The 144,179-nt window shown below is 37.4% G+C and overlaps 4 protein-coding genes and 1 pseudogene across 4 annotated transcripts; 3 read left to right on the top strand and 2 right to left on the bottom strand.

Moving 5' to 3' along the window:
• Positions 1–78,950: 78,950 nt before the first annotated feature.
• On the top strand, positions 78,951–83,722 carry LOC125809036 (30S ribosomal protein S1, chloroplastic-like). The gene is made up of 7 exons (XM_049488711.1): positions 78,951–79,278; positions 79,440–79,715; positions 79,844–79,924; positions 80,987–81,268; positions 81,350–81,460; positions 82,009–82,095; positions 83,488–83,722. Exons 1-7 carry the CDS (start codon positions 78,985–78,987, stop codon positions 83,590–83,592), a joined length of 1,236 nt encoding a protein of 411 aa, XP_049344668.1. The 5' UTR covers positions 78,951–78,984; the 3' UTR covers positions 83,593–83,722.
• Positions 83,723–88,992: 5,270 nt separating this feature from the next.
• On the bottom strand, positions 88,993–90,012 carry LOC125809062 (uncharacterized). The gene is made up of 2 exons (XM_049488733.1): positions 89,665–90,012; positions 88,993–89,610 (listed from the first exon to the last, which is right to left on the bottom strand). The coding sequence occupies exons 1-2, from the start codon at positions 90,010–90,012 to the stop codon at positions 88,993–88,995; spliced, it is 966 nt and encodes a 321-aa protein (XP_049344690.1).
• Positions 90,013–105,195: 15,183 nt separating this feature from the next.
• LOC125809049 (uncharacterized) lies at positions 105,196–138,914 on the bottom strand. Its single transcript, XM_049488722.1, has 14 exons — positions 138,763–138,914; positions 138,559–138,671; positions 136,443–136,539; positions 136,178–136,302; positions 135,112–135,652; positions 134,803–134,988; positions 131,327–131,620; positions 130,953–131,105; positions 128,340–128,494; positions 110,201–110,306; positions 109,195–110,115; positions 106,736–106,844; positions 105,624–105,986; positions 105,196–105,424 (listed from the first exon to the last, which is right to left on the bottom strand). The coding sequence occupies exons 1-14, from the start codon at positions 138,865–138,867 to the stop codon at positions 105,231–105,233; spliced, it is 3,462 nt and encodes a 1,153-aa protein (XP_049344679.1). The 5' UTR covers positions 138,868–138,914; the 3' UTR covers positions 105,196–105,230.
• Positions 115,832–116,718, top strand: LOC125809043 (uncharacterized). The gene is made up of 3 exons (XM_049488716.1): positions 115,832–115,963; positions 116,039–116,157; positions 116,239–116,718. Exons 1-3 carry the CDS (start codon positions 115,846–115,848, stop codon positions 116,686–116,688), a joined length of 687 nt encoding a protein of 228 aa, XP_049344673.1. The 5' UTR covers positions 115,832–115,845; the 3' UTR covers positions 116,689–116,718.
• Positions 138,915–141,681: 2,767 nt separating the features above from the next.
• LOC125809048 (uncharacterized) lies at positions 141,682–141,916 on the top strand (annotated as a pseudogene).
• Positions 141,917–144,179: the final 2,263 nt, after the last annotated feature.

Raw genomic sequence — 144,179 nt, 5'->3', positions numbered from 1 at the left:
TATTGTATTTTTATATACATCAGTTTATTATATTTTTACATACATTTCAGAGTTATGTTGTATCCTTGTATGTACACAAAGTTGACTTTATGTTTTTAAACATCTTTTCTTTATATTGCACTTATTTAAACTGCTTATTATTGAAATGAGTTCAGTAAGTATTCATGAGTTTAGAAGAGCCAAGGTAAGTGTTTCTTTCAGATTCCCTTTCAAGCTTATGTTTGTTAGCATTCCAACTCTCATACTTGTACATTCAATGTACTGATGCCAGTTGGCCTGCATCTTATTATGATGTAGACACAGGTAACTAGGATCATCATCCCAGCGCATCATTGATCCAGTGAGCAGTTCAGAGTCAGTCGGTGAGCCTCTTTGCATTCCAGAGGACTCTTTTTATTGTTTTCTAGTTAGTTCGTTAGGATGTTGTGGGGATTGTCCCAACATCCATCTCAGTTATTTTAGAGGCTTCATAGGCAGTCAAATGTTAGTCCTTTGAGTTTTTTCATTATCATGTCTTATTTTTAAGACTTGGGTTGCCACTTTTGTCCAAGTTGAATGTTTAATCTTTAAAACATTCTCAGTTATTTTATTTCAATTTAATTAAGTTCATTTATCATTATAGATATGAATATTGTCTTCCGCTGAGTTAAGTAAGCCAGGCCAAGGGTTCTCTTGAGGCCAGCAATAGTCTTTAAGTGTCAGTCCCACCTAGGGTGTAGGCTCGAGGCGTGACAGATGCATCGGGCACTGATGCCCAAATGGATGGAGCGACTGTGTAGACAGGACCCTCTCTTTACCTCCATATCTTGCCTTGATTTATTTCGACTTGTAAATGTTTTTATTTGTGGTTGGGTGAGGCCCATCTTTTGTGACTCCGTTTTGTTTATATATTTGGGTTGAAATATATAATTGTGTTGACACTGCTTTTGTGGATGCTTGAGCGTGTGGCTCCTTGCTTTTAATTGTAAATGGTTTTTGACCCTTTCGAAAAAAAATTGCCACCTCTTGTATGTGTTGAATGTGGCTGTTCTCTTTCAAATTTGAGTATCGGTTTTGGTTAATATCGATGACTTGAACAGTGCTCATAACCGAAAAAAAATGAATGCGCGGCAACAACGAGGTCAATTGAAGTTGCATAGACAATATGTGAACTCCTTGCATCTCATTGTGACTAGCCAAGTATCGAATTGAGTCTCTTGTGATGATCATTTCACACTAGCGAAAGTGTGAAGTCTTGTTTGACTTTGGTGACAATGCCTTGTGTGATGAGCTTACAGTAAACCATGTGTGATGACACCTAGAATTTTCCCCGTTGGTCCGGTTGACTAAGTTATGCAATTTCTTGAGATGATCTTAGGAAAATTTTAAAGATTGTAAACTAATAAATTATACCTCTTTTGTGGCTTACCTTGTGAGTGTGTGAACCTCTTTTGAGCACCCTTTAAGCCTAAACCTTTTCTTGGAACAAACTTGATAACTTTTCTACCTTTTATTGACCCATTACCCATAATGCTCATGATTAGTGGTTTGTTTGAATAGCCAACTTAGGCCAAAAGCCTAAGTTGGGGGTCTGGTGAAAAGAGAAGGCAAATCAAGTAAATGCAAAGAAGTCCCTTGTGCCTATGTTTTAAGAAAAATGGAACCCTTCCATATAAAAAAAAAAGAGAAAAAGAAGAAGAGATTGAAAAAGAAAAAGAAAAAGAAAGAAAAAGTTATGAAATAAAGTTGTGGAAATAGAAAGAAAATAGGGTTCTCAATGACTCATGGAAGACGAATAAGAGGTGACTTTTGAGCTTGAATGAAAATGATAAAGAGAAGGAAAGAAGGTGTTGTTCACATCACAATTCATGAGGATTTTAAGCCTATATGCCTAAATGATCATACCGATACACTCAGCCCCATTACAGGCCTTGAAAAGACCTTTTTGATCTTGAATAAGCTGAAGCAAAAGTCGATTGGAAAATAAGGGCAAAATCATGCATTGTGCTTATCTTTGTGAGTGTGACTGTTGATCTTGATTCCGAAACTTTAATCGATTGAACCATTGAGTGAATATGGAATCATTCTTTTTGTGAGGGCATTTGAATACCTTTGTTGAGCTTGAACTTGCATTTGAAGCAAGTATAGTGAGCTTGAGATTCTTTGATAATGGTGAGTCACAACTTGAAACTTTGAGTGCACAATTGAACCTTGCATGAGTAAGTTGAGACTTTTGTGTGCATTCATGATTGAGTCTTGTGTAGAATTGTTTTAGACATCCTTTTTGAACAGCTGAACTTGAGTTTTACTTGAGGACAAACAAAAGTTTAAGTTGGGGGTATTGATGAGTCCACGATTTGGACTCTTTTAGGGATTTATTTTGATAGATTTAGTGTCCTCAAATACATATTTTGTCTCAATAACTGATAAAAATCCTTTAGTTTCAAGTATTTTGAGTTAGAGACTAAGCATGGACACTATTAGGCAAAAAGAAACAAGGCAACTGAAAAGACGAAGAAAAGACAGCCTGAGGATCGCCTAAACTATTAGGAGAGTCGCCGAATGGCTATGGTCTCGCCTAATGTTCCAGTGTATCAAGCTTTGAAGGAGAAAATCAAATATGCGATAGAAAAGAGCAGTCGACGAGTCGCCGAACAATTCCGCGATGCATTACTCCATCGCCCAATATTACAGAACTTGAATTTGCTGAAGGACAATGCAAAAAGGCGATGAACCAGACCAAAGGGTGGATCACCGAATGAATCGGCGATCCCGACTAACTGCGCCAAGTGATCCTTCGCAACACACTGTTTGACAACTATAAATACATGTTTGAATTTTTAGTCTATTATCAAATTTTACATTTCAGAACTCAGTTTTAGAACTTAGTTTTTGGAGACTATTTTCCTTAGCTTTGAAGAGTTGAAGATTTCCATTTTCTAAGCGATTGGAAGTGGGTATTTAAGATTCTTCATCCTTGACGTGTGTAAAGACAATATTTATCATACCCATTTGATGGAAACACTTTCGGTATTGATTTCTATCTCTTTACTATGTCTAGCTAAAACCCCAATTCTTGGGGTGTGAATATGGGCTGAATTTACTGCTGGTTATTGTTAATTGATTATTTATTCGATGTTTAGAGATGATTTCATTCAGTAGTTCTGTTTGAATTAAATGGGGTTGTAGTTGCAAATACAATTTTCTCTTCGTGTTTTTGACTTGCTCAAGAGAGAAGTTTTAAAACCAAAACTACTGAATCGATAGTCTGTGGTTATTGGGTTGTCGTGGGTTCAGCTCGAGAGAGTGAATCCTAAACCCTCTCCCACACATTCAGCTCAAGAGAGTGAATGCACTAAGGTGAAGGTTGTGCTTCATTGCCGTTTATCGGTGTTCGAGAGAAACTGATTTGATCCGGGGTAAATTGTTCAAGAGAAAATTTACGCCCACTAAAGTCTAACCTAGTTACAAATTTTCAGCGAGTTACTATCAATAGCATTTACCCGGTTGTATATTTTAACCCATATTCCTATCACATCCCAAGAATCCCATCTCCATATTTGTATTTTTGTTTTAGTTGTCATTTTAGTTGATAATTGGTTACAAAACCCCCTTTGATAATTGACACTTGTGTCACCCTTTAATTTATCATGATTTTCTTCGTAAATGTTTATAGCTATGATTAACTTGAACACATTTTAGCTTTTCTATTGATTATCACTTACAAACCACTCCCTTGGGACTCGATCCCAACTCACTAGTTGGGTTATATTACTATTGAACGACCGTGGACGCTTAGTTTTGGATGAAGCGCCCGAATACGTTAAGTCAACGTTGTATCATCACATAGCTCATAATGATGGTTGTCAGTTAGAGAATCTCTCAAATATTATTTATTTTTGTATTCTTATATACAACTGAGATATTATTGTAAATTCCAATACTTTGAGATGTTATCTACTATTTTAAATGCTAATTATAATATGCATCTTTATTGTTGTTTTATTTCTGCAATTGAGTTGAGTATCCATGAGTTGAGTAAAGCTGAGGTAAGTATTTCTTTTAGATTCCAGTCAAGCTTACGTTTTGTTTAGAATTACCCTCACATGCTCGTACATTCAATGTACTGGTGCCATTTAGCCTGCATCATTGTATGATGCAGATACAAGTAACCAGGATTAGCATACAGCGCTTCGTTGATCCAGTTGAGCATTTCAGAGTCATTTGGTGAGCCTCATTTCTTTTCGGAGGACCCCTTTTTATATCGTTTATTATTTCAGTTGTTAGAATTATTGGGGGTCTTGTCCCGACATCCCTCATAGTATTAAAGGCTTCATAGAAAGATAGCTATAGTTCTTTAGTCTTTGCATTTCAATTATTTTGTTATAAGACTTGAGTTTCCACTGTGGCTAGTTGAATGTTCATTTCTACGACATTGTAAGTCATTTTGAGACACTTGAGTAAAGTTGCACTTGATTTCGTTTATTAATGGTTAAAGTCTTCAACTGAGAGTCTAACTAGGCCAAGGGTTTGCTTGGGGTCAGTAATGGTTCTCGAGTGCCAGTCCCCCTCTAGGTTTTGTATATTCTTTGTCAATCATTCAACTATCTTTGCCAAGTTTGCAAGTTGTTCCTCTATGAATGAATCATCAGTTACAATTGCTTGCTTGATCATTTGGGACATTGGGGAGTAGCATAGATTATCTTGCAAGTCAATCTTCAAAGGGTAGAAATCATGGTATGCATGTGTAGAGGATTCAATGGCTGAATTATAGTTCTTATTTGTAGAAGATTTCTTGGAATTGGAGAGCTTAAGTGGATCTAGAGTCTTCTTAATCTTTTGGGCAACACTGTTTCTTCCTTGTGAATATTTTCTAAAGGACCCTTGCTTCCTTTGGCTTGACGACCCAAAATAGGATATTGATGTGGATGACACTTGAAGTGTTTTCTGTCCCAGCATAGTGGCATACTCCTTGTAAAAGCTCTGAAACTTCCAAAGGTAACACTAAGGACACATTTGCTTTAGCAGAGAACATAGAGTCCACATGCTTAGAAGCGTTAGAGGAAGTTTATAAGGAGTTGATCTTCTTGGAAGCCATTTTGATGTTCTATAATTTTGAATAGTTGATATGAGAGGTATAGATTGTCCCACTAGGCCTGCCAAAACTTTTAGACAGTAAAATTTGTTTTGAGAGAATAATAATCAAGACAAATATATCTCAGCAATTGTATTTGTTTGATTTCAATTATAAGCTTTACAATCTGTATCAACCTCCAATTAGTGTTTTTAATATATATTTAAGGGTTTGTAAGTTTAATCATGAATATTGAATATGTTCTTGGACTCAAGGGCCTTTCAGCTTGATCTTTAATATTGATGAACTTGATCCTGACTTGTTTTACCAAGAGCGTTTGAGCTTGTTCTTGAAAATGGTAGTCTTGATATTGATTTGTTCTTGAACTTAAATGCCTGGGTGTTTGTATTCTTGAACTTGTAACTTGTAGAGAAATATGTTTTGTTCAATCCATGAGCTCTCTCTGGCTTCTCATTGCATCCTAGTGTGACTTATGAGTTATGAGCACACTATTTGAAGTTGTAGAATAGAGATACAATGAAAGCAAACTTCCCTTCACCCCATCAGATTTAACTAAAATGGCATATTCAATTTTAACTAAGTTTGCTCTTCAATTGTAGCCCAAATCGAAGGACTACTCCAACGAAATTGAAATGTAGTTAAATCCATATTTTTTGGAGTTAAATAATTAATCTAACAATATTAATTCATAATATGTATTTGGACTGATATATATTGAATTTAATTTAATTTAAATGATTTCATAAACTTATATTTAATAATTTTTAAATGATTACAATGAAATTACAAAATCATATACTAATTATGTAAGTATTAAATGTATGTAAGCTAAAAATAATTTTAATTAAGAACCGTAGAATATAATTCAATAGGTTTATAACTTGAGATACCCCACTTAATGTTTGCTGAAATACATGAAATCTTGAAGAAATAAAAAAAAATATTTGCAATTCACCCTCATCAATATTTTTTAACTAACGATTATAATTTTAGATTAAAATATTATAAAGACTACTCTCTAGGAAATTTAATTTTACTGGTGTATTTTAACTTTTTAGAGCTTTCCTATAGCAAATCAAAGTCATTTATGACTTGTTGGGACTGACAATTTTTTCACCTAGTCACTCTTTTGTTTTTTATCAAGTTAGTTGTATTTCAGAGCCTTTGAAAATTGAATGGTTAACTTTGATGAAAACATCAGATTATTGAACTTTGAATATAATTATGATGGATCCTTTAGCTCTGAAACATAAATTTGGCATTGAAGGACATTTTGTTTAGGTCCCAAGGCTTTTCGACTCATTTTAAACAATCTTATTGTTTTGGGATAAAACAAATTTGGTGTGGGAGCCACTTTTACCGCAATGACCTCCATTAGATATTTAAAAACCTTTATTGTGTCTGGAATGTATGTCAGAATAATTTGTTTATGTAATACCTCTAGAATCAAAAAATTTGTTTGGAAGGAAAATATGCAAACATTGTACTGATGTCAGTTTCTATGAGTCGTCCTATGGGTTGTAAGAAAGTTGTTTTAGGAACTCGGATGGATTTGAAATAATGTCAAGTACACGAGAATCTACTCAAAACAACTCTCAAACTCATAAAATTTATCTGTAGAACGCATCAAACTCATCGTAACCGATTTAAGAACGGAAGTTTCAACAAAACACATCAAGAACTTAAATTATTCAACCTCAAGAACTAAATTACGGATAAAATCACATGATGGGCGTGTGGGTGAACGAGCCCAACACTATGAGAACTCACACACCTCTTAGGGATCAAAAACCCTTTGGTGAAATTTCTCGACAAACCTCAAGAATCTTGACGAACTCCATAAACCTCTCCTCTTTTATCCTCTTGAACTCCTCTAAAAAACCTCATTGTATTTAGGATTGTGAAAACTGACCCAAATCAGTTTAGACCCCTAAAATATTACTAAAAATATTTAAAGTTGATGGGGTAAGGAAATGACCACAATACCCCTCATTAATTCGGGTAAATTTCCTTAACTGGACAAGCTAACTTCAAACGACCATTTCTCCCTCATACGAACTCAAAATTTAGCAAACTCGGTAGCGTTGGAAAGAGTATTTAAAGATCTTTCATTTGATATCTTATGAGCCACCTAAATAATCATCTTGTACTGAAAGTTATGGTCGTTTGAAGTTGACCCAAAACTCACAACTTAAGCATAACCTGCCAAATTCCCAATTTGGCTCTTTCCAAATTAGTTCTTTCTAAATTTAACCCTTTCTAATACCGAGGTGTTTCAATGAAGTACCAACCCATCTCAAACCACTTAGCGAAGCGTTCAAAGAGTTCTCTTATCTTTCGGCTCGTATAGCCGATAATCTCAAATAATCTAGTCAATTTATATGATGTCTTATGTTGTCACTTCATATTACATTACATGGATGACTTCTTGTTATAAATTTAAATATATATATAATATTTTGTATCTTATTGCGCAATATAATTTTTGATGAAAGTCATTCAATTCAACATTATATATGTGTTACCTAAAAATATGTATGGGGCTGAGCGACTAACCATACTTGAAGACGTAAAGTGAAATTTCAATCAACACTTAAAATCTAAACCAACTTCATATGTAATTTTAAAATCTATTTTTCAAATATTTTAGATAAAAAATTATTACTTAAACTCTCCAGGCGATAACATTTTTTTTCATATTCATATTTATATCCACTGCAACAATTTTTGGGACGGACATTCGTGAAAAATGAAAAAAGCCCTTTATCGGATTGGAAGCGATGACTTAAGGCTCTTTCTTCTTCTTATAGGGGGTTTAAAGAGCCCGATTCTTTAATTTAATTAAGTTCCAGTTTGGAAAATTTATAATAGATTTATTTGAAAAAAATCTATTATCAATTTAACGTTAGATTTTATAAATTTCAATTTTGAGAGCATCCTTTTACGAATGAAAACAATATATGCATTGTTAACGTAATTCTATAAGTAATACGTTGAAAAATTTAGTTTAAAATAATTTTAATTAAGAACCGTAGAATAAAATTCAATAGGTTTATAACTTGAGATACTCCACTTAAGGTTTGCTGAGATACATGAAATCTTGAAGAAATAAAAAAAAAATTGCAATTCACCCTCATCAATATTTTTTAACTATTGATTATTATATTAGATTAAAAAATTATAATGACTCTCTAGAAAATTTACTTTAATAGGTGTATTTTAACTTTTTAGAGCTTTTCTATAGCAAATCAAAGCCATTTATGACTTGCTGGGACTGACAAATTTTTCACTTAGTCACTCTTTTGTTTTTTATCAAGTTAATTGTATTTCAGAGCCTTTGAAAATTGAATGGTTAACTTTGATGAAAACATAAGATAATTGAACTTTGAATATAATTATGATGGATCCTTTAGCTCTGAAACATAAAGTTTGGCCTTGAAGGACCTTTTGTTTGGGTCCCAAGGCTTTTCGACTCATTTTAAACAATCTTATTGTTTTGGGATAAACAGATTTGGTGTGGGAGCCACTTTTACCGCAATGACCTCCATTAGATATTTAAAAACCTTTATTGTGTCCGGAATGTATGTCAAAATAATTTGTTTATGTAATACCTCTAGAATCAAAAAAATTGTTTGGAAGGAAAATATGCAAAAATTGTACTGATGTCAGTTTCTATGAGTCGTCCTATGGGTTGTAAGAAAGTTGTTTTAGGAACTCGGATGGATTTGAAATAATGTCAAGTACACGAGAATCTACTAAAAACAACTCTCAAACTCATAAAATTTATCTCTAGAATTTATCAAACTCATCGTAAACGATTTAAGAACGGAAGTTTCAACAAAACTCATCAAGAACTCAAATTATTCAACCACAAGAACTAAATTACGGATAAAATCACAAGACTGGCGTGTGGGTGAACGATCCAACACTATGAGAACTCACACACCTCTTAGGGATCAAAACCCTCGGTGAAATTCATCGACAAACCTCAAGAATTTTGACGAACGCCTTAAACCTCTCCTCTTTTCTCCTCTTGAATTCCTCTAAAATACCTAATTGTATTTAGGATTGTTAAAACTGACCCAAATCAGTTTAGACCCCTAAAATATTACTAAAAATGTTTAAAGCTGATGGGGTAAGGAAATGACCACAATACCCCTCATTAAATCAGGTAAATTTCCTTAACTGGACAAGCTTACTTCAAACGACCATTTCTCCCTCATACGAACTCAAAATTTAGCAAACACGATACCGTTGGAAGAGGATTTAAAGATCTTTCATTTGATATCTTATGAGCCACCTAAATGATCATCTTGTACTGAAAGTTATTGCCATTTGAAATTGACCCAAAACTCCCAACTTAAGCATAACTTGCCAAATTCCCAATTTGGCTCTTTCCAAATTAGTTCTTTCTAAATTTAACCCTTTCTAATACCGAGGTGTTTCAATGAAGTACCAACCCAGCTCAAACCACTCAACCAAGTGTTCCAAGAGTTCTCTTATCTTTCGGCTCGTATAACCGATAATCTCAAATAATCTAGTCAGTTTATATGATGTCTTATGTTGTCACTTCATATTACATTACATGGATGACTTCATGTTATAAATTTAAATATATATAGAATATTTTGTTTCTTAATGCGCAATGTAATATTTGATGAAAGTCATTCAATTCAACATTATATATGTGTTACCTAAAAATATGTATGGGGCTGAGCGACTAACCATCCTTGAAGACGTAAATTGAAATTTCAATCAACACTTGAAATCTAAACCAACTTCATATGTAATTTTAAAATCTATTTTTCAAATATTTTATATAAAAAATTATTACTTAAACTCTCCAGGCGATAACATTTTTTTTCATATTCATATTTATATCCACTGCAACAATTTTTGGGACGGACATTCGTGAAAAATGAAAAAAGCCCTTTATCGGATTGGAAGCGATGACTTAAGCCTCTTTCTTCTTCTTATATGGCGTTTAAAGAGCCCGATTCTTTAGTTTATTTAAGTTCCAGTTTGGAAAATTTATAATAGATTTCTTTGAAAAACATCAATTATCAATTTAACGTAAGATTTTATCAATTTCAATTTTGAGAGCATCCTTTTACGGATTAAAACAATATATGCATTGTTAACATTCTATAAGTAATACGTTGAAAAATTTAGTTAAAAATAATTTTAATTAAGAACCGTAGAATATAATTCAATAGGTTTATAACTTGAGATACCCCACTTAATGCTTGCTCAGATACATGAAATCTTGAAGAAATAAAAAAAAAAATTTGCAATTCACCCTCATCAATATTTTTTAACTATTGATTATTATATTAGATTAAAAAATTATAATGACTCTCTAGGAAATTTACTTTTATAGGTGTATTTTAACTTTTTAGAGCTTTCCTATAGCAAACCAAAGTTATTTATGACTTGCTGGGACTAACAAATTTTTCACCTAGTCACTCTTTTGTTTTTTATCAAGTTAATTGTATTTCAGAGCCTTTGAAAATTGAATGGTTAACTTTGATGAAAACATCAGATAATTGAACTTTGAGGATAATTATGATGGATCCTTTAGCTCTAAAACATTAAGTTTGGCCTTGAAGGACCTTTTGTTTAGGTCCCAAGGCTTTTCGACTCATTTTAAACAATCTTATTGTTTTGGGATAAAACAGATTTGGTGTGGGAGCCACTTTTACCGCAATGACCTCCATTAGATATTTAAAAACCTTTATTGTGTCCGGAATGTATGTCAGAATAATTTGTTTATGTAACTAGAATCAAAAAATTTGTTTGGAAGGAAAATATGCAAAAATTGTACTGATGTCAGTTTCTATGAGTCTTCCTACGGGTTGTAAGAAAGTTGTTTTAGGAACTCGGATGGATTTGAAATAATGTCAAGTACACGATAATCTACTCAAAACAACTCTCAAACTCATAAAATTTATCTCTAGAACTCATCAAACTCATCATAAACGATTTAAGAACGGAACTTTCAAGAAAACTCATCAAGAACTCAAATTATTCAACCTCAAGAACTAAATTACGAATAAAATCACATGACTGGCGTGTGGGTGAACGAGCCCAACACTATGAGAACTCACAAACCTCTTAGCGATCAAAACCCTTGGTGAAATTCTTCGACAAACCTCAAGAATCTTGACGAACGCCTTAAACCTCTCCTCTTTTCTCCTCTTGAACTCCTCTAGAAAACCTAATTGTTTTTAGCATTGCGAAAACTGTCCCAAATCAGTTTAGACCCCTAAAATATTACTAAAAATATTTAAAGCTGATGGGGGTAAGGAAATGACCACAATACCCCTCATTAATTCGGGTAAATTTACTTAACTGGACAAGCTTACTTCAAACGACCATTTCTCCTTCACACGAACTCAAAATTTAGCAAACTCGGTAGGGTTGGAAAGAGAATTTAAAGATCTTTCATTTGATATCTTATGAGCCACCTAAATGATCATCTTGTACTGAAAGTTATGGTCGTTTGAAGTTGACCCAAAACTCACAACTTAAGCATAACTTGCCAAATTCCCAGTTTGGCTCTTTCCAAATTAGTTCTTTCTAAATTTAACCTTTTCTAATACCGAGGTGTTTCAATGAAGTACCAACCCAGCTAAAACCACTCAACCAAGTGTTCCAAGAGTTCTCTTATCTTTTAGCTCGTATAGCCGATAATCTCAAATAATCTAGTCAGTTTATATGATGTCTTATGTTTCACTTCATATTACATTACCTGGATGACTTCATGTTCTAAATTTAAATATATATAAAATATTTTGTTTCTTATTGCGCAATGTAATTTTTGATGAAAGTCATTCAATTCACCATTATATATGTGTTACCTAAAAATATGTATGGGGCTGAGCGACTAACCATACTTGAAGACGTAAAGTGAAATTTCAATCAACACTTAAAATCTAAACCAACTTCATATGTAATTTTAAAATCTATTTTTAAAATGTTTTAGATAAAAAATTATTACTTGAACTCTCCAAGCGATAACCTTTTTTTTCATAATCATATTTATATCCACTGGAAAAAAATTTGGGACGGACATTCGTGAAAAATGAAAAAAGCCCTTTATCAGATTGGAAGCGATGACTTAAGCCTCTTTCTTCTCCTTATAGGGCATTTAAAGAGCCCGATTCTTTATTTTAATTAAGTTCCAGTTTGGAAAATTTATAATAGATTTCTTTGAAAAAAATCAATTATCAATTTAACGTAAAATTTTATCAATTTCAATTTTGAGAGCATCCTTTTACGAATGAAAACAATATATGCATTGTTAACATAATTCCATAAGTAATAAGTTGAAAAATTTGGATAAAAATAATTTTAATTAAGAACCGTAGAATATAATTCAATAGGTTTATAACTTGAGATACCCCACTTAATGTTTGCTGAGATACATGAAATCTTCAAGAAATAAAAAAAATATTTGCAATTCACCCTCATCAATATTTTTTAACTATTGATTATAATTTTAGATTAAATATTATAATGACTACTCTCTAGGAAATTTACTTTTATTGGTGTATTTTAACTTTTTAGAACTTTCCTATAGCAAATCAAAGTCATTTATGACTTGCTGGGACTGACAATTTTTTCACCTAGTTACTCTTTTGTTTTTTATCAAGTTAACCTAGTCACTCTTTTGTTTTTGATCAAGTTAATTGTATTTCAGAGCCTTTGAAAATTGAATGGTTAACTTTGATGAAAACATCAGATAATTGAACTTTGAATATAATTATGATGGATCCTTTAGCTCTGAAACATAAATTTTGGCCTTGAAGGACCTTTTTGTTTAAGTCCCAAGGCTTTTCAACTCATTTTAAACAACCTTATTGTTTTGGGATAAAAAAGATTCGGTGTGGGAGCTACTTTTACCATAATGACCTCCATTAGATGTTTAAAAACCTTTATTGTGTCTGGAATGTATGTCAGAATAATTTGTTTATGTAATACCTCTAGAATCAAAAAATTTGTTTGGAAGGAAAATATGCAAAAATTGTACTGATGTCAGTTTTTATGAGTCGTCCTACGGGTTGTAAGAAAGTTGTTTTACGAACTGGGATGGATTTGAAATAATGTCAAGTACACGAGAATCTACTCAAAACAACTCTCAAACTCATAAAATTTATCTCTAGAACTCATCAAACTCATCGTAAATGATTTAAGAATGGAACTTTCAAGAAAACTCATCAAGAACTCAAATTATTCAACCTCAAGAACTAAATTACGGATAAAATCACTTGACTGGCGTGTGGGTGAACAAGCCCAACACTATGAGAACTCACATACCTCTTAGGGATCAAAACCCTTAGTGAAATTCCTCGACAAACCCCAAGAATCTTGACGAACGCCTTAAACCTCTCCTCTTTTCTCCTCTTGAACTCCTCTAGAAAACCTAATCGTATTTAGGATTGTGAAAACTAACCCAAGTCAGTGTAGACTCCTAAAATATTACTAAAAATGTTTAAAACTGATGGGGTAAGGAAATGACCACAATACCCCTCATTAATTCGGGTAAATTTCCTTAACTGGATAAGCTGACTTCAAACGACCATACCTCCCTCATCCGAACTCAAAATTTAGCATACTCGGAAGCGTTGGTAAGAGGATTTAAATGTCTTTCATTTGATATCTTATGAGCCACCTAACTGATCATCCTGTACTGAAAGTTATGGTCGTTGGAAGTTGACCCAAAACTCACAACTTAAGCATAACTTGCCAAATTCTCAATTTGGCTCTTTCCAAATTAGTTCTTTCTAAATTTAACCCTTTCTTATACCAAGGTGTTACAATATCTCCCCCTTGGAAATATTCATCCTTGAATGAGGTTACTCTGTGTAGAACTAAGGGAAACAACATCTGACACCCAACATGCAATTTAACACACTTGGCATATCAATTTAAAGAGTACCAAGAAAAGAATTATTAATTTGATTTGGAATTTCTCCGAAATCAAAGAGATGTGGATATCTCTTCTTCATATCCTCCTCAGCCACACAAGTATCTTCCTCAATAAATTGATTCCTCCATAAAACCTTGGTTGATGCTACCTCCTTGGTCCTCAACTTGGAAACCTGACGATCTAGAATCTGAACGGGTACCTCCTCATAAGATAGGCTATCCTCAATTTCAATATTTTCAGTAGGTATAATAAGTGAAGGATTACCCATACACTTCTTCAACATTGATATGTACAATACCAGATGGACTGCTGCTAACTCTAGCAGTAGCTGAAACTCATAGGCTACATTGTCAATCCTCTTAGATATCCTGTAAGGACCAATATACCGGGGACCAAGTTTCCCCTTCTTAAAAAATCTCATAAAACCCTTCATGGGTGAAACCTTCAAGTAAACCCAATCGTCCACCTTAAACTCTAAGTCTTTTCTCCTAACATCGGTATAGGATTTCTGACGTCTTTGCGCTGTTTTCAATCTCTCTTAAATGATATTTACTTTCTTCGCAGCTTGATGAACTAAATTTGTTCCTATTAACCCAGTTTCACCAACCTCAAACCATCCAATAGGAGATCTACATCTTCTTCCATAAAGAGCCTCATAAGGAGCCATCTAGATCCTAGAGTGATAACTATTGTTGTAAGCAAACTCAATGAGAGGTAAGTGATCATCCAAATTTCCTTTGAAATCGATAACACACGCCCTCAACATATCCTCTAAAGTCTGAATCGTACGCTCTGCTTGGCCATCAGTCTGATGATGAAAAATAGTACTTAAGTTTACCTTCGATCCCAAACCTTTCTGGAAAGACTTCCATAATTGTGCGGTGAATTGTGCACCTCTATCTGAAATGATAGACACTGAAACTCCATGACGTCTGATTATCTCTTGAATATACAACCTGGCATAATCTTCTGCCGAAATGGTAGTCTTTAGCGGTAAGAAATGGGCTGATTTAGTCATCCGATCTACAATCATTCAAATCGAATCATGTTACCTGCGAGACCGCGGTAAATCAGTAATGAAATCCATATTGATCATATCCCACTTCCATTCTTAAAGGTCTATGTTCTGAGCCATACCACCATGCCTCTAGTGCTCTACCTTGACTTGTTGGCAATTCGGGCACTTAGAAACGAACTCTGCAATACACCTCTTCATGCTACTCCACCAATATACTTCTCTCAAGTCATGATACATCTTTGTGGAACTAGGATGGATAGAGTATCTAGAGCTTTGAGCTTCCTTCATGATTCTTTCTTGAAGTTCGTCCACCTTTGGTACATACAATCTACCTTGAAACCTCAATATACCATCTCTCCCTTGTTCAAAAGCCATCACTTTATGCTTACGAACATTTTCCTTCAATTCAGGCAAAACAGGGTCTTGGTCTTGTTTCCCTTACACTTCAGACACTAGTGATGATTCAACCCCATTCATCACCACCACTCCACCTTCATTGGAATCCATTAACCGGACTCCCAATCATGCAAGTCTGTGCACATCTTTAGCTAACACTTTCTTGCCTTTCTCAACATGTGTGGTACTACCCATAGACAACCTGCTCAAACCATGAGGAACAACATTAGCCTTTCCTGGGTGATATAGAATACTCATGTCAAAATCTTTGAGTAACTCCAACCACCTCCTCTGCCTAAGATTAAGCTCTTTCTAACTGAATACATACTGAAAACTCTTGTAATCGGTGAACACATCAACATGAACACCATAGATATATTAACATCATATTTTCAAAGCAAACACTACAATAGCCAACTCTAGATCATGGGTTGGGTGATTCCTATGATGAATCTTTAGTTGTCTGGAGGCATAAGTTATAACTTTGCCATTCTGAATTAATACACAACCCAGTCCAAATCTGGACGCATGATAATACACAACAAAGCCTTCTGTACCCTTCAGTAAGGTCAACACTGGGCAGTAGTTAACCGTGTTTTCAATTCTGGAAAGCTTTTATCACAAGCTTCAGACAATTGAAACTTTGATGTCTTATGAGTCAACTTAGTCAACGGGTTTGAAATAGATGAGAACCCCTCGACGAACCTTCTATAATAACTAGCCAATCACAAGAAACTCCTAATATCAGTTGGAGATCTGGGTCTAGGCTAGTTCTACAGTGCCTCGATCTTCTGAGTATCAACTCAAATCCTATCACCAGAAATAATGTGGCCTAAGAATGCCACAGACTCAAGACAAAACTCATATTTGGAAAATTTGGCATACAACTCCTTATCCTTTAGAGTTTGGAGAACTATTCTGAGATGAGTAGCATGATCTTTCTCATTCCTTGAATAAATTAGAATGTCATCAATGAATATGATAACAAACATATCAAGATAAGGCTTAAACACTCTGTTCATAAGATCCATAAACGATGCAGGAGCATTAGTCAAACTAAAAGACATGACTAGGAACTCATAATGACCATAGCGGGTCTTGAATGTTGTCTTAGGGATGTCACTTTCTCTTACTCTCAACTGATGATAGCTAGATCTGAGGTCTATCTTAGAAAAACAAGTGGCACCCTGAAGTTGATCAAATAGATCATCAATTCTCAGAAGGGGATACTTATTCGTTATAGTAACCTTGTTCAATTGGCGGTAATCAATACACATCCTAAGTGAACCATCTTTCTTCCTCACAAATAAGATCGGAGCACCCCAATGTGAGACACTTTGTCGAATGAAACTTTTAAAAAGAAGATCTTTCAACTATTCTTTCAACTCTTTCAACTCAACTGGAGCCATTCTATATGGCGGAATAGAGATAGGATGAGTATCATGAATAATATCTTTATCGAAGTCTATTTCTCTCTCAAGAGGAACTCCGGGAAAATTAACTGGAAAGATCTCTAGAAACTCACTCACAACTGGAACTGACTGAATAAGTGGTGTCTAAACACTAGAGTTATTAACTCGGACTAACTGATAGATGCAGCCCTTGGAGACTAACTTTCTGGTCTTAAGGTACGAAAAAAAACCACCCTTAGGCACTACTAAACTACTCCTCCACTCAGAAATTGGCTAATTAGGAAACTGGAACTTAACTACTCGAGTCCTACAATCAACTGAGACAAAACAAGCATGAAGCCAATCCATACCTAGAATAATATCAAAGTCCACCATATCTAGCTCACCTAAGTCAGCCATGGTGTTCTTGTGATTGATGGAAATAGTACAATCACGATAAACTCTCTCATTTAGAATAGACTCACTAATAGGTGTAGAAACACGGAAGGGCTCAAGAAGTTTCTCAGGAATAATATCGAACCTCATAGAAATATATGGAGTTACAAAAGATAGGCTCGCATCAGGATTAAGTAAAGCATAAACATAAAAAGTAAAGACTTTGATCATACCAGTGACAACATCTGCTAAATTCTCTTATTCTTGACGACTGGTGATAGCATACAGATGGTTTGCTCCTTTACCTATCCCTGAAGTAGCTCCTCTAGGTGCATCTTTGTCTGGCGGAGCCACTAAAGAATATTGGGCTCTATTTCCCCCATTACCACTACCCTGCCCATTCTTAGGACACTCACTCATGAAGTGACCATTCTGACCACACTTGAAGCAACCTGTGAAGCCATCACGGCACATTCCTGTTTGGTTCCTACCACACTTAGCAAATGCAGGGGTCCAATTACCTCCTTGTGCCACACTACCTTGAGATTACACAGGTCTATCTCTAAAGTTCTGAGAATTCAAGTTCTTGAACTCACCTCTGTTCTTTGGTACAGGTGCACTAGAAGATGATGGAATAGGTCCATTTGGCTTGTGTTGAAAGTATGACCGGTTCGCATTAATCTTTTGTTGCTCGGACTCATTTCCTGTTATCTTAGCCTTCTTGTTCCAAAACTCTTCTCCATCACTCAGCTTATCCTCTTCAACCTGTTGCACATGGATCATCAACCTTGTTATGTCCATGTCTCTTATCAGCATAGTTGTCTTGCCCTCATTGCTTGACAAGCGAGACAACCCAGATACAAATAGATTCATCATACTCCTCATGTCAACAACCATCTCCAGAGCATAGCGGGACAGTTGAGTGAACTTGAGGTTGTACTCATGTATACTCATCGATTCCTCCTTAAGAGGTAGAAATTCTCTTACCTTTGCCTCTCTTAGTTCACGGGACAAGAAATTGTCACGACCCAGGAGTACACCCTAGATGTAAAATGGCGTACTAGATCCCAAAAGGCCTAACCCAAGCCACTTAGTATATCATAACATAAAGAAAATAAAAATGATACAGAAATTTTAAAACTTTTTCCATACAATCGAAGTCTTTTATAAAAGCAAGCAGACGTCTAGACTTGTCTCAATATAACCATCTATTACAATGCTTGAATAAAATAGGGACACAACCCTTACAACATAGTACAAAAAGGAAATACAATGAGATAACATCCGTCCTCAAATCATGAGGACTCACCAACAAGAAAGGAGAATAGTCAAATCCAAGATTTAACTCCAATGATGACCGCCTTAAGAACCGGACCCTATGATTTAACGTTGCAAGCACATCTCATCCAATTCTAGGTGACAACGATCATAAATCAGTATAAAACCCAACTAAATGAGTTGGGGTCGAATCCCACAAGGAGCGGTACGTGTTTCAATTTCGATCAAGAAGTACAAATATGGTCAAATCAGCCATAGGAATAGAAATTGTCGATTAAAGACAATCAAATGAAAGGGGCGACATGAATGTCAGATGGGGGGATTTTGGTTTGAAATTGTCAACTACAAACAGTCACAAACACTAGGAATTAACAATAATAAGAAGGATTCTTGGGATGTGATCGATTATAGGCAAATATAGACATATGATCACACCCCAAGAATTGGGGTTTTATCTAGACATTATAAAAAGGTAAAAACAGTTACCAAATGGATTATCCATCATCTGGGTAAGAGTGATTTCGTCCTTACAATGCTCAAATTTGATGAATCTAAAAGACCCACTTCTAATTTATCAAAAGTGAATATCTTCAATCCTTCAAAGCTAAGGAAAAACTATAGAGAATAGTTCTAAGTTACCAAAAATCGATAAGATAAGTTCCCAGATATAAAATTCTCTACTCAAAAGATACTAAACTAAATGTTCAGAATGTTATTTATTGTTTCTGAAAATAAGCCACGAAGGGCCAATCGGTGAAGTAAGTCGGGCTCGCTGAACCACTCGACGAGCTACCCTTTGACCTCTTCCATTGCCTTTTTTCCTTGGCATTCAACATCGTCAAGGTCTGTAACTGTGGGTGGTCTAGATTTGCTTCCCGGAACTACTCGGCGATGTGCCGAATGCTCCCTTTTATCACCAATTTGGTTTCTTCCTTCAGGGCTTGGCACACTAGAACTTTAGGCGGTCTGATAAGCCACTCGGCGACATGCCGAGTGCTCTTGGCAATTCTCAGGCTCACCCTTCTTCATTTCTTCAGCTTGTTTTGTTCTTTTTTGTTTGTTAGTGTCCTTGCTTTGTTCCTCAATCCATATACCTGAAAATCAAGGATTTAACATTAGTTATTTGAACAAATTAAGCATTTGAGGACACTAAATCTGTATAAACAAAGACCTAAATGAGTCCAAATCCAGGACTCATCAACACCCCCAACTTAAACTTTTGCTTGTCTTCAAGTAGAACTCAAGTTTAGTAGTTCAAAAAGGATGTCTCAAGCAGTGCTACAAAAGACTCAACATGAATGCACACAATAAGACTTAACTACTCATGCAAAGATCAATTGTGCACTCAAAGATTCAACTTGTGACTCACCATTATCAAAGATGCTCAAGTTCACAATACTTGCTTCAAATGCATGTTCAAGATCAACAAAGGTACTCAAATGCCCTCACAACAGAGATGATTCCTTATTAACACACAATTCTTCAACAATTTATAGTTTTGGAATCACATACAACTTTCACACTCACAAAGATGAACACATGCACGACTTCACCCATAGGTTTGCCCTTATATTCCAATCAACACTCGTTTTAGCTCACTCAAGATCACAAAGGTCTTTTCAAGGCTTATAACGGGGCTGAGTGTAAAGGTATGGTCATTTAGGCTCAGTGGTTGCTACCCTCATAAAATGTGGTCTGATCATCACTTTATTCCTTTTCTTCAACATATTAATCATGCTCAAGATTTACCCCATTATTCAACTTCCAATGGACTACCGGACACCCCATTTCTTTTGCAATTTTCACAACTTTTTCATTCTTTTTCTTTTTCTTTCTTCTTTTCTTTCTCTTTTTTTATATGGAGGGGTTCCATCTTTTTCAAAACCATTGCAAAAAGGGATTTTTCACACTTTTTTATTTACCTTCTCTTTTCACCACACCCCCAACTTAAGCTTTTGGTCTAAGTTTGGTATTCCAAAAAACCACACTTCATGAGAGTTATGGGTGAATGGATAAAGAGGGATCACAATTGCTCAAGTTTCTTCCAAGAAAGGGGTAAGGCTCAAGGGGCGTTCAAGGTTCACACATCTCACAAGGTTGGCCACAAAAGAGGTATCTTGTCAAATTGTTTTCACTCTTCAAAATAGTTGCCTAAGATCATTTCTAGTGCTTGCATCATTTAGTCAACCGGACCAATGATGAGTCTGAGATTCGGACTCATTTAGGGATTTATTTGTATAGGTTTAGTGTCCTCAAATGCTTATTTTGTGCCAATAACTAATGTTAAATCTTTGATTTTCAGGATTTTGGATTGAGGAGAAAACCATGGACACTAAGTTGCAAAAAGGAACAAAGCAAGCTAAAAGAATGAAGAAAAGAGAACTTGATGATCGCCAAATCCATTTGGCGAGTCGCCGACTGGCCATTTGACCGCCTAAAGTTCCAATGTGCCAAGTTCTAAGGGAAGAAATCAAGTTGGCAAAAGAAAGGAACAGTCGGCGGATCGCCGAGTGGTTGCGCGATACAGAGTTAGATCGCCCTAAGTTACAGACCTTCAGGTTGTTGAAGGCCAAGGCAGAAGGGCGATGAAATGAGCAAAGGGAGGATCGCCGAGTGACTCAGGGATCTCGAATTACTTCACCAAGTGACTCTTCACAACATATTTTTGGTGACTATAATTACATTTTTGAACATTTAGTTTAGTATCATATCTGAATTCACATAATTTTTCATATCTTAGAGTTTAAGAGACAGTTTTCTCTAGTTTTTTTCTAAGCTTTGAAGAATTAAGTTTTTCACTTTTGAGAAATTAGAAGTGGGTCTTTGATATTCTTCGAATTGGAACATTGTAAAGACGAAATCAATCTTACCCAAATGATGGAAACTCAATTTGGTAATGATTTTTACCTTTCTATGATGACTAGTTAAAACCCTAATTCTTAGGGTCTGATTATATGATTATGGGTTGATTTAGCTTATGGGTGTTGCTAATTGGAAGTTTAATTGCTATTTAAAATTGAGTTCAATCATTTATTGTGGGTTAATTTAGGAATTGTAGTTGCAAATGCGATTCTACCATTGTGTTATTGGCTTGCTCGAGAGAGAGTGCATTCTAAACCCTTTTCCACACATTTAGCTCGAGAAAGTGAATGGACTAAGGTGTGGGTTGTTCTTATTTTGCATGCTTGTTGATGTTCAAAAGAAATCAACTTGATTCGGGGTAAATTGTTCGAGAGAAAGTTTATCTCCTCTATAGTCTAGCTTACTCATTGATATTTAGACATTCTCTAACAGTTGCAATTACCCATTTGTCTATAATAGTCTATAATCGAATCACATCCCAACAACCCGTCTCATTATTGTTATTTCATATTATTTGTTGTTGTTTGTAGTTGATATTTTCAAAACCAAAACCCCTATTTGACATTCGTGTCACCCCCTAATTTGAATGATGTTTTTAATCATAAATTTTTAATCCTATGACTGATTTGAACATATTCGTACTTCCCTATTAAATCTTAAACACGTACCGCTCCTTGTAGGATTCGACCCCAACTCATTTAGTTGGGTTTTATACTGATTAACGACCGTTGACACTTAGAATTGGATGAAGTGTCTTTGATAATGTTATTTTAATCAAAATGGTGCCGCTGCCGAGGAGTGATGTTGTTTTAGATTCTTTTAGTGAAATTGAATTTTAGTTGAATCTACTTATTTTTTGTTTTGGTTTGTGTATTTTTGTTTTAAGATAGAGGAAATGAGTGTCAACGGAACCAATGGTAGCCAAGTGGGCCACCAAGATGACATCAGCAACCTCAACGATGTCAATGAGCCGAATGTTAATGATCCTCATCTAGTAAGTGGAATTGGTGCCATTCGCTTGCCTCCAGCTGAAGGAAACGTTGTGTTCCACATTACAAGCACCATGTTGCAGTTCTTGCAATTTAAGGGGTTGTTTGGTAGATTGGCTCATGAGGATCCCTATGAGCATATAAGAAGCTTTTTTGATGTTTGCGACTCGTTCTTATTCAGAAACATATCCCAAGAGTCGGTTCGGTTTAGGTTGTTCCCATTTTCCTTAATGGGAGAAGTATGTAAGTAGTTGGTTGAATTGCCAAGAGACTCCATCCCTTCATGGGAAGAGCTTGTCACCATATTTCAAATATGATTTTTCCCTCCTTCGAAGATGATGAAACTTCGGAACAACATCCAAAGCTTCAAGCATTTGGAGGGTGAGCCAATTCATGAGACTTGGCTAAGATTTAAGAAGTTGGTGCTGCAATGCCCAACTCATGGTTTGCCCGACAATGTTTTGCTACAGTATTTTTATCAAAGCCTTGATTCGGTGAACAGGAGAGTAGCTGACCAACTTTATCTGGGAGCTTTGAAGCAACAACCTTACATTATAGCAGCCCAGCTCTTGGATGGTATGAAAAAAATTAACCGGGTGTGGTATACCCGTGAAGATCAGGCCTCCCCTCTCACGTTTAAATTGACAAAGGAGCAGCTTGAAAAGGATCACGAGAGGGACCAGAAAATGGCAAAGATAATGATCCAACTTGACATTTTATCCAAAAATGTCATGGGGGCTGGTGCTAGGAATGTCAATGTTGTGGGTGTGGGTTGTGTAAACCCCGATGAGGTCAACTTCGAAGCGTTGTACAACGAGGAAGTGAACTTTCTAGCCAACCAAGGAGGAGGTTATCGTGCAAACTACCCAAGGCAGGGTGGTAACCAAGGTTGGAACAGAGAAAGGGGCTGGAGAGACTGTGATAAAGAGTGGAGGGATCGCAACCCCACTTAGAAGGGAATGGATGGGGAGAAGGATAGGTATATTCCTCCCCACGAGCGTCAAAAGCCCAAGGATTCTGAGGGTGGTTGGTCTGAGGATATGCTCTCTCGTATTCTCAACAAGGTTGAAGGGTCTGATAAAATTTTGAAGGAAATAAAGGAAGATGTATCGACCCTGAACCAGACAGTTACTTCTCATTCCGTCTCTATCAAGTAGTTAGAGACCCAAATGGGTCAAATTTCTTCTCATTTAAACCCTAGACAACAAGAGGGGTTGCCTAGTGATACTATGGCAAACCCCAAGAATGAAGTTTGAGCAAGGACTTGTGTCATGCCACGATGTTAACTAAGGCGTTGTTTGGGAGGCAACCCAAGTTCTTAATTGATTTCTTTTTTTGTTTTTGGAATAATCGTGTGTTGATTGTGCAGGTTGAAGTGTAGAATGTGTTTGAAAAGTGAACATTGGCAAGCCAAATGTCTAGTAGGCGACTCACCGAATAGGTGGGCGAGCCCAACTTGGACAGCCATTAGGCTCAGGAAATTATCAGGTTGGAGCCTGTGAAACTCGGCGCGCCCATGACAAGTCGGCGGATCGTCGAACAGGTCGGCGTGTCCAACCTTGTCCACCATTTGGACCCCCACATTAACTGGAGGTCTTGTAAAACTCAGCGAGGTCAACTAATATTGTTGTTGGGGCGAGAACTGGACGGTTTTAAAGGGCCAAAGGCTAAAATTTTCAAACTCTTTCACATTTCCTCACTTTTTAACTTAACAAAATCACACCCACACTATATTTCTCATATTTTCGCATTTTTACTACTTTCTAGTCATTGATTCATTGTTCGGAGTTGGAAATCTTTGTCGCCTAGCATTTCAAATCGTATATTCGGCATTAAAGGTTGATTTTCCAAACCCCAAAACTCTTAAATAACAGTTAAACTCTATTGAAATGTTATAAATTGTTTTGAAGTGTGTTGATCCTCTCTGAATCCGTATTTGTGTGCTTGTTTACCGATTTTAATTTCAGAATCATGTCTAAATTGCTTAATTGTTAATTTCCCAATTTTCATGCTTTAAAATTGATCTAAATTATTAGGTTGTGCTTAATTGTTATTGAGTCTAGTCGGGTGAAGTTTGAATAACCCATAATTGCGCTAAATGACGTGTTTTGCCCATGATGGAGCGTTTGATTTCATTCTGAAGGTCTAAAGTCATCAAATGGAAAATTTTGGCCAAACCGGGGGAAGTCTGAGTACCCCGGTGGCATGATTCTTATGGTTCTGAGCGTAATTAAGTATGTGTATGCTTTGATTTTGTTTTCGGGGGCTACGGGGTTGATTTTGGAAGTCAGGGTAGAAAGTAGGCACGTTGGGAAGTTTGGCGAGCTGAGTCGAGCTCGCCGAACCACTCGGCGGTTCACAAAATCCCCCTTTATAGCTTTTAAATTCGTGCAATTGTTAAGTTTTGGTTCTGTAACTTTCGGCGAGAAACCTGAGTTCGCCGAGTGCACTCGACGACTCACCAAAAGTCTTCTTTGATCGCCCTTTCTGCGCCCCTAACCCCTAAAATACACTGTAACTTTCAGCGGGCTTGTCTATGCTCACCGAAAGCTATCGGCGATTTGCAGAAAGGACCATCATTGGGGAGAAGAGGTTTTCTACTGATTGGGTGATAAACAGATACCCCGAGATATGGCACACAATAAAGTCCCATAATTTTAAGATCTTCACTAAACCCCAAGGTTCCTATATTCCCAGTTGGGTTCGGGAAATCTATACTGCATACGGAGTCTTGGTGCCACAGGGAAAGAAAAACATTGTTGCATTCAAGCCGATGGATTATGTGATCGTCCGGGGCAAGAAGGTGAAATGTGACAGCACTAATATAAATGTTGTGTTGGAATGCACTTACAACATTGCAGACGACTATCAGTACATGATAAACACAAAGTCACTGGAGAATCTGAAAGCGTGGTTGGCCCCTATGATATCTGATAGTTCCCCTCGGTGGTTGGAGGCTAGAATGCCCATAGAGAAGAAGGACCTCAACGTAGCAGTGAGGTACTAGTTTGGCTTTATCAACAGCACTATCATGCCATCCCAGACTGAATCTATTCTCCACCACACAAAGGCGGCATTTCTTGGGTCTATCCTTTCATGGAAGCGCACCAACTTGGGTGTGATCATTTCACAGGAGATGGCCAAGAGCGCCAAGCAGTGCCAAACCTCTCTACCTTTTTTGGTGTTGATCACCGAGTTGTGCAGACCAGCTCGGGTGCCTCAAGAGGAGAAGAAGAATGTTGAAGTGATTCCCACATCTTCTACCGATATTCGGAGGATAGAGGCGGAGTACTTGAAGGATGAGGCAAAAAAGAAAAAGGCAGCCCTGATGGACACATCCCCGGTTGTGGATACTGATGCATTACATGCAGAGGCACCTTTGCCTACTCCGGCCCCTAGGCCTTTAGGTGTATCTAGCACTGCCCCTCCCATGACGCCTAGTTCCCCGACAGCTCCCTTGCCTCCTAGGTCTGGTGCCTCTACTGATGCTACTTCCCGACCGCCACTCACCCAAGCTGCATTACTATGGATGGGGTAGCTAGCCCATTCTGCTGATAGGTGCTCTTCCGGGCTTGAGGTCACCATTCCTAGCATGATCGATAGGGCCCTTGTTGATGTTGTGACACCCCTGAGTTTGATTATTGATGCCCTTGCAGCAAGAATAGCGGTGTGCGAGCGCGGCCAAGGGACCATTTAGGAGGTGATGGCTCTAAAGGCCGTTATTGTTGAGCTGAGGAAGGATATGGACCAGCTAAAGTCCATTGACATGTCAATGATTTTTGGGACTGTGGAGATCCCCGATATGCCTGCTGATACAGATGTGTTTTCGGCTACCACCAGAGATGAGGTTCAAGTTGGGGAGGTAGATGTTGTAGATTCTAAGGCTGAGACTGATGAGGAGCAGTTTGGTGTTGATGAGGAGGCTTCTTATGAGGGCCTTACATAGATTGAGGAGGCCATGGTAGATTCAACTATGCAGATTTATTTGGCAGACACACCCATGGCTGACCCTAGTGGTGTTAGAAGTGCTGATGTGACATCGGGCACTGATACCCTGACAGATGAAGCGATTGTGTAGACAGGACCTCTTTTTACCTCCCTCTTTGTCGTTTTATTCACTTTTTAGTATTTTGTTGCATTTGAGGACAAATTGCTCTTATTTGTGGTGGGGTGAGGTATTTCCATACCTACCTCTTCTGATTACTTATATATATATATATATATATATTAGGTCTTTGTGCTGTAAATTATGTTTTGACATTGTTTTGTGGATGTTTGAGCTTATGGCTCCTTGTTTTAAATGTAAATGGTTTTTGACCCTTCTAAAAAAAATTGCCACCTCTTGTTGTGCTGATTGTGGCTGTTTTTGTGCAAATTTGAGTATTGATTATGATCAATACCGATGACTTGAGTAGTGCTCTTAATCGAACAAAACTGAATGTGCAGTTACGATGAGGCCAAATGAAGTTGCATAGACAATATGTGAACTTTTTGCATCTCGTTGTAACTAACCGATTATCGAATTGAGTCTTTTGTGATGAACATTGCACACTAGCGAAAGTGCGGAGTCTTGTTTGATATTAGTGCCAATGCCTTGTTTGATATTAGTGCCAATGCCTTGTGTGATGAGCTTACCATGAACCTTGTGTGATGACACCTAGAATTTTCCCCATAGGTCTGGTTGACTAAGTGATGCAAACTCTTGAAATGATCTTAGGCAACAATTTTGAAGAGTGAAACAGTTTGACAATATACCTCTTTTGTGGACAACCTTGTGAGTGTGTGAACTTTGTTGAACCCATTTGAGCCTTGCACTTTTCTTGGAAGAAACTTGAGCAAATGAGACCTCTCTTTATCCATTCACCCATAATCCTCATGAAATGTGGTGTGTTTGAATAGCCAACTTAGGCCAAAAGCATAAGTTAGGGGTGTGGTGAAAAGAGAAAGAAAATCAAAAAGTGCAAAGAAGTTCCCCTTTGACCCATGGACTTGAAAAACATGGAACCCCTCCATAAAAATAAAAAAAGAGAAAAGAAAAGAAGAAAGAAAATAAAAAGAATGAAAAAGTTGTGGAAAAAAGTTGTGAAAATTGCAAAAGAAATGGGGTGTCCGGTATTCCATGAGAAATGAATAATAGGGTGACTTTTGAGCATAAATGAAAATGTTGATGAAAATAAAGGAAAGTTGTTCATACCACATTTCATGAGGATAGCAGTCAGTGAGCCTAAATGACCATACCTTTACACTCAGCCCCATTACAAGCCTTGAAAAGACCTTTCTAATCTTGAGTGAGCTGAAACAAGTGTTGGCTAGAAAATAAGGGCAAACCTATGGATAAATTCATGCATGTGTTCATCTTTTTTATTGTGAGAGTTGTTTGTGAGTTCGGAGCTATTAAGTGTTAAACCATTGTGTGTGAATATGGAACCATCTTTTTGTAAGGGCATTTGAGTACCTTTGTTGAGCTTGAACTTGCATTTGAAGCAAATATTGTGAACTTGAGAGTCTTTGATAATGGTGAGTCACATCTTGAATCTTTGAGTGCACAATTGATCCTTGTATGAGTAAGTTGAGTCTTGTTGTTTGTATTCATGATTGAGTCTTTTGTAGCATCATTTGAGACATCCTTTGTGAACTGTTGAACTAGAGTTTTACTTGAGGACAAGCAAAAGTTTAAGTTGGGGGTGTTGATGAGTCTAAGATTTGGACTCATTTAGGGATTTATTTCTATAGGTTTAGTGTCCTCAAATGCTTATTTTGTGCCAATAACTGATGTTAAATCCTTAATTTTTAGGATTTTGGATTGAGGAGCAAAAAATGGACACTAAGTTGCAAAAAGGAACAAAGCGAGCTGAAAGAATGAAGAAAAGAGAGCCTGGTGATCGCCAAGTGCATTTGGCGAGTCGCCGAGTCGCCATCTGACCGCCTAAAGTTGGTGTGCCAATAACTGAGGGAAGAAATCAAGTTGATGAGAGAAAGGAATAGTTAGTGGATCGTCGAGTGGTTCCGCGATGCAGAGTTAGATCGCCCAAAGTTACAGACCTTGAGGTTGCTGAAGGCAAAGGCAGAAGGGTGATGAAATAACCAAAGGACAGATCGCTGAGTGGTTCGGCGAGCCCAACTTACTTCGCCGAGTGACTCTTCGCAGCACATTTTTGGCGACTATAAATACATTTTGAACATTTACTTTAGTATCTTGTCTGAATGCATATCATTTTTCAAATCTTAGAGTTTAAGAGACAGTTTTCTCTAGTTTTTCCTAAGCTTTGAAGAATTGATGTTTTTCACTTTTGAGAAATTAGAAGTGGGTCTTTGATATTCTTTGAATTCAAACATTGTAAAGATGAAATCAATCTTACCCAGTTGATGGAAACTCAATTTGATAACAATTTTTACCTTTTTATGATGACTAGCTAAAACCCCAATTTTTGGGGTATGATTATATGATTATGGGTTGCTTAAGCTTATAGGTGTTTCTAATTGTTAGTTTAATTGCTATTTAAAAGTGAGTTCAATCATTTATTGTGGGTTGATTTAGGAATTCCAGTAAAAATAATGTGATTCTACCTTTGTGTTCTTGGCTTGCTCGAGAGATAGGTTTTAGAACTAAGGTGTTTTATTGATGTTCTGAGGGTATTGGGTTGTCCTGGGTTCAGCTCGAGAGTGTGAATCCTGGCCTCTAGCCGGGAAGCCCGCACATCGGTAGAGTGGGCTAGGTGCCCTATATTGAGGAGCATAGCCTGAGTGATCCTAGTAGGCTGGGAGGCAGAAGAAGAACCTAAGGCTTAGGAAGGATTGGAAGTCGGTGTACCTGAAGGCCCAGAGGCCGGAGTAGGAAAAGATCCCTCTGAGGTATGGACTCAACATCAATCTCTGAGGAAGCATCCACTGGAGTTGCTCTTCTCTTATTTGTCTCATCATGTGTGTACTCAACCTCTATGCATCGGATATCTATGGATCATGTAGATGTGACCTCAATGTCCCTCGTCTCGTCACGAGAAACTCTAGCCCGTCAACATAGATCTGTGATTAGTACTGGGAATGGCAGGGATGCCTAGAGGTATTTGGCCCTCATGGCCATCTCCTGCTCTATAATTAGCCCAAAATTTATTCTCTTTTGGGCTATAAGTGATCCGCTACAAGCCGTCTTTGGGTGGTGTAGGATTGACTCATTTTGTGAAGGCATGATGGAGTTGCTAATGAACCCAAACCAATACCGAGCGGTGATGTTCAAGTCCTTCTTCTCAATCGAGCTCATGCCTCAATCCACCTCGGGGTGGTGTCTAAAATGAGGGGGGCAAGCCAGCCCTTTAGGTCATCCAGACTCTGTGATGTGGCCAAGCTCTCGTACTCATGCTCAAATCCTGAAGCTTTATCAAGAACGACATTGATATGATTGTTGTTTCATCCCACTTTTCTCTCCCGTACCACTACAGATGCCACTGGTCTGAAGGTGATGGCCTTTTTCTTTCCCTTGGGCACTAAATCACCATAGGCGATATAGAACTCTCTGACCCATGTAGGGATGTATGGGCCTCAGGGCCTGGTGAAAATGTCGAATCTGTGGAACCGTAGAGTGTCCCACACAAGAGGGTACATGTCCACTACACCGTCCGTGGACAATATCTTCTCTTCCAGAATGGTCCTCAGTCCCTCCGCCTTTAGCCTATTGAGTAGCCGGGGAGGACGACCCTGAACTGGTGGTGCTGGAACCATCATTTGTGCCGGAGCTGGCACTGTCTTATCAGTAGGTGGGGAAGACTCCGGGGTCCAAAATAGACCTTGACGAGCTTAGGCACGAATCTCTGTTCGTCGGGACTGTAGTGGTTGGTCATCATTAGGCTCGGAGAGTGATACCTAAGAAGTAAAGGAATCCCCATCACTTCCGTAGTTGTGCTCCGATCTCTTTAGAGGTGCTTTCTTTCCCTTTTTGTTGGAAGCAGCTGCTTCCTCATTCATTACGATAGTCGTGCTCATTTGCAGGGCGGCATTCCACTCTCTTCCCAGTTGGTCCTAGCCATATCTGCAAAACACATCGGGAAGAGTTAGAAAATACTAAAGAAAAATCCCAAAATTTAGGTGCAGAAAGACTCGCCGAACCAATCGGTGAGTCACCGAGTCACTTTGGTAAGCCAGATCGGGCTCGCCGAAAGTATTGGCTTGAATATTTCCCAGAAAAACTGATAGATCGGCGATATGCAGGACTTTTCGGTGAATCGCCGATATCACTCGGCGAGCTCAGACTAGCCCGTTGAAAGTTACAATGTATTTTAGGGGTTAGGGGAGCACAAAGGGCGATCAATGGAAACTTTTGGCGAGTCACCGAGTGAACACATCTAGCTCAGGCTTCCCGCCGAAAGTTAAAGACTATAATCTAGCCAAATCACGAAATTAAAAGCAATCAAGGGGGACGTTGGCGAACCGCTGAACAGTTCGGCGAGCTCGACCCAGCTTGTTGAATCGCCCAACGTGCCAAATTTCAACCACGTTTCCCAAATTCAAGTCTGCAACCCCCGAGATCAAAATCAAACCACACACTTATGCAATTAAGCAAAGACTCATAACACCCATGCTATCGGGGTACTCAGACTTCCCCTGATTTGGCCAAAATTGGTCATTTGACGACTTTTACCCTTAAGAATGACGTCAAACGCTCTATCATTGGGCAAAGTACATCATTTAGCGCAATTCGAGATAACTCAGACTTCACCCAACTAGACCCAACAAACATTTACCGCAACCCAAAATTTATGATTAATTTTAAAGCATAAAACTCAGGAAATCAACAATTTAGCACAAAGGCGCCATTTCAAAACTAAACACAGGCACAATAACATATTAAATACTATTCAACACAGGCCCAACACACATCCAGACAAAATTATCACATGCATTTCAGTTCAACTTTAAACTAAAGTTCGGGATTCGGAAAACCAACCTTTAATGTCGAATGAAGAATTTGTAATGCTAGGCAACAATGAAATCCAAATCCAAACACGAGATCAAGGAAAAAAAGTAACAAAAATAGGGAAAGTATGAAAAGTCTAGAGTTCGGGTGATAGAGTACGAGGCTAAAATGAGGGAATAGGAAAGATTTTTGAAAGTTTAAATCGTTTGACCTTTTAAAACCTTTTAGTTCGCATCCCTTTCGGCGGTATTAGTCGTCCTCACTAAACTACTCGACGTCCGTTGAGTGGTGACTTACCTCACCGAGTTTTGTAGGACCTCCAGTTAATTTGGGGGTCCAAAAGGCGGACAAAATCGAGTTCGTCGACCTTTTCGGTAAGTCGCTAATTCGTCCCTAGACCTACCGAGTTTTACAGACTCGCACCTGCTATTTTTGTGAGTCCAACGGCGGTCCAAGTTGGGCAAGCTGACCTCTTTGGCGAGTCGCCGACTAGACTCTTGGCTCGCCAACCTGTACTTTTCAATACATTCCACTTTTCAACCTGCACAATCAACACCCGTTATTCCAAAAGCAAACACAAAGCAATAAAAACTTGGCTTGCCTCCCAAAAAGCGTCTTAGTTAACGTCGTGGCTTGACTCAAGTACCCATTCAAGCTTCATTCTTGGGATTTGCCATAGTATCACTAGGCAATCCCCCTTGTTGTCTTAGGTTTAAATGCAATGAAAGCTGACCCACTTGATTTTCCAGCCGCTTGATAGCAATGGAATGAGAAGTCACCATCTGATGGAGAGTCGATACATCCTTTTTTATTTCTTTCCACACGTTGTTTGATTCTTCGACTTTACTGAGAATGTGTATGAGCATATTATCAGACCAGCAGCACTTAGAGTCCTTAGGTTTTTTACGCTCATGGGGAGGAACATACCTATCCTTCTCCCCTTCTCTACTCCATCATTTGTTATCTCCCAACCTTGAGGTTTTGGCATGATAATTTCCTCCTTGATTTGCTGGGAGGTGTACCTCCTTATTGTATAGCGCTTCAAATTCCATGACATTTTTGGCTAAGGCATCCAGTTGGGTCATCGTTTTGGCCAAGTTCTGGTCTCTCTCTTGATCCTTTATGACCAGTTCTTTTTTCAATTTACAAGCGAAAGGAGAAACTTGGCCTTCGCAAATGTGGCATGCCCTAGTTCTCTTGGTCAAGCAATCAAGGAGTTGGGACGCTAATGCATATGGTTGTTGCATTATTCCACCCAAAGAAAGTTGGTTAACCACTCCTCTGTTTACCAAATCAAGACCTCTATAGAAAACTTCCAGCAGAACCTTATCTGGAAGTCCATAGGTAGGGCACTGCAGCACCAGTTTCTTAAACCTCATCCACGTCTCATGGATTCGCTCACCCTTCAATCACTTGAAACTTTGAATATTATCCCTTAGTATTATCATCTATAATGGGGAAAAGAATCTCACTTGAAACATTGAGATCAGCTTCATCCAAGAAGTGATAGAATCTCTTGGAAACTCTCCCAACCACTTGCATTCTTCTCCAATTAGAGAAAATGGGAACAGCCTCAACCGAACCGATTCCTGAGATATGTTCTTAAAGGAGAATGGTCCACAAACATCAACAAAATTCCTTATATGCTCATGGGGATCCTCATGTGCCAGCCCACCAAACAAGCATTTCTGTTGTAAGAGCTGCAACATAGTGCTTGTAATGGGAAACTCAACGTTTCCTTCAGCCGGAGGTAAACGAATGGCACCAACTCCACCCACTAGATTTGGGTTATTGACATTTGGATCATTTACATCATTGAGATTCCCGATGTCTTCTTGGTGGCCCACTTGGCTATCATTACTCCCGTTGACGCTCATTTCCTCCTCTGTTTTAACACAAGCAATACAAAACCAAAACTAAAAGTAAGTAGATTCAACAATGGCTAAAAAGAACACAATTCAACTTCACCAAAAGAAATTTAAACAACACCACCCCCGGGAGCGGCGCCATTTTGATTTAACGTTTCAAACACACCTCATCCAATTTTAGGTGTCAACGATCGTAAATCAGTATAAAACCCAACTAAATGAGTTGGGGTCGAATCCCAAAAGGAGCAGTACGTGTTTCAAATTCGATCAAGAAGTACAAATGTGGTCAAATGAGCCATAGGAATAGAAATTGTAAATTAAAGACATAATAAAATGAAAGGGGTGACACGAATGTCAGATGGGGGGATTTTGGTTTGAAATTGTCAACTACAAACAGTCACAAACACTAGGAATTAATAATAATGAGAAGGATTCTTGGGATGGGATCGAGTATAGGCAAATATAAACATAAGATCACACCCCAAGAATTGGGGTTTTAGCTAGACATTATAAAAATATAAAAAAAATAGTTACCAAATTGATTATCCATCAACTGGATAAGAGTGATTTCATCCTTACAATGCTCCAATTTGATGAATCTCAAAGACCCACCTCCAATTTCACAAAAGTGAATCTCTTCAATCCTTCAAAGCTAAGGAAAAACAATAGAGAATAGTTCTAAGTTACCAAAAATCGATAAGATTATAAGTTCCCAAATATAAAATTTTCTAGTCAAAAGATACTAAACTAAATGTTCAAAATCTTATTTATAGTTACCAAAAATAAGCCACGAAGGGGCAGTCGGTAAAATAAGTCAGGCTCATCGAACCTCTTGGCGAGAATCACCTTTAACTTTGGGTGATCTAGCTTTACTTCACAGAACTGCTCAGCGATGCGCCGAATGCTCCCTTTCATCGCCAATTTGGTTTCTTCCTTTAGGGCTTGGCACACTGGAATTTTAGGCAGTCTGATAAGCCACTCGGCGACACGTCGAGTGGTCTTGGCGATCCTAAGGCTCACCTTTCTTCATTTCTTCAGCTTGTTTTGTTCCTTTTTGCATGTTAATGTCCTTGCTTTGTTCCTCAATCCATATACCTGAAAATCAAGGATTTAACATCAGTTATTTGAACAAATTAAATATTTGAGGACACTAAATCTATATAAACAAAGCCCTAAATGAGTCCAAATCCAAGACTCATTACCCTACACTTGGGAAAATGTAGGAAAAGCATGGGTTAGTACAAAAATGCACTAACTATGACAGCCATGCATAAAAACCTTGAAAACATGCTAAAAAGGGATATTTCATTATAAATCATGTTATATGCCAAGTTTGAACATAATCATAGAAATAGTTGGAAAACATAACTCAAAAACATAGCTCATATAGGTCATCATAGCATAAGAGAAACACTTCATACACACCCTCGAAGTCTACTTGTGCGATGCATGGATAAGACCTCATAAACCCCACCCATGGTAAGTAAACCCCTTTAGGTCATCATCAACATACTTACCATCTTATGGTCTCATCCTTAGCTTAATTCTCATAGACAAGGGAACCTTCACCTTTAGTCAACATATCATGGAAGGCAACTATAGTAGCAATCTATCAAAACATACATCACATAAGAGAAGCACTTCCTAGAAAACCTCAAGTCATACTTGTGCAATGCATGGACAAGACCCCATAATTATATCCATACTAAGTACCACTTAGGGTCAGCACATTCATACTTCTTGGTTGGGGACTAGTCCCCCTCTTGAAAGCTTGGAACACTAGGAGACACTTCATTAAGCATATCTTAGTTCCTCATTAATTCGAACCCTATGAGATACCTCCTTAAGCATGTCTAAGTTCATTATTATCTTGAGCACTATGAGATACTTCACTATGTACATCCTAGTTCATCATTGTTTTGAACTCTAGGAGATGTTTCTTCAAGCATGTCTTAGTCCATTAGGTTTGAACTCTATGAGATGCTTCTTCAAGCACATCTTAGTTAATTATGTTTGAACTCTAGGTGATGCTTTTTTAAGCACATATTAGTTCATTATAAATCATGTTGTAGTTGGGATATAGCCTTAACCGACATGAAAACATGGGAGCCATCACATGATCCCTCCCGGTGTTACCCACACGGCCAAGGGTTGGTCTACTTGCCTAAGTTAGAATTGGTTGGTTACCTTAGTTGGATACACTAGCTAACTATCCTACGGGGTACATAGTTATGGGATACGGAGATTGCTACTAGAAACCCAAACTCCACTAGGTGAAGGCTTCCATTTCATGAGACATACTTTTTGGAAAACCGGACTCTACTAGGTGAGAGTTCCCATTTTGGAAGCCCGAACTCAACTAGGTGGGAACCTCCATCTCATTTCAATATCCACTCGGTGCTAGGCCTAAATCCCATAAGATAGTTATTAAGTCTCTACTTTGACTCAATCTCCATGGAAAGATGTCCTTGACATTCAATCCAAGTTAATTCACTAGAATAACTCTACAGACCATGCGTGAGCAACTATCACCATCCATGATCACCTTCACTCTTATATTCAATTAGGTGAGAAAAGCCTTTTCAACCCTAGAACCATTACTATGTGAGATCAACCTTTCAATCAGCCGACAACAACAACCTAATCATAATGAACAACAGTTCACTCTCAAGGCATCATTAAAGCATTTACATAAATCTCACAATCATGCATACTTCACATACTTTACACTTCAAGGGTCAAAGATGTTATTCAATCAAAACATCTAGAATTCAAGCATTAGACATGGATTTAATCATAATTTCATGTGAATCTATCACCACATATATCAATTCATACAATTCACCTTTCACCAATAAAGACCCAATCATATCATCAACTTTGAGAAAATAAGGGAATTTCATGGGTTCTTGGGGAATTCATAATAAAAATATAGGAAATCATCAATTAATACTTAATATACTATAATTCAAACATTAGAATCATTTTTGAAGTAACCCGTGACTTTGGAATCAAACCCTAACTTTGGGGATTTTCTATCTTTGAAATTGGGTTTTTGAAGGGATTCCATGGATGAAGACTATCCATGGATGAAGAGCTACCATACCTTAGCTATCAATCTCCAAATAAATTAAGTAGAAAACCTTGCTCCTTCAAATCCCTAGTTTTTCTCCTTCTTCTTCTTCTTCTTCTTCTTCTTGGAACTTTCTAAAGAGAAAATCTTTTGGAGAAGATGAACATTTTGGGAATATAATTTGGGTCCTGGTATTTAATGAGATGAATGGGTTGGTTAAAGACTTAAAAAGGCTTATATAGGTGTATTAAAACTATACAAAACGACCTCACTTAATACTAACTTAAAAAATAGTTACCTAAAATAACCCCCACTTTAAGTGGGGTGCCTAGGCTTCACGACCTACCTCAGAACCGTCAAGGGCACCACGGCCCGTGAAGGTACCCGTGGTCCCTTGACCAGTAGCTATGCTACCTCTACATGACCCCCACAAGGTGAAGCCTTCCCACGAGTCGTGGTCTTCACCACTGGCCGTTAAGTGGCTCGTGAAGGGGAGCCAACCTTGGGGAAACCTTGGTGAGCTACTGCCTCACCACCACGGGTGGCACCACGAGCCATGAAGACTCTCGTGGTCTAGGGTAGTGCCTTGGTAGCTTGGAGCAGCCTTGGCTCTTGTCTTGTCCCTTGCCCCTTTGCCTTGGTTCATGCCCTCTATCCTTGACTTGTAGCCTTCTAACTTAGCCCTATTTGGCCTACTAAACTACGGGGTGTTACATTATCTTCCCCTTGGGAACATTCATCCTCGAATGACGATCTAGACACCTTACGGAAGTAAAGACTCAAGACTAGCAGCCCATCATGCACGCAACAACAAAATAATGCTCAAAATGAAAGAGGAAACATCAACTCCATCTCAAACATACTCAATGCATCACAAAGTAGTAGGAACTACATCTAACAACCCATTATGCATGAAACTTCAAATTTCTCATCTCTTTTAAGGAGGAACTTCCTTCTCCCAAGCTAAAAGCATGCTCAACACAATCTCATGTAGTCAATATGCAATTTATTCTCAAAAAGCATAACTAAAGCATGTTTGACAATTCATCTCATGAAGTCAATAGGCAACTCACTTTAAATGCACAACAACAAGAGGAAAATCAATCATATAACTCTTTTTTCTTTCAGAACATAAAATTTCATGAACATGCATAACTTAAGGAGATCATGGAAACACATAAAACACTCATGACTCCAAAACATAATACAAGCTAAGAGGAACTCTTTGTCTCAAGCTAGAGTAGGAGTAGAAGAAAGAGATGAGGATATCGGGACACTCCACAACCTTGCTATCTAAGCACACCATATCCCCCTTGGGAGGAAACCCCTACTAATTCTTTAAGTACCACTTCTTTCAAGTAACCCTGACCGACATGACTGAAAACTCACAATAACCATACCGGGTTCTAAAATCAATAAAGGTATAACAAAAATGCATCCAAACCCTACCAAGGATAACATCAAAGTCTAACAAGTAGCATCGGGATCTAGTAAACATTTACATCTATAAGGAACTATCTACTTACTGGTGTCTTCATCCGGAGAGCTCTCTTTTCATCTCTAGACCAGAGTGCATAAAAATGGTTTTTCTTGGGAGTATTGGAATCCGGACCACTAAGGGAAGCTTGCTTGGCCTCTCTCCCTTTAGCCCTAAGTATTGGGCAATCCCTCATCTTGTGACCATCATTACCACAACCATTCTTGCCGGCTAGGCACCTACCATAATGCTTCCTTCCACACTTAGTGCAAGTAGGCTTAAGCAACGAAGATTCACTACTACTCCCTCTTTGAGGCTTAGGGTTAGACGCCATCTCTTGGTTGTACCCATGAGTATTGGGGGAAACTTGATTGGAAAGATTTTGTTGGGTCCTAGGTTGTCCATATCTATTGGATATAGCATTAGAGAAATTCCCATCACTGGTTCTAGCTCTTTTCACCTCCCTATTCTTTCTTTTGAGCTTTGACTCCTCAATTTGTTGGCGTGCACCATAAGACGTTGGATATTCATATCACCAATAAGCATTTTCGTACCATATTCTTCCTCTACCAAGTCAGACACTCCCATTACAAACTTATGCATCTTAGCCCTTGAGTCCACCACTTAGTTGGAGCATACTTGGATAGTTGGGTGAACTTAAGAGCATAATCCTTCAAACTCATACCTCCTTGACGACACTTAATGAACTATTGCATCTTTCGTTCCGTCAACTCTAAGGGAAAGAATCTATCAAGAAATGCCTATTTAAATTATTCCCATTCTACCAGTTCTGCTCCTACGGATCTCTCACCCTTCCACTGATCATACCAAACTTGAGGAACACTTTTCAATTCGTAAGCGGCTAAATCCATTTTCTCTACCGAAGTCACCCCCATGATAGCAAGTATTTTGTAAACCTCATCCACAAATTCTTAAGGTCCTATTTGTAACACCTCGGAAATTCTATGACTTAAGTAGAGCCTCACCTTATGAATAATGACTTAAAAATAGTTAAAATGATGTTTCTAAACCTAATTTAAGCAATGGACTTGGTTTGGAAGAGTAAGAGTCTAAACGTTAAGAAACGACGATGACGTTCGGAAACTAGAGAAAAATGTGTTCTAGTGCGTCCTTAGATTTTGGGTAGGTTTGGGAGTGTCGTATGATGGTATAAACTTGTAAAAAGGTTTAAAATAGGTAAATATATGTTTAAAAGGTCAAAAAAATTGAATACGATGCCCGGGACCACCCTAAGGGTCCCCGAGGAGGACCCCAACCTTGACAAAGCAAGCTGCTAAGGCAGCTTGAAAATGTACATGGAGGGAGCATGTCCGCGTCGCAGACTAGCTCCACCATAGGCCAAAGTTTTGGTCCACGTCGCGGACTCTACTGTCTCAAATTTAATTTCTAGAATACTTGTGGGAACACCTCCGCGTCACGAACTTGTTTCATGAGGAAATCTGCGAAAATAAAACTCAAGTTTGACTTATTTAAAAAGGTCCAACTAAGTGAGGGGTAGTTTGGGTACTTTGGAGAATTATTATAAACGGTTATTCTACCTATTTTAGGGTATTTTAAGTTGGTTTAAACCCCAAATCCTAAAATTAGACCCCATTCTTCAAATTAACCCTTCCCTCTCAAAATAGATTCTCTCAAAAACTCTATTGAAGACCTTGATGAAGCTCAAGCTAGAAGATGAGTTTTCAATGGATTTCTTCTTCAATTTCATGGATCTTCAATAATTAAGGTATGGTGACTCTTGATTCTTGAATAACCTTTCATTCAAGGAGTTCTATCAAAGATTTTCAAAAGTGATTTAAAGACCAAAATTCCCAATTTTCAATCTAAACATGGGTTCCTTGTCAAATGATCTTCTAAATCATTCTATTGATGAACTAATGTGGAATTAATGTTTTTAAGACAATTTTCAAAGGAATTCTTGAAGAACCCATGATCCCCAAATTCTCAAAAATTGGCCTATGATGTGGGTCTTTGTGAATACGATCTCTATTGATAAAATTATGTTTAGATTAGATTTTATTGATGTTTCTTATGATTATATATACTTATTCATGTTGAATTGTTGGTATATTGATGAGTTGAGGATTATGGCCTTATGGGCAAAGTTATGGGTTGATCCCTTTGTTTATGGAATTGTACTTAGACTATGTTTATGATATTGAATTATATTGTTGATTCCTATCTATGCAAATGGATTATAAATTATTGAGGATTGATCCATGGTGATCATGGCTTGGAGAATTGGTAAGTTAACCTAACTTCTAGTCTTTAGTATGAGAATTGATGTGGGTGGTTTGATCCACTTATGGTGGAGGTGTTCACTTCTTGTCTATCTATGCATGTTGAGATCATGGCCTTGAAGGCAATAGATGTGAAGTGAATTGATGATTATGATGCATATGTTTATGAAGTTATGCTATGAAGGTTGTGTATGAAATCCTCAATGCTAGCATGATGTTTAAAGTATGTTGATGATGAGGAGTATAATGTGAATGATAATGTTAGGGATAAGGTGTGGTCTACATGATTGATTATGTTAAATACTATTGTGGAATGACCCCTACCTATATGACCCCTATATGAATGTTTGATCATATACATGTTAGGAGTACCTATTCAATGTTGAATGTGTCCTTGTCTCCTATGATGAAGTGTGGGTGTGTAGTCTAGAATCCTTAAGGGATTTATATGTGAATTACTCATGATTTGGGGACATTGTGAATGTGTGGTGATCCCTTGAAGGGAAGTGCACTCAATATCAATGTTGTTGCTAATAAGTCACTATGAGGACCAATATGCGCACACACACTCTACATGTATAACTATGAATATGATGTGTTATGGTGTCTATTGAAAGGTTAACTCTTATATGCACTCTTACATCTTATTATGCATGCAAAGTGTATGATTAGCAAGGTATGAATATGTGTTGTATAAAGGTGTTATGTGAAAGGCTTTCTCACATATGTACACACGCACACATGAATGAATGAATAAGGTTTATGATAATCTAGTGAAAGTGAGTCTTTTGAAAGGTTTCCTCAATTGTACCCTAAACTAGACTATGTTATGAATATGGTATAACTATGTGAAAGGTCATTCTCACATAATGTAGGTTCTATGATGAAAGGTTATTCTCATCTTAGAAATATTTGAGCTATATGAATGAGGTATTAAGTCCCTAAAGCCTATTTTATGAACTAATGTTAAATAAAGGCTTAAAGATGTTTAAAAGGGGAGTTGGAGCTTAGCACCGAGTGAATATGAAAAATGAGAGTGGGGGCTTCACGTTTAGCAAGTCCAGCTTCCCACAAGAGAACCTTCACGTTTAGCAAGTCCGGGTTCCCAAAATAGATGTCTCATGAGATGGAAACCTCCACACTTAGTAAGTCAAGGTTTTCTAGTAGCAATCTCCTTGTTCCAAAACTACGTGCCCCCGTAGGTATTAGCTTAGTGGATCCACTAGATAGCTATTATGTATGTAGGTCCTATTTTGGCAAGTGGTACTCTCTTTTTTCGATATGGGAGTAGAACACCGGATTCCATGTAGCTCACATGGTCTATGTCGGTTATGGCAATGTCTCCCGAAAGTTAAGAAATGAACTAAGATAAGAATATGAACTCTAGTCATGATTTCTTGAAGAGTTACTTAGTGTAGGTAGGACTATGGACCCTACTTATGCATTGCACAAGTGGACTCTAAGGGAGGTTATGATTAGGCTCTTTATGTAATGAAGACTATGGTTTATGTATGTTAATATGAAAGAATATTAAGGTTTACTTTACTTATGTCAAGACATGAAGTATGATTATGCATGTGAATTACACTTATGACTTCTTAATGGGTTTGCTTAGTATATGTGGGGGTATGGGACTCCATGTGTACATTGCATAAGTGAGATTGTGAAGAGGTTATGAGGGTGGTTTACCTATGATATGAACTAAATGGGTTATGACTAATGATGTAGTAAAGTAAAGGAATGAGTCCTTAGATGATGTTATGAAGTATGTTGGTCTTATGTCTAATGTTAAATGAAGATGTTATGACTTGTTGAATATGATGTGCCTAGTCTATGGTGGCTTCCTAGAACACTTGGTGTGAGTAGTATTATGGGATGCTACTTGCACATTGCACTAGTGTGACTTGGGGGTTGTCTTAGGTGATGGTTCCTATGTGAAGACTATGTCTTATGGTGTGCTTATGACTATATGAATATATGTGGTTGGATTGATGAAGGTTATATGTAAGTTCACATTTGGTAACCTTAAGGTGATACATTGCACCAAGTATTCCCTAAGGGTGGCTTGAGGAAAGGAGTTAAGATAAAGAGGAAGGTAATGTATTGTATGCATTGAATGTGCCTAAAATGTTATAAGTGGCTCTATGTGCTATTATGAATGGTTTCCATGTGTATGATGATGTATGTGGGTTATATTGTGCCTATTGTACTAAATGTTCATGAAGTTTCTCTAAAAAGGCATGATGCATAATTTCCAACAAAAAGTCCTTCTAAAAGCATGTTTTGCATGGTTATCATACTTAGTGCATTCTTGTACTAACACCATTCTTCATCATTTTACACCAAGTGTAGGTGATGGTGACTAAAGGTTCTTTCCTAGAAGTGAGGAGCTTGGCTTACTATTCCCAAGTTCGGGTGTGTCCTTAAAGATTCAAGGACCTTTATGTTAAAGAGTTTCCTTAAGTTCTATGTACTAGATAGTAGTTTCTTTTGTATTGTAAGGGTTGGGTCCCTCTTGTGTTGTAGTCATGTTTTAAGATGGCTACCTTGAGACGTAGTACTCCAATTTTGTATTAAAGGTTTAATGAGGTGACTTTTATGTCTTGTGTTATATTATGAAAAAGTTTTAAATTTTCCACTATTTTTCTATGATAAATGCCATGACGAATGCTAAGGGCTTGTATAAGACCTCCGAGAGGTCGAATACGCCGGTAATGGCTAGGGGGTGCTCTCGGGTCGTTACACTCTTCCACTTTGGAGCCATGAAACTCGGGAGGGTTCATTCTTGCAAAATCCCTCACTCTAGAAGCCCGCGGAATTCACATTAGTGTTCATAGGAGAAATCACCTATCTATTGGCTTGAGCCAACAATTGGATAGTATACCTAAACTCCGCATGGGTTACATTTTCAACCAAACGATCAACTGGAGCTTAAGGAGGAGCTTGGGGAGGAGCTTGGAGAGGAACCTCTTGCTCCTCATTGCCTTCCTCATTCCTCCTAGCATTTACCCTTGTATTAGCCATACCCTGAAAATCATAGGGCACGGATTAGGAGAAAGACCTAATAAAGCCAAACTGTATGGCACGACTTAGAGAATGAAGAAGTGGAGTTTCCTAAACATCCACTAGTCTTGTATTCATAAATGTGGCGCACTTCACATTTACGAACAAGACTCTACTAGACGTGGCTTATGAGACATCATCCTAGAATCATTCTAAACATTGTGCTCTACCAAGTTTGTCACGACCCAGGGGTACACCCTAGATGTAACATGGCGTACTAGACCCCAAAAGGCCTAACACAACTACTTAGCATATCATAACATAAAGTAATTAGAAATTATGCAAAAAATTTAAAACTTTTTCCATATAATCAAAGACTTTTATAAAGGTAAGCGGAAGTCTAGACATGTCTCAATATAGCCATCTAATACAATACTTGAATGAAATAGGGACACAACCCTTAAAACATAGTCCAAAAAGGAAATATAAGAAAGGAACTACAATGAGATAACATTCATCCTCGAATCATGAGGACTCACCAACAAGCAAGGAGAATAGTCAAATCCAAGCTTTAACTCCAATGATGACCGCCTTAAGAATCGGACCCTACACTTGGGGAAATGTAGGAAAAGCATGGGTTAGTACAAAAATGCACTAAATATGATAGACATGCATAAAAACCTTGAAAACATGCTAAAAAGGGATATTTCATAACAAATCATGCTATATGCAAAGTTTGAGCATCATCATAGGTCATCATAGCATAAGAGAATTACTTCATACACACCCTCGAAGTCTACTTGTGCAATGCATGGATAAGACCCCATAAACCCCACCCATGCTAAGTAAACCCCTTTAGGTCATCATCAACATACTTACCATCTTATGGTCTCATCCTTACCTTAATTCTCATAGACAAGGGAACCATCACCTTTAGTCAACATATCATGGAAGGCAACTATAGTAGCAATCCATCAGACATACATCACATTAGATAAGCACTTCCTAGACAACCTCAAGTCATACTTGTGCAATGCATGGAAAAGACCCCATAATCTCATCCATACTAAGTACCACTTAGGGTCATCACATTCATACTGCTTGGTTGGGACTAGTCCCCCTCTTGAAAGCTTGGAACAGTAGGAGACACTTCATTAAGCATTTCTTAGTTTCTCATTAATTCGAACCCTATGAGATACTTCCTTAAGAATGTTTAAGTTCATTATTATCTTGAGCACTATGAGATACTTCACTATGTACATCTTAGTTCATCAATGTTTTGAACTCTAAGAGATGCTTCTTCAAGAATGTCTTAGTCCATTAGGTTTGAACTCTAGGAGATGTTTCTTCAAGCACATCTTAGTTCATTATGTTTCAACTCTAGGAAATGATTTTTTAAGCACATCTTATTTCATTATAAATCTTGTTATAGTTGGGATATAGCCTTAACTGATATGAGAACATGTGAGCTATCACATGATCCCTCCCGGTGTTACCCACACCGTCAAGGGTTGGTCTATTTGCCTAAGGTAGAATCGGTTGGTTAGCTTAGTTGGATCCACTAGCTAGCTATCCTACGGGGCACATAGTTATGGGATACGGAGATTGCTACTAGAAATCCAAACTCCACTAGGTGAAGGCTTCCATCTCATGAGACATACTTTTAGAAAATGGGACTCTACTAGGTGAGAGTTCCCATTTAGGAAACTCGAACTCAACTAGGTGGGAACCTCCATCTCATTTCAATATCCACTCGGTGCTAGGCCTATATCTCACAAGATAGTTATTAAGTCTCTACTTTGACTCAAGCTCAATGGAAAGATGTAAATGACAATCAATCCATGTCAATTCACTAGAATAACTCTATAGACCTAGCGTGAGCAACTATCATGATCCATGATCACCTTCACTCTTAGATTCAATTAGGTGAGAAAATCCCTTTCAACACTAGAACCATTACTATGTGACATCAACCTTTCAATCATCCCACAACAACAACCTAATCATAATGAACAACACTTCACTCTCAAGGCATCATTAAAGCATTTACATAAATCTCACAATCATGCATACTTCTCATACTTTACCATTCAAGGGTCAAAGATCATATTCAATCAGCACATCTAGAATTCAAGCATTAGACATGGATTTAATCATAATTTCATGTGAATCTATCACCACATACATCAATTCATACAATTCATTTTTCACCAATAAAGACCCACATCATATCATCAACTTTGAGAAAACATGGGAATTTCATGGGTTCTTGGGGAATTCATCATAAAAACATATAAAAATCATCAATTAATACTTATTATACCATAATTCAAACATTAGAATCATTTTTTTAAGGAACCCATGACTTTGGAATCAAACCCTAACTTTGGGAATTTTCTATCTTTGATATTGGGGTTTTGAACGGACTCCATGGATAAAGACTATCCATGGATGAAGGGCTACCATACCTTAGCTATTAATCTTGAAAGAAATTGAGTAGAAAACCTTGTTCCTTCAAACCCCTAGCTTTTCTCCTTCTTCGTCTTCTTGGAACTTTCTAGAGAGAGAATCTTTTGGAGAAGATGAAATTTTCTGGAATATAATTTGGGTCTTGGGATTTAATGAGGTGAATGGGTTGGTTAAAGACATAAAAAGGCTTATATATGTGTATTAAAACTATGCAAAATGACCTCACTTAATACTAACCTAAAAAGGAATTACCTAAAATAAACCCCACTTTAAGTGTGGTGCCTAGGCTTCACGACCTACCTAACGAACCGTCAAGGGCACCACGGCCTGTGAAGGTTCCTGTTGTCCCTTTACCAGTATGTATGCTACCTCTACATGACCCTCACAAGGTGAAGGCAACCCCATATCCTTCCCACGAGTCGTGGTCTTCACCACTGGCCATGAAGTGACTCATAAAGGGAAGCCAACCTTGGGGCAGCCTTCATGAGCTACTGCCTCACCACCATGGGTGGCACCATGAGTCATGGTGGCCACCACGATCTGTGAAGGCTCTCATGGTCTAAGGCAGTGCTTGGCAGCTTAGGGCCGCCTTGGCTCTTGCCTTGGCCCTTGCCCATTTTCCTTGGTTCATGCCCTCTAGCCTTGACTTGTGGCCTTCTAACTTAGTTCTATTTGGCCTACTAAACTATGGGGTGTTGCAGAAATTCCCCATGAAGGCCTCTTCAAAGACAGCCTAACTCACAATCGGTTGCTCCCTCAACTCTACTCTTCTTCCATTGGTCATACCATACTCTAGCAACACCCTTTAGTTGGTATGCAGCTAGTTCCACACGTTCAGCATATACAACATGCATTATCTCAAATAGTTTCTACAACTCTTCCACAATGTTTTTTAGATCCTCGGTGACACTTGAACCGGTGAAGTATGGAGAATTCATCCTCAAAACTCATAGATCCTAGATGTACCAGCCACATCTTGTCAAACCCCTCTTGCCCATCTTGGTTGGTCACCACTTGACTCAACCTCCGAATAGCATCCCAGAACTCAGCATTAGCGACTTCTCCTTCACGTTACACTTCTAGTGCACTGGGAACCCCTTGATCCTGGGGATCAACATTCCTCCAAGCAGGACAACCTTGGACAACTCTTCGTGGAAGCATGATTTGAAAGATACACGCAAGAACGAATTAGAAATAAACTTTATGGAGATAAACTCTATCGCACGAATAGAGTATGAAAGAAGTGAGATAGTTCTTAAATGTTGTAGCCTCTTAATTGTATATGTGGCGCGCTTCACACTAATAACTAAGACTCGACAGACACGTCTTCATAGACACCCTAGGATTCTTGAACTTTGTGCTCTTATACCAAGTTTGTCACGCTCCAAACCTACACCATGGACTGGCTCAACTCTCAGCGGTAGACTTACTCACCAACATATGAACTCAAAAGTAAAACTTTACTCAATGTCTCAAAATAGAAACTCAGAATATTTTAAATAAAGCATTCACTGGCCAAAAAAGGCAACTCAAGTTTAGAACATTAACAGCTGAAATGAAACAAAATTCTCAACTACTACTGTCTATGAAGCCTTTCAGTACTAAGATGGATGTCGGGACTGTCACTCCCTGAGGCTACCCCTTGACGTAACACGGGACCTAGGATCACGAATGTCCCTAAGCTAACCCTGTGTCTAGCATATATCAAGCATACTAAGAATATTTGAATAAAACATGTACTATGTGGAAGCTAAAACAATGAATAACTGCGAGTGGGGAAAAACCCAACTAATCTGAATAGATAAAATATAAAGAAAGTCTAGTGATGACTGAAACACCACTTAACAACTCAAGCTGCATCTACTAATATGTCTGAAAATCCTCTAACTGAGTCGAGTTGCTAGGACATGCCCCCCAATTAACTCTAACAAACTGAAAACTGAATATAAAGACTAAAATGAAAAGCATGTCTATTGTCCTCGAATTATGAGGACTCACCACTGAAGCTGCTGAATGCGGATCAAGTATCGATCTAAGCGCGATCTAGATGCTGAGTACCTGAACCTACATCATGAAAGGATGTAGCGCAGAATATGCATCAATACTTGGAATGTACTGAGCCTACAAGATATTGTTACTAAGTTGAATAAATATATATATATATATATATATATATAAAACTGAAAAAGGCCTAAATAAGCAATGTCATAAACTGAGCAAGAATGTAAAAACTGAAACATAATTGAAAAGCTAAGTTGAATGCAAGACCAAGTACTAATCATGAACATGACATGCTAAACTGAGTGTTAAAATATATACTGAAAACCAGATCAAATGCACTAGGAGTCTGACTGTGGGAGCTACTATTAACCAACATAATCCACATGAGCTAAACGTGAAGTCCGATGTGTATGCTCCATCGAGAGGACCCAATATACCTTGATAGGATTGTAAAGGCATGACTGGCATGATCACTAAATCTGATGCCCAACATAGGGGACTTATACTTCTACGGGGGAACGTAGTTCTGGGACTATGGGTAATTAGTTCGATACTTGCATTTTACGTTTGATGTATGTAATTTTCTTCAAAATAGAGATTATGGGTAGTATGTATTTCCCTATTTCTGTATCAAAAGAGAGAATAGTGTAAGGTACAGGGTTGTTTAGTTATGCACAGAGATGATACCGAAAGGAGATTCTATGAACTAATGCTATGAGATCGAAAGAAGATTATTGCCATTGAAGATGACCCATCTTATCCATGAATATTCATCACTATAGAGCGCATAATTATCCCTATGTAACATTGAATTCCAATCCCCGCACCTCTTATTACATGTTCATTATTTGAATTTCTGAAATCTTAGTTTAATTGTGACTATTGACAACTGAACCCTTTTCATAAATTTGGTGGAATTATCCACCCAATTATTCTTATTTATATAAATGAATTGATTTAGTTTCCAAATTTCTTGGTAGAATTCATTTCCTGTGTTATTCGACCTCGACTCTTAGTTGGGTATTTTTATTGATTACGACCGGTTACTCTTTGGATTTATTTTTTAGAGTAGTTTGAGAATTATCAAAAATGGTGCCGCTGCTAGGGAATGATGGTTAAGAATTCCATTTGAGAAATTAGTTTGTAAATTTGTTTAGTTGTAGTAGATTGTTGATTTGGAAATCTAAAGCATGAGTGACCAAGGTAGTGATAGTGATACTCACTATGTTCAAAATGACAACATGGGTGATTTAAATGACATGCACATAAACGTCATTCAAACAATGGGAACCATTCTGTTACCTCTCACAGTTGGAAAGGCAATTTTTCATGTAACCGGAACAATGCTACAATTGCTACAACTAAGAGGAATGGTAGGGGATTTAACTCATGAAGACCCCCACGAACACCTCTGGAATTCCATGTATGTGTATGGGCCGTTTGTGTTCAAAAACCTCTCACAAGTGTCCATAAGGTTGAGGTTATTCATGTTGTCTTTGATGGGTTAAGCTACTAGGTAGATGATGGAGTTGTCAAATGATTTAATCACTTCTTTGGAGGAGTTAACTAAAGCCTTCTTGAAGAGATTCCCCCCCCCCCTTTGAAGATTGTTAAACTAAGAAACCAAATCCAAAATTTTAAAAGAATTGGAGGTGAACCTTTACATCAGGCATGGTTGCGGTTTCGGAGATTACTCTTGCAATGTCCAACACATGGTGTTCCGGACCATTTGTTGCTGCAATACTTCTATTGAAGCCTTGATTCAGTCAATAAAGGTGTGGCTAATCAACTTGCCCAAGGTGGATTAATGTGATAACCGTATGAAGTGGCAATATTATTTTTAGATAACCTAACCAAGGTTAACCGAGCATGGCATACTAGAGAAGACCAAGTGTCTACTTTACAACAGAGCATGAGCAAAGAAAAAATTGAGAAGGAACATGAGAAGATGAAAACATGGCCAAAATGATGACCCAACTCAATTTGTTATCTAAACATATCATGGGAAGTGGATTGAAATCAGTTAATGCGGTTGGAACAACTAGTGGGCAGTACCCGGAGGATGCGAAGTTTGAGGATTATACAATGAGGAAGTATAATATTTGGGAAACCAAATAAAGGGTTCTCACCCAAAATACCAACACGAGGTGGGAACCAAGGTTGGAACGAGGAAAGAGATAGTGGTTGGAAAGATTGGAGAAATGGAAATTGGACAGACTAGGAGGCTGAAAAATATAGGTATATTCCTCCCTATGATCGTCTACGACCAAAAGAACCAGCTGGTTTGGAAGGAAATAGAACCAAGGAAATGCTCACAAGGACCTTCAATAAGGTTGAAGGGTCTGACAAGGTATTAAAAGAATTAAAATGATTTTTTCACCTTATCTCAAACGGTGACCTCTCCTTCGGTGTCTATCAAACAGCTGGAAACTCAAATGTGACAAATCTCCCCCCCCCCCATCTCAATCCAAGGTAAAAGGGAATATTTCCTAGTGATACCATACTGAACCCCAAAAATAATTGTTGAGGAATTGAGAACTATGTCATGCCACAACATTAAACAAGTTGCTTCTTAGTAGGCAACCCAAGTTTTTTACTTCTGTTTTATTGCTTCAATAATGTGTGTTATGAGTTCAGGTTGAAATGAATTCAAAGTTTTACTAAGGAAATTTAGATGACGCCAAAACCATATCAGCGATCCACCGAAGGCATTATGCGGACTCAATCTTGTCCGCCTTTTGAGCAGGAAAAGGTGAAAAAGTGTACCGTCAAGTTTGCTGATCTGAGCTCTTAAGAGAGATCCACCAAAGTACACTATGCAGACTCCATCAAGTTCGTCGAATCAACCTTCAGGTTTGGTATCCATTCAGGCCTCTTCGATGAGCTTTAGCTCCTTCAACGATTCACCGAATGCATTCAGTGACGTTAGTCGCAAACCGCCGAACGTGCCTAACATAAAAAGGCCAAGGGTCTTTTCATTTTCAAAAAGAAACCCTTTACTATCTTTGAACTCTTTTTCTTCCTTAAGCTTTCAATACCGTATTTTAGTGTGAGAATGCCTCATGGGTGTGTTTTTGAGTACTTAGAGTGCATTTCGATTCCTTGCTTTGCAACCCAACCGTACATTCCCACTTTTCGTGTACGTTGTGTCTACTTGAGGTTGGTGTTCGATTCATATCTCATTGTGTGCTTAAAATTGTGTTCTTAGATATGGGATACAGGCCATTTAAAGTATACTGTTGGTTGATTTCATTGGGTAGTGATAAAAATATTGTATTGAAGTGTGCCCAAAAGTTAGATATTTGAATTTGTGCCTAAATTGTTAAAATTGATTCCTGATATGTACTTTGTCTTGGTTAAATTTGATGTGGGTGAAGTCTGATTAGCCCAATGTTGCTCAAATTTTATGATCTTGCACAATGATGAATGGAGTTACGATTTTTTTATGGGTTGATCATCAATTGGAGTAATAATTTGTGATAATTATGGGAAGACCGACTACCCGAGGGTAAAAAATGCATGTGGGTAGATTGTAAAGTAAAGAAGAATTAGGTATTAATGCGTATTGTAGTTTGTTTCATGAAAATAGGCATTGGGCTGAGCATTGCATGTTCGGGGGGCTTGTCTTAGCCCCCAAGGGCTCTAGGAAAATTTCTGAGTAAGACCAAGCTCACCTTTCTTGCTTGAATGTGTTGTAGGGGTACTTTTCCAGTCGGTGTACTTGTCTTAGTCTGTTGAGACCCACTCGGTGCATCGCCAAGTGGGATTGGACATCGTCCTTTATGCCTATTTCCTTTGATTTTGCATTGTCACTTTCGACGAAATTGTCTTAGCCCGCCGAAACGAATATGGCAAACCATCGAGTTGGAGTTGACTCCACCCATTGTGCCTGAGTTCTTTGAAATTATGTACTTTCAACTTCACTGAGCTCACCTGAGCTTGCCCAACCTGTTAGGCAGACATCCTTCATAGTAGAAGAGCCTCAGAACATTTTGAATTGTGTTTTGTTTTTTTATTTTGATTACAATTAACCCTCACCACATCTATGTTTGAATTATTGTGCTTTGAAGGTTATGGAAAAAACTAAGGGAAATTAGGTGGTGACTTCTAATACTGAGTCAGACAGACTTCTCTCCTCCTCCTCCTCCAAAAAGGCATAAGGGGATAGTTTTAGATGAGCCTTCTCAACAATGAAAAACTCCACGCTTTTCGATACATGAAAATAAGAAACCAAGAAAAGGAGTTGTTAGGAAAAGAACTAACATACGATCAAAGTTGGTGCAGCCTTTCCAGGATCAGGCACCCATTTCTAGATTTGTCCCAATCATAGTTCTAAGACTCCTAAATAGGCTCAAGGTTGCAGGAGAATGAACAATCTATGAGGACAGAAGACTCTCCGCAAATGGGGTGGTCAGTAAATACCCGATCATATGGGACATGATCAAATTTCATGGGTTTGAGAGGCTCACGAGACCTCGACCTCCCTATGTTCCAACATGGGTACGGGAGTTCTAAGAAGCCTACACAGAGGCACTACCAAAGAAGAGAAAGGGCACACTGTGGAAGCCCTCAGAAGAATTCAAGATCTGTGGGAAGATGGTGCAATGCCATGTAGGAAAAATCAATGCACTATTAGGTACAAAGGGTACAAGTAATGCTTTTCTTAGGCTCAGATTGAACAAAAGCTTTGGTAACCTGAAGGGTTAGTTGGCCCCTATCATTTTTGACATCTCCTCACCATGGATTGTTGAGGGAGAGAAGATTGAGAAATAAGATATGAATGTAGCCTCTAGATACTGGTTTGGGTTCATCATAAACAACATTATGCCATCCCAGAATGAGCCCATCCTTCGGCATCCAAAACTCATACTAGGTAGGAGCATTATGAATAAGACAAAGATTAGCGTTGGTGGGCTTATTGTTGAGGAGATGCAGTTGAGTGCTAAGCAGGTGTAGACGTCTCTTCCATTCCCGATATTGATCACATTGTGTGAAGATGATGGATTTCCCTTTTGGGGGAAGACAGATGTTAGGATCACCCCAACCTCCTCATATTACATACAGAGGATTGAGGCTGATTATCTACGGGATAATGCGGCTTGGAAAAAGTCACCACCACCAGGCATTATGCCCGTGGTTGATCCTGTCACACTTGTTGTTGATGTCACTATATTCGCCTTTTTATAAAGAAATCAGATATACCACATCCTTCCTCTATACCTTCTACTTTTACAGCTACTGTTGAATCTGCCCCCTCTCATATCTCCCGTCCCCCTTCACCAGGCCATGATTTATTAAATTGGCAATATTTCCTAGTCTTTGGATGTGAGGGTGCGAGGGTTGAAACGAACTTGCCCAAGATAATTAATAGGGCTATATGTTGTGTTAACTCCATTGAGGGTTAGATTGACTCAGTGTGAGGCCTCGATTGAGTCATATGGTGTGAGGTTGGATAATCTCAGCACTAGGCCAGAGGCCCGAGAGAAGGTTGAGGGTAGTTCGATCGTGCTATTTTTGATAAGGGGCCAGATAGATACTCTAAAGGCTGATGTAGACCAGCTGAGATCTGTGGATATATCAATATTGTGGAGCAAGTTTCCCATACCAGATGCGCCTATGTTTGTGCCCCTGGTCATGCCTAGTGGTGAGCTTTATTAGAGAGTGGTTGTTCAGCCAAGTGAGGGCGAGGTGGAGATTGTTGATATTGGTGATGCGAGAGAGGATGATAGGGATGATAATGATTTGGCCGAGGACACTAATGAGGAGGAATTTTGGAGAGAAGAGGCTGAATACAAGGTTGCATTGACACTGACTAAGTTACAGGACATTGTGGAGACGATGGTCCATGCAACATGGGAGACATCTTTTGAGGATACCTCCACAGTTGGCATCAGTAGAGTCCCTTTAGACTCCACCATTCCTCTTAGTTATATGTCGGGAACTGATGCCTCGATTGAGCCTACACTGCTACCTCTAGTGATCATATTGACGCGCACTGATGCCCAAGATGATTCCACTCCTTCCGAGATTTCTAATGAGATCACTCCATAACATAGATTGTCAAGGGGACTTTTTACCTCTCCTCACATACTCTTTTACTTATTTCACATTGAGGACACTGCTTTTACTAGTTTTGTTGGGTTATGGCACTTGTACAAATATTCCCCTTTTTTATTGTATTTTGTTACTTTCAATTTTTGGATGATTGTAGTATTTTGTTCTGTTTCTATTATAGTATTTTGATTGTTTTATCTCATTTTTTCTCTTTCTCTCAAACCCCATGATTTTGGAAATCATGAAATGCATGAGTTTTCATTGATAAAAATTTGAGGATCGATTGTCTTCAATATCAATGTCTTGAAGAGTACTCATAATGAGCATGGTGTTTTGCGTTTGTGTTGCAAGGAAGAAATCGACGTGGTAATAATTTTGAGTGATCTTTTTGAATCTTATGTTGACTAGCTGCATTTTGATGTGAGCCGTGAAATAAACATCGCATGTAAGCTTTTGATCTTTTCAGGTTGTGCTAAATGATTTTATTTGAAGTGCCATGATTGGTGAGGTTTCACTTGGAAGCATGCTTGTGGAATCCTAAAATTTGTCTTGTTAGTTCAAATTGTCTTTCCTTGGTAAGTGTAAGGAATGATCTTAGAAAGAAATTCTGAGATGGAACCCAAATTTCCATATCCTCTTATGACTACCTTGTGAGGGTGTGCATCCATTTTGGCACCATTTGAGCCTAAACTATTTTTTGACAATCATATTGAAACCTCTTGAACCAAATTACCCCTAACTTCTCACCTAAAATCCTTTTTGAAGCATTGATTTGTTTGAATATCCAACTTAGGCCAAAAGCCTAAGTTGAGGGTGTGGAAAGAAGGAGGAATGAAAGCCAGCTGAAATAAAAAGAAAGAAGAGATGAAACTCAACTTTGAAGTGTGTTATAAGAAAAAAGGAACTCCTCCTTATAATAATAATAAAAGATTGTGATGAACAACATTTAAGAAATTGTAATGACAAAGAGAGCTTGGTGAAATAAAAAGGGGTTTCCAATAAAATGATTAACAAGTCAAAGTTTGAGTTCTCAAATGAAAAAAAAATGAAAAGAACTTGAGAAGAGGTGAAGATGATTACAACAATAATTTGAAAAAGTGAAGTTACTGAGCCAACTTTGCCATACCTTAACCCTCAGCCCCATTACAAGCCTAAAACACCCTTGATATCTTGCATTAACTAGGTTGTGTAATGATTGGAAAATATGTGCAAACCTATGGGATAAAGCTTGCATCTATTTCTCTTTTGGGAGAGTGAGAGTTGTATTGATTTGTTACTTCTTTATTGACTTGCTTTGTGAGAGCATGGAATTGTTCTTGATGTGAGTGCACTTGAAAGCATTTATTGAATCATGGACTAGCATTAGAAAAGAAGTTATAGTGATCTTGAGCTTGGTTTGATACCGGCTAGTCATCATTTGAAACTTTATGGTCATGATTGAGTGTAGCATGTTATTGAGAGTAGTCTTGTAATGGCACTTGCATGTTAGCTCTCATTTAGAACTATTGTAGACACCCTTGTTGAACGAATTATGTTCCTGATTTACTTGAGGACAAATAAAAAATTTAAGTTGGGGGGTTGATGAGTGGTATATTTATACTCATTTGAGACCTATTTAGTTCAACATTTAGTGTCCTCAATGCCTAGTTATGTCCTTTTCTAATGATATTTTGGTAATTTGCAGCTATGAGGGCTAAGGGACAAGGCAGGGATTAATGTTTGTAAGAAGGGCCAAAAATATGAAAAGAAGTGTAAACTCCACATTGTTGATCACCTAACACGAAGGGTGGATCGCCTAAGTGGCATGACCTCGCCTAAATCAACATTTCTCAACAATTAAATCAATTGAGGTACGTCGGCGAACTTAAAGAGGAATGGCGACACGCTGAATGCAAAAGTAAAACTTGTTGACCATCACCGAAGGTGCCAGTACTTGGAGAAAAATTAAAGGTGAACAAATGTGGTACTCGGCAATCTGCCAAATTTGAAATGAAGACTCAAACGAGCTTGCCGACTGAGGTTCAAAAACCTGAAGCCTAAAGCAAGAGAAAAGCAAGTTAAAGAGCAATTGGCAATTTATTAAATATGCTCGGCAAGACCGACTAACGTCACTGAAAGGGTCACGCAATGAGTTTTGGGCCAAATTTTGGGAAATTATAAATAGCCTAAAGGAGAGAGAAAAAAGGGTTTGAAAAATATGAAACAGTTCTAAATCATTTAGAGAAAGACATTTTTAATTTGTGGAAAGCACTTTTAGTTTTGGGGTTTTTCAACATTGCCTCATGAAATTGAAAAAATGAAGTTGAAATCAAAGTGGGTATTACTTGTAATTGTTTAATTTCATGTTACCCATGGTTGCTTTCATGCAAGGTATAATTTCCATACACTTTGTGATGTGTGGTTGAAACCTTAAAGTTTAGGGATGTAATTATGGGTTGGGTGTTGATTTAATGTAGTTGGTATTGTGTATGCTCTATTTTGTTGTTGTTCATACATTGATTTGGGCTACTTAGCCTGATTTTAACTTATGGGTTAAGGTTTCAAACTCAATTCCTACTTCCGATCTCCGATTGATGCTCGAAAGAGATTGATTGGAGTGGGTAAGTAGTTTGATACTTGTAATTTAGGTTTGATGTCTGTAATTTGCTTGAATATAGAAATTATGGGTCGGATATATTTTCCCTCTTTTTGCATCGAAAGAGAGAATAGTGTAAGGTATTGGGTTTTTTATTTATGCACATAGATGAGACCGAAATAAGATTTTATGAATTGATGCTATGAGATCGAAAAAAGATTAGTGTCATTGAAGATGACGCAGCCTATCCAAGAATGTTCATCACTATAGAGCAACACAATTACCCCTATGTGATATTGAATTCCAATCCGCGCTCCCCTAGATTACTTGTTATTTATTTGAGTTTATGAAATCTTAGTTTAATTGTAACTAATGACAACCAAACCCTTTTCGTGAATTTGGTAGAATCATCCACCCAATTATTCTTATTGCTACAATGAATTAATTTACATTCCAAATTTCTTGGTAGAATCCCTTGCCTTGTATCATTCTCTGTGGGATTCAACCCCGACTCTTAGTTGGGTATTTTTATTTACTACGACCACTTACTCTTTGGATTTGTTTAAGAGAGTATTTTGAGCGTTATCAGAAAGTGGCTTGGAACTCGGCATGAGTCACTTGCTCGGCCAAAGGATAAACCAAAACTTAAGGAACCTCGGGCTCCACATTCTCACCCATATTCTTCTCACATAAGCTCTTCGAGGGGCCATATCCTAAGAGGCATCGGATAAGAGTTAGGAGAAGGGCTTTTATAGAGATGAACTCTATGACACGACTTTACAGTAGTGAAAGAAGTGAAGTTTCCTAAACGCTTTGTAGCCTCATATTCATAAATGTGGCACGCTTCACACTCATGATCAAGACTCTACACGATGTGGCTTGCCAGACATCCTACGATCTTTTCTAAAACCTTGTGCACTGAATACCAAGTTTGTGTCACGACTTGAGCCTACACCCTGGACGTGGCCAGCACTCAAGAATCATTATTGGATTCCAAGTGAACCCTCATCCTGGCTGACTACAACCGGAAGACTAACACAAGAATACATAAAAATAAAATTGAAATAAACATTTAAAAACAGTTTACTGAATCTCAAAACTTCGTTGGATATACGAAGTATGAAACATAAGTTTTAAATAAAAGCATCTGAAACTGAAAGACTCTCCAAAATTGTCTAACTATGAAGCCTCTAATGTATACAAGGATGACTGTTGGGACAAGACCTACGACTCATCAAGAGAACTACTTGTAACAACTCATAAAATTGGAGCCCTCCAGAAGCAAGGTCTCACTCATAAGCAGACGAGCAGATGAAATGATCTCAATAGACTATTGTTGAGGATCCTAATAACTCTTATCTATATAATTAAAATATGCAGGTCGAATAACATCAGTACATTGAATGTACGAGTGTGTAAAATAGTTGAATAACAAATAACTTAAAGAAAGGATTGCAATAGATAACAGTGTACTCAAGCTGAATGTAAAGAAATAAAATAGTCAAATCATTTAAAGCTTTATAAAATACTTTCTGATATCTTAACTCGACATAATAAGTGATATATAAAAATACACTTTAACTCTATTGGAGATTCTCTATCCGAAAACCATCATTATAAGCTTTGTGATGATACATCGAATCGCCCATGCTGCTAAAACTGTTTTTTACCTTGACGGGGTATAGAACACCTCAACTAAGTGGATCCACTAAGTTATGATTAAAAATCAATAAGAAATCATCTAAAAAGTATGACATTTTACCCATGTTGGCATTGTCACGACCCAAGCCTAGGGCCTAGACGTGACATGGCGAATAAGGAACCCAAAGGAACCCCAAACAAACCTCTCAAACCTGTCATCACACTTCATCGGTCGCGGAAGTACAATCAACATTAACTAACGGGAAATAGGGACTAAGGGCAAACCATTTCAAAATGACATCATAGAACAAGAGTCAAGCTCATTTACAAAATACTTGTCCAACGCACACCTCTACATACATAGATAGGACGGGGGCCATGACATACTACCGGCTCCCCTCATAGTCAAAATACAATTGCAAGCTAAAGTCTCAAAACATAGGAGTAGGAAACGTAACATAGCCCTCGAATCATTGAGGACTCACCAACAAACTCGGATAAGCACCATACTAGCCACGTGAATGGAGAGAAGGATCAAGAGTAGCTCCGGTCCCTACATGGTGACATCATGTAGGCAAAATATGCGTTAGTACTTGGAATGTACAAAGTATGCGGGGTGCAACACAATAATAGACAAGGACACAATCGAAATACAAGAAATAGTTTCATAGGCATTATGAATAACAATATGAGGATGCATGATCAAAGTGAAGTCAAAACATGTTTAAGTAAATCTATACTAATAATAGATATCATATGTGTATGCATGATCCAACCAATCTATAACCCCAACTTAGGATGGGGGATGTCGTTCACACCCGGACACCCTGGTGGCAAGGTATAAACCCCTCACATGGTTGATGTTGGTCACACCCCAAGCATCCTAGGTGGTGAGATATAAACCTCTCACATGGTTGATGTTGGTCACACCCCAAGCATCCTAGGTGGTGAGATATAAACCTCTCACATGGTTGTCCGGTTCTTTTCCCCCGGACCGGACATGGTCATGCAACACTTTATATAGGAAATTCCCATTAGGCTCTAATGCAATCTCACGTATGGAATGAACATATACACAAGCTTAGTTTGTCATCAACACATCTCTGGATTGCCATACATCTCATAACTCAAGTTTTAAAGCATCGATTCATCAATTCTCCATAGTTGGACATTTTGTCAAACACCTTGAAGGCATGTAATGGAATCAAAGAGCATGGAAAATAGGGTAGTAATTATGCAGCCAAACCAGTGAACAACCTACAACAACACCTTTTAACACCCACAATACCACATGAAAATCTCCACATCCATTCCAAATTTAGATTCAAGTTCTAGAGTCACAACATGCTCAAAACAATCACTTTTCATGTTTAAAATTCAATGTGCAGGAAATTATTACAAAGAACAAGACTAATTTATGAATTTTAACTTAAACCATGAATTAGTGAGTAGAATAGAGTCTAGGCACTATGGGTGGAAGGACCCATGAGTTCAACACCACATACCTTGAGTTCTTATGAAGGTCTTGAGAGTGTCTTCAGTGGAAGCTTGGAACTTGGAGCAAGAGTCTCTTCAATCTTGAGGAAGGTTTTGGATTAGGGTTCTTGAGAGAACTTGAGAGAAAATGTGTCTAAGTATGGGAGAGGTGTTTTGAGAAATGTTTTAGAGATGGGAATTGAACTAATGGTATATAGGAAATAACATATGCCCTTTGGAAAAATGGTCCAACACTTAGAAAAAAAAATGAGGCGGGTGAACAGTAAAAGCGCTCACTGGAAATTGCATTTCCTGCCGGACAGATTTTACGAAAATGGGCATAACTTCTTCGTCTGAACTCCGAATGAGGTGAAACGAAGTGCGTTAGGTAGCTAACTCCAAGGGCTTTCCATGAATATGTTATGGGCCACCCAATTATTTTTGTGCTAGGAGATATGACCCTCCAAAGTAGACCCTCGAAAAAGGCTTCACTTGGAAATTTCGGATTTTGATACGGTTGCTCTAAAATTTGGGTTAGACCCATTTCCCACTCAATTTGACCTCCTAAACAAGAATATGAAGTCGGATTTTCGAAAAACTAAATGGATTTTTTTGATATAGCAAAACAAGTTTCCGGTAACTTCCGAAGCACTAAGAACCTTTTGGGTCATTTCAATATCTCCCCCTTGGGAACATTCGTCCCCGAATGTGGAAGAGACGTACAAGGCAAGACTTAGTAAGAACATATCAGCCCCAACATGAATGTAAAAATTTTATTTAAACATCACTTCAAGATTTCAAAACTTAGTGTAAAGCATCCATAACTCATCAATTTAAACATATATGCACATTAATGATTCAGGGGGTGAAATGTAAGACTCAATGGAGTACAAAGGACTTGATTTAATACCTTAGGCTTGAGTGGAGTTGAATAGATAAGGATAACGTCTTTGCATGTCCGCTTCGGCCTCCCAAGTAGCACTCTCCACTTGTTGATTTCTCCAAAGCACCTTAACGGACACCACTTCTTTGTTCCTCAACCTTTTAACTTGTCTATCTAAGATCTGAACCGGGACTTCTTCATACGTCAAATTATCTTCTACAACATCCACAACCTCAAGAGGTACAATAGCGTTAGGATCACCAACACATTTCCTCAACATCGATACATGGAATACCGGATGAACTAATTTCATCTCCTTGGGCAACCCCAACTCATAGGCTACTTTACCAACCCTTCTTATTATCTCATAAGGACCGACATACCTAGGACTTAATTTCCCCTTCTTACCAAAATGAACCACACCTTTCATTGGAGAAACTTTCAAATAAACCCAATCACCCACTTTGAATTCAAGATCCCGTCTCCTCACATCGGCATAAGACTTTTGACGACTTTGGGCTGTTTTCAACCTCTCCCTAATCATCCTTACCTTCTCAAGAGCATCCATGACCAGATCCGGACCCAACAAGGCCACCTCTCCAACTTCAAACCACCCAACCGGTGACCTACACCGTCTACCATAAAGTGCCTCAAAAGGAGTCATACCGATACTAGAATGATAACTATTGTTGTATGCAAATTTCTTTCGGCTTGGCCATTCGTTTGAGGGTGGAAGGCCGTGCTAAGCTTTACCTTTGTACCAAGACCCCTTTGGAATGACCTCCAAAAGTGAGAAGTGAATTGGGCACCACGATCCGAGATGATAGACAAAGGAATCCCATGCAACCTTACCAATTCATGAATGTACAACTTGGCATACTCTTCAGCCCCGTAAGTAGTTTTAACCGGTAGGAAATGAGCCGACTTTGTCATCCGATCAACCACCACCCAAACCGAATCAAAGCCTCTTCTAGCCGTGGGTAAGCCCACTACAAATCCATGTTGATTTCTTCCCACTTCCAAGTAGGTATCTCAATGTCTTGAGTTAGGCCACCCGGCCTTTGATGTTCGGCCTTGACTTGTTGACAACTATGGCAACCCGAAACAAATTTTGCAATGTCCTTCTTCATACCGCCCCACCAATACACATCCCTCAAGTCTCTATACATCTTTTTTTACCCCGGATGAAGAGAATAAAAAGAATTATGAGCCTCATCAAGGATTCTTTCCCTCACACCATCCACACAAGGAACAAATAATCTACCTTGGTACCTAAGGGCACCATCTCCCCCTTGGGAGAAAACCTCCACCTTACCACTACTCACCGAAGCCTTTAATTCTACCAAAGAAGGATCAAGATCTTGCTTGACTATCACCTCATCAACCAAGGAAGACCTTGAACCATCAACAACAACTATTCCTCCACTATCCACCCCTTCTAACCTAACTCCCAATTTGGCCAACCGATGGACCTCCTTAGCCAACTCTTTACTACCTTCCTCCACATGAGCCAAGCTACCCATGGACACTCTACTCAATGCATCCGCCACCACATTAGCTTTCCCCGAATGATAGTGAACACTCATATCATAATCCTTAATGAATTCTAACCACCTCCTTTGTCTCAAGTTAAGATCTTTTTGCGTGAACACATATTGGAGATTCTTATGGTCGGTGAAGATATCAACATGCACCCCATACAAATAATGACGCCAAATCTTTAAAGCAAAAACCACGGCGGCCAATTCAAGATCATGGGTTGGGTAATTTTTTCATGAACCTTAAGTTGCCTAGAAGCATAGGCTATAACCTTACCACTTTGCATCAACCCAAACCAATGCGGGAAGCATCACAATAAACAACAAAACCTTCTAACCCATCCGGAAGTGACAAAATAGGAGCAGACACAAGCCTTTCTTTCAAAGTTTGGAAGCTTTCCTCACACTCATCCGACCACACAAATTTAGCCTTCTTTTGAGTCAACTTAGTCATAGGAGAAGCAAGAGAAGAAAACCCTTCCACAAATCTCCTATAATAACTCGCTAAACCCAAGAAACTCCTTATATCCGACGGGGTCAAAGGTCTAGGCCAATTCCTAATAACATCGGTCTTTTTAGGATCCACCTTAATACCATCCCCCGACACCACATGGCCTAGGAAAGCAACTTCCTTCAACAAAAACTCACACTTTTCATATTTAGCGTACAACTTCTCTTCCCTCAATCTTTGGAGTACAACCCTCAAGTGACCCTTGTGCTCTTCCTCACCCCGAGAATAGATCAAGATGTCATCTATAAACACCACCACAAAAGAATCAAGGTAGGGTTTGAAAACCCTATTCATCAAATCCATAAAGAGAGCCGGAGCATTAGTCAACCCGAAAGACATCACCACAAACTCATAGTGCCTATACCTAGTACGAAAGGCCGTCTTGAGAATATCACACTCCCTCACCTTCACTTGATGATACCCTGACTGAAGATCAATCTTAGAGAAGTGACTAGCCCCATGCAATTGGTCAAATAAATCGTCAATCCTTGGAAGAGGATACCTATTCTTGACGGTGACCCTATTAAGTTGTCGATAATCAATACACATTCTAAGAGACCCATCTTTCTTCCTCACAAACAAAACCGGAGCACCCCAGGGAGAATGACTAGGTCTAATAAACCCCTTCTCTAACAAATCTTTTAATTGCTCTTTCAACTCTTTCAACTCCGCCGGGGCCATACGGTAAGGGGGGATAGAAATAGGTTGAGTATCGGGAAGGAGGTCTATACCAAGATCTATCTCCCTTTCAGGAGGGACACCGGAAAGGTCTTCTGGGAAGACATCTAGAAACTCATTAACAACCGGAATAGACTCAATAGGAGGGACTTTAGACTCCACATCATTGACTCTCACAATATGGTACAAGCACCCTTTGGAAATCAACCTATGGGCTTTAATGCAAGAAATGAATTTCCCCTTCACCACAACATCCCAGCTCTCTCACTCAAGGACGGGTTCATTAGGAAATCGGAACTTGACTTTACGAGTCCTACAATCAATAGAAGCATAATATGCATGCAACCAATCCATCCCAAGAATAACATCAAAATCCACCATGTTCAACTCAACAAGATCACAAGGCAACAACTTATTTAATATGCAAACCGGACAATTTCTATACACTTTTCTAGCAACAATAGAGACACCAATGGTAGTGGATACTTCATATGACTCATGCAACAATTTCGACTCGACATGAAATTTTCTAGCAACTAAGGGGGTAACAAAGGAAAGGGTGTCACCCGGATCAATCAAAGTATAAACATCAAGATCAAAGATTTGCAACATACCGGTCACCACATCTGGAGTCTCATTAACACCTTGTCTACCATGCAAAGCATAAAATCGATTGTCCCTTGGGGCACCACTTTGAGAAGCACCTCTACCCAAAGGAGTAGTGTTAGCACTTCGGACCTTGTTGCGGATCTTAGGACATTCAAACCTCTTATGACCCATTTCTCCACATTCAAAGCAAGCACCTGAACCCTTCATGCAAGGACCACCATGCTTCCTCCCACACTTAGGGCATACATCCATAGAACCCACTTCACCTCCCCCTTGAGGTCTAGGAACATTGATAGCAAATCCCCGATTGACATGAGGGTTTCCTCGGCCTTGATGAAATCTAGCACCCTTAGGGAACCTATTCTCCAATCGGGCCCTCTTGGCCTCGTGCCCCCTTCTCTTCCTCAATTTCTCCTCCTCCATTTGCTCGGCATAAGTCATCAACCGAGACAAATCCATATCTCCAATGAGCATAGCGGACCGACACTCCTCGCTAACCAAGTCGGATACACCCATCACAAATTTGTTCATCCTCGACCTAGAGTCGGCCACCAAGTGAGGTGCATACTTGGAGAGTTGGACAAATTTGAGGGCATACTCCCTCACACTCATAGCTCATTGCTTCAAGTTCATGAACTCCACCAACTTTGCCTCCCTAAGCTCAAGAGGGAAGAACCTATTAAGGAAAGCAAGTTTAAACTCCTCCCACAACACCACATATCCATTACCTTTCTCACTCTTCCATTGATCAAACCAAATTTGAGCAACCCCCTTAAGTTGGTAGGCCGCCAATTCCGCCTTCTCACAAGCACCAACATCCATAATGGTCAAGATTTTGCATACCTCATCGATGAACTCTTGCGGGTCCTCATCCACCTTTGAACCATGGAAGACCGGAGGGTTCATCCTCATGAAATCTCTCACCCTTTCCCCCGGGGTGGTAGTTCGAGGAGCTTGGGCTCCTTGTTGCACTTGGTTAGCTACCACTTGTGCAAGCATGGTGAGTGCATCACGGAGCTCACCATTGGTGGGTGGCTCTTCCGGTGATCGGGCCCGTCTTCCCCTCCTGTTTGGCATGATAATCTAGCAATCCAAAGAACAAGCGTTAGGGAGGAATCACCTTATCGCACTCTAAGCACGACATAGAACATGAAGAAGGGAAACCTTTCCTAAAACGTTTGTAGCCTCTCATTCATAGTCGTGGCGCGCTTCACAATCATGATTAGGACTCTACTCAACGCGGTGTGTTGGACTCCGAGGATTTAACAACCTAGTGCTCTGATACCAAGTTTGTCACGACCCAAGCCTAGGGCCTAGACGTGACATGGCGAATGAGGAACCCGAAGGAACCCCAAACAAGCCTCTCAAACTTGTCATCACACTTCATCGGTCGCGGAAGTACAATCAACATTAATTAACGGGAAATAGGGACTAAGGGCAAACCATTTCAAAATGACATCATAGAACAAAAGTCAAGCTCATTTACAAAATACTTGTCCAACGCACACCTCTACATACATAGATAGGACGGGGGCCATGACATACTACCGGCTCCCCTCATAGTCAAAATACAATTGCAAGCTAAAGTCTCAAAACATAGGAGTAGGAAACGTAACATAGCCCTCGAATCATTGAGGACACACCAACAAACTCGGATAAGCACCATACTAGCCACGTGAATGGAGAGAAGGATCAAGAGTAGCTCCGGTCCCTACATGGTGACATCATGTAGGCAAAATATGCGTTAGTACTTGGAATGTACTAAGTATGCGGGGTGCAACACAACAATAGACAAGGACACAATCGAAATACAAGAAATAGTTTCATAGGCATTATGAATAACAATATGAGGATGCATGATCAAAGTGAAGTCAAAACATGTTTAAGTAAATCTATACTAATAGTAGATATCATATGTGTATGCATGATCCAACCAATCTATAACCCCAACTTAGGATGGGGGATGTCGTTCACACCCGGACACCCTGGTGGCAAGGTATAAACCCCTCACATGGTTGATGTTGGTCACACCCCAAGCATCCTAGGTGGTGAGATATAAACCTCTCACATGGTTGATGTTGGTCACACCCCAAGCATCCTAGGTGGTGAGATATAAACCTCTCACATGGTTGTCCGGTCCTTTTCCCCCGGACCGGGCATGGTCATGCAACACTTTATATAGGAAATTTCCATTAGGCTCTAATGCAATCTCACGTATGGAATGAACATATACACAAGCTTAGTTTGTCATCAATACATCTCTGGATTGCCATACATCTCATAACTCAAGCTTTAAAGCATCGATTCATCAATTCTCCATAGTTGGACATTTTGTCAAACACCTTGAAGGCATGTAATGGAATCAAAGAGCATGGAAAATAGGGTAGTAATTATGCAGCCAAACCAGTGAACAACCTACAACAACACCTTTTAACACCCACAATATCACATGTAAATCTCCACATCCATTCCAAATTTAGATTCAAGTTCTAGAGTCACAACATGCTCAAAACAATCACTTTTCATGTTTAAAATTCAATGTGCAAGAAATTATTACAAAGAACAAGACTAATTTATGAATCTTAACTTAAATCATGAATTAGTGAGTAGAATAGAGTCTAGGCACTATGGGTGGAAGGACCCATGAGTTCAACACCATATACCTTGAGTTCTTATGAAGGTCTTGAGAGTGTCTTCAATGGAAGCTTGGAACTTGGAGCAAGAGTCTCTTCAATCTTGAGGAAGGTTTTGGATTAGGGTTCTTGAGAGAACTTGAGAGAAAATGTGTCTAAGTATGGGAGAGGTGTTTTGGGAAATGTTTTAGAGATGGGAATTGAACTAATGGTATATAGGAAATAACATATGCCCTTTGGAAAAATGGTCCAACACTTAGAAAAAAAATGAGGCGGGTGAACAGTAAAAACGTTCACTGGAAATTGCATTTTCTGCCGGACAGATTTTACGAAAATGGGCATAACTTCTTCGTCCGAACTCTGAATGAGGTGAAACGAAGTGCGTTAGGTAGCTAACTCCAAGGGATTTCCATGAATATGTTATGGGCCACCCAATTATTTTTGTGCTAGGAGATATGACCCTCCAAAGTAGACCCTCGAAAAAGGCTTCACTTGAAAATTTCGGATTTTGATACGGTTGCTCTAAAATTTGGGTTAGACCCATTTCCCACTCAATTTGACCCCCTAAACAAGAATATGAAGTCGGATTTTCGAAAAACGAAACGGATTTTTTTGATATAGCTAAACAAGTTTCCGGTAACTTCCGAAGCACATTTTTAAGAACATTTTGGGTCATTTCAGGCATACATGGTTTATGAGGACTTTAAGTTGTCTGAAATCGTCCCCATATCGGTGCTCAATACTATTCCTAATAATATATACTCATGCTCATATGTTTAAAAGCATAACTCCTCCTCTGGTTTGAGATAATTTATCAAACACCTCATATGTTTAAGGACTCAAGTGTTGCCTTTAAAAAGTTTTTCAAAATTTACAACTCAAATCATAGGGTTCATGTGGAATTATGGACATGAACGAATCAACTCAGGTATCTTAATAGCAATAAGGAAACTCAGTACTCATAACTCAATGATATTTCTCCTCTCAAAAGTACTCAATTCATAGGGTTCATGCTGAAGTATATACTGAAGAATTTTAATGCATAATATATAGATTACAAATAGAATTTCAAAAATAAACAGGAACTCAAGAACTCATATCAACTTATCTCAAGAATACTCAAATCTAGGGATAGAATCCTAGATTACTCTTTTACTAATTTGAAAATAGATGTAGGGCATGAGGACGAACTAGTCCAACACTATGATAGACTTACTTACCTGGAAGAAAAAGGCTCTTGAAGAATCTTGAAGTAGCCTTGAAACTCTAGCTTGAAGAAGAAAAATCAAGAAAACCTTTCCAGAGATTTCTTGAATTAGTTTCTTGAAACTCTATGGCCAAGAATTATGATTTTCATTAGTGATTCATAATTATATAGAGAAATTTGATTTGGAAAGAATGAAATTCTTAGAGAAAGACTTACCTTGAAGTAGAATCTTGAAAAAGATTCAAAGAATCATGAATGGCTTCTACTTTGATATTTCCTTAGGGTTTTGTCTTAGGGTTTGAGAGAGAAGAGAATGATAGATTAAGAGATGAAAATCTGATTGTTTTGGGTCTCTAATTAGTCAAGAAATTTGTTTAGGGTTTTTTTAGAGGTAAAAAAACAAAAATAACACTTTTTAATGTTTTTCTGTCGGCAAATTTGTCACTATAATGTATCAGGTTACTAAAATGGTCATAACTTTTTACTCAAAACTTGGATTGTTGCGAAATTGGTGGCGTTGGAAAGAAGATTCAAATATCTTTAATGTTATCGTTTATGGGCCATGTAACTCTTTATATTCAAAGAGATATAGTCTTTTAAAGTTGACTTAAGTAAACTCTTACATCAAAACTTAATCGGTAAGGAAACTTTCAACTCAACTTTGTGCTAGGAGTTTTTAGTGACCTTAATTGATATCCAAAATCATTCCCATACTAAAGAACTTACCATTACAAATATGGGAAATTTAAGAATCGCCCGATATGACCCTACAAGTAAATGAAGAATGGTTCGGGTCTTAACTTAGAAATTTTTGGGGTGTTACAATATCTCCCCCTTGGGATCATTCGTCCTCAAATGATGGTCAAATTGAGCATGGAAGGGAAAAAAGTTACTCTTACTATCTCTTTTACTTTTAAACTTCCCTACTAACTAACCCTTATAAGAATTCCTCATTCTCTCTTCACTTCTACCAACTTAACTTTCATGCAGTATTACCAGGAATATGACTTATTACTCATCGTAAAACCTTATCTCCTTCTTCCTTCAAATTTGTAACCTTAGATGGAATAAACAAACCATCACTATCACAATAGGAAATATCAATCATTTTTTCTATCCTTCACACAACTACTATCAACAACACCACCCTCAACTAAAAGGGGTCACTGAGAGAGCTTTAGGGCAAAAGATCATAAGCACGATTCATTCGAGATATATGATAAAATAATATGCATGGCATAACATTATGTTGTTAGCGATTGAGAATAAATCATGAATTTGTGAGACTGAACATATTATGAGACTTGAATGCTTATATGAATTGGTTCATATCATGAGGCTGATATCCATAACTTTATGGATTAAGCTTGAGATTAATGGGCTAAATTCTTTGTCCCTCATTTTGAAAACTAAGAATAGAGGTGAATCTCTCTTAAGTGTATGAGCATAGGTCATGAACACAATTCTGATATAAGAAACATCATCATGATGTTGTAATGACTGAACTTTGAGGAATACATTAGAGTATGAATGGATTGATGTACCTCCTTAACTCTTTCCGAAGACATCATTATCTTATTCTCAACACTTGACTTGACTTCTCAACTTATCATCTCCCCCTTAGGTAGCTAACACTTGAAAGTTATGGATCTATTCCATTATCTCTAAACTGGTCTATTTCTCTTTACTCTAATACTTGGGAAAGGCTTATCTCATGGCTACGAAACTTTCCATAAGCAGGTACTAAGACTCCTTCTAAAACCTCTTTCTAAGATGCTTTTATTAACCTCTTCTCATTGTCTTATAACACCGTTTCATCTAACTCTTTAAGGGAAAAATAATACTTACTTCATCCTATTCCACATTGATAGCTCAATTATACTATCTAGGCACACATGGAAAATCATTAACTTAATTGGAACCTCGTCTGATTACGCACAATACTGATACACCTCTAAATGTTCTTGTTACTCTTATGACTTAGCCACCTTGATCACTATCCTTATCTAAAAGTAATAATACCACACTTTTACCACTCACATTCATTGTAACTAACCTCTTAATTCCTCACTTACTCTATGTCAAGTCTACCAAATCTAATCTCAAGAATAACATCATCACCCTCATGTTTCCATTCTTTTTATCCCGATACTCATCTTAAATTCAAGTTTAAAGTTTATTACTAAACCCGGATATCAATATGATTGCTCGCTTACTATACTAACTTACAACTACTAGATAAAAATTAAGAAACACTCGCCCACTAAAACTTCATGACAAGTTCTTAATCTTTATCTCTCAATCTTCGTACTTACAAATTACCATTACATTCAACTTCACAACTTAAGTACTATTTACTCATTCACTATACATCATTGCCTAATTAGTTCTATAATACTTTGAATATTATGGGCTCTCTCTTAAAATTCATAAGTATAGCTTAGACCTATTACCCCATGAATACTTTACTCTTGTATTCAACACCTACACTTGGTCGTTACTAACAGAATGGCACATCATCATAACCTCCTTTCTAGTTAAAGTATACTCTAACTCATCCTAACTATTAACTCTTACTCTACCTCCTATCATGAAATTTACACAAACTCATCACTTCTTAGTCTACTAATAAGGGAAAACTCCTCATTAATAACTTACTGGCAACATGACTACAACAACATAATTTGTCTCATCACTATCTCTCTTTCTTAGATTACTAAACCTCTTCATTCATTCTTCTAACTCTGGGCACTTTTACTACTAGTACTTATAATCTCATAACTCATACTATCTTTTAAGGTGCAATTACTACCCAAGCTCTAAAACACACTTCCTAATAGGGCTCTCAACTGAAACAAGGTTCAGAGAAAAAGAGTCTGGGAATACTCTTCGCTTTAAGCTCAAATGCACGATTCATATGACTAAAAGTGCATTCTTTCGAAGCTCAACACTTAACCCACTCACGCACTTCTCTCAAGCCCCTCTACAGTCTCATGACTTTCTCAAGATTTTTGCTAAGAGTTACTCATTGATAAAGATCTGACTTTACTTTTCAACCACCTTGAGTATGAGGGGTAGTCGAATGGATCTGAGAAACGCACGAGTTTTAATGAGTTCCTTATGACATAGTTCTATTGCACGATTTTGAGTATGAAAGAAAGGAAATTTTTATTAAATGTTCGTAGTCTATCATTTACAGAAGTGGGTCCCTCACAACCATAAATAAGATCCTACTTGACACGGCTTCATAGACACCCTAGGACACTTCAACTTTGTGCTATGATACTAAGTTTGTCACGACCCGAGCCTACACCCTGGACGTGGCCGGCACTCAAGAACCATTGTTGGTCCCAAGCGAACCCTCATCCTGGCTGACTACAAGTGGAAGACTAACTCAAGCATACATAAGCATCAAATTGAAAGAAACATTTAAAAACAGTTTACTAAATCTCAAAACTTCGCTGAGTACTGAGTATGAAACATAAGTTTTAAATAAAACATTTGAAATTGAAACTCTCCAAAACTTTCTATATATAAAGCCTCTAATGTATGCAAGGATGAGTGTTGGTACAAGACCCGCGACTCCTCAAGAGAACTACTAGTAACAACTTATAAAACTGGAACCCTCCAGAAGCAAGGAGGTCTCACTCATAAGCAGACGAGCAGATGAAGTGATCTCAATAGACTCTTGTTGGGGATCCTAATAACCTATATCTGCATGATTAAAAGATGCAGATCGAATGACATCAGTACATTGAATGTACGAGTATGTAATATAGCTAAATAACAAATAACTAAAAGAAAGGATTGGAATAGATAATAATGTACTCAAGCTGAATGTAAAGAAATAAAATATTTAATTCATTTAAAGCTTTACAAAATACTTTTTGATATCTGAACTCAACATAATAAGTGATATATAAAAATACATTGTAACTCTATTGGGAGATTCTCTAACCGACAACCAATACTATAAGGTACGTGATGATACAGCGTCTCTCCCATACTGACAGAACTGTCATATACCTTGTCGGGGTATAGAACACCTCAACTAAGTGCATCCACTAAGCTATTCTTAAAAAGCAATAAGGAATCATCTAAAATGTATGACCCTTTACCCATGTTGGCATACATGGTTTATGAGGACTTTGAGTTGTCTGAACTCGCCCCCATATCGGTGCTCAATACTACTCTCAATAATATATACTCATGCTCATATGTTTAAAAACATAACTCTTCCTCTAGTTTGAGATAATTTCTCAAACTACCCTCTTAAAAGAGGTAACTGCTCTTGAAATATCCTTTGAACTCATAACTCATTTAGAAATCTCAGTTTCTATTTTACCAATGTAAAAATTGATACCTCTAGGAATACATAGTCCTGTTATACTTTTACTCAATTCATACTTGAAAAATCTTTCTCAAAAACATATCAAAATCATATTTTAATATGATCATTGATGACTCGGGAAGTCATACTTCATAAACATTGGGGTATATCTAGATACCATACTGCTCATACATTGATAGCATACTCGATTGTCATTCTAATCATGTTTTAGAAACTTCTTTTCTCAAAACTTAGTTTAAGAACTCAAGTGTTGGCTTTAAAAAGCTTTTCAAAATTTGTAACTCAAACCATAGGGTTCATGTGGAATTATGAATATGAACGACTCAACTCATGTATCTTAATATAAATAAGGAAACTCAGTACTCAAGACTCAAGACTCAAGAACTCAAGAACTCAAGAACCTGAAACTCATAACTCAACGATATTTCTTCTCTCAAAAATACTCAATTCATAGGGTTCATGCAGAAATATAGACATGACTGAATCAACTCAAAAAATTTAATGCATAACATATAGAAATTCAATAATTATGAATAAAATTTTAAAAAGAAACAGGAACTCAAGAACTCAAATCAACTTATCTAAAGAATACTCTAATCTAGGGATAGAATCCTAGATTACTCTTTTACTAATTTGAAAGTAGATGCAGGGCATGAGGAAGAACTAGTTCAACACTATAATAGTCTTATATACCTGGAAGAACAAGGGTCTTGAAGAATCTTGAAGAAGAACTTGATAGAAGCCTTGAAACTATAGCTTGAAGGAGAAAAATCAAGAAAACCTTTCTTAAGATTTCTTGAATTAGTTTCTTGAAACTCTATGGCCAAGAATTATGATTTTCATTAGTGATTCATAATTGGATAGAGAAAGTTGAGTTGGAAAGTATGAAATTCTTGGAGAAAGACTTACCTTGAAGAAGAATCTTGAAAAAGATTGAAAGAATCTCTAATGGCTTCTACTTTGATTTTTCCTTAGGGTTTTGCCTTAGGGTTTGAGAGAGAAGAGAATAACGGATTAAGAGATGAAAATCTGATTTTTTGGGTCTCTAATTAGTCAAGAAATTCGTTTAGGGTTTTCTTAGAGGTAAAAGGACAAAAAAAACCCTTTTTCATGTTTTCCCATTGGCTAATTCGTCACAACAGTTTATCAAGTTACTAAAATGGTCATAACTTGTTACTCAAAACTTGGATTGTTGTGAAATTAGTGGAGTTAGAAAGAAGTTTCAAATATCTTTTATTTGATAGCTTATGGGCCATGTAACTCTTTATATTCTAAAAGATATGGTCATTTAAAGTTGACCCAAGTAAACTCTTACATCAAAACATAATCGGTAAGGAAACTTTCAACTCAACTTTGTGCTAGGAGTTTTTAGTGACCTTAATTGATATCCAAAATCATTCTCATACTAAAGAATTTACCTTTACAAATATTGACAACTTAAGAATCACCTGATATGACCCTACAAGTAAATGAAGAATTGTTCGAGTCTTAACTTACAAATTTTTTGGGTGTTACAGTTTGTCATGACCCAAAGTGCACCCTGACATTACATGATGTATAGGATCCCTAGAGGCCCTACACAAGCCACTTGACATACATACAACACAAAATAATAGTCGAACATAGAATTTTAGTATAAAGTCTCATATCATAGAAGAGTTTGATACAAAAGTGAAATTTTAATCATAGTCTTGACAAGCCAATCTAATACACCAAAAAATTGTTGGGATGTAACCAATACACCATATACAATCATCCGAAAAACTATTGATATAAATCATAGTATAGGTGACACGATCCTCGTAACATGAGGACTCACCAAGTCTTCAATGACGATCAAGCAACTAGACACGATTAAAAGTAAGAGAAGGGCCCGATCCTATATTATTAAACAATGTAGGCACAAGTATTCATTAGTATATTAAATGTACTAAGTATGAGGATATGCATAAAAACATGAAACATGAGCATATGAGAACGTTAGAAAATGATATGCATAACCAAGCTAAACCATATTAAAAACCTTTAAAGTGGCATAAGTTATAAACATGGTCAATGCATCTTAAAAACATAATGAAAGCTTCATGAAACCTTTGAAGTAACTAGATTTATTTTTGGGATGTTTACCATTAACCGGCATAGACCTTGTAAGCTATAACGTAAAATTCGGTATCTTGCTCTCACACCGAAAAGGGATGTCCTACATGCCAAGGTAAGGACCATAAACTTCTAACCTAGGTGGATCCATTAGCTATGTCGTTCTAACACAAATCCTACGGGGGCACGTAGTTAGGGACAAAGAGACTGATTCTAGAGATCCGACATGTACTAACGGGAAGGCCTCCATCTCAATGTCCTCTAGGTGCTAAGTTAAATCCCAAATGAATTAGTAATAATCATATTATCATACTTGGAAAGGTACCATTTAAACTACCAATCCAATCTTAAGGCATCATAGAGTAGCTCATTTAAACCATGATTCATGAATATGTGAGAAATCCTTTCACGAATCATGATTTGGTAAGTATGTGAGAAAATCTTTCAGAATTAAATGATGCTTATCTTAAAAGAAACCTTAGATCATGACCATCTTTCTCAAAAAAAAGATACATAAATTTCATAATTCATATTCATAACTTTATGGGATTTCTTCTTTAATTCATACTCAAAATTATGAATAATACGTGAAGTCTTACAGAAATCAAGTGGAATTCATGTAGTGTAATCAAAACATGCATAGGAATATTGAAGTTGAACAAGTATATCAACATCAAGTAATACCCATGGAGATCACATGAAACCCTAAGCCATTAAGGTGAAATTGAATTGAAAACATGGAAATATTTTAGGACTAAATGGATGAACGAAATCCATTGGTGAACTTCCATATACCTTGATAAACAAATCCCAAAAGCAATGGAGAAAAAGGAGACTTAAAGCTTGAAACCCTAGGTGTTCTTCCTTGAGCTTGAGAAAATTTGGAAAGGATGAATGTGGATGGGATTTGAGGATTTGAGAGAATGAGAGAGTTTGAGTAGATTTAGGAGTTGAAAGGTAGTTATAGGTCTTCAAGTTAGCGTCAAAATGTAACGACCCGTAAAATGAATAGGTGAAAACTAGAGCCCAGCTATTGTGTCTTTGAGTTGATGTGAGGTTTGAGGTGGTAAAATGTTGTCCCAAGCTTAGGTTGAGGTGTTTAGGGGTTAAACATCAAGGTACGACTCCCCAAGGACCACCCTAGGGGTCCTTGAGGAGGACCCTTAGCCTAACCCCCAAGACCCTAAAGAACTTGTGTTGCCAAAAACTTAGTGACCTACGAAAGGGGACCATGCCCCGTAGGTCCATCCGCGCCTCGTGGATGGCCTCTGTAGGTCATGGCCCCCAAAACCAAGCCCCAGCCACGAACCACGCTTGACCAGGATGGGGCATGACCCAGACCATGGTCTGTGGTTTGGAGTCGTGAGTCCCCACCTATTTGTTGTCTTGGTTCGGCCAAGGCAAAGGTGGTTTGGTAAACTCCTCCTTTAGTAAATTTAGTTCATGGACGGTTATTTTAGGTTAATTATGGTATTTTAAGAGTATTAAAACTATTAAACTCTATTTTTCAACTCATTATTCAAAATCACAAAATAGAACCCGCCTCTCTTCTCAAAAGTTCTCTCTAGAAACCTCCATTGGAGGTGAAGGATTCAAGCTTCCAAGGTCAAGACTTCAAGTTTTTCAAGGGATTTTCATGGATTTCTTCCATTAAAGGTATGGTAGTCTTCATCATTTACTTGTTTTCTTTCAAGGAGCCAATCTCAAAGGTGATTTCAAATCTCAATGTTTACCCAAAAATCCTAGTTTTCAATCTATGCATGGGTTCGATTCTAAACGCTTTCCAAAGGATTTATTGCATTGAATTATAAATGAATTGTGGATTTAAAGATGAATTAAGATGATTTCTTCCAAGAACCCATGTTTTCCTCCAAATTCTTAAGTTGTGAATTGTGATTGGGAATTGATTGATTATGCAAGTATGTTGAATTGTTGATGTTTATATTGAATTAGTGATTGAATCATGTCGATTTCCTTATCCATTGTAGTATCTTTGATTTATGGGTTGATGTTGGTTCATGACCCTTGAAGGGAAAGTTATGATCAAATTACATGTTGAAGTAGAATTGTGCTTGATCTATTGATCCACTCGAAAGGTGGAGGTGTTTACTTACTATGTATATTGTGGTATTGAATTGATGGATAACTTATTTTTACCTCTATATATGAAGGATATAGGTATGGTCATGATGTAAAGTATATGTGTGTGATCTTAATGAAAGTAATGTGATCATGTTTAGAATGTAACTGTGCTATTATTGAAAGGTGATTCTAAATTATGCACTCATGAATGGTGATGATAGAATGTGAAGGGTTTCTATAATGTAATGTTGTATCTTGAATGGGTAGGCTTAGGCATCCTCTTCTTGTGAAATGAATGTATCTTGACTTAATGAACATGAATCGGTAGACCTAATGGTGGTAGCCCTTTCAAGAGGAGTCTATGAATGAATGTATAAATGAATCGGTAGACCTAATGTAGGTAGCCCTTTCCTAAATGAATGATGAAGTATTCTAGGCTATGAAATGAACCGGTAGACCTAGTGTTGGTGGCCCTTCATAATGAGTTTAGAAACTAATGTGGTGATAAACCTTGAAGCAGTAGACCTAATGTTGGTGGCCCTTTCTTGTGTTAAATGGTGAACCTTGAAGTGGTAGACCTAATGTTGGTGGCCCTTTCTTGGAAAGTCAATGAGCTATCCTTAATGTACCTTGAATTAGTAGACCTAATGTTGGTTGCCATTTCATGTGTAATGTACCTTGGGTCGGTAGGCCTAATTTTGATGGCCCTCTCAAGTACAACAATGTAATGTGAATGAACTACTCTATGGGAATGGAGGCTAAGCACCGAGTGGATATGGTAAGATGGTGACTCTCCCAATGTTAGGTTAGAGTCCAATGAACATCTTTCTTATCCCAAAATTATGTGCCTACATAGGATGTTTACTAGTTCTACCCTAGGCTAGTAGAACACCTTCCTTCGGTGTAGGGTTATATGACACCAGATTCCATGATTTAGCTCTCATGGTCTATGTCGGTTAATGCATATTCCCATCATGTGAGATGTGCACTATGGTTTCTTGAGAAGTTCTATGAAGTGTGGGTGGTAGTATAGGATGCCATCCATGCATTGCACGAGTAGGCTTCAAGAGGGCTATAGTGAGTTCTCTAATGTCTTCATGACTAATGAATGAAAGTCCTCTAAATGAAGCTAATGAAGAATGTTGACTTAAGTGTCTAATGTAATGATGCATGCTTTACTTGGATTGTACTATGAGTTACTTCCTTGTCATGTCTTATGAAATGCTTATGTCTCTTATGTATGAGTATTGTGTGAAGGTGAAAAGGATGAATGGTAAGTTCACTTTTGGTGACCTTAAGGTGGTACTTTAGTGTGGATGGTGGTATGGGACGCTATCCATACATTGTACAAGGTATAGCATGAGGGTTACTTGAGGTGAAGGTTTAATGTGAAGGTACTGGATTATATGTTGACTATGTCACCAATGTGAAGCAATGACTTGTATGATGGTTATGTTTGTATATTATGCCTCTTATACTTACGTACATGAAGTTTTCTCAAATTGGCATAAAAGCATGACTTTCAAATAAAATATCCTTTTTAAGCATGTTTTTGCACGGCTATCATACTTAGTAGTTAATTGTGCTAACCCATATTCTTTTATGTTTACTACAAGTGTAGGTTCCAGCAAGTGAGTAGCTTTCTCTCTAGTTAAAGCTTGGGTTTTTTATTCTCCAAGACTAAGTGGTATGTCCTCATAGATCGAGGACAAGTGTTTAGATGTTTCATTTTCTTTTCATGTAATAGACTATTGTTAGACTTTTCGATTGTAAAGGGTTGTGACCCTACTTATGTTTCGAATATTGTGTTTAGATGGTCATGTGAGACAATAGACTTTCGATGTTTTAAATAAAGTTTTGATTGTATGGATTTAAATAAGTTTTAATTCTGTACCATTTTCCTTATATCGAATGTTATGAATGATAAGAGGCTTGTACGAGACCCTTTTGGGGTCAAGTACGTCGTGTCACGTCTAGGGGGTAGTCTCGGGTCGTGACACAAAACGACATTGTATAGGTATAATATGCATAGGAAAAGACTCAATTATCCTTAAGAAGTAACTACTAGAGTGACCTACGGGTTGGACCTACGCTCCGTAGAACTTTCTACGGCCCGTACTGGTCAACCATAGAATCAACTTCAGAAACCCAAAATTTCCTCAACTTCCCACAAGACCTTTCTAGGGTCTGTCATTCCCTCTACCGTCCGTAGATCTATTCCTTAGAACCCCAGTTCAAGTCTAAAATCTCATCAAGTCTGGATCCTTTCTACGGTGCTTCCTACTGCCCGTGAAACCAACTACAACCTATCAAACCAGTCTTTACACCTAAGGTCTTAAATCACATCTCTAAATCAACTTTACGAGTCACTCCTACGACCCGTCAAACTTCCTACGACTCATTGAAGTAGAACATAAGTTAACTCCCTTTGAGATCAATATTGAATCGATTGATATTATACGTATAATCGCACATGACCACTTGCTTTATAATAATCTGATTGTTGAGTGTAGATACTTAAAGATCCAAGGGAGACCTCATGTGTTCAGATATGAGAATAGAGTGGTTGGTGCAATGGCCAATGAAGGGGTTACAAATGGGGGAGAGTTGAACATAACGAATGTTTATATATATATATATATATATATATATATATATAAGAACCCTTTTGACCAAAAAAAATAATATGAAGTACAGAATCCCCAACAATTTGGGCACTAATTACATCCCATATGAAAGCTTCCAAATTACAATAGTCTTGGATTTTTCAAAACTCTCGTATATATTATTTCTTCGTTTGATACATAGCAAATGATACATAAGTTATGTATGAGATATGTAAGTTATGTATGAGATACATAACTATAAATCAGATTCATACTGATTTAGGTTTGAAGTAATTGTGGTTATGTATCAACAATAACATTTGTACCAAATACATTGTACACAGACAAAGTTATAATGTATTGATAGAGGTGAAGTGATGTATCCGGATGTCAAGAGAGAGAAGGAAATAGGGAATTTTTGTAATTAATTCAAATAATAGAAATTTAAGTCGTGCAATTACGTAGTTTTCCAAAAAATAAAAACCTTACCTACTCCCTTACCTAAGAAGCCCAAGTGTTGAGAAGCCCAGCTAAGAAAATTAAGTGGGACCTCTGTTTTTGTTTGTCTTCCTTTATCTTATCTATCTACTGGGCAAAGAAGGCATGGTGTGTAACTCAACGAAGTATTCATCTAGTGAGAGCGAAAAATGGCTTGTCTAACACAGCAATTCGTTGGGTTGAAGTGCCCACCAATTTCGACAACAAGGCTTGTGAATCCCAGTAATTATCATCATCAGAGTAAGCAGAAGCCAAGAATTGTAGTACAAGCTGCAGCAGTGGTTGCAAATGCACAAACAAGAGAAAGACTAAAACTTAAAGAGATGTTTGAGGATGCCTATGAGAGATGCCGCACTACACCTATGGAAGGTGTTGCCTTTACTGTTGATGATTTTCATTCTGCCCTTGAAAAATATGATTTTGACTCCGAAGTTGGTACTAAGGTTAGCTCTCATTTTTGCTTCTTTTTTGCTCAACTACAGTTGCTGTTAATTGAGTGCTGTTTTTTTAACTCATATTGTATACAATTGAAATCTGTGATTGACTGTTACTGTTTATTATTGGATTTTTGAGCTTAAAGTTACTATTTTGATTGTCTGTTTAGGTCAAAGGAACTGTTTTTTCTGTAGATGCAAATGGAGCTCTAGTTGACATTACTGCAAAATCATCTGCATACTTGCCTTTACGAGAAGCTTCACTTCACACCATCAGACATGTAGAGGAAGCCGGAATATTTCCTGGTTTGCGTGAGGAGTTTGTGGTAGTTGGAGAAAATGAAGCTGATGATAGTTTGGTTTTGAGTTTGCGATCAATTCAGTATGACCTTGCATGGGAGAGATGCAGGCAGCTTCAAGCTGAAGATGTTGTCATCAAAGGCAAGGTATGTGTTTGATGGTACACCTCTTCATGTCATGATTTTCGATCTTATTTATTTATTAGCCATATCCTTTTGCTCTCATCTTTGAATAGCACATTCATTCATTTCTATTTCTGTGGATGGTTTCGCAGGTGGTTGGTGCAAATAAAGGTGGAGTGGTCGCTCTGGTGGAGGGCCTTCGTGGTTTTGTTCCATTCTCCCAGATATCAACGGTTAGTTGTATATTCATCACATGAAGTATAACCTATTCGTGTACATCTTCTGTCATCCAGATCAAACATATTCATATTGTAAAAGAGAAGAAATGGGAGGAAAGAAACCTACTTGTTTCGCAGATTGAAACTCAATTCAGAATGGCTCATTTTATAAGAATGGTTATCCTAATCCTAATAAGGTAGTGTTTTACAAGATCCTATTAAAAATAATTAATCTCCTAAGTAATAAACAAACATCTGGAATATTCTACACGATTACTCTATCCCTTTACAATAGTTAAAGTACAAATGTTTTTGGTTTTTGGCTTTTTGGTTAAAAGTGAGACAGCTTTCATGTGGCAGAAAAAGATTTCTTTTCTGCAATGATATGGGATCTGCCCTGAAGAATGTTGGATCAATGAATTGAAGTTAAAGAAATGTAAACTGGCTCTAACAAACAATTAATTGTACTAACAAATATATCATAAAAAAAGATTAGCTATAACAAGTATCTGAATTCTAAATTAAAAGATCAACTGAAGTGGCATTATGAGGCCTAGGAGAAACATGTTAAGCATAAGGAAGGTGACAAAAAGAGGATATTGTATCTATGCCTTAGTAACCATAAAAATTCAAAATGGTTTGCAATAGTACTAATCTGAGGGATATCTTGGTGATTTGTAAGTCAAAAGGCAATAGAATATAGGCCTTTTAAGTGCAAACCCCAGCAAAACTCTAGTATTTAAGTAGAGAAGGGTAGAGGAGCAAATCCATCATCCAACGAGTTTCGAACCTTGCGCCATGGACCCTTGAGGATGTCGCGATTATATTTTAAAATAAGACACAATAGAGTATAGTTGTATACACCATAGGCTCTATTTTGCTATCCATTATCAACTCAGCTTTTTCACCTATGAATTTACATCTTGATTCAAAATCAAACTATGTTTATATAATTTGGTGGGTTGGAGCTTTGTCTTTCTGTGTTTCCAACAAAAAATTACTATGATTATTTGAAACTCATCTCAAGATCTCTCTTTCAGTGTGCCATATCCCAAAAACAATTTTTTGATGTTTCAGAAATCAACTGCGGAGGAGCTTTTGGAAAAGGAGCTTCCTCTGAAGTTTGTTGAGGTTGATGAAGAGCAATCCAGACTTGTTCTCAGCAATCGTAAGGCCATGGCTGATAGTCAGGCACAATTGGGCATAGGCTCAGTTGTTCTTGGAACTGTTCAGAGCTTGAAACCATATGGTGCCTTCATTGACATTGGTGGGATCAATGGCCTTCTTCATGTGAGCCAGATTAGTCATGATCGTGTCTCAGATATTGCAACAGTCCTCCAGCCTGGTGACACACTCAAGGTGTGTATAGAAATTTCTTAAGCTATGAATTATCTGTCCACTTTTGACGAAAATGTAATTATCTGCTCAATCTCGTTGTAGGTCATGATATTGAGCCATGACCGTGAGAGAGGTCGAGTGAGCCTTTCTACAAAGAAGCTAGAGCCTACACCTGGTGACATGATTCGCAATCCAAAGCTTGTCTTTGAGAAGGTAAGTATTTCCAAGTGTTATTTGTTAGTCTGTATTTATAACTACATCACCAATTCATAGTTGTACATTATGCCAATGTTTTCTTGAGTTCGGTTCTCATGATGCCAAAATAGTTTCTTTTGTCTACTATGGTTATGCTGTGCACCTGGATATTCTTCAGTATTTCTTTGCCTCTTGTCTCTTTTTCTGTTTCAATTAATCTTTCTTAGTGAAAATAATTTATTCTTTCGAAATACCAAAAGTTAAATCATCTCATTCCACTCTATCAAAATGATTCAGTTTGCATTTTCGTCAAAATTCCAGACATGTTCTGAAAATGCTTTAAGAAGTATAGGGCTTTCCTTTTTGTCAAAAATACAGGGTTAATTTAATATGTACTGTTGCCAGTGGCTTCTTGCTCCATCCATTTTCTTCTTCTTCTTTTTTTTTTTGTCAAAAGTACAGGATTATTTGGAATGGCCTTTCCAAATAAAAGTTTATTTCAATATTCGATAAAGTAAATTTAATATTTTAATTGTGAATTAAAACTTGCAATTTGGTTTTTATAGGCTGAAGAGATGGCCCAGACATTCAGGCAGAGAATTGCCCAAGCTGAAGCCATGGCCCGTGCAGATATGCTGAGGTTCCAGCCTGAGGTATTTTAATTACTAATGTGATAACTGCTTCATATTTAGGCATAACAAAAATTGAAAATATTATGATTTGAAAGCTTTCTCCCTTTAATCTTATATGAAGCATGTCAATATTTTGTATATCATGGAGAGGTCACAACAGGACACTTTTAGGGCAAGACCAGGCAATTCGACTATCATCACCACTTTAAGTGGGGTAAAATGGGCGGGAATAGAACAGGACACAGTTTGGCTACACCAAATCTATATTGTGGTTACCACAGCCTCTTCTTTGAACATGTCTTCTTTTTCCGGGTTATTACTTGCTTAGTGAAACCCAATACAAGAGATTTTGTAACATACGAAGTATTTAAATTCCAATAGCAAAGGACATAAGTAACTTTACATCAACTGTTGAAGCTATGTTGTAATAGAACTCTGCCAATTAAGTTCTTTCTATGTTTATGTGAATATATATAACCTCTGAAAGTAGAAAGAACAGGATATGGGGAAGAAGAAGGTGTCTTGTTCTCATTGGCTAGAGGATATAGAGATTAGTTGAAACATGCTTTAAAAATATGGAGAAGGGAGAGAAGAGGATGAAGACAAAGATTGGTTGGTGAACGTTTGACCCTTCGGGGTGGACCAGTGGTTTGGGCTTAGGACTTCAATGTTGGAGGTCTCAAGTTCAAAACCTCTTGCCAGCAAAAGCAAGGGGTTTGCCTTCTGGGTCGAGCTCTTCGCACCGGGCTTGCCTAGTGGGTGTTACCTCTCTTATGTGGTTTGCGAGCTATTGCATAGGAGTGAGAGTTTTACCCTGTGTGTACCCAAAGGATAGAGGCTGCGGATTTCCCTTGTCAAAAAAAAAACAAAGAGAGAAGGAAAGAGAAAAGAAGCAGCAAAGTTGAGGATCGTACTAGCCCCGAGAGTGAAAGAAGATTTGAAGACAATTACTGGAAGGCAGAAGTTAAAGAAGCTACTGAATTCTCTCTTCCTTTCTTTCCACATCAGGAAATGAGAATTGGGTGAGAAGAGAGAAGGAAGTGGGCATAGGAGAACAAAGAAACGAAGGAACACAAATACTTAAGTTCAACTTCTTAGGTTCTAGTGTTTTGGCTTAATCGTCTCCCTTTGTTCAGCTAACCAAATGTGGTTTAATTTAGAGATTGCTGATTGGTGGTACTTTCTCCTTACAAATTTCGGTAAGTATCACCTCTATCCTTGAAACATAATACTAGTGAAATGAAGTCAAATGTTATAGAACATCTCTAAACACAAAAGTATCATATAAATTAACTTGTATTCTGATGTGCTTAAAGTGAGAGTTAAAGTTATCGTCATTTTCTTTGCGTTGAAATACTTGCATGTGATTGAGAGTACTGACTTCTGTAACCCCTTTCTTTTGTAACTTCTCAGAGTGGATTGACCCTCAACTCTGACGGGATTTTAGGTCCGCTGACCTCTGAACTACCCGAGGATGGACTGGACTTGAGTGAGATTCCGCCGGCTGATGATTTATGAATTCTAAATCAAATCCTTTCTTTTTGACCCATTTGTTGCACAAGTTGTATAAATAAACATTGTTTGTAGGTTTAGGAACTATGAATTGCACCCGCAATCATTCTATTGTATTTTACCATATGATCCTCAACTACTTGACTTGCAGTTTTTTGCCAAGAGTGAAGCAGCGCTAACATCAGTAACTGTCAAAGCATGCTTTGGTTCTTTGTTACGATGTTTCCGATATCATGAATCGTCTTGATACTCTTAAACTAACTAGAGTAAAATGTATAGTTTTGGCCAAAAACATTCTTAAACTATACTCTAGCTTAAACTACATTCTTAAATTATCTTTCTTAACAAAAAAATTCCCTCCCTCAAGTATTTAAAACTTAACTTCCATCCAATTATTAAAATTTGTCAAAAAAACTAATCTAGTCGACACAAAAACATATTTAATGCTTTCTAATCTCAACAAGACTCCTTAAATCAGCTTTGACTAGTGTTGGTAAAATGAGCTCATATTTTTATGGGAAAATTTTCAAAATGTCAATATTTTAGCATTTAAAAGGATCTCTTAGCCACACTTTCAATATTTATTAAAAATGTCAAAATTTTAGTTTGTTATGTATCTGATTTATGTTTTTATTATTTATTTTTATTAAAAGAATACAATTGTTAAAAACAGAATGGAGAAATTTAGGGGAGAGAATATTTTTAAAAAAGAATTTATCCTTAGAGAATTTACTGTTCTACCATAACTTAATTATGTATATGCCATTGATCGTTCCAAACTCAGCCAAACCTTAAACAAATATTAAGACATCTACTGCTATTTAGGATGAAAGATATCAAAAGGATTTCAAATAAGGCAATTTTTAAATTTAATCCAACAAAGTTACCATAATTACTAATCATAATTTTGGTTTAACTTTAACTAGGCCTAGTTTTTTTTTTCACTACTCTTACGCTCTTTTCATATTTTACTTTTGGGATTAAATTTTGAAAAATCTCTTTCTTATTATACGTGTTTGGTTCCACAATTGACATGGCTTCTCTCTCCCTTATTCCTCAAATTTCCAATATTATTTTTTTAACACTCCATTAAAAATACTCAATTCATGTCGAATTGAAGTCGATTGATTTAAGATTTTTTGCTGGCAGTGAAGAAGATTTTAGAATGAATACAAAATAATAATAAAAAAAGAAATACAAAATTTGTTGGCATACAAAGTGAGATTGAAATACAAAGTGAGCACAAAAAATCTAAAACTTGTTAGCATACATTTAGAATTAATACAAAATAAAAAGAAGTACAAAATTGTTGGCATACAAAGTGAGATTGAAATACAAAATGATATTGAAATACAAGTGAGCACAAAAAATCTAAAACTTGTTGGCATACATTTAGAATTAATACAAAATAAAAAAGAAAAATCAAAATTTGTTGGCATACAAAGTGAGATTGAAATACAAAATGATATTGAAATACAAAGTGAGCACAAAAAAATACTAAACTTGTTGGCATATAGTTAGAATGAATACAAAAAATAAAAATAAAAAAATTGTAGGAAGCCTAATTTAGAATAGCATACAAAATTCTGTAAAACTATTTATCTATTGTCCTATAATATAATACAAAATTAAACATATACATAATTTGAAATGAATACCACCTACAAAATAAATACAAGTTACACCTAAAAAACTCAAATTTTAGCAAGATACCACATGAATTTTGTAATGAATTCAAAATGCAACAGACAATAAAAACAGTAAAGAATGCAATTTGATAGTTTAGATACAAAATGCAACATGTCATAAAGTTATTTTTCATCACTTTGATATTCAACAATTTCATAAACTTCCCAAATATTGACATTCGAAAATGACACTTCTTCACCCGACACTTCTTTCAGATCCAATTCAATACTTTTGAACGATTTATCCTAATATTGGCACTTCTTCACCTCGTAACTCTTCCAGATCCAGATCCAACATACAAGACATACAAAATACTTTTGTATCTCAATACTTCGACAAAGGTTGAAAATCTTTTGAATAATTTCTAAGATTTCTTAGAAAAATGGAGGATTTTGATTTTGAAAAGGCAAGGTTTAAGTTACTTGAGGATATAGAATAATGAAAGAAATCTTAAGAAAGAGAAATGATAGAATTTGGGTAAAAAATTTAGAGAGTGAAAAGTGGGTAATGGAGTCTTTTATTTTTTCATGGGCCCAATTTGAGAAATAAAAGGAAGATAAATGAATTATATTAGGATACACTTTATTTGTTAAAATATTGACATTTTGACATTTTTAATAATTATTTTAAAATATAGTTGTTTTTAATAATTATGTTAATAATTTTGACTAGTTAGCTAATTTTCCCTATTGCTATATTACTATGATTTTTTTGGCAATAATATGCAGATCTTTTTTAGTAGCAATTTTGTTTTCATTTATTCTTCATTTGATTTAATATCAAAGAATTACTAGTTGAAATGTTTTTTTCTCATTGAATCTCCAAGAAGTGGTGTCAACTTGAGACTTTTACTTTTAATAATGGAGAACGAAAAATGAAGTGTCGGATATGAAAATCAAAATCTTGATCACCTCAACTATCATATTGCCTCAAAAATTTATTGATCTAATTACATTTTAACTATGCATTTAGTGAAGATAGTGGTGAAATTACGCTCCAACTTCATTAGTTAGTAAAGGAGAAAAAAATTAGATCATGACTCTTGCAAGTTCACACCGTCGTAACTTTATTTCTTTCTAGCAAGCAAAGATCTCAGAAAATTTAATTATTTTTTTTTTTTGGGGGGGGGGGGGGAGTTTTTCCAATAATAATGAAATTATGAAGAAAAACTTTTGTTGGTAGTAGTGTGAACTGCATATGTATTTTTTGAGACAAGGGTAACTTTGTATTAACAAAAAACTCATCATCCAAGAAATGAAGAGGAAGAATCTTACACCCACCAAAAGTATGGAAAATCCTCGAAAAGGACTGCAAAAGTAGAAGAACTTTACAAGTTACCTATAAAGTCAACTAGTGCTACTATATCCCCCAATTCTTTTTTACACCAAAATACAATAAACTAAAACTCTGACTCTTTATCTTCTGAATGTTGCTACTCTTGCCTTCAAAACATCTGGTATTCTGTTCCTTCCATAGTGTCCACTAGATACATGCTGGAATGGCCATCCACCAGTTTTCCTTTGACCCTCTACTACCAATACCTTTCCAAATGCTAAGCAGCTCCATAGTGGACTTTGGCATCACCCAACTGACCCCAAGAATACTGAGGAACATGTCCCACAACTTTGTGGCTGCTTTACAATGAAGGAACAGATGGAAGTTGCTCTTCGCGTCTTGATCACACATAAAACATCTTGAACAAATTTGCATTCTTTTTCCTTGTAGGACTTCATGAGTTAGACATGCTCTTTTAATTGTCATCCATACGAAACAAGAGACTTTCTGAGGGCTTGTGACCTTCTAAATTTGCTTCCAAGGCCAGAAGCCCGCTGTGGATTGATTGTTATTCTTCTTCCAGTAGCAAGATTTAACTGTAAAAACCTTTTTTTTTTGTGAAGCAACCAAATAGGTTTATCAGTTCCATTAAGTATCCTAGGAAACGTACTCAACAATTGAAGGAATCTTGCAATCTCTGAAACTTCTCAGTCATTCATAGCTCGCCTGAAAACCAAATTCCATCCTTGGGGACTCTAAACTTGTGACACTAAAGCATTTTTTTGTGAACTTAAGACATATAGCTGAGGAAATAGAGTTATCAAATTGTTTTCCCCTAGCCAGGGTTCATTCCAAAAATCTATTCTTACTCCATCACCCATTTTAAAGGAGATGTTAGTATAGAATTGTGGCCACAACCTTCTGATGGAATTCCAGACACAACAACCAAAAGTTCCCAAAACCTCTTCAGTAGACCATTGGTTTAGTAAACCATATTTCTCAGCGATAAATATTCTCCATAGAGCTCTATCATCTGTGTAGAATCTCCAGAGTCACTTCTGCATTAAGGACTCATTCTGGATATTAAGGTTTTTGATCCCAAACTCCCCCCCCCCCGATTCTTGCTGAGTGTGAGGGTATCCGATTTAACCAGATTGTACCCTTTTTTCCCTTACTGCCTTGCCACAAGAAGGATCTCATTAACCTGTTAATCTTCTTCTCTATACTCTTGGGAATTGGGAACAAGCTCATCATATAAATAGGGAGGGCATCTATTACAGATTTGCTGAGTGTCAACCTACCTCCAAAAGATAGATATTGGCTTTTCCACCTTGATAATTTTTTTCCACTTCTCTCCAAGACTTCATTATATACCTCAATCTCTTTGTTTTTGGCTCCCAAAGGTAAACCAAGATATTTGGTTGGAAGGGGAGCCATCTGGCATCCAAGAGTATCTGCTAGCAGTTGCAAGTTGTCCACTTGATTGACTGGATGAATAAAGCTTTTATTCCAATTAACATTCAATCCAGAAATGCCTTCAAAAATAGTTAGGATAGCTCTAAGGTGTCTGATCTGGGATATATCTGCATCACCAAAAACTAGTTAGTCATTAGCATATAATAGGTAAGTGACTTCCATAGCAGCACTACCCCTGTTAGGTGAAGCAAAAACCCTTAATCCATCCATTGCTCTTTGCCATTCTGATCATGTGATTTAAACCCTCCATGGCTAAAATAAAAAGAAAAGGAGACATGGGATCTCCCTGTCTCAAGCCCCTTTGTGACCGAAAAAACCCTTCATTACTACCATTTATGATGAGGGAGAACTTCACAGTGGATATACAATAATTGATCCAATTTATCCATTTGGTACCAAAACCCATATCTTTAAAGACTTTGAGAATGAAAGACCAATTAACATGGTGATAAGCCTTCTCAATGTCTAACTTGCAAAAAATTATCGAGGTCTTCTGTCTCATCCTAGAATCCACCAACTCATTGGCTAGTAGAGTTGCGTCCATGATTTGTCTATCCTTCATAAAATCCATTTGATGTTCATCCACTAGCTTTCCCATGACAGCTTTTAACCTTTCAGTGATAAGCTTGGAGATAATCTTGTAGACTCCTCCTATTAGACTAATTGGCCTAAAATCTCTGAGCTCTTCTACTCTTGCCTTCTTTGGTATGAGTGCTATGAAAGTGGCATTTAATGACTTCTCGAAAACTTCCTTGTGATGGAAGTTCTGAATGGTATGCATTAAGTCCTCATTTACAAATCCCCAACACTCTTTAAAGAATTGCATAGTGAAGCCATCAGGTCCGGGTTATCGCCATTACACTGCTTTACAACTTAGAGCACTTCTAGTTCTGAAAAAGGTCTTTGCAGCCAATCTTGTGCCTCTTGGGTGATATTGGGACAGTCTATCATTTCAATGGATGGTCTCTAGGGTTCTGATTTTGTGTAAAGCTTGTTATAGAATTCAATCATAATCATTTTGACCTCTCCTAGTTCTTTAATTTCCACCCCATAAGACACAAGCCTATTAATGGTGTTGTATCTCCTATGTGCAAAAGTCATTCTCTGAAAAAATCTGGTGTTATTATCCCCATTTTTCAGCCACAGAATTCTAGATTTCTGCCTCCAAGTTGACTCTTCATTTTTAGCCAGCACCTCCAGTTCCACAAGAATTGTGGCTTTCACTACCATTTCGTCTTCAGTCAAGACCCTATTATCTTGAGCTAAGTCAAGCTCTGCCAGCTCTTGCAATAATGTGTTTCCTCTGTTAGTATGCTCCCCAAGAACGAATTTACTCCAGATTTTGAGCTTCTGTTTCAATACTTCTAGTTTAGCACAAAGCTTGAAATCTGGACAACCTTCGACCATTATGTCATTCCACCATCCTCTAACCAGGTCGTTGAACCCTTCCACCTTAAGCCACCAATTTTCAAATTTGAAACCAGATTTCTTCTTCTCCCAGTTTCCACATTCAAGTATGATAGGGCTATAGTCGGAAACAACTCTGGGAAGAGTTCTTTCTTTGATATTTCTGAAGGTCTCCTCCTACTCCATAGAGTACAAGAATCTATCCGGCCTAGCAGCACTCCTATTATTTACTCCCCTAAACCATGTGAACTTTCTTCCATTCAAAGGGGGATCATGGAGTTCCATGTTTTCAATCCGTCTAGAGAAATCTGACATTACATTTGTGATTCTGGTGCAACCCCTTCTTTCACCCATGTATCTAACAGTATTGAAATCACCGCAGCCAATCCATAGTCCCCAACATAGCTCCTTAATTGCTGCCAGTTCCTCCCAGCATTCAAGTTTCTCGCTTCTACTGTGCGGAGCATAAACTCCAGTGAGAAACCATGAGAAAAAGTTTTGAGCAGACTCTAATTTTAGGGTGATTGAGTAGTGTCCTATTTCAACCAAAATTCCATTCCAGACCCTGTTGTCCCACATGATCAGAATTCCCCCATGTTTCCTTCAGCTTTAATAAATCCACATCTCATCCACCTGCTTGGTCAAAGCATTCTAGCAACATCCTTTACATCTTTGTTTATTTTAGTTTCTTGAAAGCAATAACCATCTGCTTTCCACTTTTGTAATGAACTCTTAACAAGATTCTTGTTGGAATTGTTCTTAAGTCCCCTTACTTCCAGGTAATAAGATTTATATTCATTCAAAGATTAAAACTCAAGGCTCTCCCCCTATTTTTGACTCCATCCACTTCTTCATTAAGGCTAGATTGGAGTTTCTTTAGCTTGTTTTTTCCCGATTCCTTTGCTTCTTTGCGTTGTAACAACTTTCCCTTGTTCATTCTTATCCATAACAACCTTCCACTCATATATCCTCATAAGCAAGTCTAAAGTTTCTTTTTCGAACCCCTCAAAAGCCACCCCATATGTGTTGCTCAACTCCAAAATATGGGAGGCAACCCAATTAGAGGCCTTTGTTTCTGATTCTCTTTACCCCCCCACCGTTAAAGTGGCCACTGGTTCGGCATCGTGCACCTGTTGTAATTGCATGTTGTTCTCTATTATTTTCAACTGTGACGCCCTCCATAATTGCCTCTGTTCTCTGAATGATCAGCCTTATCTATGATTTCGATGGTCTGTGCATTCACCCTTGTTTGCATAGGAGGAATTTCAGCTATCACATTTTCTTTATTCATACTTGTAGTCGTTGCTTCTTTGTCCTCCAACTCCCAATCCCTTCATGCCTCTAGAAACTTAGATGCTAAAGCTTTGATCTCCATCAGACCTTTGGAGCTTCTCCCTAGATCATCGTATGATGTTTCTTTCTCATTAGAAGTACCTACATGATCCTTACTTGCCTTTAATGATTTAGTTGAAAGTTCAGGGATAACCACTGGGTCTTTCCCTTTAGCAGAATTGTTTTGGCTCCTACAGTTGTGAATACATTTAGAAGCACAAGCCCAAGTTCCTCTTAAAGGAGTGGAGCCCCTTGTCTCTCCATGTGTGGTTTCATTGTCACGTGGCCTTGATCCTGATGCAAAGCTATTTGAAATATGTTACCCCAACTCCTTTGGTTTTTTCCCGATGGACCTCTGGATATCCAGATTAGAGCAACTGGGAGTTTCAACCACCACTCTCACCAGAGAATCAGCCCAAATTTGGATAGAAAATAAGATTCTGTTGTTTACCACCGTCACTTCCTTAGGAATATCTCTTCCATCCCCACAAACTTTTATCCTCGCCCATTTAAGATGATTCCTAAGTTATGTTTCCTCTTCAGTCTCAACCCATCCCCCACATGTTTCTCCAATAGCTCTGAAGACTTTTTGGGACCAGAGGTGAAAGGGAAGTCCACAAATTCTCACCAAAGTTGTATTTGGTTTGTCCTTATCCTCGACAACCCCTATCACCGGGTTCCACCACTGTAATCTAAGGGGGAAATTTTTCCAGCACCAGTTACCTGCTCTGCCACGTTCCTGGAGGCAAACTCGAAAAGGAACATTTCACTGCCCATCTCGTAGATGTTTAGACCGTGAGACTGTTTCCAAGTGTTACTGGACCACCTTCTCATCTCTGCAAGAGTAAGGGGTACATTTACTTTGTTCTCGAATTTCCCCACCAAACTTCTTTTCAATACTTCATTCTGCAGGAATGAGTCATCATTAATGCATATTTTACGCCCCTCTTTCGTAAACATACTGGCCACATCTACATCATTTATTCCACCGCCAGACTTCTTCAACATAGAGTCTGTATTTATGGGATCTGCATTTATGAAACTTTTATCCCTGCTGGACCATTTACTGCTCCTAAGAGCTTCAGAATAAGGAATATTTTTGTTAGTCAATGATACGCTCAAATTACACCTCCCTAAAGAAGTATAAGCGATTGTTATCAAGTAAAGAACTCAACTTGTAGGTTGGGGTCGATCCCACGAGGAATATGAATTAGACTTAAACTTAACTCACTATTATATCTGTTTAGTCAAGTTATTTCCGAGACAATTAAGTAAATAGGGGTGGGGGTTTGTGTAACAAATAACTGATCGTTGTTTTGAAAGCAAGTGAGCAAGATTCAAACTTTAGTTGTTATTAATGAGAGAAAGAAACTAGGGTGTATGTGTTCCCCATAAGCTCATAACGCGGTAATCGTAGTAATAGTAATTCTTTCCTAATGTATCACATGCAAAGTGGTAAGTTATGTATCCCTAAGTCCTTGGTCCGGCAAATATGGAATTTCACCCCACACCTTGGTCCGGCTACGTGTGTATAATTTACTAACTCTTACCTTTACCTCATATTAGACATCACATCAATGTATGGCTTAGTTTTCACCCTCGCACCAATTGACATTAGACTACTAGATAGTATCACACTAAATCTATGTTGAAAATTCTTTTCTTATTAACTACCTCCTTGGTCCGGCAAGCAACAACAAGGCGAGTTCTAACGTTGGCCACCGTTAAAAAGACTTCTAAACAAAAGAATTATCAATGCATGCAATTACACTATTTAAGAATTACTTAGTTACTATTCATACTTTGTTAATTTCTCATGGTTCCCACAACCCTAGTTGTGGATTTAGTTACCCATGCTAGCAAGAACACAATTCATATTTTTAGAAGAAGAATTCATGAACTTATGTAATGAGTAGAAGAAACCTGAAATCTCCAATTGAAATCCAAAGCAAGAATCTTTATAAATCGAAATTAGGAAATCAAACTGCTAATATTTGCAAATTAATTTCCAAGAACGCAACAAGAACTAAATTTAAACAATAGTGGCTAACCCCTAAAAATGAGGCTTACATACCCTATTTATAGAAAACATAATCCCAAACAAAAAGGAAACTAAATAAGGAAATAAACTGTTGGACGCAGCTTCAATCGACGAGACTGACCTACGGACCATGGATCGACCTACGGTATGAACTTTTCCACAGAGGTTGGAACCTTCAACTTTCTGATGCAAATGACAGACCTGCAGAACGGACCATAGGTTGACCTACGATCCGTGGGTCCCCTCTCGTGGCTCCACACTTAGAACTTTTAATCATGTACTGGAACTCAGACTTTCAAACAAATGACGGACATGCAGGACTGCCCGTAGGTCGACCTACGGTCCGTCAATGGCCACTATGGTTCCACACTTGGTCAAGACTTCTCTGATGCTCCATCTACGCCACCAACCTACGGAGCGTGACTGGACCTACGGTCCATAGGTCACCTCCGTAGGTGACTCCTTCTGCAGAAATTCAGTTGATGTCTCTCTCAACCTCGTCCAAGCCTATTTCCTACAAATATAACACAAAAACATTAATTCTAATACAAAATGGCCCTAGACACACACAACTCTTAAGTGAAATGTATTAAAAATACCTTAAACTCACTGTATATCAACACCCTCAACGTAAATTCGTTGTTGTCCTCAAGCGACACGCTAAGACTCTAGACGACACTTGTGTAGAAGCATACTTTCAAGCTCAAGCAATCACATGGCTTTCTATCCCAACTCCCTTTTCTAGTGCAAATGCTTTCTCTTAGACTCTACAAGCTAACTCATGCGGATCAAAATAGGACAAAGATCGAACAATAGACTCACAACATACACTTTTTTCACAATCACAAAGGTACCAACTTTCTGACAATGTAACTAGTGCCCTCACTTCAAACTAAATCTTTTTTCACACAGAAGATATGAATTTTAGAGTTTTAGGATTCATTCAACACTCACGCTCAAAAGTGACTTCAAGTACAGTTAGTGCTCAATACCATAGGTTTGCCCTTATTTTCACTCCTTAGACTCTCCTAACTAGTTGTTAGGATCACAATAGGACTTTCTTAGCTTGTAATATAGGGTCGGGGTCAGGTGTGGTACATTTGGGTACCTTTTTGTGACTTTTTTCCCTCCTTGACATTACATTGGCTTTTTACCTCTTCCTTGACCTACTTTTGGTAACTTTTCATCCCATTTTCCTTCCCTTCTCTTTTCAACCCAGGATGGGACATTTGACTTTGTGATACTTGTTTATCTTTTCTTTTTCTCTTTCTTCTTTTTATTTCACTGTATTTTTCTTTATTTATTTTCACACTTTCACTTATCACATTCTTTTGCCTTTTTCGCACTTTCTTTCTTTTTCTCTTTTCAACACTAAACTATTTTCATACCCTTTTTTCCATTTGGTTTCCTCTTTCATAGCCACCCTCAACTTATGCATTTTGCATTAGTTGAGGTTCACAATGTCCGATGTTGGACCAGGGCCAAGATCCAGGTAACTTTTGGCTTAGCCACCCTCAACTTAGGCTTTTGGCCTAAGTCAAGGTGCACATATCCAAGGAGGGACTGGGGTCAAGACCATTGTTTTAAGGGAAGGTGAGTTAGGTGAATCAAAAGAAATGGTCGATTTTAGGCTCAAATATTTGGATCAAAAGGGAATAATGCTACTATTTGGTTAGATCATTTTAGGCTTAAGTGGACTAATTTGAACAATGGCCTATGATCACTTCCCAACTTCTAGCCTAGATTATCCTAGTAGGACCAATGGAGAAAGTTCTAGATTGGCACAAAACTGTCTGAACATTCAACTATCCTCAGACACTCTTGGCACCTTGTTTTATTATCAGATTATCAAATTACCCAATTCAAGTTTTTAGCTTAAGTCATGAGATCAAATTGGTTCTTTATCATGTCATACTCAGAGCCAACACATTCAACTCATTCTAGCCTACATATTTTAGTACATATCACAACTTTTGGACAGGACGGGTATCAATTTTTATTCATACTTATGCCATCATGCTTCATTCTTTCTCATGCTTCTACACATACAATCCTAACACATGCCGATTTAACAGAAATTAAAACAATCTTTTGGGGGAAAAGAACACATGCAAGAAAACCCCAAGAGAGGATTATGAGTTGGGTTACTCAGACTTCACCCTATCACTCACAATCCATTTACCCCACCCCCGACAAAATAGAGTGCAATTATCCCCAATGCACAAAAAGTAAAGAATAAAGGATCGGGTGAAGCAAACCTGTGGCGCGTAGCGCCGAAGACCTATCAACAAGCGGGTGGGACAAGTTTCCCGGAGCCCAATGGATCAACAATCAAGTCACCCTCAGTAGTGCCCGCATCAACTGTCCCAGTACCCTCAGTAGTGTTGCCATCAACTCTCACTGCACCATCAGTAGTGCGCACATCAACCCTCGTCGCACCATCAGTAGTGCTCATACTTCTAGAGGCACCAGCTCCTACCTCTCTAGCTCGTTGTTAGCGCGTCTCCTCATCAACTATGGATGCCATTTGGGCTGCCTCAATATTTTAGCACTCCCTCTTGCGAATTGTCCCAGCCTCAGTGTCATCAGAAGTCCGACTAGAGCGGGGAGCTTCCCAGCATGGCGAAAAGAAACAGGCAGCAGCATCTCATCTCCGAATAGTGCATCCACTATCGTATTATCAACAGGTGCCGTAGGGGCGGACTCGAGCTCAGTCTATGGAGGAACAAAAAGTCCAGTAATATCAGAACTGAGGCTCTCTACCTCCTTCCGGAGGGTGGCCACATCATTCGTCGGGGCCGGCCTCTCAAGGTCTTAAATCAAAAGCATCCAGGAGCTTATTAACGGCATGGACCTTCTGATCCATCATGTGCGTCGTACGCTGCTCCATCCTAGCCTCGAACTTTGATATAGCATGTTGCATCCATGGTCACATAAGCTGCAACAGGGTAACCATCTGTGTCTTGAGCTTTTGGACTCGAGCTAAGGGCACGGCAACAAACCCTGAAGAGTGAGTGGCTCTGGAGGCGCTAGGGGCCTGACTGGTGACCGGAGAATGGGAAGCCGGGGCTTTCTCAATAGGGGCAGGATCCTCACCCTCCATCTGCTCCACATCTGCAACTAAGTCTGCTCCCAGTGGTGGCACCTCAACCTGCGACTCTCTGCGCGGTGCAGCCACATTGGCCTCATCTCGAATCAGGCTTATATATAGGGTCTTGGTCGCCTGAATCAATTTATCACAATGCCAAACCGACACTCCAAAATCCCTGCACAGCTGAAAAATGAGGCATAGGAAGGGGTAGGTGGTGGTGGCCTTGAAGGCCTTCTCGTGAATCTCCGCAATAATCATGTGGGTAAAATCCATCTCAAACCCAGCAACTAGGGCTGCCACCATGACTGAGCGATCCCACGTAAGAACATTGTCTTCCTGCGTAGGAGACACCCTGTTTCGCACCAATAGCCAGAAAATTTTGTCCACAAAAGTCAAAGTGGCATTCCTAATGCCTACACTCAGGGTGCTAACCCACTCGGCGTGCTCTCCGTCTGTAGCCAGGTGACGGGCCAACCATCGTAATAAATTCTCCCTCTCCTCTACATTCCTCTAGAATGCCCCGCTCCTCACGATGTCTCATCGATAATCAAACTCGATCGTATTGATTGCTAGAGTGTGGCCTGGGCCGTAGAGGAATCAGCGTATAGTAGCCTCCAATATATCAACAGAGAACCCACGAACTAGTGTAGCCCTGAGTGGAGGCTGGGCTGCGGGCTTGGCCCGTCTGTCAATGGAACCTCAGAGGGTGGCTGCGCAGGAAGCATAGAACTCCTTCACTATCTCTTTGTTGTAAGTCTCTGGTCTACGAGCCATCCACTCACACCGATGCCTCTAGAATAGTTCATGGATGTCAGGCATAGTATGAAGACTGCCTGTGAGAGCCCGGCGCTCCTCGGTAATCAATCGAGCCATCCTCTCTTTCTCATTTATCATCCGGGCATCCCTGTATATTTGCCATTGACCACTTACACACCACCAGTTTGGCTCATCAGCAACTGCAGCAGGTTTGGTGTTAGGTGGTACGGGAATGTCCCCCGCACTAGTAGCCTCATCAGGCGAGGTAGTCCTCCCATGTGAACTAGAGCCAGAAACGGACTCAGAGCCGAAGCCAATAGCGGACTCAGAGCCGGAGCCAGTAGCGGACTCAGAGCCGAAAGTAGAACCAGTCGGTGAACCGATCGTTGTATCCCCATCATCAGACTGGGGGCAGTGACCACGTCAGAAGTCACCAATCGAGATTGATTCCGGCAGCGGCGCCAAAATTTTATACTCTCAAAATACACCACCCTAAAGAAGTATAAGTGATTGTTATCAAGTAAAGAACCCAACTTGTAGGTTGGGGTCGATCCCACAAGAAATATGGTTTAGACTTAAACTTAACTCACTATTATATTCGTTCAGTCAAGTTATTTTTGAGACAAGTAAGTAAAGGCGGGGGGGTTTGTGTAACAAATAACTGATCGTTGTTTAGAAAGCAAGTGAGCAAGATTCGAACTTTAGTTGTTATTAATGAGAGAAAGAAACTAGGGTGTATGTGTTCCCCATAAGCTCATAACGCGGTAATCGTAGTAATAGTAATCCTTTCCTAATGTATCACATGCAAAGTGGTAAGTTATGTATCCCTAAGTCCTTGGTCCGGCAAATAGAGAATTTCACCCCACACCTTGGTCCGGCTACGTGTGTATAATTTACTAACCCTTACATTTACCTCATATTAGACATCACATCAATGTATGGCTTAGTTTTCACCCTCACACTAATTGACATTATACTATTAGGTAGTATCACACTAAATCTATGTTGATAATTCTTTTCTTATTAACTACCTCATTGGTCCGACAAGTAGCAACAAGGCGAGTTCTAACGTTGGCCACTGTTAAAAAGACTTCTAAACGAAAGAATTATCAATGCATGCAATAACACTATTCAAGAATTACGTAGTTACTATTCAGACTTTGTTAATCGTTCATGGTTCCCACAACCCTAGTTGTGGATTTAGTTACCCATGCTAGCAAGAATACAATTCATATTCTTAGAAGAAGAACTCATGAACTTACATAATGAGTAGAAGAAACCCGAAATCTCCAATTGTAATTCAAAGCAAAAATCTTTATAAACCAAAATTAAGAAATCAAATTGCTAATGTTTGCAAATTAATTCCCAAGAACACACCAAGAACTAAAGTTAAACAATAGTGGCTAACCCCCAAAAACAAGGTTTACATACCCTATTTATAGAAAACATAATCCCAAACAAAAAGGAAACGAAATAAGGAAATAAACTACTGGACGCGGCTTCAATCGACGAGACTGACCTACGGACCGTAGATCGACCTACGGTCCGTAGGTCCTTTCCGTAGCTCAGGACTTAGAACTTTTCCACAGAGGTTGGAACCTTCAACTTTTTGATGCAAACGACAGACCTCCAGAACGGACCATAGGTTGACCTACGATCTGTGGGTCCCCTCTCGTGGCTCCACACTTAGAACTTTTAATCATGTACTGGAACTCAGACTTTCTGAAACAAATGACGGACATGCTGGAAGGCTCGTAGGTCGACCTACAGTCTGTCAATGGCCACCGTGGTTCCACACTTGGTCAAGACTTCATTGATGCTCCATCTACGCCACTAACCTACGGAGCGTGACTGGACCTACGGTCCATAGGTCACCTCCGTAGGTGACTCCTTCTACAGAAATTCAGTTGTTGTCTCTCTCAACCTCGTCCAAGCCTATTTCCTACAAATATAACACAAAAACATTAATTCTAATACAAAATGGCCATAGACACACACAACTCTTAAGTGAAATGTATTAAAAATACTGTAAACTCATGGTATATCAGTCAACCTATGCTCCATTGTGGGTAGCTCATTCTTTTGGGATTTTATGAACATATCCACCTATTCTGCTACAAAGGTCCATCCTGAGTTGAGTGTTAGCTCTGGGATAATCAACATCGATCTCCTCTTGCCTTTTAAGTTGATAATAATGATGGATCTACCATACTTGTTGAAATTTCTTGCGCAAAAGGTTTTAGAGAAACATTCTCTTATTTTCCATCTTCTCACTGAGCTTCTTTAGACAAGGAGGCTTCCTTCAGTCTTTGGACTATCCACATCATAGTTTTCCTGGTAAAGAGTTTATGTTTCTCTCAGTCCAGTCATACCAATCCCCAGCAGTCCATGAGAGTCTTGCAAGATCATAAGACTTGAAGCCCACAGCAAATAAATAGTGTTTTCCATAAAAAAAAATATAAGAAATGGGTCTCTATAGAAAGGGAAATGAGAGGGAGGAAGAAGAGAAGAAAGAGGGGTTGATTCCGGTGATCCTTCGGGAAGGAAGTTCCAGAGAAGACCCAGGTCATTACCTCGATGACTGTGCCTGGGAGAAAAAGGTTTTACTTTCTCTCTCTTACCTGCATATGTTTTTGTGAGAATTTCGTTAATTGTTGGACAAATTTTAATATAAAGATGAAAGTTGTTAAGTTTTATATATATGGGGATGTTTTTTTGTTAAAAAGAATAATGTAAGTATATAGTAATCCTGCATATGGCTAATTGTATAGGTTAGTGTGCAATCATCGCAATACTTATCAAAAATATATCAACTAGCATCAAGAATGCCCTCAAAACGTAAGGTACATGCAGATAAATTGTAGTAATTGGGCATATAAATATGCACAAAATTAAACATTAATAGTCAAGCATAGAAAAATGAGGTGTTTGTAACTTTAATTTACCTAAGAGTTAACGAAGTATGTATTTCAAAATGTAATATTCCCTCCATTTAAAAAAGAGTGGTCTAGTTTGACTTTGTATGGAGTTCAAAAAAATAAAAAGATTTTTTACTCTTGTGGTCCTAAATTAAAGTTAAGCCAAATGTTCAAAAAATTTCCTTCAATTTTGTGGGCTTAAACATGTCAAGTGGAAAAATGAAATTAAAGTATTGCTAAAACAAAGGGAGGGTGGGGGGAGGGGGGGGTCATTTTTTTTAAAAAAAAACTTAAAAAAGAAAAGTAAAATCATTCTTTTTAAAACGGAGGGAGTATGTTTTTTTAATTTTATTGATCATTTAGTGTTAAAAATGGAAGGTTTTATAGTTGAAACTTGGATTACAAATATACCCTTCAAAAGTTAAATGTACATTTTATTTACCAATTTTTGTATATTTACTAACTAGATAATTTACCCGCGCTTTGTGAAGTAATCTATGACCTCATTAAGATTATGAATGATCATTTTCTAATATCTGAATATTAGACATTTGGTATTGTCACATATACTAAGAACTTGAAAGATTGTAAAATCCTTACTCTTTAATGAATTTTATCTTTTACATATTTTCGATTATAATATTTGTACTTTGATATAATTGGTTTCTCAATATTGAATAATTTTTCATAGGTTAGTCAATTTTCACTTTGTGTATTATTTGGTACATGCGCATGCAAAGTATAAGTTACTCAATTTGGTGGCCTATTATTCATTATTTAGCCAGTAGCAGCTAGTTTTTCCTCGCCCTAGAGATGACAACCATAGTCGGAGCATACTTAGCCAATTGAGTGAACTTCAAAGCATATTCATTCACATTCATATTTCCTTGTCTAAGATTAATGAACTCAAGAACCTTTACTTCCCTCATCTCAAGTGAAAAAAATTGTTAAGAAACTCGCCTTTGAATTTCTCCCAATCAAGAGGACCCGCATCAATAGTCTTTGTTCCCTCCATTGTTTGAACCAAACTTGAGCAACACCCTTAAGTTGATAAGCATCCAATTCCACATTTTCCACTGGTAACACTCCCATAATATCTACTATCTTGTACACCTCATCAATAAACTTGTGAGGATCCTCATAAACTTTCGACCCGTGAAATTTCGGAGGATTCATCCTAGTGAAGTCTTATCCTTATTGTCATTGAACCCACATTTGGGTTCACGGGAGAATCGACTTCTCTATTTTCTTGGGTCGTCATAGCTTGAGCCAAGACTTGGAAAGCAGCTCAAAACTCGACATGATTCACTTGTTCGGCCAAAGGATCATTCAAAACTTGAGGAACCTCGGGCTCCACATTCTCACCGTACATTTTCTCACATAAACTCTTCAGGGGCCATATCCTGAAAAGCATCAGACAAGATTTAGGAGAAGGATCTTTATAGAGATAGATTCCATGACACGACTTTAGAGTAATGAATGAAGTGAAGTTTTCTAAACATTTTGTTGCCTCTTATTCATAAATATGTCGTGCTTCTCACTCATGAACAAGACTCTACTCAACGCGGCTTGTCAGATATCCTAGGACTTTTTCTAAAACCTTGACATATCCTGAAAAGTATCGGACAAGATTTAGGAGAAGGATCTTTATAGAGATAAGACTCTATGACACGACTTTAGAGTAATGAATGAAGTCAAGTTTCCTAAACGTTTTGTAGCCTCCTATTCATAAATGTGGCGTGCTTCACACTCATGAACAAGACTCTACTCGACGCGGCTTGTCGTATATCCTAGGATTTTTTCTAAAATCTTGTGCTCTGATATCAAGTTTTTCACGATCCAAAGTACACCCTAGACATGACATGATGTATAAGACTTTGATAGGCCCTACACAAGCTCTTGACATACATACAACACAGTACTATAGAAATTATGAGAAATTAAGCAAAATGTATCATATCATAAAAGAGTTTGACATAAGAGCGGGAGTCTACATATTGCCTTGACAAGCCAATCTAATACATCAAAAAAAGTGGTCAGGACATAACCCGTACACCACGTACAACATCTGAAAACTAAATACATAGGAAAAGCGTAGTAAAAATAAAACAGTCCTCAAAATATGAGGACTCACCAAGTCTTCACGATTTACCGATCAACTAGCCACAAGCGTGAGAAGAGAAAGTGTCGGACCTTACATTATGAGACAATGTAGGTACAAGTACGCATTAGTACATGAAATGGTATGAGTGATATGTATAAAACATGAGATATAATCATAAGGGGACATAAGAGGAAACATGATATGCATGACCAAACTAAAATATAGTAAAACCTTGAAAGAAGAATTGTAAGTCATGCACATGGTCAATGCATAAAAATCATTATGAAAGCTTCATAAGACCTTTGAAGTAACTTTAGTTCATTTTATGGGATATTAGCTTTAACGACAATAGACCATGTGAGCTATAACATGAAATCCGATGCAACTCCCACACAGAGAAGGGAGAGTCTACTTGTCAAGGTAGGACTCCATATCATTAATCCATATGTTATTTGTGGATCCACTAGCTAGGTCATTTAAGACAATCTACGGGGCCACGTAGTTTGGAACTAGAGGTTGTTAGTAGAGACTATCCTACTTGAGCCTCCACCTCAAAGTTCTCTCGGTGCTAAGTTAAATCCAACGAAATGGAGAAAGTCAATTATCAAAACATAACATTAGAAAATGCAATAATCATAATACCAATCCAAATCATAAAGTCTTATAAGAGTAACTCTTGTAAACCATGATCCATGCATATGTGAGAAATCCTTTCACCAATCATGATTATCTAAGTATGTGAGAAAACCTTTCACCAATCAATGATTATCTAAGTATGTGAGAAAACCTTTCACAATTTGATGATGTTTATCTCAAAAGCAACTTTAGATCATAAACATCTTTATCATAAAAAGATACATAACTATCATAATTCATATTCATAACTTCATGGGTTTCTTCGTAAATTCTTAGTCAAAATTTATAGAAATAATGTAGTTTAATCAATATATGCATAGGAAGATTGAAATTGAACAATTAAATCAACATCAATTAAGACTCATGTGGATCACATGAAACCCTAAGCAATTTAGGTGAAATTGAATTGGAAACCTAAGAATCCTTTGGACCCACTGGATGAATGAATTTCAATAGTGAAATTCCACATATCTTGATGATGCCCAAAAGCAATGGAGGAAAAAGGAGACTTGAAACTTGAACCCTAGTTTTCTTCCTTGAGACTTAAGGAAATTTGGAGAGGATGAATGTGGATGCAATTGGGGATTTGAGAGAATGAGAGGGTTTGGGTAAATTTAGGAGTTGAAGGGTAGTTATAGGTTTTGAATTAAAGGTTAAAATGACATAGTATCAGTATTAAATGCATAGGAAAAGACTCAATTATCCTTAATAATTAACTACTACGTACAATGACCTTCGGACTAGACCTACGGTCCATAGAACTTAATATGGCCCGTACTGATCATCTGTAGATTTAACCTCAAAAACCCAAAATTTGCTCAACTTCCCACGAGACCTTCCTACGGCCCATCAAAATTTCTATGGCTCGAAGAGCCAACATGTAGAACCCAAATTCCAGTCCAATATTTCACTTAGTCTAAGACCCCTCTACGAAACCCGTCTACGCCCCGTAGTCCTTGCGACAACCCGTCATGTTCACTCGTAGGTCAAACTTCAGAACTTTAAATTTTTCCTTAACTCAACCTCCCTCCTACGAGCACCATCTATGGCCCGTATGAGCTTCTACGAACCGTAAACTAATCTCATAAGACACAACCAATAGCCAAAACATGAAGTCCTTTCCTTTTTCAATTTCTGAGGTGTTACACGGATTTAAAGGTAAAAGTAAAATAGGGATAGAACACATAAAAGTACGAAGAAAATAAAAAATTAAATTCCTAAATTCTAAGGGCGCCACGTAGGCAGACTTGGGATTCTCTCTCTCTCTCTTTCTATATATATATATATATATGTTGTTTAATTTTGCCGGTAATTAAAGTTAAAACCAATAGCAAACCAAACCAAAAGTGTCAGATTTTTTCTTCAAGTTGATTCAATTTTTTATCTGGCTATTTTTTATTTATTTTTACTTGAACACCCTTAGTTGGCATGTCTCGATCCGAGAAATGACAAATAGACCGGGGTGAGGCGGCTGCGGAGCATATTCGCATAAACCCACAAAGATTTTAACCAGGAATAATTTGTTTACTTCAAGCTTCCCCACTCTGCCTCCCCCGCATAATTTGTTAAAAATAATATTTAAAAAAAAAAAAAAACAATAGAAAAGGTGTTCAACTTTTTATAAGATTTACGAGTGTTTTATGATTGAAATTAGAATCTTTTCTAGAATTTGTTTCACCACACTTATAAGGTTATACCGTTTCCTTTCTAGTTTAATTTTTTACCAAATTGAAAAATAGCGTTTACATCTGAGAAAAAAAAAGAAATCTATTCATTTCCATTCCAACTTATTCATGAAAACTCTTGTCCGTACCTATGACTATTTATTATATCTTGCAATGAAATTGTTTCTCTATTAATAAAACTTAGCACTCATATGACAAATGGGTTCAATATTGATATAGAGCTGATGTCATAAATTAGTGTATTCTTATGACAGGATTGGGACCAAAATAATTTGTAAAGTTTAATAACTACTTTGTTTGTAGCAACTCAGGGATTTGCTTTTATAAATTGAAAAGTGAAAAAAAAAAAAAACTAACTAGAAAAGAAGTGAAAAGAACATTTGCAGCAAACGAAGAAACATGAAAAGAGGTGAAAACGTAATTCAATCAGAAATTCCACCCGCACCCGCTAAATTTTACAAAAAAAAAATGGTCCACCCCACTCCCCACCTACATTGATTGAAACTCGCACCGCCCCACATTGTTCTAAATCCGCCCCGCTCCCATCCCACCCTATTGTCATCCCTAGACAGAAATCAAGAAAGATTTTTAAGAATGCATAAGACCTGCTTAGAAAAGTTAATTAATTTTTGAGTAATAGTTGAATATGTAATTTTATGTCAGACTTGAAGAATGAGCAAATTTGCAGCAAAAATTAACTAGAATGAGGGAGTTAATATGTTGCAAGAGATGTAACAATCAACTTACATCATCATCCAAACCATAATACAACTAGTGGGTGGGTTCTCAGAAAAACCCCACCCTGACATTAATATTTCATCTCATTATAGAAGCATTTCAGTTATTCCACTTGAGCCCGCAATCTGATTGATCAAAGCTTTTCATATTTTACATTAAGGCAGAATGATCTCCTTCTTAATGCAAATTTACTTAAGCTACCACTCATTAATCAAGTCAAAGCTTGAGCCAACTAGCGACAAAACAAGCTCAATGATCTAATCATTTACCATATTTTCATACAAAATTTGAGAGACGGAGTCCAACAAAAACGCCAAATAACATCATAGAAATCAGTTTGGTATGTCGCCTCTTTTGTGGTTATTTAGTAAAGGGAGAGGGGGGTAAGAAGCCATATATTTAGATGAAAATCAAACCTTCATCCTTACTTACATCGAATAAGGACAAATACCAACAGTGTCTCACTATTGCCATTGTATGGAGAGCTTTTCCTTGACTAGCTTTCTGCTTTTCTAGACTTCTTGCTTTTCTTTTGTTTTTGCTTCAGCTGAGTAAGGCCTGAAGAGGTGATTTTGACATTACCCATAATTGCAGCAACAAGCTCAGGATCTGTGCATGCCTTCATCAATTCCTTCTCTCTGCTCGTAGCCTCAGGCATGTGACTAAACAAATTCATGGCTGTCTTGGCCGCTGCCAAAGGAGAAAAATTGTCAAGAAAATAAAAGTCAAGGCAATTAAAAAATGGTTCTAGTGAAGCAGCATATAAATGAGAATATAAGCCAGAATCCTATGCATACTGCAGCAAAAGTATCACTTCAGTGTAACACCTTAACAGACACAAGTAAAATAAAAATATTTTCCAAAAACAGTGACAACATGAAAGATGTACCTTTTCCTCTCTTAACAGTGCCTGGCACCAATTTCACACGATATTTGTACGACTGTACCGCATTATAAGGGCCACAGACGGGCACGGCATATAATAGAATATCATTTGGCAATGGATTTCCAGTCAAGTAGTCCACATCATTTAATTTCTCTCTCTCTTCTTCACCAATCTCGTGGATATCCTCCTCCTCCATGACTATCCTGTCCCTGTCATTAGCAGCATTACCCACATTGGTTAAAGAATGGGTATCCCCTCCATTCGATGTACTTTGCAGACTCTCGTCTGCATTTTCTTGACAATCCCGAGAGAGATGACCCGCCTTTTTACACTTGTAACATATTTTTGCAGCATCTTCAATCCGTACTACCATATAAACAAAACAAAATCACAAACTCAAGAGTAAAAAAAACACTCACTACAAATGTTGCATTACTGTGTATTTATTTCAAGTCACCCTTATTATCAACCTGCTTCCCCCCCAATCAATAACCAAGAGCATACAATCTACAAGGTGCTTCCAAATAGGCAAGGTACAGATTGGGAAATTGAACCACTCTCATTTATGGAAGAAGTTTTGGCATTATCTGTTCTAAGATGCACCAAAATTCACAACAGATGTGAATAGCAATGAAAGTTACTTTCATTTGATGCACAACTAACACCCTCTTTTTTGTGCGGGAAATCAGATTTCTGAATTTAATGCCATGTGTCACTGAATAACTTCTATCAATTCCCAAAACGTGTTTGACAAGAGACAGACAGTACAGGCAAATAAATATTTTTGCTGCAATCAAACACAAACATAAGTCAAAATTTCGTACTGCAGTCAAATATAGAACAAGTGAGTGTAAGATCCCACTCGGTAGCAATGGTGGTGCAGTGATGGGACTATTCACCCTTAACCAGGGTCTCAGGTTCGAGCCCTAGGTATGGAGAAAATCTTGTTGGGAGAACCACTCGAATGGGCCCTGCAGTGCGCGATCTGAATTTAGTCGGGGCTCCAATGAGGGCTCCGGACACCGGGCGGGAAACCAAATATATATATATATATATATATATATCTTTGCAGAAAGCCAATACAACTTACCACTGCTTTTATTTTGCTACTCTACTTAAGCAGCCATAGAACTTACCAGGAGTTGCTTTTGCTCCCTTATCTGGCTCTGCATCAGCCTTTTCATTCTGGATTGTTTGATCAGCCTTTTCTACTTTTCCAGCAGACTGCAAATTCATTGGAACTGTAACTAATGCAAGCATTGCTGGATAATGAAAATGCAAAAATCTTGGAGAAGTTCATATATGTACTCATTGGTGAGTTCATACACTTCTGATAGAAACCCAAGCGTGACCAGAAAAAGTTATGGTAAATGATAAGAGGAAATAACACAAAAGTGAAAATAATGGATCATCTTTTCTTTTGAAGAGTAAGAAAAACAATAGATCATCAAATGCATGATATGCGTATCAAGTATGATAACAGGATCAGCGACTCCTAAGTAGAGCTACCAGTGTAATGGGAATGAAAGCATCTAATCATGGATTGATAATGGCCATTGATGAACTTGAACAAATAGTCATGTTGGAGAATTTTTTCTGGAAGTAGATTGTAGTTGTGCTGTGCAAACAGAAAAAATAAATTACCCAAGCTTTTTAGAAAACATAAGAAAATAAAAGCTAACAAATGATACTGTCACAAACTTCTTCGAAGAAGATTTATAGATCTGACACCAGGAAGAAAGTCTGGACAGGTAACAGGAAAGACCTTTGGAAAAGGAAAAAGAGGCAGTGTCAGGGCATAGCATCAATCAGTCCCAACCAGAGAGCAAACTCTCTTCGATGAGAGGAACACATACTAACCAGACTAGATCAAATAAATTTCAAACATCACAGTAAGGCTGGGCACCGGACCGGAACGAACCGGTACCGGACCAGAACGGGACGGTTTGACCGGGTTGTTGACCGGTACCGGGATGAACCGGACCGGAACTACCGGGATGGAGGCTCAGTTCCGTCCCGTCCCACTATATACCGGGACGGACCGGAACGGAACGGGATGGGATAAACGGGACGGCACATATAGCTATTTCAAAAAAAAAATATTTTTTTTGAGTTATTTTGAATTACGAAAATACGAATGTTTTTTTTATTTTTCTAAAGTTATATTCGTTTATAGTAATTAAGTTTTAAAATTTATAATAATTTTACTTAAGTTTATTTTAAAGATATTTTTTTTAATTTTTAAGTATATAAGTTTGTAAGTTAAGTTTAATAAAGTTTTTTTTTTAGTTTTTGAGCTTATGTAGTTATGTTATAAGTTTTAAAGATTTGAATCTTTTGAAGTTTATAAGTTATTAAGTTATACTTATAACTTGTAAGTTAAATAACTTAAGTTTGTAATTTTTTAAAAATTAAATAAACAAAAAATAAATGCTAATAAAAGTAAATAATGAAAAAAATATTATTTTTTATTTTAATTAAAAATGATTTACCGGGACCGGACCGGACCGGAACGGAACCGGAATGAACCGGTACCGGTATACCGGTACCAAATCATAGTACCGTTCCGTTCCGTGTACCGGTTCAACGTATCCCATCCCGTCCCGAATACTACCGGACCGGAACGAACCGGAATGGTACCGGTACAACCCGTTCCGGTGCCCAGCCTTACATCACAGTAACTTTTCAAAGTGGATCCAATAAAAAATCCAAGAACTGATGAACTATCAAGTGTTGTTGAACAGATTTGAAGAAAAAGATAAAGAGGAAAATACTTCAGACAGACAGACAATCTATCTTTTTTAGTTCATACATTTGTAGAAGGAAGTTTGAGGTTAATAACTCGACTTTCTTCCAGGCATTTATTGTTTGCATTACTTAAGCATCCTCATTTGTAAAACATCATAGAGTGTATAATAAACTCTGTGATGATCATGGAATACCTAGAGAGCAAAAAAAGCAATACTCGCTTGATGCAGGGCTCAATCCACATTCACCTCCACTATCGTCTTTTAGAAGAAATTTGAGGCAAGGAAGTAGTATTGGCCAGACTATATCAAATTAACTTCAGAAGCCACATAAAGTACTATTTGATGCAGGGTATCTATATTGCCCCCGCCACCCCCACGTCATACAAAGGAATTTCTTTATATACCTGATTCAGATTGTTCAGTTCACAAGACCCAAAGAACTGTATGAGGTGGATCCAGAGAACAGGATCAGAATGAGCATCTTTACTTTTGAAGTCTGACTTTTTCTTAGTTCACTCCAAACCCTATAACCCCCCACCCTACCCAAAAAATGACGGATATTAAGCACATGTTTATATCAATGCAACCTGTATGTGTCTCACTTGTATGATATCCACAACTTTAGGTCAGTCGGTAAAACAAGATACTCTTTATTTTACAAGGTACCAAGATACTCCAAGACAAAGCTTTTCAAGACAACAATGCAGGAAGCCAGAGACTAAAACCATTTAAGCCTATAAAAATGACGAGCAGAACAAAAGAAGGAAAACCAAACCACTAAAAATGAAACAATTATGAAAATACACACTGTTCATAATACTCACAGCCAGCAGCGCCATTCGAATACGACGCTCCTCCTCATCCTGATCTGCATATTTCTCTTTTATCTTCTTAAGTTTACCCTTTTGCCCACGACTGACTTTCCCGCCACCAGACTTTGCTTTGTTTACATCTCCCTCACACTGCTTCTGAGTCTTCTGATTTTCTTCTGACTGCTTTCCTCGCACAGTGGGTGCACCCTCAGAGCTATCACTGCCTTTCTTAAGCTTTCTTCTTTCAGTTTTTGTAATATAAGGCTTTTCTCTCTGTGTTACTTTTTTTTCTTCATCATTATGCTGCCCTGCAGATCCTAAGGGAGAAGGGACCCCATACTTCTTAGTAGATGCAGTAGAAGATCCAATTTCGAGAGCTCTATCAATAAGATCCTCCAGCTGTGATGCCCCAGAAGTAGCCATTATCCCCAAAGAATCTGATGTACCATCATTATTATTGCAATTAACTTCAACAGAAGAGTTGACTGAATTGCTAGCTTGATCATCAGAGATGCTCAAGACGATATTGGATTGAGCTTCAGAAGAAACACCCGGAACATTTGACCTATCCTTTGGCATATCTGTCATGCCTTGCATATCTACAACAGGTGTTTCCATGGACAACTCCTCCTCCGAGTCGGAATCAGGAATTGCTTTCGATGGCTCACCTTGTTCAGCATCATTTAATCCTTCCTCTTCACCTCTAACTCTCCTTTCATTCAAGTGAAACCCCAAAGAACTTTCATCCATGCGAAATAAAATTCCAAAGCCCATAACAAGAGGGTGTGGTGGAAGAAAATTCTTTTTACCACGGATCATGAAACTTCCGACTGTTAGATATTCACCTGTAGGAGCAGTTTTACTGACCTGATGAGGATAAACCCACCAAGCGCTAGTCACTATCTTTGAGTCCCAAGCCTGGCTTTGGCAAACCTACATTGCAAATTCAGTAAGTATTTGTGAGGTTGTTGCTTCCCACCTACAGCAGATACAATAATATGAAATCTGCACAACTTACAGTGTAGCATCCCGCTTGGTTCAATGTGAGAGGAGGTATTGGCATCTCAGGTTTGTGATTCTTGATCACAGTGCTGGAAGCTCCATGGAGATCTGCATGAATGTACCTATTTCAAGGAAAATATTTCTCATACAACAATCACATAAAAAGGAACAAATTCCCTACAAACTTAACCAGATTCACAAGACAGTTTTAGTATCTAATGTCATATAAAAACTAGACATACATTAATTGGAAATTGATAAATTAGGAACAGTGCACGTGCAGTTATTATTAAATTCAAAAAAGAATAAGAAAGAAGTCTGGTCAGTGTAAATGAATAGGTGGGGATAAAAGGTATTGTAGCACCAAAAGTTTGGATCACTATATTTTTATTTTTTTATGACAAGGGAAGCCCGCAGCTGCTACCCTTTTGGTGCACACAGGGTAAAACCCCCGCTCCTATGCAATAGCTTCCAAACCACATAGGAGAGATAACCCGCATTAGGCAAGCCCGGTGCGACGAAGTCGATCCAAAAGGCAAACCCCTTGCTTTCGCAAGCAAGGGGTTTTGAACTTGAGACCTCCAACATGGAAGTCCCAAGCCCAAACCACTGGGCCATCCCGAAGGGTAGTTTGGATCACTATATCCTGATACAGAATGCAAAGTTACCACATTCTATTACTCTAAATTGCTTATACTTGATAAAGTGTTAATTCAGTTACTCCATTCTAGAGAGTGGAATGTAATCCTTTCCTTTTTGGGTCATCATAAACTGATGTCTCTTTTCCAATGACTGAGTTTGAGGATAACACAACACAGCAAGTAACATCTCTAAACTCCATACACCCTATATTTATGTCAGTGCTTGACGGGGAACAGATTTTAAAATGTTAATTTGACTAGTTTATTATACATGGAGAAAACATTGAAGTAATGATTAAAAAGATAGTTTCATCAGACCGTAGGTTAAGATTTGAGTAGAAAAAGAAATCTTAAGTTCTTCAAGATTGTGAAAGTTATATAGAATAATATTATTTTAAAATGGTGCAAAACATTTTGGAACGGCTCAGAAATGAAAAGAGCATCATATATACTGAAATGGAAGGAACATAACTTTTCGGTGCATCAACATCTAAAAGAAAAAGGTAGCAGCCGCCCCAATACGATTTCCCAATGAATGTTTGATTAACCACACTTTTGACTGTCTTCTCAAATTTACATAAAGCATCTTAAGTGGTTCTTAATTCAAATTTACACTTTTGACTCTCTTCTCTGCCTTCTCTCTAGACTATTCTGTGAAATCCCAACGGTAACTTCTCGCCGGATTCTCTTGGCGGAGAAGCTGAGATGAGCATCACCATTGATCTCTTTGGTCCAGCAATAACACAGCCCCCAGACACCCCCGATCCAAACAAACACAATCCTTTTCTTCACAAACAACCCCAAATCCCCAATACAACGAACTCTCAATTTCCACAAGACTCCCTCCATGCTTCTACTAGCAATACTCCTGGCACCAACGCTCCTAGCGGTAGAGATAAAAGCGAGCAATTCTCTTACGCTGGAGTACTAACAACATCAGCTCACAAAAGGGGAAAAATATGTCTTCCCCATAGAAATTATGAGTTCGACAAGGGCAAACCGGTCATCGTATTCACTGAAGAGGAGAATGAGCTGCTGGCCAACACCTGCAAATGGACTATTATAGGTAAATTTGCCAAAACCAGACCTTCCATTGAAAAAATTAAGACTGAATTTGTGAAAATTGTACCTCTCAAAGGATCTGTGAAAATAGGGGTAAAAGATCTTAAACATGTGTTCATAGATGTGGAAAATGAAGAGGATTTCAAAACCATATATTCTAAGAACTTCATTAACCTGGACGAGGAGAATAGCATGAAAATCCAAAAGTGGTCGACCAAATTTAAACCCGAGGCAGATACTTTAGCTCCTGTTTGGATAAATCTTCCAAACCTCCCCTGGCATTATTATGAATGGGCAGCACTTTGTAGAATTGTTAGTCCTATTGGTAATCCCATTATTATGGACAAAGCTACTCAATCCAAAACCAGACCCACCATGGCCAAATTGAAAGTCAAAATTGATCTGCTGAAACCTCTTGTTCATGAAGTTGCTGTGGTCATCAAAAATCCTAAAGGGGAGATTGAAAAATTTGATCAAAAAATCGAATACGAGACAATCCCCGCCTTCTGTGCTCACTGCAAGATTCAGGGTCATACAGCTCTAAAATGTAGAATCCTCCACCCCGAGCTAGGATTCGATAATACAAATGAGAAAGAAAATGAGAACAATGAACAAGATCTGAGATAGGGGAGCATCCAAGGCAATCAACAGAACAAGAGAAGTAAGCCAAGGCAAAGAAATCCTAGTCATCAAGAGGTTACTGCCAAAGATTACAAAACCTCTGAAAAAACCAACTGTCTAAAGAGGTAGAGACAAATACGAAAGACAAGGACGAGGGATGGCAAAATGTGGATAGAAGGAAAAATAAAGGAGGGCATCAAGTCAAATCCAACAACGATAAAGGGAGCCATAACATCAACTCTCACGCGGCCAACAACGAAAGCCTCAATAGCTTTGTGCAGCTAATAAAGGATCTGATGAAATGGACACCACACGAGAACTGGCTTGTACTAAGGATAGCCAGAGCCAAAATAAACTCATGCATATGGCATTCAAGTACACGAGAGTGGATAAAGCCCTGGAGGAAAAGACAAAAGAAAGAACTGGAAAAAAAGCTGAGAAACAAGGAGTTAGACTTAATGTTCGAAGGAACAGTAACTCTTCAAATGCAAAGATTGATGATACCAAAGAACAACTTCATGAAGAAATTGCTAACATATTGGAAGTCAACAAGGAAGAACTCACTGCTATGGTCAACAAAAGGAAGAAGTTCCGCAAAAATGTTATGATCCCAATTGAAATGTTTCCCGAAAATGAAACTATCAACATTACTAATGGAGGATTGTTCAAGAATAATGAAGGGATATGAGTGTACCTACCCTATCGGAAGTGAGGGGATGGACCAATAAAAATTGGAGAGAGACTCATGGTTTGAATACTTATGAGATGGGGGGTGGAAAATTTTTGTTCGAGTTCGCGACAAGAGACACGGCAGAGCAAGTGATTACAGGGGATTGGGTGTGGAAAAACACTAGGGTTCAACTGGACTGGTGGTCGCCGACAATAGCGGCCATAAACAGAGAGATTGGACCCTCTTCGACATGGATCAGAATTGTGGGTCTCCCACTACATCTATGGTCGCATAAGACCAGTGTTATGAATGGCGAGCGCCATTCGCCAAAGGCGATATGGCGAGGCGAGGCGAGCCATTCTCGCCATTCTACACTGAGGCATGGCGACATCAAAAAGGCGACCTAAGGCAACCAGAAGGCGACGTAAATGGCGGCGCCATTTTGGATTTTTAATTTTTAAAAAGATTTGACTTAATAATATTAGTCAAAATTAGGGTTTTTTTTCTATTTTCAAACTTTCAGTCGCGTTCTCCTTGCGATCTCTTCTCCACCTTCAGTCGATCGAGTTGCTGCTCCTCTTCCCCTCGCGTCTCTTCTCCTCCTTCATCGCACAGTTGCTGCTCCTCTTCCCCTCGGCCTCACGTCTCTTCTCCTCCTTCATCGCAGGAGTTGCTGCCAGGTGACCTCTTTTTCTTCTTCTTCTTTTCAGTTCTTCTTCTTCTTGAGTTCTCTTCTTCAGTTCTTGTTCAGATTTCTTTTTCTCTGCTTTTTTCATATCGTTTCTGTTGCTTCTTTCTTTTTGAGATACAGCTGCCTTCACTGCTCTGTTTTTTACCTCTGTTTTTTTCCTCTGTTTTATTGTTCACATTTCACTCCTACTGCCTATAATTTTTTAAAAAAAAATTAATTCTTCTATAATTATTTATTCATTTGTCCATAAACAGTGAATTGACTGAATTCAATGGCGGATGCCAGCAAAAAGAGGGACATTGGATGAAATTATGGTACTCAAGGAGCAACGAAAGATTCGGTTAATTGTAACTTTTGTGGGAGTACTTTTAATGGTGGAATAACTCGACACAAGCAACATTTAGTGGGTGGTTTCAAGAATGTTAAACAATGTACAGCTTGTCCGTTGGCGATTAGAGAAGAAGTAAAGGCTTATATGCAAAATAAAATCGCTAATAATCCCAAATTTCAAGTGAGGCAGCCGGAAGAGTATATTGATATTGATGATGTTGATGATATGGATGAATATGCGGAAATGATGCCTCCCTCCAACACTCCAAAGATATCTTCTAGTGGAGGTGCATCATCCACCGCGCGGAATGTGACGAAAGGCCCTATGAATCTCTATTTTCCGCAGAAATCAACACAAAAAGGAGGCTTTGAAAAAGGAGGAGGAATTGATGAAACAAAAGAAATTCTAAGAGAGCGTGCGGTAAGTGCTTTCGCAATATGGATGTATGATGCGGGGCTCCCTTTTAATTGTGTCAATCACAAATCATTTGATAAATTTATTGAAACAGTAGGACAACATGGCCCCGGAATGAAGCCTCCTACATTCCATGAAGTTAGAGTTACTCACCTAAAAAAAGAGGTGGAGAAAGTGGAAAAAATTGTTGATGAGCATAAAGTGCAATGGACAAAGTTTGGATGTTCCATTATGATGGACAAATGGACGGCACGAAATGGTAAAATGATCATCAATATTTTGGTGAATTCTCCAATCGGTAGTGTATTTCTTGGTTCTATTGATGCTAGCAATGAATCTACCGACTCCACCAAAATGTACAAGTTGTTTGAAAGCACTATTGAAAGAATTGGACCGGAAAATGTTGTACAAATTGTCACTGATAATGCTAGTGAGAATATTAAAGCGGGAAGCATGATGATGGGTGCGTACCCACACATTTATTGGACTCCATGTGCCGCTCATTGCATCAACTTGATGTTTGGTGACATATTCAAGGTTAAGCCATATGCTTCCGATAATATCACTCTCCTATCCTCTAACTTTCTTTATAGTCAATATTTAATGCTTATTAGCTACTAATTACTATAATCTTACTTGAACAGTTTTTAAGAAGACCATCAGAATCCATTCTTACATTAGTCAAAGGCCATTGTTGTTAAACTTGATGAGAAAATTCACCAAGGAAAGAAATTTGGTGAAACCGGTCAAGACAAGATTTGCAACGGCCTTCTTAACTTTGAGAGCTATGTACATACAAAGAAAAAACTTGAGAACTTTAGTCCTCTCAACCGAAAGGACTTCAAGTAAATTTGCAAAGGAAACTTTGGGGAAAGAAGTTGCCAGTCTTATTATTTCTGCCCACTTTTGGGATGATGTTGTTCGAGCACTTACAGTTTGTGGCCCTTTGACAAAAGTGCTTCGTTTGGTGGATGGGGAGAAAAAACCACCAATGGGCTATATTTATGAAGCAATGGATAGAGCCAAAGAAACTATTGAACGGGGTTTTCGTGGAATTAAGAAGCAATATGAGAAAGTGTTTGAAATTATTGATGCAAGGTGGTCAGACCAACTCCATCGGCCTTTGCATGCTGCAAGCCATGTTTTGAACCCAGGATTGTATTATAAAGCTCAAGAAGAGGGAACTTTACTACAGAGTCTGTGGACTGAGTATTATGCATGTGTTGAGAAGATGATCCCTGATACAACAATACAAGATTTACTAGTCGCTGAGCTTCCTAGGTACAAAATGGCGGATGGACTATTTGGTTGTGGTCCGGCTAAAAGAGCTAGAGACACAAGGTCACTGGGTAAGTGAGTTGATTTAGCTCTTAAATTATTTGACTTATTTATACTCATTAACCTTTAAATTTATTTTATTATAGTTGAATGGTGGTCACTATTTGGTAGTGAAACACCAAACTTGCAAAAGTTTGCGATGAAAGTATTAAGCCTAACTTGTAGCTCATCCGGATGCGAGCGAAATTGGAGTGTGTTTGAACACGTAAGTAAAAAAATTATATCCTAATTTCCATATTATATTATTATCAATATCTATTAGTTAATATCTATAACTTATGCGCAGATTCATTCCAAAAAGAGGAATAGGCGTGCACTATCGCGTCTCAATGATCTAGTGTACATTAAGTACAATAGAACATTGAAACGTCGTTATGATGCTCGTGATCTCATTGATCCAATTCGCTTGGATAACATTGATGATTCAAATGAATGGTTAGTTGGATGCCCCGAAGATCAAGAAGATGAACTAGTATATGAGGATGATGATCTTACTTGGGGTAGTGTTGCTACGGCAATTGGAGCTGATGAGAGTATCTATCATCTTAGGGGACTTTCTTCAAGATCAAGAGCACTTGACAAGGGCAAAGGAGTAGAAACTACATCTACAAGTTCAACTTCAAGTAGGACTCGGACACTAATTGATGAAGACTACGAGGAGGAAGAAGATGAGGATCAATATAATGATGTAGAGGATGTTGATCTTCAAGAGTTGGATAGTTTTGAAGAAGAATAGACTTTTAGAGTTCTAGTATTGTCTTTTGAATTATTGGGTCTTTAAAGTTCTAGACTTGTAGTATCTACTTTTAGTTTTTGAATTGAAATATTTGCTAATATAGGGTGTGTTTGGTATGAAGGAAAACATTTTCCGGAAAATGTTTTCCAATTTTCTCATGTTTGGTTGGGTTAAATGTTTTGGAAAATGTTTTCCAAATCAACTCATTTTCCTCAAATTTAAGGAAAATGACTTCCCTTCAAAACTTAAGGAAAACATTTTCCAAAACTCTCTTCCAACTTCTAATTAAAAAAAAAATTGTTGAAAAAATCAATTTATTTGATCCCTACCCTCAAACCAGCCCCCCCCCCCCCCCCCCCAAAAAAAAAAATTAAAAAGTTTGTTCTTAAATTCAATATTTTTACCCCACCCTCACCCGTACCACCACCCCTCCCAAAAAAATATTAAAAGTTATTTTTAAAAGATATTTCTAATTTCAATTTTTTTACACCCCCACTTCCTACCCTCCCCCCCCCCCCATCCCCCTATCAGCCCCCCACCTCCTTCAAAAAGAAAAAAATTTAAGTTTGTAATAAATATTATTTCATTTTTTCACCCTTACCCTCGACCCCCCTACCCAGGCCCCACCCACGCCCTACCATCCCCCCACTCCCCAAAAAAAATTTAAGTTTGTTTTTAAAAAATATTTTCGACTTCAAAATTTCATTTTTTCACCCCTACCCTCGACCCCCCCCCCCCCCCCCAAAAAAAAAAATTTAAGTTTGTTTTTAAAAAATATTTTCGACTTCAAAATTTCATTTTTTCCACCCCTACCCTCGACCCTCCACCCCACCCCTACCAGCCCCCCCCACCCCCAAAAAAAATTTAAATTTGTTTTTAAAAAATATTTTCGACTTCAAAATTTCATTTTTCCACCCCTACCCTCGACCCCCCACCCACCCACGCACCCCCCCCTACCAACTCCCCCCCCCCTCCCCAAAAAAAAAAAAAAATTAAGTTTGTTTTTACAAAATATTTTCGACTTCAAAATTTCATTTTTTCACCCCTACCCTCGACCCCCCACCCACCCAACCCTACCAGCCCCCCACCCCAAAAAAAATTTAAGTTTGTTTTTAAAAAATATTTTTAACTTTAAAATTTCAATTTTTCACCCCTACCCTTGACCCCCCCACCCATCCCCTACCAGCCCCCCCCCCACCCCCCAAAAAAATTTTAAGTTTGTTTTTAAAAAATATTTTTAACTTCAAAATTTCAAATTTTCATCCCTACCCTCGACCCCCTCCCACCCCCCACCCCCCACCCCCAAAAAAAATTAAGTTTGTTTTAAAAAAATATTTTTAATTTCAACAATTATTTTCTACTCTAGTAAAAATAAAAGAAATTTTTCAAAAACATTTTTCATTCATAAATCAAACACTAAAAATCTTTTTTGGAAAATATTTTCTACTCACCAACCAAACATGAGAAAATAAGTCAAAAATCAACTTCTTTTCCAAGAAAACATTTTCCTTCATACCAAACACACCCATAATGTTATTGCTATTGAGATTTTGGATATTTATATATGCAATTAAATATTTTTAATTTTTGGTATTAATTGGCGCCTCAATTCAAAAAGGCGAGCACCTCGCCACGTGGCGAGGCAGGCCCTTGTTGCCTTTTGTCGCCTCTCGCCGTCCAAAACACTGCATAAGACTTTCAAAGACATCGGAGATTTCTGCGGGGGTTGGGTCGAAACGGAGGAAGAGACACAGCTAAGAAATCACCCTAAATGGGCAAGAATTAGGGTTGAAGGTGATGGTTCGAGGATCCCGAAGGAGGTGAAAATCTTGAATGCCGAAATCTTCTTTTCCATGCAGCTGTGGACAGAGCTGCCGGCCAGATTCACTATCAGAGAAGAAGGCAAGTTGGCCTCTTTTAATCAGTAGTTCTCGCAAATTTATCCAGAGGTTAATAGAGGGGTTGAGGGGGGTGCCAGTTTTTTATCACGTGTGGGGACAAGAAAAGACAAGGGGTCGGGGCCCACTTCAAATTCAAATTTGAAGTCAATTACGGGTCAGCCTTTGTTTCTATCTCCTTCAAATCAAGGCCCAAAACACAATAAATCACAAATCCACCCAAGCCCAGCAGAGAAATTTAAAAAGCCCAGCAGTTCCAAGGCCCTCACGTGAGAAGGATGTGGAGGGAGAAATAGGTATTAGAGCTTAAAGACCTCGCTTCTCAGTTCCTGCAAGCATTCAAGAATTGGGAGAAAGAAAATGAAGGAGAGGAAGAATATACGATGGGGCAGAAGGGGAAGAAAGGATTGTCTCCAACATCCAGGAAACCGCGAAACACAGCCTCATGAGGCTAAACTCCCTAAAAAAGGAAGAGAACATGTGTGTTAGGATTCTTAGAGAAGAATCGAGTCACAGGACGATGAACAGGGAAATCAAATTCAACTGCCTTTGATTTTCCCTTGCTTTTGTTCGAATTCCTAGATCGACCTATTTTTGTATATGAATTCAGCTCATCAAAGGGAAGCTGAAACCTTAGAGTTCAATGGAAGAGAGAACTCCTATCTCTTGTTTCTGATTAAAGTCTGCGTACTTCTTATTCGTCAAATCCTCCTTTAAATAGGAGTCTTCTTACAGTAATAGGAAGTCTTATGGAACTAGGAAACATAAATCTTATTCTAAACTAATAAGACAACTACTAACAATATAATTAAATTCTTCCTATTCTAGAATAATAATAAACTACTAGCGTTATAATTAAATCAAGCTATTTGGCTCTCTGTCGCACATATGTCTTGCCCACAAATGTCCACAACAATGTGCAAGTGCTAGAACAGGATTTGCAGATTCAGCAGATATGTGACGCCGATCCAGTCAATATGCAAATCCCTCTTTCTCAAGAAATCATCGAGACGGAAGCATCAAATTGGGTTAATTCCCATATCCTAGAGTTGAGCAATACTTATGGGGTAGCTTTCGAAGGTTTCGAAAAAGAAACCATAGCTTTGTTGATGAAGATTGATGAGAGAAAACCATTGCTAGATAACAAGGGGCCTGGTAAGGCAGTGTCTACTCCAAAGAGCAGGGGAAGAAGTGGAAGGGAGAAGGAGCAGGGGGAGAAATTTGTGTTTCACTTTTAAATGAAAGTTAATCTATTGACATGGAATGTAAGGGGGTTAAACGACCAAACAAAGAGAATAATGGTGAAGAGTCTAATGCAAAAATGGAAGGCAGATGTTTATTGTTTTCAAGAAACAAAGCTCAGCAAGGAGGTTGAAGTAATGGCCAAGCAACTATGGTCATGCCGATGGATGGTGTGGTTACCTGGAAGTTGTGGGTACCAGTGGGGAGGTCCTTATGATGTCGGGTCCTTATGATGTGGGACAGTAGAAGCTGGACTGGGACGTTAGTTGAAGCTGGTCAATATTTCATCACTTATGAGTTTGTTTCAACTCATAACCTCTATACATGGTACCTCACTGGAGTGTATGCACCCCATACTAGGGATGAGAAGTTAAATTGCTGGGAGGAACTAGTTGCTGTTAGAACCATTTGTAATGGGCCTTGGGTCACATGTGGAGATTTTAACACCAACAGAACTATGGAAGAAAGAAAAGGATGCAATAGAATTTCCTTCGTTATGTTTGACTTCTCAACATGGATACATGAGATGGAACTGCATGACCCCCAGCTTCATGGTGGAGATTTTACGTGGTTCAGAGGCCTCAATCACCCAAGTGCAGCGAGGCTAGACAGATTCCTTTTCTCTATGGAATGGGAAGAAAAATTCAAAAACATAAAGCAAAAGCTACTACCTAGAGTCCTCTCTGATCATTGCCCTGTCATGTTAGAGTGTGGAAACTGGGAGAAGAAAAGGTCAAATTTCAAGTTCGGGAACTGGTGGATCAAAGTGGAAGGTTTCACTAAACTAATCCAAGTATGGTGGAATGAATTCTTGGTGGAAGGTTGCCCAGACTATAGACTCAATATTAAGCTAAAAATGCTCAAGGAAAAACTCAAAAATTGGAGCAAAGCAAACTTTGGGATGATAGCAAATAAGAAGAACAGCCTGCTGGAAGAACTGGCTGAGATTGATGAGTTACAGGGAACAAGAGATTTGACTGAAGATGAAATGATGGTAAGAGCCACCATAGTAGTGGAGTTGGAAGAGCTCGCAAAAAATGAAGAATCAAGGTGGAGACAGAAATCCAGAGTATTATGGAAGAAACAAGGGGACAATAATACAAGGTTCTTCCAAAGAATGGCAACATCACACAGGAGGAATAACACCATTGACAGGCTAATAGACAAAGGAGAAATTGTAGAAGACCCTATAGAAATCAGAAACATTATGATTGAATTCTATAGGAAGCAATACACTGAATCTGAAAATTGGAGACCTGAGACCTAGTTTTGATTTCCTGGACTGTCCAACTATAACTCAGGAGGAACAAACTTGGATGCAAAGACCTTTTACTGAGGAAGAGGTCTTGGGATGCTTAAAACAGTGTGATGGAGATAAAGCTCCAGGCCCTAATGGCTTCACAATGAGTTTCTTCAAGTCATGTGGGGAACTTTGAAGGAGGATTTGATGTTGACCATTCACAATTTTCATCAAAAGGAAGTCTTTGAAAATGCTTTTAATGCCACCTTCATAGCATTGATTCCTAAAAAAGCTGGGGCAGAGGAATTAAAAGACTTCAGACCTATTAGCTTGATAGGGGGAGTTTATAAGATTATCTCCAAACTAATCACAGAGAGGTTGAAGACAGTAATGGGGAGATTGGTTGATATACACCAAATGGCTTTCTTAAAAGGAAGGCAAATTATGGATGCCTCACTTATTGCTAATGAATTGGTGGACTCAAGGTTGGTATCTTGTGTAAACTGGATATAGAAAAGGCTTATAATCATGTAAATTGGTCTTTTCTGTTAAAAATTCTGAAGGACATGGGTTTTGGGAGTAAGTGGCTTAACTGGATATACTTCTGCATATCCACTGTTAAATTCTCATTAATTATAAATGGTAACTCTGAAGGTTTCTTTCAATCTCAAAGGGGGTTGAGGCAGGGGGGCCCTCTCTCAAGTCTCACCTTTCCATTTCATTCTAGCCATGGAAGGCCTCAACCACATGATTAGGAGAGCAAATGTCAATGGATGGATAACTGGTTTTAAGCTCATTTACTTTATGCAGATGATTCTGTGATTTTCTGTGATCCTGAGGTGACACAAATCAGACACATCAGAGCTATGCTCACTATTTTTTAAGGTGTTTCTGGGCTCCATATAAATTGGCAAAAGAGTTTCACCTATCCAATAAACCATGTAAGCAACATAGAACAGCTAGCTAGCAACCTTGGCTGCCAGATAGCTACTCTGCCAACAAAGTATTTGGGCATGCCTTTGGGTGCACAAAACAAGGACATAGGAGTGTGGAATGATGTTTTGGAGAGGTGATAGGAAACTTGCAAGGTGGAAGAGTCATTACCTCTCTTTGGGAGGGAGATAGAGTCATTACCTAGTCAAATCAGTCTTAGATGCCGTTCCTTCCTACATGATGAGCCTTTTTCCTATTCCAAAAAGCATTGAGAAAAAGATCAACAAACTTAGAAGATCTTTTCTTTGGAATGGTAACAGAGAAAATAGAGGTTACAAGCTAGTCAAGTGCGACATTGTAACTCTTAGTAGGAAGCATGGGGACTGGATATAAAAAAGCTAAGCCTCCAGAACTCCTGCCTTCTACAGAAATGGTTATGGAGGTTCTGCATTGAAGAGATAGCACTATGGAAGAGAGTCATCATTGCCAAGTATGGACTACAGAGTCATTGGTCTACTGAGGACGTTCTGGGAACTTTTGGGTGTAGTGTTTGGAAGACCATTAGAAGACTATGGCCACAGTTCAAGGATAACATCTCACTTAAGGTGGGAAATGACAGGAAAATTGAATTCTGGAATGACTTATGGATTGGAGAAGAGTGCCTTGCAACTTTATTTCCAGATTTGGTCATACTCAGCCAGCAGAACAAGGACACAATTTCTCAGATGTGGAGCCCTCAAGGATGGAATTTCTTGTTTAGAAGAGCCCTCAATGATTGGGAAATAGGGAGAATCATTGCTCTATTTCAGATCCTAAAAACCTTCCCAGGCACCTCCAATGAACCTGACAAGCCTAAATGGAAATTACAGAGGAAAGGAGTGTTCACAGTGAAGTATTGCTACTGGAGTAACAATGCTGGTCAAAGTAGAATCAAAATTTGGCCTTGGAAATTAATTTGGAAGATAAAAATACCTCTAAAGGTATCATGTTTTGCTTGGTTAGTGTGTAGAAGGGCATGTCTAACACATGAAGTGCTCCAGAAAAAAGGAAGACAAATTTGTTCAAGATGTTTTATGTGTGATCAACTTGTTGAAGTCAATGAATACATGTTCCTCCACGGCAAGGTAGCTACCAATCTATGGAACATGTTTTTTTTTGCATCCTTGGTGTATGTTGGGTAATTCCACAGACCACCAAGGGTATGCTAGAGAGCTGGAAGGAGATAGGAAGAAGACACTCCACTGAAGACTGGTGGGAGTTAATACCAGCTTGCATTTGGTGGACTCTATGGAAAGAAAGGAATGCTAGATGTTTTGAGGGCAAGAGCAACAATATTGAGAAGATAAGGATGAATAGCCTTAGTCTTTATACTTTTGGTGTAAACAAGATATGAGGGGAGATATAGAACTTTTTGTTGATTTCATAGGCAATTTGTAATCTCCCTAGGAGTAGGTTTTGTTATGCTCTGATGAGATTGTAAGTGACCTACGATCATCATCATTTGATGATGAATCTTTTGTGAATACACAGTTACCCTTATCTCAAAAAAAGAGTAAGGAAACTACTGCTATCAGTTGGCCGGCTTTAAATCTACAGAAGGGAGTATCTTACCAAGAAGAAAAGTTCCTTGTCGTTAGAAATGAAGAGTCCCAACAGATCCTTATCCTGATCCACCAGAGGATAACAATAGGCCAAGGCAGGACCGGATGGATATGATTATGGAGGACACTGAAGAGGACAAAATATCCTCGAAATCAGATGACGCGGTAACTAGACAACATACAAATGGAAAAACTCTTTTGGATGAGTATACTGAACCACCCGAAGAGATCACTTTTCACAATAACTTATCTCCTAGGAGCATTACCTATCCAGGAGGAACTTACAACTTAGAGAAGCAACCTACCTCGGAGCAATCTCAAGAACAAAATAACCCACCCCCTATTGTTTCCAATGCTTAATTTCCTTTCTTGGAATATTAGAGGGATCGGGTCCAGTGGATCTATTGAAAGACTCATTCTTTTTCAACAACAATTTCACTTACCTCTTATATGCCTCCAGGAACCTCCAGTGCATAGTAGCAAACTAGAGAAATTCAAAAGGAGACTAAGGATGGATCATAGCTTCTTCAATATTAACAACAAGATATGGATTTACTGGAACCACGAGATCATTGTAGACATTATACAAGATAAAGATCAATATGTTCTTATTAAAAATTTCCATAAGGATGGCCTATCCATTCTCCTCTCAATTGTCTATGCTAAATGTTCAGAAGACTAGAAGAGAATTGTGGGCGGATCTCAAAATTATTGCTGACACCGACTTCAATGTCATTTGCACGGCTGAAGAAAAAATGGGTGGAAGACCTTTCACCCTTGGAGAGAGTTTGGACTTCCTAGACTGCCTGAGTGAGTGGGCTTCAAGATGCAGGATACTCTGGTGCTAAATGCACTTGGTGCGACTACAGGGATCCCCCTAACACTATTTGGAAACGGCTTGACAGATTAGTTTATAATACCAATTGGTTTGATGATTACAACACGTAGTGTGTCCCATCTCTCAAGGACATGCTCAGATCATGCCCCTTTGTTGGTCAACATGAACAACATTGCTCCCCAATGCATTAAATATTTCAAATTTCTCAACGTTTGGACTGAACATGAAAACTTTCTTGGTACCATTCAGAGATGTTGGGAAGAACTAGTAGTGGGAAATCCTATGTATATTTTACATCAGAAGATCAAAAAACTTGTAAAATGCTTAGCCTCTGGTCTAGAGAGACCTATGGAGACATCTATGAGGATCCAAAAAGACTGGAAGCCCAAATGAAAGTACTGGAAGAAAACAGTGTTATAAACAACACTAAGGTCAACATATGTGAACTTTCTAGATGCAGAGCTGAGTTCACAAAATATTTGAAACTTCAAGACGCCATCCTAAGACAAAAGGCCAGGGCCAAATGGTTAGAGGAAGGAGATGCCAATACTTCTTACTTTCGCAGCACTATCAAAGATAGGAGGAGGAGACTCTCTTTAAAGAAAATTATGAATGAGCAGAATCAATGTCTTGAAGGAAATGATCAAATTGCTGAAGGAGCAGCGAGCTTTTACCAAAACTTGTTTAGCCGTGAAAGTGTCTCTATAGATATTGAAACTATCAACTATTTACCTAGGTGTATCACTGATGAGGATAATGAGACGCTGAGTGCTCTGCCAACCCTTCAAAAAGTCAAAGAGTGTGTTTTCTCCTTGGATCCACATAGTGCACCGGGGCCAGATGGACTTAGTGGACGCTTTTATCAAGCAGCTTGAAACATAATAGCTTCTGATGTCCACAAAGTTGTTATTTCCTTCTTCTCAGGTGATATCCTTCCAAAAAAAATTACCCATACTTGTTTAGTTTTTATTCCTAAGATTGATCACCCTCAAAGTTTCTCTGATTTAAGACCTATTAGCTTGTGCAATGTCTCTAGTATAATAATTTCTAAGATTCTCAATGCTAGACTTGCTAATATTTACCTAGAATTATTTCTAAGAATCAAACTGGGTTTGTTAAAGGCAGGGCTATTTCAGAGAATATTCTTTCGGCTCAAGAGATCATTAGTGACATTAACAAACCCAATAGAGGAGGGAATATGGTCATAAAACTGGACATGACCAAAGATTATGATAGGGTCTCTTGGTCTTTTCTGTGTTTAGCTCTTAGGAAAATAGGTTTCTCGGAGAACTGGATCCACATTATTTACAACTGTTTGTCAAACAACTGGTATTCTATTATTATAAATGGAGGGAGATATGGTTTCTTCAAGTCCTCTAGAGGACTAAGACAAGGAGACCCTCTATCCCCTTCTCTTTTTATTTTGAGTGCTGAATTGCTTTCTCATATGTTGACAGGTCTGCAAACCAAGATTGGGTACAAAGGTTTCTACATACATTTGCCGATGACACAATCATCTTTTGCAATGGGGACAAGAGATTTCTCAAAATGATTCTAGACACTCTCAAGAAACATAAGGACAACACTGCCAACTCATAAATAGAAACAAGAGTTGTTTCTCCCTCAAATCCAAAGCTAGTCTTAACACTATCACTAGAATGAAAAGGCTCACCGGTATGGTTTACCATAAATTTCCCATCAAGTATCTTGGTTGTCCCTTAATCACTAGGAAAAAGAAGATTTAGTATTACAATGATATTGTCAAAAAGGTTACTAGCAAAATTAGAGGATGGCACTCTAAGCTCCTCTCTCCCGGTGGCAGAGCCATCCTCTTTAGACATGTTTTGCTTGCTCTTCCTACTCATCTTCTCAGTGTTGTTGATCCTCCTAAGGGAACTTTTAAAATTATTGAAAAATGCTTAGCTAGGTTCTTTTGGTCTGGACAAGACATGGAAACAAGTATCACTGGATATCTTGGGATAACTTGTGCTATCCATTTGAGGAAGGTGGCGTCAATTTCAGAAGAATTGAAGATATTTGTAATTCTTTGAAGTCAAAACAATGGTGGAAGCTCAGAACTTCTAAATCTCTTTGGAGTGACTTCATGAGAGCCAAGTACTGGAATAATCAACACCCTGTGAAGGTACAATGGACAAGAGGAACCTCTCAATACTGGAAATCTCTCTGTGGGGTTAAATTTAACACCGAAAAAAATATCTATTGGAGGGTTGGAAAAGGGGATGTGTCATTTTGGTTTGATAACTGGTCCAACTTGGGACCACTTTATCTTCTACACCCTAACGACAACTCCCATAGTTATATCAATCTCAACTCTGTCTTAATAGAGGGAATTTGGCATTGGGATACTTTGCAATACCAACTTTCCACAGAAGATAAAAATAGGATCAGTATGGGTATCCACTTGGACAGCAACAAAGAGGACTATCCTATTTGGACTGATACATCTACTGGGGAATTCAGCACGAGCTCGGCCTGGAATAACATTAGGCATAAAAGGGGGATCAACATTATGGCTAAAAACATATGGAACAAGGACATCCCTTTCAAGATGACGTTTTTGACTTGGAGGGCAATCCACGATAGACTTCCAACTGATGAAAGAGTTACTAAAAAGTTTGGAATTAGTATCAGTCTTGGATGTCATTGTTGCATTTCTGATGACAAACACAAATATTGAAAATGTAGATCACCTTTTTCGTCTAGGCCTACAAGCTAAAAGAATCTGGAAGTTTTTTGCAGGGTCGCTGGGAACTGGACATATGCATAACACTCTCAAGATGATATTACTCAGTTGGTGGAATTTGAAGACTAAAAACCCCATTGCAGCTTTCATATCTAAAGCTCTACCCCCAATCATTTGTTGGGAACTCTGGAGAACTAGGTGTAGCAATAAATTTGAGGTTGTAAAGCCTTCTTTTTTCAGAACCAAAACTAACATCACTTACACTCTATTGCAGGTTACACAGAAGAATTTTGGTCAAGCAAAGATAGGGGAAAGCTGGAATAGCCTCTGTCAAATCTTTGAAGCGTACATCAATCAAAGAACTTCCATCAGAGTCAAATGGCTCAAACCACCTAGAAATTTTATTAAGCTCAACAATGATGGAAGTTGAGTTCAAGGAAGCTGTGGTGGAGGAGGGCTAATCAGAGACGGCCACGGCAACATGATGTTTGCTTACTCTTTAGGTCTAGGCAAAAGTACTAGCAACATGGCTGAAGCTTGTGCACTACTATATGGTCTTAAATGGTGTGTTAGTAGAGGTTATGATAGGGTTTGGGGAGAAACGGATTCCCTACTCTTAGTTAAATGCATAAACGGAGAATGGAGAACGCCTTGGAGAATGGATAAATTGATTCAAGAAGCACAACAAATAATTGAATCTCATGGATTTATCATCAGTCATTGCTTTAGGGAAGCCAACAAACCTGTTGATATATTAGCATCCAGGAGTTATAGTGTTGATGCAATACATGATTTCAACTCTTTCTCTGATCTCCAGAGGTAAGTTAGGGAATTAATTAACATAGATGGATGGGAGCTCCCTTCCTTCAAAATGCAACAGGTTAAACCTTCTAATTTCATTTACGAACCCCCCTGAATCCTCTTTGTCAAGGAGTCAAGTTAGTAGAGTAATAGCCAACTTAGACTCCCCCCCTTTTATGGTGTTAACTTGTAGAGTTTACCTAACTCTATTTCTACCCCAAGATCTTGTATTTAAGTTTGGTATACCAAACTTCAAAATGTAACTCTTTCATATCAATGATCATTGGAGGCAGTTTAAAAAAAAAAAACATTCAAGCAAAAAAAAAAAAAAAAAAAGTGGTTCTTAATGTGGGAATGAATCATCTTGACAACCAATTAAGTATAATTAACTTACAAATCTCCCTTGGACATGTATCGCTTGACTATCATCTCATTCTGTTGTGCATCACGTCCACTTATGACTAGATAATTCTCACTACTGATGAACCAATTAAATTTCTCAAACCAGTGAACTTTGCGCATATGTGAAATCACAGCAACTGTCTTTTCCTGCATATTTATAGTGGAGAAGAGAAGTGTTGTGTCACTCAACAGTACAAATAAACAGCCCTCAGATGGGTATGTTTCATCAAAAAAGAAGTTCAAGTGTAACAAGAGGCTTTATTCACTTAACTTTCCTGTAACATACTCATCAGCAGTCCATAAAAGAAACTACATATATAAAAAAAAGCATATTTGTGTACAGCAAAGTGGTTATATACATTCAGAAATCATACTGTTTAGAAGAGTGCTATAGTACAGGATATTAAATTCAGTATTAAAGAAATACCAAAAATGCTTAGAGAGTCAAAACGGGCTTGGAAATGTACACACTTTATTGAGCATATTTGTACTTAGTTTAGCGTCCTAATCTTCCTTGAACCCTCCTAGAAGGAGGTGGGGATTTGGGTGCTTTAGTTGCTGTTACTCGGTGGTTTTTGGTTGGGAATTTTGTTATGTTTGTGGTAATAAATTTTACAGTGCATGTAAATAAAAAGTGCTTATATACCAAGTAGATACTTTTTAGATAACTATGGGGCCAATCACTGAGCTAACAGTTCACTTTTTGTTAATTTTAACATTATCAACTTCAATGGATGATACACAGGCAACATATTATGAAACAAAGACTATCCCGACATTGTATCACACAAGAAAAAAGGCAAAGAATTCTATGCAAAATAATTATCAGAAATCACATAAAAAATCTTCTATAACCTCCAATGGAAAACCCCAACATCAATGTCAAGAAAGGCCCCAATAGATGGACTATCAAAAGTGTAACACCCTGCAAATTCTAAGCTAAGATCCAAACCATTCTTCATATGCGTATAGGCCTGAACCCGGTAATTTCCAATTGTACATGTGTTAAGGTTAGTTCTCTAGTGTGGTAAGTGATTTGGATATGAATTATTGCCACAAGAAACCCAAACCGTAAAATTGAGTTGGAAACTTCTTTACCGGTTGAGTTTTCGCATAAGTTCTTACTAAGCTCAACTTCAAACAACCACTCTTCCTAGAATATGAAGAGTCTTGTGGCCGAAGACCCACCAAATTAAAGGTCTTTGAGTCTTCTTTCAAACGTCACCAACCGCTCGTTAATTCGATTTCGGAGTAGAAAGTTGTTAGAACATGAATAGGTTTATACAATCCTATTAGAATAGGAATAGGTTTATACAATCCTATTTAGAATAGGAATAGAAATATAGGAAAAGAATATTATTGAATTGTTGTTGTGTCCACATTATTACATTGAGACCCTATTTATAGACACTACAATACAATCCTTGATTTTATGTTTTATATTTGTACTAGTAAATTTATTTAAATAAATTAGCTTACAAATTATTTAGAGAGAGTTGTTTGTTACTAAATAAATCCAAAACAAATCAATACAATATTTGAAATGTGAGTTGTTTAACATTTACTAATTAAAAAGACAAATATATCATCACATGACGTTTGTGATCTTAATTGAATGTGTGTGTGTGTATATATATGTGTGTGTGTGTGTGTATGTGTGTATGTGTGTGTGGTTTTCATATTAAAACTACAGCTTGCAATTTTTATGTGTAAATATAGATGGTTTATTCAATTTTACTATTGCTCACCATCTTTTCGGTTTTAAAAGTAGATGGTTTATCTTTTTTTAAATTGAAAATTGACATTTTGTGATTGGTCAATTTATTAAGATGACAATTATTTATCCTCAAATAATTCAAGTGAAAAAATAGCAAACATGACAACAAAATTAGCTAGTTAGAAGGTCAGAAGAAATAATATTGTCCGGCAATTATCTACATTGACCCAATTACATAATAATTCAAAGGTATAATAGGAAAGAAGTTTTTTATAGAGTTTTAATCCAAACACAAGATGAGGTGGAAAACAATGAACCAAATACTTGATAAAAATAAACATTGTATTACTAATACCTGCATTACTAATCTCTGTGTCACTCATCCCTGCGTTATTAATCTTTGTACCAAACAACCCCTTAGAGTATTAGTAATTATCAGATGTTGTTAGTAGAGTATTCAAGTAGCCTGGGGTCTTGCCCCAATAACCTAAGTTCAGTACAATTATAGGCTTCATAGAAGCATTAGTTTAGTTATAGGTTTCAGCATTATTTTACAATCATGTTTATATTATACAGATCTTCAGATTTGCAATAATAAAGTTATTGAATTACTGTTACTTTTATCAAAAAAAAAAAAAAGTTATTGAATTCGTTCCCTAAGTTATTGCATGCTCATCCATTAAAAGCTTCCGCACAATTGTTATAGCTTTTAGTAAAGTAGCAAGCCGGGTCAAGGGTTCATTGGGATCAACAATGGGGTTTCGAGTGCCGGTTAATGCCCAAGGTATAGGCTCAAGGCAAGACAAAAAGTTCCTCAAGCTAACAACCACTAAGAAGACACAGAATTACTGAACGCCTAAACAACACAAAATGTGAATTATTGGTTACCTGAGACAGCTGGAAACGTGTCTTTCTCTCAGCAGCCTTGAATGCTTTTTCATGAGCAGTTACAGTCTTCTCTTGCTTGTTTTCTTGTTTTTTCTTCATTTCATACCACCGCCGAGCATTTGCATGGGCTGAAAGTGCCAGATCAACTTCAACCTACCAAATGAGAGCAAAACAATGGAGGTACAATCACTATCATTCATGCTCAAATCGCTGCATTTCTTTCAAAACCAATCATAAGCTTAAGTAAAAGACTTGAATCAACAGCAATGCTGCACAAACAGTATATATAGAGGTAGGTACGAGAATTTTCCATACAGAAATGTGGGTTCTTAATTAGAACTTCTAGAAAAAAAAGGAATATCAGGTCAACATACCTTGTCCACTGGTTGGGTCTTTTCATCATCATCCATTTCATCAAGATTGTTGCTTAAGAGCAATGTCATGCAGTTCCTTTCAAGATGGAGCTTGTCAATAAGTCCAGCTACTGGATTTCCAGATCTTTTCTCCTCTTTCACCATTCGAGCCAAATCTTCCCAACTCATTCCATTAGCAAGAGCTACACGTACTGCTAAGATGGCAGCATCAGCATCTTCCAAATTGTATTCTATCAACTCTGCCATCTTAATACAATGTTCAACTTCTTGCTTTAATGTTACAACACGGTTTTCCTGCATCATGTCGGAGAAGCTTTTGAACACAAAATGTATAGTAGTACAAGGTCCACTGAGATGTGACTGGACACTGGTAAAGAGTTAAATCAAACAAAGCTATAGCAGTGTCATTTAGGAACTACTTCGTATTAGTTGCAGATTTGATTCATCAGATTATTGCTTAAGTTTTCTATATTATTTTTATTTTTGAGCAAGAAACTTAAGTTTTCTATATTAATGGCCGACCCAGTTATTCTCTATCACAAATGCGAAGGAGCAAGCCAAATAATAAAAAGAGATTATCCAGGCAAGAGTCATTCGACAAACTTAAACAGGAAATACTAGGGTATTTCTTGCTTCCCAAGTCAAATAAAAAAAGAACTAGAAGAAAGGAAGATCCCTTTTTCAGGAAAATAAAAGACTGATTTTATTGTGGGTGAAAATAAATGAATATTATCTAAGGAACCACTATGCTGATCTTAGAATCTTAAAAAATATGAAGCAGCAGAAGGAGGAGAGGGGGAGAATTTGTTTTCAGTCCACTCAGTTCTTCATTGTGCTGTTGAGCATAAGGCCAGAGAGTACAACTGCTATAGAAGAAAGTCTGTTTGGGACGTACATTCTTTCGTATCGCCTGCACTCACAAATCCCAGAAAATTAAGAAAAAGGACAAAAGAAAAAGTTCCTCCCACTTTTTCTCATTAAACCTGCCATGTAGCCATGGACTGAATTCTGAAGTAAAGTAAATTGGTCCATTCCTCACACTAAAGATCCTTTATAAACCCTCCAAGAAAGACAGTGAGCTAATATACCTTGCCCTCAAACATCTATAACTAAGTATATCTCTTCCCAGAAATGCATGCTGCTTTTTTATAGGTATATTACATGCTGATTTTTCCGACATTTCGCAATATATATACACTATGGAATCCTTGAAATTCATTTGTCATCAGGATTATCTATTAAAAATCATCTCCAGTCCCTGTGTAGATTTAGTTTTTTCTTTCATTGGTACATACTTTAAGTGGAAGAAATAAGTAGGTTTATTCAAAAAAAAAAATCAGCTCTAACCAAGAGAGTATCATTCTAAACCTCTATACGTCTGTGAAACTTTAGCTACACTCGTAGAATTAGGCCAACAGAGATAAAACATGCCATGAAAAATATGTGGATTAGAAAATCTTTTGGTCATGTTACTATTCCTATATAGGTTTGGAAGTATCTTAGAGAGGTCGGAGTGAGAGTAGAATGACTCACCAACTTATTCAATGTTATACTAAGATGTGGAAGGATGCCTAATGAGTGGAGGAAGAGTACCCTGATTCCAATTTACAAGAACAACGGAGATATTCAAAGTTGTGTGAACTACATGGCATTGAACTCGTGAGTCATACGGTGGAACTCCAGGAAAGAGTGATAGATGTAGGCTTAGGAATACGACAAGGTTAAAAGAGAAACGTTTTGGATTTATGCCTAGTAGATCCACAACAAAGCCTATATTCTTGTTAACAAGATTGCAGGAAATCTATTAAGAAAAGAAGGAAGATCTACACATGGTGTTTATTGAGCAAGAGAAATCATATAATAGAGTACCACAGAAGGTCCTAGCGGGTTACTAAGAATAAAGGAATTCACATTAAATATACAAATGATAGAAAAGACATGTAAGGAGTCGTGCGAATAGAAGTAGGTGATACGGAGGAGTTTCCCATAACAGTGGGTTTACACCAAGGATCGGCATTGAGTCCATTGAGTCCCTACTTGTTTACCCTAATTATGGACAAGGCGACAAGCTAACTAACACTATAGAAAATGAGGTCTTGTGGTGCCAAACTAGTATGTGTTGATGATATTGTGGTGCCAAATTGCAAACAATTAGATATCTAGACTTGTTATTTCAAGAGAATTGAATGATAGATGAAGATGTAACTCATGATCAAAACTAGATGATTGTAATGGAGAAGTGCTTTTGAGGGGTCATGTCATGGAAGGTGGCAAACTAAAGTGAAAAGTAGTTTTTTTAGCATTGTTATAACTTCACAAGGTAGTGAATGTTGGGCTGCTAAAGTCCACATATAGTGTTGCAGAGATGCAGATGATAAGATTGATGTGAAGTCCTACCACATTAGACAAACTTTAAAATGACCACATTCGCCAAAAGGTGCAACTAGCACAGCACGCGTTGAGGATAAAATGTGTGAAGCTCAGGTGGTTTGAACATGTTCGTTGTTGATCTACAGATGCACCGGTCCATAGCTGTGAAACTATGGTAAGGTGAAGGTATTAAAGGGTGACGAATTAGATCTAAAATCACATGGAAGGATATTGTCTCAAAAGACCTACAAATTTTGGTATCAATGCGGACTTAACTAAAGATAGGGCACAAGTGAGGAGAAAAGATCCATATAGATGATAGCTACTAGTTGAGAACAGGTTTTTAGACTAGTTAGAGAACTTCTAATAGCATTATTTATTTATTTATTTATTATTATTATTATGTATATATTTAACTTTTTATCAAAGATTAAAAAAAGTTAAATATATACATAAATAATACTTTCTCCGTTGCAATTTGCTTGTCTTACTTTCCTTTTTAGTCCGTTTCAAAAAGAATGTCTCTTTTTCTTTTGGCAACTCTCTAGTTAAAACTTTCCTCACATCGCATGTTTATGACCACAAGATTAAAGGGCAGTTTGGTACAGTCCACACATTTTTAGTTTGAAACCACAAGATTCAGAAGTCTTTTTCACTTTCTTAAAATCCGTACAAGTCAAAATCAACAAACAAGTTGAAACGGTGGGTGCAATATAATCATATATTTTACTTTTATTTATTTAGTACAGTAATGATATAAAATGAGCTTAAATGAAGAAGTGAGGATTTAAAGCTGACTAAGGAGTAGTTGTTTTCATTGTCGTTGTCTTCAGAAAAGTATTGTCATATCCAACTTAATTCTTCCATTTAAAGTATGTACCACTTATTCATTCGTTAAATTGTGACCTGCATGCTTACTCCCAAATCCTTTATTGCCATTTGAGACCAAGTCTAGCTCATGAACTTATTCTCATGATTAACCAGCATTTTCACAGAGGAATTCAAGAAAGCAAGTATTCACAGGCTAAAACGCATACTTCCCAGAATAATTGAGAGCAACCAACAGAAATGCTTCATGATGATTATATAATAGATGTGACACAGACCTGATCAGTGCGAATCTTATTAAGTCTCTGCATTGCAGTGCTTTCTTTGGACTTTTGCTGTTGTTCAGAACGTTGACTTTCAATCTTACTATAGAACTCATCCAATGCTGCATCAAATGTCTCAAACTTCATAAAATCCCGACACTTAAGCTGATTCAGCAACAACGGGCAGAACTCATCATATATCTGCAGAATAGAAAGTCTCAAATAAATCACCCTTCTAAAACTATATAGGTCCAGAAAAGAAGAATAAATGATCACAGCCTCACAGGGGTTAAAAAATCTCAAAATATAGGATAACTGCGAAACCTTCTCAGAAGATCCACTATCACTAATGTTGGAATCCTTTTTAGACAAAGCCTTTTGCTGCATTAAGATATAGCCTTCTGGAACTTTCTCACCCAGTATAATGTCCTCCAGCCAATCTTCAAACTGCTTAACAGCCTCTGTCAGAGAGAGAAGTGTATTGCCTTCTAATTTAAAATCTGTGTCAATCTTTGTATTTGGAACCAAGCCAGCATCTAGAATAATGTGTTCAGAAAGTGCTGGGCCATAGCCTAGTGCCTCCCCAAGAACCACCTTAAGTGTTGGTGACTTTGCACGTGCACCATCGTTCCCTTTTTTAGTAGAATTAGTAGCTTTTACGCTTTTTTGGTTAACCTGCTTTTGTTGAGGAACATCAGATCCACCATTCCCCTGTTCATTATCTTCCACATGTTCAATTTTATCAGTCTGGGATGAAGACATCAAAGCTGCCTGCAACTTTTCAGTAGTTGTCCGTTTAAAGACACGGCATGTTTCAACTGGATATCGATGGCGAGACATAATAGCAAGACCTTTATCATCATCCCTGCATAGGTGCGAGTTACATGTAAAAGCAAGCTTTGTAAAATTGATGCCCACAACAATCCTATATGATGTCAAATTGAGTTGCAAAATTATGAGGATACCCAGAGACTGCTAACATCTAGGTTTATGGCTTGATAATCTGTACTAAAAGTTTAAGTTGATGCAGCTTAAAGAAGCATTTAAGAAAAGGAAAAAAAAATCTAGATACCTGGTAGCCCAAAGGGCTAAATATCATCTTTTTACATCCCAGAAGAGGACAACTAAAATGTGTCATTTATGAAACCATGCATAGCAGTATCAAACAGTTTTTGCTTGTTAAACAGAATCAGAACTGATTACTGATCAAAATAGTTAAACCATCCAATAGGGTTCATCTTCTGGCAGAATTTCATATGGAAAGGGGATTTTGAAGAAAAATGGCAACAGAAGACATACATTGTCTGCATAGAAGTTTATGATGATCCATTACATAGACATGTTCAGATGAACGAGACCAAGTTAGCAAAATAAAAAGCAAATAATTTACCTGTGAGACCGTAGGAGAGTCATGACCATGAAGTCAGAATCCGTAAGGAGTATATTTCCTTGGGCATATAGTTCTAATATCACATAATGAGCATTGGAACCTAGTCCAAACTGAAAGAGAATTATCTGAACCCAAAAAGAATAAAGAAAGGATAAGATAAAAGATCATGAAATTAACCACTAACTGAAAGACAAAGAACAAATGAAAATTCCCAAAAATAAAATAAACCCAATGCACTGATAGAACAATAGCATATGCAGTATACCCTATCATAACCAAGTTGCCGCACATCCTCAAGCCTTCTCGTCCTTATATGCTTCCTCAATTTAAGTGTAAATCCAGATGGAGTGTTACTTTTGTCCCTAAAAAGAAGGAAATCGGAAAAGAGAACTTCAGAAAATGAAAAAATTCAAAAAAAAAAACTCAGCATATAGAATCCAATTGCATATGTCATTGATCAACAAAGAAGTAATGCACTTTCCATAAAGAATCAAGTATGGTTGACAGCAGAAAGACAACCATTAAAACATTAGATCTTATGTTTCTAAACTGTTTATATCCTAACTTGGATTTCCTACTTGTATATTAATAACAACTACACCTCAACCCCAACTAGTCGGATCTACAAATCCTCTATATTAATTCTGTTCTATTCGGAACCATTTAATTCCAATATGGGTAAGTATTGACTTGGCAAATTAGGAGTTCTCTAAAACAATAAGCCCTCTAAGTCTCACACATATTCCTCTATCCAGACCTAATGTAAATCTAACTCTACTTTGTATGTTTCAGTGTATTTAGTATTTCACATATAAAAAAGATATACTAAATGCACTGAAATAATCCAAATCATATTTTCATATTTGTACTTACATTTCTTTTCAGTGCATTTAGTATTTTCTAAAGAACAACACAAATAAACTAAAAAATATCAACAAATTCTTGATTGAGGCATAGTTGATTTATTCATTGACTTATATCCTGACTTGGACTTTCTGTTATTATTCTAAATGCAGAAAATTGAGGGATTTATATCATGGGCTTTAAAGGAATGTGTGCTTGAAATAATGACATGCAAAGATATCGCAACAAGAAGCAGTCGGTTCTTTGAATCTCAAGTCTCAACATTGAGAGGTTGGATAAATATGATATTTGTTGTATATTGGATACTGAAATTAGTTATTTTCATTGCAATTTCATATCATTTGGTGTTTTAGTGTGTGTGCTTCAAATGTACACTTCACTTCTTGCTTTTTGCTTCAAACCCTTTGGACCTTGTCGCTTTTTGGGCCATTTTGCTTTTGAAAATGCAGGATCAATGAGTTAATTTGTCTCTAGTGCTTAGTTAAAGTAGAAACGTTGGAGATACATGTGAATTGGGATCCCAGGAGCTTCAAAAGATACAGTTGGTCTTAGGGTTGGCCTTAAACTGATTTCTTGGATACACTGCTACTACAATAAGCAAGGATCCATCTGGAATATGTCAAAAAGGTCATCAAAGCTCAAGGATACTTGGAAGAGGTGAAAATTACTGAACAACTTATACAAACAGAACAGCAGTTGTCCATCAGGAAACTATATTCTCTATTTAGAGGTGATTTCCCAAAGGTTGCCCGGAGAAAGCAAACGTGCAATAATCAAGGAGCTCTTAAATGGTTATTTACATTGAATATTGCAGCAACACGGAAGACTAAGCACCAGAGACAGACTAGCATCTTGGGGTCTAAACTCTAGCGTCAGAAGTAGCATGGCCTCTTTGCATGAGAATGAAGGAGTCCATAATCATATTTTATTTGAATGTGATTACTCATTTGCAGTATGGAGGAAGCTATTACAAAGGCAAGAGTATAATAGATCAGCCCTAAGCTGACAGCATGAATTGGAATGGGAACAAGAATACAAAAGTTCAAGGAAAGCACCAGATGAAGTATACAGGGCCACTCTTGCAGGAAGTGTGTACCTCATATGGAAGGAAAGAACCAGAGCATTTTTCAGAAAAAGGAGATCAATCCACAAATCATTGTAAGACAAGTAATACAGGAAGTGGTGTATAGATGTTCCAAGAAGAATCGATTAGTTGGTAGGCTAATGGAGCTTAACTTTTATCCTTAGATTTGATGTACAGGATGAAGAGGAAGGATGTTGTAGAGAAGTAAACTACTTGGTACAAGACCAAGGCAGTATAGTTGAGATTTTCGCCCTTACTTGTAAACATCTTTCCTTGGGAATTAAATTTCCATTTACCAAAAAAAAAAAAAAAAGTCAACAAAATCAAATTTCATAGTTTTATATTTTTTAAACTGAAGTAGATATAATAAAAAATGTTCATAAATGCACTGAAAATCATCTTTCCATAGTAAAGGAGAAAAGTGTATAGGTACCGAAGATAATCAGTGGTATGCAAGCGGACGCCACTTTCCATGAGCAACAAAACCTTCTCACTCTCCCCTGATTCACTAATTCCACTACTGTTCATGAGCTTAAACACATAGGTCTGCAATACCAACACAAACAAGAAACATTAACCAAAGCAATGGCGGTCGGTTTGCATAGAAATGAGAAAGAAAAGAGCTGAGAATGGGAACCTTTGGGGAAAGATCATAAACGTTGGAACAGCGCATCCCGATTAAGCGACGCAAGCATTTGACCTCTGCGGCAACATCCGCCGTGTTCATACGCACCTTCACCATTTCGATTACAGGACGACTTGATTCTTCGTTGCTTCTACTATAGACACAAAAATTGAATCTCTTTTAGGGATTTTGATTTCTTGGACTTGCAGCTAACTCGAAATAGCTTTGAATTTAGAAAGAACATCCATATATAGGTATCCCGGTAGAAACCAGAGAGAGTGTAGAAGAAAAAGAAAGCGTGGAGCTCAAGATTTGGGCCGGGTCAGGCCACTTCCTTATACTTTTTCCTTTTTTTCTTTGGGCCTTTTAATTGTCACAAATTTATGATTCTTTCACCTACAAATTGAGATGTAGGAATGAAGGGTTCAATAGCAAATAATTTTGAAATGAAACTAAAAGGGGGTTGACATTCCTACTTTTTTCAAAGGATTAATTACTTGAGTGGATTCCTTTTAAAAAATAATTACTTATTTTAAACATACTCTTTAATTATTACCATTTATAACAGCTTCTTTAATTTCTCTCTTTTCTCTGTCTCGCTCTTTCTCCCTTCCTTTCTTTCTTTCTTTCTTTCTTTCTTTTTTTTCTTTCTGTTATTCATTCTCCCTTCCTTTCTTTTTTGTTGCTCTTTTTCCTTTTTTTTCGTAGAGTAGTTAATGATTTTAGACTGAATAAAACTTGTATCAATAATTAATTAGACAAGTAATTTAATTGTAACAAATAAAGAGACATAAGAAACTGCAAAATGAATTAAACTTGAATTAAAAATGTATTACAAACATATTAAAGTTGAATTATTATAAGAGAATCAAACATGAATGCAAAATGTAGCAAACAAAAGAGCATTCTTTGATCTGCATATAAATTGAAAAAAACTTGTATCAATAATGAATTAAACAAGTAATCCAATCGTAACAAATCAACCAATTAATTGCAAAATGAATTAAACTTGTATTTAAAAGTGTATTACACAAATATTAAAGTTGAGTTAGAAGAGAGAATTAAGCATGAATAGAAACATGTAACTAATGAAAGACCAGACATTGACCTATTTAGTAAATTAAACTTGTATCAATAATGAATTAAACAAGTATCCAATAGTAACAAATAAATCAAAAAACTGCAAAATGAATTAAATTTGCATTAAAATTGTATTACACAGTATTAAAGTTGAATAAGAAGAGAGAATTAAGAATGAATGGAAAACGTAACTAACGAAAGACAAGACAATGATCTCTAGAGTTAATTAAACTTGTATCAATAATGAATTAAAGAAGTATCCAATAGTACCAAATAAATAAAAAAACTGCGAAATGAATTAAATTTGCATTAAAATTGTATTACATAGTATTAAAGTTGAATTAAAAGAGAGAATTAAGAATGAATGAAAAACGTAACTAACGAAAGGCATGATAATGATCTATAAACTGAATTAAACTTATAAGTTATATCAATAATGAATTAAATAAGTATCCAATAGTAACAAATAAATCAAAAAACTTCAAAATGAATTAAATTTGAATTAAAATTGTATTACATAGTATTAAAGTTGAATTAAAAATGAATTGAAAACGTAACTAACGAAAGACAAGACAATGATCTATAAGCTGAATTGAACATATATTATTATTCGTGAATAAAACATGCATTATATGTATCTTATAAATTATTTTGAATTATATAAGAAGATGATATATTTGAAATATGTATTATAAATATATTGTTCATGATTTTAATTCAATTTTAATACAATTATGAAATAGATCTAATTCAACTTTAATACAGTTGCAAGAAAATTTCAAACTCTTCGTCTTCTTCAAGTTTTAATTTGAATTTTCTCATAAAATCAATGCTAAAGTTAATGAATCTCCTATAAACTCCAAAATGTTATTTTCAATAATATGGAAGAACAACTTATACAAACGCATCACACTTTCGTAAAATCCAAATAATGAATTCAAAGCTTGAAGCTTTTTAATGGTCATCAATGGCTTGCTGCTGCAATTTTAGAGATTTGAAATCTCAATTTGCACACACGATTTTGTACAATTTTTGGTTCTTTGTATTCTTCTCCTCGTGATATTTTCGGTGTAAATCCTGCAACATGGGTATAAATCGATTTGAAGAGATGAATATTTAAAGATAGTTATTTGAATTAAAATTTTGAAGAAGAAGAAGAAGAAGAAAAAAAAAAGGAGAAATCATATGCAGAGAAAGAGACGAATAAATAGGAAAGAAAATAGGTCCGAAGTTGTACAATTTTAATTCCATGAAACTGATAGATTTAGTTAAAAAGAAATTATAGTCATAAATGGTAAATATTTCCTCAATATAGCATATCTAAGTGATTTACCCTTATTCAAATAAGACGCAATATCGTGATGACTTAAAAATTAATCAATTAATTAATGTATAAATTATAAGAATCACATAGTGTGGAATATAAATTACATCTTATTATCCCTATTAGTTTTCATTTTACAGAAATCCCTTAAAATAAGAGGGATCCGAATACATAAGTGGTGGCCGGATACATAATTTTTGATACATTCAAATCTGGTGCTGTTGCGCTTAAAAAGGAAAAAATAACGTAAAATTCATTAATTAATTCCAGTCCCACAAATCACGCCTAACAGGTTGTAAACAATGCATCCAATACCTAACAGATTCACAAATTTGAAATTTCAAATTCACAGCTTCTCCATCGAGGAACTATTACTGCCGAAAAAGTTCTAAATTCAAATAACTCAAAAAATCGTTGTAGAAGATGAATATATCGATTTTGTTGAGGTTGGGTGAGCGAAGTGATTTATGAAGGTTACAAATGAAATTGTCGTTGGATAATCTATTTGAATCTGAAGTGACAAGATTGTAGTAGTACCCTAAGCTGAGAGGACTCAAAAACTTAGCGAAGATGGTGATAGTTGCGACGTTCTTTGCTATGTCTGTAGGAGCCTTCGCTTTCTGGCAAACCATGGACAAAATTCATATTTGTATCGCTCTTCATCAGGATGAGAAGCAAGAGAGAATGGAGAAGGAAGCAAAAATCAGAAGAATGAGAGCATAGCTAATCAGAGAAAACAAAGAGCAGGAGTCTCTTGCCTAAGCTGCCAAGAATTGCAAACCTAGGTGCATTCAATTTAACAATTTGTTTTTGTTGTCTTTTTGAATGTTTATGAACTTCTGCTTCTATTTCTAATTTCCATAAAAATCATGTAATGATGGTCATGAATGTCTTCAATGTACTTAAGTTTGGATTTGTCTCAGTACTCTGCTGTCAATAGCATGATTATGCTTGCACTGTTAAACATGTAGCTACTTTTAATCTGACAATGTGGATGGAGTATGAAGGCTTCGTGCAAGTATTAACAAAAACCTATGAGGTTTCAATGGTTCCAATGCCAGATAAGGAGGATGGGTTGGTTCCAGACTATGTTTTAGATGAAACTGTGTTGCCACCTAGATACAAAAGGATGGTCAGACGACCAAGGAAACGAAGAATAAAAAACGCAAATGAGAAGATAACAATAAACACAAATTGTTGCGGACGGTGTGGACAAGATGGTCACAACATTAATGTTCAACCATCCTTATGAGTTTTGAATAATTTGCACTTCTAATATTTTTCACTTTTATATTTCCATTAAATAAAGTGTAAATTTTGCTTGAGTTATTTTGATACATTATTTATTATGATTGTTGTTGTTCAAATTAATAATTCGTTAAGATTTGTGTGCCAATGTTATATCACGTAAATAATTATTTGGATGTTGTTTTAAATATAAAGAAGTTTGGAATGTATCAACCTTTAATTAAAAATTCTTGTGTAACTGTATCATAATTGATTAACTATGATACATAATTAAGATTTGTGTGTCAATGTTATATCACGTAAATAATTATTTGGGTACTGTTTTAAATATAAAGAAGTTCGCAATGTATCAACTTTTAATTAAAAATTCTTGTGTAACTATATCATAATTGATTAATTATGATACATATTTTATACCATTAAGTGTCTCAAGAGTTGAAATGTTACATAGTTATAAAAAAATGTATCATATACATTATATCAGATGTATCTCATACGTGAATATAAGTCATGTATCATATACATTATAGTTTTGTACCATATACATTTTATTTGATGTATCATATACGTGAATATAAGTCATGTATCATATACACTATAATTTTGTATCATATACATTATATCATATCAAACTTAAAGTAAATTAGTTATGTGTGTGAAGATTAACTTTGTAAAACAAAAATTTATACTTCAAAAAATTTAGTGGATCATAATGCATCTAAAGCAATATATTGAAAACACAAGATGTAAGAAATTACAAAATACTTTAATAAGAATAAGTTTTTAGAGAAACAGTCTAAAACTTAAGTGACATTGTCTTAAAAACAAAAAAACATAAAACATTGTTTGTGCAAATGTGCTTAATTACTAATCTATTTGAACCAAATCTTCTTCAGATGGTGGTGTGACTTGACCCTTAGGCTTTCGTGGATCATCATTCTCGCTAACGTATCCACTCTCGGCCTTGTCGCTGCCATATCTCCACAACAATGATGCGTATCTATTGCGCAAATAATCTGAATGAAAACAATCAGATGCTATAACAAGTAGGTTGCTCAGAAACTCCGCAAGTGTAGCTACATATACACCACAATCCCTACAAAAAATGAAAGAATATAAAGTATATAAATAACTTACACATATGATTCAAAATAAGAATATATAATACTTACATGCTATCACTTCTTTGTTGCATAATGTCTTGGACAAATTCAACCTTGAAAGGATGGTGTGGCTCTAAAAGTGTACCAATTTCTTTGGCTTTATATTCATCAAGTTCTGACCAGTGGGTTCGATCTATTTTTTCAAAGAATCCATTGTCAATGAGGTAAGTAGGTAGCATTACCGACAACTTTTTTAGAGTCATCCAACTATTAGTAAAAATACAGAAAAAACAATAACATAACTAATTTTCATATCAATGTATCTTCATTGTTTATTTGATACACATGTAACAAAATGTATTTGATACACATTTAAATTACAAACTATAAGATACATTTCATAAAATAGTTCAAAATGAACTTTATTTTTTGATACATTTCAAACACAACTCCAAAACTAAATTAAAATTAGGATTTTAATGTATCAAGTAATATTCAACAGACTATGAGAACATTGTATGAAAAAATAATGTATCTTCACTATTTAATGTATCAATTTATATCTATTCAACACACCAAATGCCATAATGTAACTACAACTAAAATTAGGGGTTTTAATGTATAAACATATTACAAATCAATTAAAATCCAACAGACTGTGTGAATATTTTAGT

Source organism: Solanum verrucosum, unplaced genomic scaffold (genome assembly GCF_900185275.1).
Source record: "Solanum verrucosum unplaced genomic scaffold, falcon-dt-bn FXZP01000296.1, whole genome shotgun sequence".
Lineage (NCBI taxonomy): Eukaryota > Viridiplantae > Streptophyta > Magnoliopsida > Solanales > Solanaceae > Solanum > Solanum verrucosum.
This window is presented reverse-complemented; position numbering and strand designations above follow the sequence as displayed.

Excerpts from the sequence above, each read along its gene's own strand:
- LOC125809036 (XM_049488711.1), top strand. The coding sequence starts at position 78,985 with ATGGCTTGTCTAACACAGCAATTCGTTGGGTTGAAGTGCCCACCAATT. Across the intron at positions 79,716-79,843 it reads ATGTTGTCATCAAAGGCAAG|GTGGTTGGTGCAAATAAAGG; the intron begins GTATGTGTTTGA and ends ATGGTTTCGCAG. Across the intron at positions 79,925-80,986 it reads CATTCTCCCAGATATCAACG|AAATCAACTGCGGAGGAGCT; the intron begins GTTAGTTGTATA and ends TTGATGTTTCAG.
- LOC125809062 (XM_049488733.1), bottom strand. The coding sequence starts at position 90,012 with ATGTGGGACAACAGGGTCTGGAATGGAATTTTGGTTGAAATAGGACAC. Across the intron at positions 89,611-89,664 it reads AGTTCACATGGTTTAGGGGA|GAGGAGACCTTCAGAAATAT; the intron begins GTAAATAATAGG and ends TCTATGGAGTAG.
- LOC125809043 (XM_049488716.1), top strand. The coding sequence starts at position 115,846 with ATGATCCCTGATACAACAATACAAGATTTACTAGTCGCTGAGCTTCCT. Across the intron at positions 115,964-116,038 it reads TAGAGACACAAGGTCACTGG|TTGAATGGTGGTCACTATTT; the intron begins GTAAGTGAGTTG and ends ATTTTATTATAG. Across the intron at positions 116,158-116,238 it reads ATTGGAGTGTGTTTGAACAC|ATTCATTCCAAAAAGAGGAA; the intron begins GTAAGTAAAAAA and ends ACTTATGCGCAG.
- LOC125809049 (XM_049488722.1), bottom strand. The coding sequence starts at position 138,867 with ATGGTGAAGGTGCGTATGAACACGGCGGATGTTGCCGCAGAGGTCAAA. Across the intron at positions 131,106-131,326 it reads AGACCCAACCAGTGGACAAG|GTTGAAGTTGATCTGGCACT; the intron begins GTATGTTGACCT and ends CTCATTTGGTAG. Across the intron at positions 105,987-106,735 it reads TAAGTTCTATGGCTGCTTAA|TACGGATTGAAGATGCTGCA; the intron begins GTAGAGTAGCAA and ends TTTATATGGTAG.